We start from the raw sequence: 121,009 nt of genomic DNA on the forward strand, positions 1-121,009 counted from the left end.
AGAAAAAAAAATAATAAAAAGAAGAAAAAAACAGGCACAGGAATCTAGTGGTCACATTTATAACTGCTGCTGATAACTGCATATCAGCACATCCCCCTTTCTGTAGATTTAACATTTATCTCAGATACTGATGCTAACCTTAAACATCTTTAAACATTTCTCTTGCTAATGCTTACCTTAAACATCTTAACAATTCTCTCATACTGATGCTTACCGTTAACATCTTTCAACATTCAATTTATCAACATCAACAGTTTCAAACAACCATTTTTTTTTTTTTTTTTTTTTTTCAGTGAACCAATGTTCAGCGCAGTTCCTTATAAGTTCAGTTTGTCAGGCCTTTTGATCTGACGCTCAGATCTCCTCAAGACAGGTAATTCCGTCTGAACATCGCTTGTGTCCACTTGCAAATGTTCATCACTGTTTGCACTGGATGCTGCGTCCGCATTGCATCCATCTGCATCATTGTCAGTCTCTGTGAAAGTCTCTTTTGTTTTTAGAAGGCTGCGACGGTTCCTTCTGAGCACATTTCCTTCCTCAGTGAGCACTTCATAGGATCTAGGTCCGACCTCCTGAAGAACAGTTGCTTTTCTGTTCCATGCATCTTGATCTTGGATTCGCACCACATCATCCTTAGCGAGTGGACTGAGGGGTTTTGTTGACTTATCGTAACGTTGTTTCTGTTTCCATTTCATGTCCTTGAATTTTTTCTGTGTCCCTGTGTTGGGCTTGATGGCTGTGTAACAGGGAAGGGTTGTGCGTAGCTTGCGATTCATCAACAGTTCTGCTGGGGATAAGCCACATTCAAGAGGAGCAGCTCTGTAGCTTAGAAGAGCTAAGTAAGGATCTGACTTACTGTCTGTGGTCTTTTTCAGAATCTGTTTGATGATGTGCACTCCCTTTTCAGATTTTCCATTCGCCTGCGCATGCTGAGGACTGGATGTGACGTGACTGAAGCCATAGTGGTTTGCAAACTGCTGCCACTCTTTGCAGTTGTAACAGGGACCATTGTCACTCACTACAGTCTTTGGTATTCCATGCCGGGCAAATATGGATTTTACATGTCCAATGACAGTACTGGCAGTTGTGTTTGACAGCAGAGCAATTTCAGGGAAGTTGGAATAGTAATCAATCACTAGCAAATAGTCCTTTCCATTACAATGAAACAGGTCAGTTCCAACTTTCTCCCAAGCTGCAGTGGGAAGATCTGGAATCATCATGGGTTCCCTTGCCTGTTTGCTTTGGTACTTGTTGCATGTCTCACACTTTCCTACCATGTCTTCAATGTCCTTATTAATGCCAGGCCAATACACGGCACCTCTGGCTCTCCTTTTACACTTCTCAATCCCAAGGTGTCCCTCATGGAGCTGTCTGAGTATCTCAGGCCTAAGGCTGTGTGGAATGACAATTCTATTGTCTCTCAGTAACAGTCCATTTGCCACACTAAGCTCTGCTCTGATGTGATAGTATTTTGGACAGGAGCCCCTAGGCCAACCACTAAGCATGTTGTTGATCACTGCTTGTAATTCTTTGTCTTTGTCCAATTCCTCACTGATTTGTTTCGCTTTGACATCAGATACTGGCAGGGACTCAACTATCATGTTGATGTGATTTTCGATTTCCTTTTCAGTGGAAGTGACGTCACTCATCACTGGCGCTCGTGATAGCGCATCTGCTAACACTAAGTGTTTGCCTGGTGTGTATATTAATTCAAAGTCATACCTCTGCAACTTCATGATGAGTCGCTGGATCCTGGGTGACATGTCGTTGAGATTCTTTTTGATGATTGACACCAAAGGACGATGATCCGTCTCGACAGTGAATGTGGGAAGCCCGTAGACATAACAGTGGAATCTTTCGTAGGCAACTGGCTTCCAGCTATCTCCTTCTGCCTGCAGGAGAACAGCTCCCAGGCCGTCTTTTGACGCATCTGTTGAGATCTTCTGCCTCTTTGCCGGATCATAATACGCAAGCACAGGGGACTTGGTCAGAGCTTCCTTGAGAGCATTCCATTCTCGCTCATTTCTTGTTGTCCACTTGAACTCTGTGGAATCACGCAGTAGTTCCCTCAGTGCTGATGTTTTGGCGGATAAGTTGGGAATAAACTTGCCAATGAAGTTGATCATGCCCATCACTCTCAGTACTCCTTTTTTGTCTCTTGGGCGTGGCATGCTCAGGATTGCCTTTATTTTCCTGTCATCTGGCTCAATTCCCTCTCCAGACAACTTGTCTCCAAGGAATGTCATTTCTTGCACACAAAACTGACATTTTGCTCGGTTGAGTTTCAGCCCATGGTCAGATATCCGTTGGAGTACTTTTGCCAATCTGTCATTATGTTCCTGTAGGGTGGACCCCCAGATAACCAGATCATCGATGTAGCATCGTACCCCTTCTAGGCCCTCAAGCATGTTGTCCATCGCACGATGATAGATCTCTGATGCTGAGATTATGCCAAATGGCATTCGTAGGAATCTGTACCGACCATAAGGCGTATTGAATGTGCAATATTTTGAGCTTTTTTCATCAAGCTTGATCTGCCAGAATCCTTGGGCAGCATCCAACTTCGAAAAGTACTTCGCACCTGCCATTTCACTTGCAATTTCCTCACGTTTTGGAATCTGGTAGTGCTCACGTTTTATATTTCTGTTTAAATCTCCTGGGTCCATGCAAATTCTCAAGTCTTTGTTTTTATTGCCTTTATCCACACACACCATTGAGTTAACCCACTCTGTAGGTTCTTCGACTTTTGTAATGACATTTAAGACACACATTCTGTCCAGTTCTTTCTTAAGGCGCTCCCTAAGTGGTGCGGGGATTCTCCTTGGTGCATGGATCACTGGTGTAGCACCCTCTTTCAGCTGAATAGCGTATGTGTAAGGAAGGCAGCCTAGCCCTTCGAATATGTCAGGAAAACGTTGCACTATGGAGTCAACTGTGCCTTTTTGTGCCCTCACTGCTTCTGAACAGTTAATTTGGTAGACTCTTCTCACCAGATTTAATTTCTTTGAGGTGTCACCTCCTATCAGAGACTCGCGACCCTCAGGCACAACAGAGAACAGCACATTGTATGCCTTGTTCTTTACAGTCACTCTCAATATGCATTGTCCTTTGCTTTCTATTTCTTTTCCATTGTAATCTTTCAGCTGTACTGATTGCTTGATCAATTTTGGCTTCTCTTTCATTGCCTTGATTTCTGTCATGCTGATCAGATTGGCTTGTGCGCCAGTGTCAATTCTCAGTGCAACTAATGCTCCATTTATTGGCAGTGACACAATCCAGTTGTCATCCTCTATGTGTCTTTCATGTGCCTGTGTGGCATGCCCTTCTTTAGCATTCTCACACGAGACCATGCCTACAAAGAAAGTCTCGCTCAGGTCTGTTTCCTCAACTACCCTGACTGGTCTTGCTTTCTCTTTAGTCAGACACTGTTTGGCAAAGTGATTTTTTCCATTGCATTTTGCACATCTTTTGCCATAAGCAGGGCACTGCCTCGGCTCATGCTTTCCACCACATCGTGTACAGCCTGTTGCATCGTTTTTGAACTTCTGGTGATCATTTCTTTTCTTTTTGTTTCTGATGACCGCAACCTTAGCGCTCTCGTGCACTACAGAAGCACTCGTGTCAGCAAAAGTCTTTGCGTGCTGTTGTGCTAGCTCACTAGCATGGCATATTTTCTCAGCCTCAGTCAAAGTTAGCTTGTCATCTCTTAACATTCGTTCCCTTGTCTTTTTATCAACAATCTGATCTCGGACCATGGAATCTTTCAAAGTCCCAAAATCACACGACTGTGCTTTCAGTTTTAAATCAGTCACAAAGCAATCAAATGTTTCGCCTGCTTGCTGCATTCTTGACCGGAACACGTACCTTTCGTACACAATGTTCTTTTTCGGTGAGCAGTATGCTTCGAACTTTGCAATCACTTCGTTATACTTCTCTTTGTCAGCAGCCGATGCAAACTCGAATGTATTGAAGACTTCAATGGCTTGAGGACCCGCGACCGTAAGCAGCAATGCAATCCTTCTCGGTTCTGGCTTGTTGTCCATGCCTGTGGCGGACATGTACAGCTCGAACTGCTGTTTGAAATGGCGCCAGTTGCTGTCCACATTTCCGATCAATTTTAGCCCCTCCGGTGGCCTTAGCGTCTCCATCTTCGATTAATCTCGATGCTTGACTCGAAGTTTTACTCCTGGTACCATGTGTTGTTTATGAATTCAAACATAAATGTTGTGAAAGTAACAATGAGCTTGTGCTCAACTTTAATGTAGAACTCACAGTGTACATGTTCATCATAGCATCTTCTAACACCGACCCCCACCGCTAACCTGAGGTGGGCGACCTTTTACTCTTTTTAGGTAGGTCCCTCTAGTGGTCACATTTATAACTGCTGCTGATAACTGCATATCAGCACAGCATTGGCTTGTACTTACCATGTCCGTTCCTCATGTCGCCAACTGGACTTTGACTCACAGGTAATGGTAAGTATCCAGAATCCATAGTCAAGCCTCCTCCTGCACTTACATGTGATAGGTGTTCACTCTCATAATTTTCTAAAATTTTAAGTTTAGCCTCAGAGGCTGCAATGGCGGTTTGCAGATCCAATGCTTCTCTTTTTGCTTTAAGCTCTGCTTCTTGACGTTCAATATCTTGCTTTTGTTTAAGAGCTGCAGCCTTTGCCAACAGCGAAGCTTTCTCTACTTCGGCTTTAAGGCGCGGTGAGGAAGCAGTGGACACCTTGCTCCCAACAGCCGAACCACGCCGTCTGCTCCTACTGCTTTCAGCTGGTGATGCCAATGACACACTGTCTGAAGGCTGTATGTCTACATCACATTCTTTAGCTTGTTCAGCACGATCATCAGCTTCTTTTATCCACATCTCCACATGTTGCATAAATCCACGATTGTGCATCAACTTAGGCTCAAACCATGAGCTCTGATCCTTTTCTAGTTCTTCTTTACACAACAAGCATCATTTGTCTTGCACCATTCCTCTAGAGAGTCTTGATAATCCAAACGTAATTTCTGTTTGACTTTGTTCACATTTGCATCGTCTTCCATTAGCCGTTCAATCTTGTTAGCTTGGCTAATTAGATAGCCCAGTTTAGCTTTCCTGGATTGAGTTAATGGATGCACTTTTTCCAAGACAGCCCTCTCTGTCATTTTTGTTTCTCTTTTTCCACAAACTAGCTCCTCATAGCATTCATCCATAATGCCCAATTGCAAAGAATTAGAACACGTTAGCTTGCTTGCTTACCGTGCTGTTCTCCCAAAACCATTAATCTGCACAGACTTTCATCAACGAGCTCTTGCCGTCACGTTGTCCACAGAAGCAGTCCACAGTTTCCACGAGTCCTGTCCTTTCCAATGTCCTTTCCACATGGAGAAGAAGAAGGTTTTTCTGACTAAAATGTAGGTTTTCCAGCAAACCTATCAGTTTCCACCGGAGCATATGGCTGACGCGTGTTGTCCAAAACGAACTAAGAAAAAAGTGTGTCCTCCACGATGGTTGATTTTACAGGTTTATTCACCAAAGTACAAAAAAAATAAAAAGCATAAATTTTCTGCGGGTCCATACACACTCCAGATTTTAAAAAAAAGATTTTCAACACAATAACAACACGTTCAATGCGGTCAGAAAAACCGTGTGCTCCTGTCACTCTCCCGTGATCCACTGACCTAGCTCCTAAACACCGTGCATTAACCGCTACTTTCTTAAAGATACAGGCATTAATTTATCTACTTCACTGAAACTAATAATGACATTAAACAATGAACCATAAGAGTTTATGTTCAATTGATAACTAAATAACTATAATCATGACTTCAATTAACTTATTTTTAAATGCAATCAAATTATTAAACCGCCATGAAATCCAAATACATTCTCCATAATGAACTGAAATTTACTATAAGAAATTAATAAACAATACAGCACCTACATGATCAGGTGCTCAAGACCATCGCAGAGAGCATCTATAGTGGCATCACCAGCTGTTGGAGGGCAAAACCCACAAAGAGAGGCATCAATTTCGTCAGAGCTGGGGAGAAGCCAAGTACAACACCAAGAGCAAAATCAGGGCTTCTCAACACTGCACAGGACTGGCAGCTGTCAGTGGACTTTGGCAGCCAACTCCCCCAAGTTCCCCCAGCATGTTGTTAAGACCACCCTCAGACCTGACATCATTTTGGTGTCAGAGCCTCTAGGTGGCTCTGGATAAAGAGAGCGGATCCGTGGTTAAATGCTGCTGGGGCACAAGCTGAGTCGTCATGAACCTCAGCTGGGCCGCCTGAGAGAGGGTGTCTGATGTTTGAAAGGCCCGAAACACTCAATGATTTAAGGTCCATCACTGATGATGTGCCCCAGCTAAGCATCAGTAGATGTTTCATTACTGTTAGACTGGAGAAACCAGTGACTACCAGGAACAGTCTGGTTGACAACCAAGAATAGTTTGGAGACAGCTGGAGAGACAGATGGTAGCCTGCAAAGACAGCAACCGGGGCAGCATGGATCAGCAGCCCTATCCACACCTCCTGTAAAGGAGGACCCAAACAAGCTACGGAACAAAGAAAGGAATTATACCCCCAGGGGAACCCAAGAGGGGAGAACAACAGCAATGGACAAACATCGACGAGTAAAGAGTGTTTGTGCGGAAAGATCTGCAAGAATGAGAAGGGCCTAAAGATCCATCAAACTAGAATGAAATGTAAAGAGCGACTGCAAGCACCACAATGCACAGGTCTAGAGCCTGGTGAGACAGAGGAGGAGCTGGGCCCGGAAGCACCCCACAGAGCCCAGAGCCTCCAAGTGGTGCAAACAGTCCTTTCGAACAGGCAGTCCGAGAAGAGAAGGATCAGATGGCCCCAAGCCTCTAAAACAGCAGAGTGGCAGAAGTTTTACGAGGATGTGGACAAGGTGCTGGAAACAACAGTCAAAGGAGATGTTGAGAGGAGGCTTCAGACTATGACGACCATCATAGTGAGTATGGCCACTGAGAGGTTTGGTGTTGAGGAGGAAAGGGCGGCCAAGCAGCCTTACTTCAAGAACCAGAGGGTAGTTAAAATCCATAACATCAGGACAGAAATGAAAGCCTTGAAGAAACAGCACAAGGCAGCACATGAAGAGGAGCGTGCACCTCTGGTAGAGCTCCATCTCATGCTCAGGAAGAGGCTCCTAATCCTGCGCAGAGCAGAATAACAAAGGAGACGGTGGAGGGAGAGGGCTAGGAAGCGGGCTGCCTTAATCAACAACCCTTTCGGCTTCATGAAGGAGCTCCTTGGACAGAAACGAAATGGACGCCTGGCCTGTTCGAAGGAGGAAGTCGACTGACACCTCCACGACACCTTCAGCAACCCCACCTGAGAGCAAGAGCTAGGACAGTGCAAGGCTGTAATAAGGCCGCCAGAGCCTGCTGAGGCCTTCGATCTAAGGGAGCCACTACTGAAAGAAGCTCAGGAGGCAAGGTCCAGGTCAGCACAAGGACCAAGCGGAACGTCCTACAAGGTCTAAAAGCACTGTCCCAAGTTGCTGCACCAGCTTTGGAAGATCTTGAGGCTCATCTGGGGAAGAAGGAAAACAGCACAGCAGTGGCAGTTTGCAGAGGGAGTGTGGATTCCTAAAGAGGACTCCAAGACGATCAGCCAGTTCAGAATAATCTCGCTGCTCAGTGTAAAAGGGAAGATTTTCTTTAGCATTGTAGCTAAGCGACTGACTGATTTCTTCCTCAAGAATGGATACATCGACATCTCCGTGCAGAAGGGTGGCATCCCTGGCGTACCAGGATGCTTAGAGCACACTGGCATGGTCACTCAGCTCCTCAGAGAGGCAAGGGAGAACAAGGGCGATCTGGTGGTGCTGTGGTTAGATCTGGCCAATGCCTACGGCTCAATGCCCCACAAGTTAGTTCTCGAAACACTGGAGAGGCACCATGTTCCAGCTGCAGTAAGAGAGCTTATCCTGGATTACTACAGTGATTTCAGCCTGAGGGTCTCAGCAGGATCAACAACATCAAAGTGGCACAGATTGGAGGTGGGAATCATCATAGGCTCAGTGGTCCTGTTCGCTCTAGCGATTAACATGTTGGTGAAATCAGGAGAACCAGAGTATTCAGTGCAGAGGTCCCAAGTCCAAATCTGGGATCCGCGAACCGCCTATCCGTGCTTTCATGGATGACCTGACAGTGACCACCGAGTCAGTGCCTGGAGGCAGATGGATCTTTACGGGACTGTAGAGGCTAATGGGATGGGCCAGAATGTAATTCAAGCCAACGAAAAAGGGCAGAGTAGCAGACAAGTTCCACTTCTCTATCTCAGGAACACCAATCCCCACCATCTCTGAGAAGCCGATAAAGAGCTTGGGAAAGTTCTTCGACAGCAGCCTCAGGGATGCAGCCTCCATTAAGAACACCCTCACGGCCGCCCGTGCGCCCCTGGCTGCGCCGTGCTGCGCCGTGCGCCCCCATCAGTCGGTCCGCCGCCCCCCTCTGCCTTGTCAACACCCCGCTCCCGCCCACATTGCCCATAGCTAAGACCGGCCCTGGCTGAAGGATGTGGACAAGACAGGCCTCCCAGGAAAATTCAAAGTGTAGATTTACCAACACGGGATTCTGCCAATGATACTGTAGCCATTGCTCCTTTACGAGTGTCCGATCACTACCATCTCAAATCTGGAAAGAAGAGTCAGTCGCTACTTGAGGAGATGGTTAGGACTGCCGAGGAGCTTAAGCAACATCGCCCTCTATGGAAACACCTGCAAACCGAAACTCCCCTTGAAATCTATTGAGGAGGTTCAAGGTCTTGCGTGCAAGGGAGGTGCTGCAATTCCGCGAGTTAGCGGATCCAAAAGTATCTGGAGCAGGAGTAGCAGTCAGGACTGGCAGGAAATGGAGAGCAGAGGCTGCAGTGGAGCAGGCACAGTCCCGGCTACAGCACAGAGTCCTGGTGGGAACAGTGGCCAGGGGAAGGACGGGTCTAGGAACCATAGCATCCCCCCGTTTTGACAAGGCTCGGGGAAAGGAGCGGAGGCAACTAGTCAACAGAATGATGTGAGAGCAGTGGTCGAGGAGGAGAGATCCAGGCCGTCTACGATGTACTTCCCAGCCCTTCCAACTTGCACTGCTGGGGTTTGGTCGACATTCCAGCATGCCCTCTTTGACAAAAAAAGGGGACTTCACCAGAGGTGGAGCTTCAGCGGAGACAAACAGTGTGGAGACAAAACTTTACCAAAAAACAAGACAGCAGCGTCCCCCAAACAGCTGATCTCAGCAACTCCTAATTACAGGAAAAATGCTGTTAATGTAACTTTAAAATACTGGGGTTGTTCCTGTATACTAAAAACACACATACCTGTATTAGGACACATGCTCGCACAGGAGCAGGGAGGGAGAGAGAGGACACCGGCTGTCGCTGGCATTTACCTGTGACCACACTAGTGTTAGCCTTCAGACAGTATCAACAGTGGCAAGTTAGAGAGGGACACTTACCAAATAAACACACCACTGTACATGAGGGAGCACGAGGCAGCACGCATATAGTCGCCCTCCAATTACACAAATACAATGAGCACGCAGAAAAGTTTAAGCGACCAATGTGCTGAAGCAGTGGGCAGCAAGGAGGACAAAGGTGGAGGAGTGACACTTTTATACTGGCCCATCTCATAACAGCCACCTGGTGTTAGGTACAAGCAGGGTCACCCAATAACCTAGCACCTCTATACTGCTACAACTGCGCTTGGAGTCTATTTTTCAATTGGTCTTTTACGCGGTGAAATAGAACAACAAGGAAGTTTCGGATAGACACAAACCACATATTTCCATCTTCAGCGCCATCTCAGGAAAACTCTGTTTCTCTATTATAAACCGTTTCGGAGATATTCATAGATATGTAAAATTTTACACTTTTACAATTTTACAATTTTACAATTTTACACAATCCGTCCCCAGAGGGTTAAGGTCTGCTGATCAAGTTTGCCAATGGACAGCGATCCATCCATGTCAACCAACCTATTATTCATTAAAGAATCTATGGCCGAGGGGATTTTACTTTTCTATTAAACCAGCAGACTGGTTAGGGGGTATTTGACCCTCTCTGAGCCTCGCTCGCTCTCTGACACACACACACACACACACACACACACACACACACACACGCACACGCACACAAGCATACACAGAGAGAGAGAGTTGTCAACCCCCTTACACTGCAGTGTGTAGTTTAGCTGCTGCTTGTAAATGAAATGAGACTTAACCATGCATTGGCCCCTCATCAATCTAGCTGGGCTGGCCTGGCTGCTCCCCCCTGATTCATGGACAGACACCTTTACAGGCCCTCCACAGCTGCCACACTCTATGACTGAGGACTATCAATCTCACACACCCAAATCCCCCTTTCACACACATCATGTAGCTCATATGAATAGCTGCCTTCCATTTTACCACACAGCTCTCTGTGTATGGGAAGCTGCTAGATACATGCAGCTCCTGCCCGGCTTTTTATATACCAATTAATAATTATTTCTGCATACTGGGAGCAGATATAATTAGAAGTTATTGGTTAGATTTGCATTCCAAGGAAACTTCACTAATGGTCATTGGTTCTGGCATTCTTCAGTTCTAGCTGTTTATATTTACCTTTGATCTTCTGTGTTAACTGTTTCTATAAATCAACCAATAAATACATAATTTCCATTCCCTGCTAATGAGCAGTAGCAGGTAACACATAACGCATGGGGAAATTATAATGATGATCTGCACCGTTTCCCTCACACTTCTTACAAATGCGCTGTTACAGGTAATTGTGCTTTTTTCACTCATTATCTATTGACTCAGTGTGAGTGTGCAGATGGCAAAGTGAAAAGAGTAGGATATTTTCACACCAAGTGATGGAGCACTGCTTAATTCCACCGGGCAACTGTGACGCATTCTGGCTGAAATGTGACCATAGGCAACCGCTTTAGGCAACAGTTGTGATTTCACCGCAGCGCTTTTCAGAAGTGCCCTTTGGCTGAAACTCTGCTTAAGAATGCTGGAACAGCAGGGAGAACAGAACAGCCACAATGTCATAGAGCCGTGCCCAGTGAAATCAAGACCTGACTCTTTTAGTTCAAGTTTTTTGCATTATTGAGGTGAAGTGTACAGCAATCTCACATAGCTCCCTTTCTTGTCCAGGTGAGATAAGGCATATGTGTGTGGAGGATATGTGCCATATGATCTTCTGTTGATTGTTTGTGACAGAAGGAAACTGCAGTGGATCCAGTATGCTGGGTAGTGAGGAGTAGATATAATCCTCAAATAATCAGCCCCTCAAAGGACTTACCGCTACAGAGGTGAGTGCCACTGGGCTAGTTATGCAAGCAGGCTGGACGTTTTCTTGTTCACTTGAACAACAATGTGGCCATGGCAGACTGAACCAGACACAGGTTGCGGACCTATCCACTGATAACATGTCCTGGTCCAGGTCATGCTGCAGATTAAAAGTCTTTGGTGGATAATGTAGTTTTAAATGGAATATGAACTACTATTTGTGTAATGAAAAAAATGTATCTTTAAAATTAGTGCAAATTCAGGACCTGCTCAGGTGCCAATATACCCCAAAAGAATCTAAACGAAAAGCAAACTTCCTCATTTCTTCCACAGAAAGAAAAAAAAACTTTAAGAAAAATGATTAATATATAACATTGTACTTGGACTTGGGTACCCTCACTGTTTTGTTATTAAAACTCATTGAGGACCCTCCCCTGTGGAAGCAGAAATCTCTCTCTCTGGCCACAGGCTCCAACCCCTCAGACCACACCAGTAGTTACATTCTCTGGACCTGAAATGAGTTGTGGAATAAGTCCCACTCCTGTGAAGGTGAAACTGGTGAAACTGGTGTCATCATGTCTGGACATCACTGTGTTATTGGGAAAATTGCACACAAGTCACGTTGTACTTTTTCTTCTGCGTTTTACTCAATATCAAACATGTAGGTATGTACCTGTCAATCAAGCGGTCGCACTGTTAATTATACGCAACTTCGAGCCTTAATATAGTCTGAACAGGTGAGTGAAAAAAAAAATTCACCCCTCCTCCATTGTCATGGATGGGGAAATTAGCTATAGTGACCAAAACGGTTGCCCAAACCAGGCTGTTTATATCTGCTGTAAAGTTGGATATTATAATACACCGCTCGAGGAACAGTTTTTAGCACTTCAGCAACCTTTTTGTCTATTTGTGTGTTTGTTTGGATACAACCAGGAGCCTGGCTGATTGGTGAGGCACTTGGTTACATCTAGATTGCATCAGGTGGTGTACATAAGGAGGCATTACAGCCTGCTGATTCTGGTGTGTTTTTGTTTGTTTCGTGTTTTTTATGGTTCCCAAACCATGTTGGTCTCAGCCAACCATCTTCTGACTGAAGATGTCCCCTTTGAGTGTCTGCATATTCCTATCCAAATAATTTTTTGTCATCAGATAATTACTAAAACTTTCCATTTCTATTTTGCAGTATTTTGTTTTATAGCTGGTATAACTAATAATCTCTCCCCCGATGAATGCTTTAAATGCTTACCATCTAATACAAGCACTAGTTTCATCAGTATTTAATGCAAAGAAGCTGCCAATTTTAGAGTCAGTAGTGTCAACAAAAGCTTGGTCTTGCAGCCATCTCGCCTGGAATTTCCAATTAGGTGGGCTGTGGACAATTTTGTCAATTTGGAATTTGAGTGATACAGCAGCATGGTCACTTATCACAATACCATCATACTAACATCTGCTGACCTTGGGTAAGAGCTTCTTGGATAAAATGAAATAATCTACAGTATATAGGAAATGTGATCTATGTGTACTTAATAGTATAACAGGAGTAATAATTCTTCTATATAAACTGTTTCAATAATAGTTTCTCTAGTTTGTGTTTTACCTGTGTCACGGCCAGTGGAACGATGTATTTATTTTAAAACACAAGTTCCCTCCTAAAACAAAAAATCCATTTAGGGTCGAGGAAGATATTTTTAAAGAAATTGGGGTTGTCCTCATTGGGACCATGAGTACATCTTCCACCTGGGTCTTGGATAGTTTTTGTGGGCTGCTATGCTCGGGCGCATGGCGCATCTATGGCGCACGAGAAAAAAGTTGTGGGCTGCTCTGGTCCAAAATGCCAGGGCCAAATTTTTGTCCCAGTCCGCCCATGCGGCTGATCATCTGAAGCTTCCAGCTTCACAACCCAATCATGTTACACATCAAAACAATATGGCACAAGATACATACAAGAGAAAATCTTTTCCCTTTCTTAACTTGTACCACATCTCTCTGGAACAACTCTTTATAGAGGACAGGAGGGAAACCATTTTACTGGAGGGACTGGTACAGTAAGGGAAAAGAAAAAAGCATTGGAAATCTCTACCAAGAGAATATTTTCCAATCTTTGGAGACTGTAATGGGTCAATTTAATGTGAAGAAAAAATATTTCTGGAGATATCTCCAAATCAGAGATTGTCTATCCAAGAATAATACATTTGGATCAAAACCTCCATGACAGTCAGATATAGACAACGAAATAAACCAACTTTGTGACTTGGCGCATAGAGCAAATTGAAAAGAATGTGGGAAAGGGACTTAGGTGTTACCTTTGACAATAACGATTGGACAAGACTGGTAGATCAAATGCTCCTCCCTATGAGAGACACAATATAAAATCTTCAATAGGATTTATTTTACTCTAGCATGGCTACATACGATGGCATGGATACCATCTAGTGCATGCTGAAGATGTAACTCCAGTTTAGGGGACATAGTGAATATGTTATTTAGTTACCCCTCACTGACAGCTTTTTGGCAAAAGGTTATGGAGAGGATTAGTAACAATGTGGAGAGTTTGATAATCAATAGTTATCAATTGTTTATGGATTAAAGTTGCCTTACCACTGCAAAGAGAGTTATATAAAGACAGTGAAAGGAACACGAGCCGTCAAGTTACCAAGAATGTTTTAACACTAGTAGAAACATCATCTCACAAACGTCTTATTTATAAGATAAATAATAATTTAAATGCTTTCTTGGAAATCTGGGGACCGATACACTGACACTCAACAGAATAGTATGTAGTCAGTTTATTTTAAAAGCTAATTACAACCCAATGGAGTATGATGAGTTGGCGGTGGGGAGGGATTCATTTAAATATCATTAATATTGTTTTTGTCCTATATATATAGAGATTAGGGGTGTCACTGTTCGGTATGGGAACAGGAACATTTTTTTTGGAACAGACACCAATTGACTGCAAAATCAAAACCCATCTCCTGTTATAAAAGTAAAAAAAATAATAATAAAACAAAAACAAATGGAATAATTTTTTTTATGTGTTATTCTTCATTTTTTGTAGACAGCTCATGCTTCACCACTGCTCGTGCAGTTTGTAAATGGCAGGGACACACGACTGGCGGAGGTTCGCCGGATAGGACACTGTAGCGTGGCTCAAGCACCTTTAATAAATACTCGAAGCCGGGCTCCTCTACTACGGCATATGGGCGCATAGATTATGATATGTATACGCCAATTGCTTCTGTGATGTTTTCGGCCCTGTCAGTTTTAATGTCAAGAGGTGGCTTAAAAGCAGCGGGGATAAGTTGTTGCACCTAAGACGTTTTTTTCCTTGCACCAGTGACAGATATGTCGGGGTGATGCCGTCCTATGTGGGTTAGCATGTTTGAGGTGTTGCCAGCAACATACCGCATCTCCATCGCTGGCAGAAAGTCTTTGTCCGGTCCACCACTCGCGTGCCGTCACCATTATATTAGCAGTTTGGGACGAATACAAATACCGTTACACCCCTAATATATATATATATATATAGTGAGGAGAACAAGTATTTGATACACTGCTGATTTCGCAGGTTTTCCCACTTGCAAAGCATGTAGAAGTCTGTAATTTCTATCATAGGTACTCTTCGACTGTGATTGACGGAATCTAAAACAAATATCCAGAAAATCCCAGTGTATGATTTTTAAGTAATTAATTTGCATTTTATTGCATGACATAAGTATTTGATACATCAGAAAAACATAACTTAATCCTTGGTACAGAAACCTTAGTTTGCAATTACAGAGGTCAGATGTTTCCTGTAGTTCTTGACCAGGTTTGCACACACTGCAGCAGGGATTTTGGCCCACTCCTCCATACAGATCTTCTCCAGATCTTTCAGGTTTTGTGGCTGTCGCTAGGCGACATGGACTTTCAGCTCCCTCCAGAGATTTTCTATTGGGTTCAGGTCTGGAGACTGGCTAGGCCACTCCAGGACCTTGAGATGCTTCTTACGGAGCCACTCCTTAGTTGCCCTGGCTGTGTGTTTTGGGTCTGAAGACTCAGCCACGACCCACTTTCAATGGTCTTACTGAGGGAAGGAGGTTGTTGGCCAAGATCTCGCGATACATGGCCCCATCCATCCTCCCCTCAATACGATACAGTCGTCCTGTCCCCTTTGCAGAAAAGCATCCCCAAAGCATGATGTTTCCACCTCCATGCTTCATGGTTGGGATGGTGTTCTTGGGGTTGTACTCATCCTTTTTCTTCCTCCAAACACAGCGAGTGGAGTTTAGACCAAAAAGCTCTATTTCTGTCTCATCAGACCACATGACCTTCTCCCATTTCTCCTCTGGGTCAGACGTCCAGACGGTCATTGGCAAACTTCAGATGGACCTTGACGTGCACTGGCTTGAGTAGGGGGACCTTGAGTGCGCTGCAGGATTTTAATCCATGACGGTGTAGGGTGTTACTAATGTTTTTTTTTTTTGAGACTGTGGTTCCAGCTCTCTTCAGGTCATTGACCAGGTCCTGCCGTGTAGTTCTGGGCTGATCCCTCACCTTCCTCATGATCATTGATGCCCCACAAGGTGAGATCTTGCATGGAGCCCCAGACCGAGGGAGATTGACCGTCATCTTGAACTTCTTCCATTTTCTAATAATTGCGCCAACAGTTGCTGCCTTCTCACCAAGCTGCTTGCCTATTGTCCTGTAGCCCATCCCAGCCTTGTGCAGTTCTACAATTTTATCCCTGATGTCCTTACACAGCTCTCTGGTCTTGGCCATTGAGAAAGAGACGTGAAATGTTGAAGTTTGTTTGGACAGGTGTCTTTTATACAGGTAACGAGTCCAAACAGGTGCAGTTAATACAGGTAATGAGTGGAGAACAGGAGGGCTTCTTAAAAAAGAATTAACAGGTCTGTGAGGGCCAGAATTCTTACTGGTTGGTAAGTGATCAAATACTTATGTCATGCAATAAAATGCAAATTAATTACTTAAAAATCATACACTGGGATTTTCTGGATATTTGTTTTAGATTCCGTCAATCACAGTCGAAGAGAACTCTTGATAAAAATATTACAGACTTCTACACTGCTTTGCAAGTGGAAAAACCTGCGAATTAGCATGTATCAAATACCTGTTCTCCTCACTGTTTGATAATATATATATTATAATATATATATATAATAAAAAGAAAGATGTTTTCTTTGCGTTTGTTTTCATTGAGGACAGTCTGATTTGCCCTGACAGATTCTCTGTCTGCCATTCTGACATCATGGGGCAATCAAAGGAAAGGATGTTTAACATTCTAATGTGCATCTCTGTGTATGTGGGTGTCTTGTCCAGCATTGTGACAGCTCTATTTCCCAGACATGTTGTTAGGATGCAGGGAAAGATTAGCATAAACATACTGAACAGCATTGTCATGATCTATCACTGTAGTAACACTGATACCACAGAGCAAGAATCACTGACCCCCAGACTTACCCCCATCACTCCTCTGGACAGGAGAGCAAGGAAAAAGTGGGTGGAGGAGTGATGCAAAATGTAAAAGAAAAAATTAGTAGAGGAAGGAAAGGTAGGGTGAGGGATGGAGAACACAGAGGATGATGAAAAGTAGTAGTAGAAAACAGGCTTGGATAAAGGGTTGGGGAAAAATAGAGAGGAGAAGGAGCAAGACCAAAAAAAGAAAGAGGAGAGAAAGTGGAGTAGTCAGGGAGAGTAGAACAGAGGTGAAGATTAGGTGTGTGTCATCGTGGAGGGATCACACACAGCCCTCATCCATCACTGACACAACAGGGGGGAAGCCCTGCTGTCTGATGGACTACTCATAGGGAGACACAAGGACACAAAGAGAGAAAGACAGAGGCTCGGGAAACAACCAGGAAGAGAGTTTTCAAAATTGTATCTTCAAAAACTAAACATTTGACCACAGGAACCTTTCTAATTTGGGGTCCTGAGTTTGATGTAGTTATAGGCCAGCAAATAGAACTGTCTGCTGAGCCACAAACTCAGAGGGTGCTGCAGCTCTGAATATTACTGGCAAATTAAATAAATATCCCAGGATCAAAGATGAATAGTCACTAGGAGGGACTGTTCTGGAATACCAGGGAAATTTAAAGCATGTCTCTACCATCATGGGATACTACCCAGAATCTCGTGGCTGCTCTGGTCTTTGAAGTGCCCATATCAAGAGCACAGACATTGGTGAGGAGGGTCAGCAGTTACCTCAGAAGGTGGGGGCTACCAAGGACACTCAACAGCACTGCACTCTATGGACACAGCAACAAGCTTCCACTGCCCATCAGATCCTTGGAAGAGGAATTCAAGGTGACAAGGGCCAGGGAAGTATTGCTATACTGTGAAGCAAGAGACCCAAAGGTGGCCAAAGCAGGAATTGAGGTGAGAAGTGGGAGACAATAGAGAGCAGAGGAAGCTGTTCTGCAGGCAGAGGCATGGCTCTGTTACAACAGGCTGGTGGGAGTGGTGACATGAGGGAGAGCTGGACTGGGATCGTTTCCGGCCCCACACATTTTATGGGAGAGTTACTTAAACTGAGCTGTGGAAGGCCGAGCCTAGCCGGATCAAATTCCTTGTCCAGACAGTCTATGATGTGCTCTCCAGCCTGTCAAACCTCCATATATGGGGCAAGACAAAGTCACTAGCCTGTCTGCTTTGCACAAAGTTGGTTGGGCCAAGAAGACTCCACCACCCAGGACCAAGCACCGAACCTGGGGAGACAGAGCCTTCTCTGTATATGCTCCCTCTGGAACTCTTTCCCCAAACATATCCGTGGCTGTACTGACTTGCCCACCTTCAAATCACTTTGACACACCTTTTTAAAATTGCTTTTAATGTTTAGCTCAGTCTAATGTGTTTTTAGTGTACTGTTTATGAAAACTCAAAACTCATGACCATAGGTGAGGGTTAGAATGTAGATGTAGTATAAGTATAAGGCATTAAGGTCAGGTAGACCTTATACAAAAGTATACAGAACAAAGAGCCTGAACATTTCAGCCATATTTGATCATAGACCATGAACATAATAATATGTGTTGTTTTAAAAGTCTACTCTGGTTTTTAGGCTTTCTATCAGATATTGAAACTTGGCTACTGGACTTTGCTACCATTCAGCCACAAGAGCATTTCTACACTTACTTTGGGGATAAAGAGCTGGCTTTATTTATATATGCATGAAAGATTTTAAATGTCTGGGAACAAATCAAATAAATTAGAATACATGGTTGCATGTATGTCACAATAAAAAAGAAAAACATGTTACATCACAATTATTTTGTCTTTTGTCTTAAATAAATTGAAGAGGTATTTTACTTGAGGTATTGTGCTTCAGTGTCCAGCAGAAGGCAGCCCAGACCTACCAATAATAAATACTCTGTCATCAGTTTTGGGAGAAATGTTTAAATGTGAGTTTGAGAGAGAGAGAGAGAGAGAGAGAGAGAGAGAGAGCGAGAGAGAGAGTCGGGTCTCTATGTCTAAGTTTGTAGCCAATCCAATCCCTTAGAATCACTTACAAAAATGTACACACACCTTCTCTTCCTCAGTAATAGGCTGAAGTGCCAGAGGCTAAAGTGCAGAGCAAACGAGCAAAGTGGTTTCCAGGACACCACTGCTGACCTCTGGCACTTGCTCTTCACATTAGAGACACAGAGGTCACATGACAACACAGCAAGTTCACATTTTACAAAAACTGAGTGCTAATAGGGAGATCAAAAAACACAAAAAATCTGGCAGCAAATTAAAGTTAATCAAATGTGGTTTGTATGAGAAATGTGAGAATTTGTATTTGTTTACACTGTAATGTCAGTGGGTATGCTACATTACCTCATGTGTGTGCTTGTGTGCGTGTGTGTGTGTGTGTGCGTGCGTGTGTGTGTGTGTGTGTGCTGGAGTGGATGTAGATGAGTTTTCTCATTGCTGTAGGGGAATGGGCTGCGGTTGGCTGGCCTGACTGCAGACCGCTCTGTGGAAAAGAATGACTTTTTAAATTACCCATACATCACTGTCACCACAGCACAGAATAGGGCGACAGTGCTGCGATTGCATGCACGTACACACAAATACCTACTCTCTCCCTCTCCTCACTCAACAAACTCAATCCCATGTTTACAGACATGCAAACACAGCTTTGCAATGCCAAACTGAGCACGCTCCTGTATGTATGTGCAGAAAGGTAAAATATGGAGACTGGACTGGACTGGAGATACCGAAGCAACCACCAATGTAACTGAAAGATTTATAAACTAAATACACATTAAAAACGTGTATATTTAAGATATAAGGGCACAACTGCAGAACCATCAACAGCCGGAGAGTCTTTTCTCCTCCTCCTCCTCCTCCTTTGATGAGCTGGATCTTAATTGCAGGTAATTAAACTGCTCATGGCTTACAAAGCAGGAGAAATGCTTGTACCATATGTGTCAGCAGTAAAACACAGAGACATTACACCACTAAAGGCTAGCAGGGGTTACAGATGGCCAGCACTCAGATGGATGTCATTTCGTTATCTTTCCGGTTCTGCTCTCGCTCAACTTATAATTAGAATCTCAGGAGATTTGGAACATACTCTGAATGCCCACTTTGTGAGCATGCAAATACACACATCCACATAGACTGCACCTGCTGCCATCACAGCAGAATTTCTTCCCTTGTTCGAGTGATTGCAGTTGTTATTCAGCAGAGGGCGACAGAGGACTGGGAAGTGATGTAAGAGCAAAGTGTTAGCTGCAGGGCTTGTTCGTGATTTAGAAATAATGTCTCTAAAATAAAGTAGGTAAAGCACACTGTAACTGTAACTTACGATTTATCCCTCTAATCTGATTTATAGATGATGAGAGTTCCTGTAAATTTTGTGGAAAATATGATTTAATCCCTATTTACTTTAGCTGTAAAGCTAAAAAGTTCATAAAAGTGAACTGTAAACTGTGCACCCTTGACGGAAAGGTAAATAGAGAGAATCAGACATGACTTTGTGGTGGGAATCTGAAGAAGTATACTATATCAATTGTGTGAACCTCAGCACTGTTTCATGGAGTGGAGTCGCCATCTGCTGGTCCTTTGAATATATTGTTAGTTCAGACTGGTTACTGTTGATTATCTCATTTGTTGTCCTGGTGGATAAACAGATTCTTGGGTTGGAATTGTTTTTTCCAAGTCCTGGTGAGAGGTTAGGCTCATCATGGGATTTTGTAGTCCAGATGAATTTACTCTGTAGTCCTACACGGTGTGGTAACAGGCAAAGTGAGGTTCTCATTGTTTAACAAACTACAGTTGTTATTCATCAGAACATTTTATGGTCCATCAAGGCCAGAACTTCATTGGGGAAATGAAGAGGTTTTGTGTTAAATGGTTACTTCCTCCCTCCCTCCCAAGATATGACATGCCATTGTCACTTAGAGAATATAGAATAGCAATTTTGTAAGCCTGGTAGACTGCAATGTGGCAAGTAGCCTCTTAGCACTCATCTTCATCAAGGATGTCTAAGGCCTGACTTAAAGTCAATCTATATTGTTGAGGAAAATTTACATGGGATGGGTAACTCTATGCACATCCCATGTAAATTTTCATTTACATGAAAAAAATTTTTTTTTATTGTCCATTATTTACAATTTTGACTAGAAGATTATCTGTACTACAAGTAACATACACATTTTATTTTTTCAAAAATATCCATCCATTGTTTTCCACTGCCTAAGTGGTGAATTGGAGACATCCCTCTCCCGGGGGCATCCCAAGGCATGGTGTCCTTTGGGTTCAACTCCCAGTTTGATGCCTGGAAAAAACTTTCAAAGGAGGGAGTAGTAGCAGGGCTTAGAGCACAGCAGTGGCTGTACTCTAAGCTTCATTCTGGTGGTCTAAGCTAGGTAAGGGCTGGAACATAGACTGACAAGGTCTATCAAGGTCTAACAAAGGGAAGACTATTGATTTGCATCATGGGAAGTGTATTCAATGTTTTTTTGAGTCTGATCCATATACTAGATACTAAAAGTATGGGCAAAACATAAGCTGCTTCACTGGAACATCTTCTTAAGTAGATTAACTATAAAACGGTCCCATAGTGTCAGATCCCCAAGGACCCCTAAAGCACCGTGTGTGAACATGTCCTAAAATCAGGCTTCCAGCAATCAGGCAAGACATTGGCAGTTTTGTGTACTTGATCTTTTGTATTGAACCTCAGCAATATACTAGAGTAATAAACCCTCAACCAAAGAGAGGGGCCTTATCTAAGATTTAATTTCTTTATGAGCTGATAAGATAAGATGGGGCATCTTCTTTGGGTGTGAGTACAGATAAAGTCTGCGATTATCTGCCTTAGTCAGATTCTCTTGAGATCAGGTGAGGTGTATGTAATAGAACTACATAAACACTGATTCTTTACTGAAAGTAAACAGATCATAGGAGAAAAGGTGAAGTAAGCAGACTGTGGATGACGGTTTAGACATTTGGAGTCTTACCTACACATACAGAAGTTTAGTGCACAGTCTAGGTGGAAATCCTCTGTAATGTTGCTGCTCTGCCTTGCTGTCTTCTACCTCATCAGCAGTTCTCCCTGTGCTAGTGCCCCATCGTGGTACAGTACAGGATCTAGGTCCGCTAGGAACAAGCTGCTGCTCATCTCATTCGATGGTTTCCGCTGGGACTATGACCGAGATGTTGACACACCTAACTTGGATAAGATGGCCCAGGATGGGGTGAAGGCAATCTATGTTACTCCACCGTTCCTCACCATCACTAGCCCCGCACACTTTACCCTGCTCACAGGTAATCTAAAAAAATCTCCAACTATTAATCCAGTTAACAGTATTCAGTATTTGTTGCAGACTTTCTTATCAACTGACAACTTTTTTGGCCCTCAGCTCTCCAGGCAGGCTTTCTAGTTGGGGAATGTTTTTTATGTTTATGTTTATATCTTTATATCATCAACACGATTGCTGATTGTAATGTATTTTCCTCAAGACTGATGTTCTCCTGGGTGGTAGCATCTCTGAACATGTGCCGGTCTAAATGTATACATGTAAATGTATTTTGAGAGTCATTCATTTATATTTATTACTCTGTATAATATTGAATTACTTTGAAGGAGAACCTTTGGTTGTCCCCCAATGTGCAATCTGTTCTCTACTAAAAGACTGAAGGATCTTTTTTTGCATTTTTCATCTATATTTCCTTTTTTCATTAGGTCGTTATATTGAGAATCATGGAGTAATCCACAACATGTGGTTCAACACTACCACTCAGGAAAAGAAGCAGTACTACATGACTCAGTTTGTTGATTCCTACTGGGACAATGGCAGCTTACCAATCTGGATAACAGCACAGAGACAGGTTCTTCAGATTCAGCCATTCTTTTTTAAAATCTGTTTTCTATTTGTCGATGTATCTCAAAGTCTTTCTGGTTAATGTGTCTACTGTATGTATCTATAAAATACTCATAAATTGGCCTTAGCTGCAATAGTGTTTAAGAAACTCTTGTCTTTGTGCTTTATATTCTTCAGGGTCTAAAGGCAGGCTCTCTGCATTTTCCTGGCACAGCAGCCACGTACAAAGGGGAGACTGTGAGGGTTAGGAAAGTGGAACCTCGTTTCTATGATCACTCTAATGAGACAGATTGGAGGCTAAATATTAACAAGGTGATTGGAGAGTGGTTCCACCAACAGGACCTGGACTTTGTCTCTCTGTACTTTGGAGAACCAGATTCAGCAGGTCACAAATATGGACCAGATTCCCCAGAACGCCGGAAAATGGTACAGCAAGTGGACCGTACTGTCGGCTACATTCGAGACACGATCCAAGACCATGGCCTTACTGACCAGCTCAACATTATCATCACTGCTGATCATGGGATGACTACAGTTCTACGGGGTGGACTAGTTAAGGAGATCATGCTCTCTAAGATCCCTGGCTTCAGCTTCAAGGACATTAAGTTTCATCTGGTGGATTATGGTCCCGCTGGGATGCTGCTTCCTAAGGAGGGGATGCTGGAGAAGGTCTACCAGGCTCTGAAAGGAGGCCACCCTCACCTTCATGTGTATAAAAAGGAGGAGATGCCAGCTAGACTGCACTACAGTAACCATCCTCGACTCCTGCCCATCATCCTCTTTGCTGATCCTGGATATGTAATCAATGGGGTAAGAGAATGCACACATCAATCATTTAATTATATATAACCATCATGGTGTCCACTCTTATACTACAAATTCTTCACAAACTTGTGGCTTATTTCAGGTGTATCAGTAGTCAGTGGTAGAAGAAGCATTCAGGTCATTGGGTATGGGTACTGCTGCATTAATATGCATCACAAATTAATGTATGAAAATTGTGCTACCAGAATCTGCCAAACTATATGCAGTACACACTTGAGTGCAGTGGGAGAGGACGGGGACCATATGAAAGCCAAAAACATTGGTGAGACTGTGACTAAACCAGCAGAGTGTTGTGCCCTAATGGTGCCTGTAACAAAAATTCCTAGAAGGGTGTTGTTTTGAGTGGTTCCATAGTCTTATCAGGACAGAACAATCTTTTATGGCCTCAGGGTTCTGACAATTACCACTAAAATACCTTCATCTCACCATTTAGGTATTGTTTTAAACATGTTCTTTTTGGGATTGTCAATGCATCTGAGATCTTTACATTACTTTACAAGAATTTTACATGGATGACATATTTATCCACAGCAAGGGGGCACAAAAGGTGGCAGAAAGCCATAGACTGGATTCTATGTGGACATGGGTCCAGTACAGCAAGCCAGTCCCACCAGGATTTCGCGGGCCTTTTTTAAGATAGTTGCAGCCTAAAATGCCTGATGTTGCATGAGGTTTTCAAAAAAATTGCGGTGAAAGTTGCTTTTTACATTTTTGTTGCGATTTTGTTGCGGAAGGAAGTGAAAGTTGCGATAAGTTGCGATTCGACAGTCGCAATGGCGCGCCCCTGAGAGGGTGCAGCAAGCACTAAGGCCACGGCCCCAGGAAGCGGCAAGGTCCGAGCGGGCGGGCGCTGTAAAGCTCGCGGCTTCACCTTCGCCCCCGAGCCTTTTCAAGCCGACCCAGAGCCGGTCACCGCCGTGGAGGAAATGCGGCCGGCCAGCGCCGGGGAGAGGTCCCACGAGGGGATCCTCCCGCACCATGCGGCCGTCCCTGACCCGCCGAATTCAATCCCCCGGGCAGACTGTGCGGAAGTTGCGGAAAAATCACGGTGATTGGTTAAAATTGCAACACCACCCTGAATTCATGGGGATTCACTGAAGTTGCGTTGAAGTTGCAAATCGCAACATCGTGAATTCCTGGAGGGTCTGGCAAGCAAATCTTCAAAACTTCAGTGTGCACAAGACACGGTCATCTCAGATGACGGCAGCTACAGGATAGGCAAAGTCCTGGTCCAGCTCCACAGCAAGTTCATTTCAGCATACTGTGCAGACACGGCAAGGAGTGTGTGGCGAGTGTATGGGCATGGGGAGGCAGACATGATCATCACTTTTAAGAGTAGACTTAAGACTTTCTTTTTTGATAGAGCTTATACAGTAGTTAGGGCTGGCTCAGGTCATCCCTTAGTTATGGTGCCATAGGATTAGACTGCCAGGGGACCCCTCCCTCCCCTCCCCTCTCTCTCTCTCTCTGTCTCTCTGTCTCTCTCTCTCTCTGCCTGTCTGTCTCTGTCTGTCTCTTTCAGGGTTATGCCTAGTCAGGCACGGTATTGGTTGAAGATGCAGTCACATCTCCCTTTACTGAAAACTCTCTCGCCCCTCTCTCTCTCTCTCCCTCTCACACCATCAGTAAACATACATCTCTCATTAATGCATGTTACTAACTAAACTTCTTCCCCGGAGTTTCTGTGCTCTGTCGTCCAGCAGGTTCTCATGGATCGTGGCTGCTGCTGTGATCCTGCATGACGTCCGCTACATATATTATTACTGTCATTATTGCTACCATATCTCTATTACTGTTTATAGTTAGTTTATGATTTGCTGCTGCTGTGCATCTGTGTCTCTCTATCTCTATCACAGGTTCCACTGCTACTGTAATCATTTTATCATTCATTGTAATTGTACAATATGTTTGTGTTGATGTGTCTGTCCGTCCTGGGAGAGGGATCCCTTTCTCTGTGGCTCTTCCTGAGGTTTCTTCCACATTTTTTCCCTGTTAAAGGTTTTTTGTGGGCAAGTTTTTCCTCACTCGAACCGAGGGTCTAAGGACAGAGGGTGTCACTCCCTGTACAGATTGTAAAGCCCTCAGAGGAAAATGTATTTTGTGACTATACAAACAAAATCGGATTTGATTTGATTTGATGTGAGAGGTTCAAGAAGTATTTAAACCTGAACACTAATGTTTGAGCCCTGTGGAACAGTTGCACAGTGAATACAATCAGAGAATGTTTTTGAAGAAGTTGGGCTGCGTGCAAATATTACAGCACCAGAATCAGAACATTTAACATCTACTACTACTGAAATAGCAGTACCCAGAAGGGGTGGAATGGCTCTGGACGGAACTAGTATCTAAAGCTACCACATAAGTGTTGTGGAGTTAAAAGTACATGAAGTTTAGTAGAATAGATTTAGAAAATGGCATGAAAAGAAAAGACAAGTACCAAAAATTTTCACTTGAGCAAATTTATTTAGATACTGCCACTGATAGTAACCCTGTCTAAGATTTCCCCTACACTGAATTTGCTTGTTTTCTCTCCATACGTAGTTCTTGCCTGTACAGTTCCATAAGGGAGAGCACGGCTTTGACAATCAAGTGACAGACATGAAGCCTTTCTTCCGGGCAGTGGGGCCTGATTTCCAGAAAAACCAAGTGGTTGGGCCCTTTGAGACAGTCAATGTGTATCCACTGATGTGCCATCTACTAGGAATAAACCCAGAGATCAACGATGGACACATAGACAATACCAAACACATGCTGGTCCCCAAGAAAAAGGCAGAAGGAAACAACAACAGTAAGAAATGTTCTGCTGTGACATAATTTTAAAGATGCTAAGATCAGATATAATTCCAAACACACTTTCAATAAACTGAAAGGGAACAGATAATGGATATATATGATGGACTTTTGACTTGACCTCACAGAAAACAAGTCGTTACCACCGCTAGATTGAGATAGCCGATAGAGTGGCTATATACTGTACAGCATGAGATAACAGAAAGTTAAACTGTGTTCCCTAGATAAGAGATCCCAATCTGCATAATGATATCCATAAACTGTGATCACATTATCATGCAGGTTTAATGTGAATTATCATCAGTAAATAAAATGTTGTACAGTATAGAATATGTTTTTGCAACCTGAAACAATGTATTAAACCTTGCTTCTCAGCTAACCTTTGTGATAAGACCATCACCTGCTCTGTTTTCTGTTTGTTTTGTGTGTTTGTGTCTCTGTTTTAGTCTGTTGCTTCCATATGGTTAACTCTCTTCTCTGTCTACACATCCAGAAATGAGCACCAGGTTGCAAGTGGTTGTCGGATTATCAGCAGTGACTGGGTTTCTGGTATTAGTGTTCATCGTGACCACTTCATATGCCTTGTGTAAAAGGCCGAAAATCAGAGAAGAAAATAGGTAAAATGCTGTTATCATATTATGAACATTTGTCGATTCATTTGTTTGTTGCTCTCTCCCAAACAAGCCACCCTTATGCGTTCATATCATGCAGTTTGACCGTGTATATTCTATATGTCAGTTTGATTTTATACATATGTGGAATTTAGAATAATTAATCAACAAAACATACTGTACAAATCAATATTTTACTCCTCACAGATTGTTGCCCCTTCATTTTAACAAAAGGTGGAGACAAACCCCACACAGTTTGCATTCCATTACCTCGCTCACTCTACCTCTCTGTGGTCTTTTCTCTCTTTTCTCAGTTGCAAATTGAAACATGCAGCAAGTGAAGAAAACACAGACATGGAGCAAACCATTTTTTGAGAATACAGATTGATAGTTTCTTCTATTAATTTACAAATATGAAATTACAGCATGGAGGCACTTCTTGATTAAAAGTCACTGTGACTAATTATTACCATGTTAATGGAGGTAATGACTTGATTTGTTTGTTTGCAGCAAGTGTATCTTAGGCATCTATATTAGGCATGAGCCGAGAAACAACTTCTTGATTTTTGTTATGGATCTAATCGTCTTTGAACATATTTGAACATTTTACTTTAAATGACTGACTGAATATTACACATGTATCACAAGAATAAATATATCACTCTGTAAATAAGGATAAATAATATGTAAATAAAGATCAGAATGTGAATTCAAATTAAAATGATTTATCAAACCCCTTGGTGAGTGCTTTGTTTGCTTTGATTTGCCTTGATTTAGACTTCAAGGTATTTTTACTCAGAGCTGCTTCTTAGCCACCACTGGTTCGTACCTTGTCTTCACAATAGTTGATCCAAACAGTACAGTAAGACGTGAAGAAGGGAATTATCTTAATTTTTAATTATCTTATCTTATTTTTCATCAAGTATTATACCACCTTAATGATAGCACCATTATTCTGTATTGTCTTTACTGTCAGCAAAATGCATTTTCTGAAAGTAATGGTCTATTTCTACAAGGAGGTGCTTTAAAATATTTTATTATCAAGATATTCTTGACTAGGTTATTACTTCTTTATTATAGCATGTAATAAAATGTAGCGTGGAAAACCTACGCATCAGCATTTTGGCAGCATAGTTGTTGAAGTACAGTTGCCTTTATGGATAAGGTCACATTTATGGACTATATTTCTATCCTGCATAAAGAAAGGAATAACTGCACCTCAGCTATGCTGGGTATAGCTAGATAACAGTGTATGCACATTGACTTCATTTGGATGTAGATACTGTATGTATGCGTTACAATGGTAGCTGTTGAAATTGAATGGCACAGCTGTCAGTTTGGATTAGAAGCCGTCACATTCACACAGTTTTATGGGTTTAATAAAACTTTTATATTGTCCTTTGTTGGAGCCAATCTTTAAACACCTATTTGCACATTAGTTCATTTTGAAACACATGAAATGGACCACAGCCATAGCAAATCATTTTAGTGTAACACAAACATTTATTCATACTCCAATTAATAACATAGAGACTTATGACTGGAAGGGAGAAAATGTGGGCAAAAGAAAAGAGAGCTGTTGAACCATCATCAGAAAAACCTAAACTGCCAATTGATGGAGGCATTTACTGTAAATCAAATCAAATCAAATCAATTTTATTTGTATAGCCCAAAGTCACAAAGTACATTTGCCTCAGAGGGCTTTACAATCTGTACAGGGAGTGACACCCTCTGTCCTTAGACCCTCGGTTCGAGTGAGGAAAAACTTGCCCACAAAAACCCTTTTAACAGGGAAAAAATGTGGAATAAACCTCAGGAAGAGCCACAGAGGAGGGATCCCTCTCCCAGGACGGACAGACGTGCAACGGATGTCACGTGTACAGGACAAATCAACACAAACATATTGTACAATGACTGATAAAATGACAATGAATTATAATGAATGATAAAAATGATTACAGTAATAGATATGGTAGTAATAATGACAGTAATAATATATGTAGTGGGCGTCGGGCGTAAAGTACTTTGGCTGACCGTAATCACGTTGGGCAGCTACCAAGTCTTAATGTGTATAACTGAGTGGGTATGAAAAGTGATGCTAAAAAGATTGTTTAACCCACAGACATGTAGAGTGAGCTAAACTTGTGAAACCAAACAGAAAGTTTAAGCACACAAATACAGTACAAGTATAATTATAAGTATATAATTATAAGTATAATTAAAGTCATGTCTGTTCTATGTTAAAAAGTAATAAAGCCAAGATACAACCAATAAAATTAGTATTAGGGGAACAGCTTCCTGGTTTGTGGGGCAAACATGTATTCATGTTATCCACATCTCAAAGGGTTCAAAAGTTGAGAATTATTCTCAGCAACTTCTTCCTTTTTTGTACACACACACACACACACATTTTCCCTATTTTATTACTACAGTACACTAAAATAACCTCCTACGTGTATGGGTAGATAAGGGCTGACCAATAACCCGAACAAACATTAATAAAGGGTGTATCCACTACCATTGAGCAATACAGTCTCATATGTGCCTCAGGGTAAATTTCGGTCATATTGCCATTAGAGAGGAGCAATTCCGTTTTCTTTTAGGACAAAGGTGGTTGTAGCCACAAGATTTATAGTAAATGATTCATTTGGAGACAAAGACACAGCTGGAAAAAGTCTAAATAAAGTGTAAAGTGGATTTACGCTTTTAACAAGGTCTAAATCCTGAGTCATGCTGCTGCTTTGCCCTACTGTTCTCAGCCTCATTTCCAGCTCTCTTTGTGCTGCTGCTCCACAGCGGGACTCTAAATCTGAGCTACATTCAGCAACAAGCAACAGAAACAAGCTGCTGCTCATCTCTTTTGATGGCTTTCGCTGGGACTATGATCGAGATGTTGAAACCCCTAACCTGGATAAGATGGCAGAGGATGGTGTGAAGGCACTTTATGTTACTCCACCCTTCCTCACCATTACCAGTCCTTCTCACTTCACAATGCTGACAGGTAAAAATATTTTAGTGCTTTATATTTTAAATGGCAAAATGGCATTTCTCATACTTATCTAGCACCTCTTTTTAAATGGAGTTTGCTATATATATATCCTATATCGTATATATATATTATATATTATATATATATATATTATATTATATATATTATATATATATTATTATTATTATATTATGGCATGCCATTCAGGAAATAACCTTTGAATTATTTGAATGAAACTTTGAATATATGGAGTGAACCTTGAATATATTGAATGAAGTCTGAATATATGGAATGAAACTTTATATAATTGAATGATGAAACCTTGAATATGGAATGAAACTTTGAAATATATGAATGAAGTCTGAATATATTGAACAAAACCTTGAATATATTGAATGAAACCTTGAATATATTAAATGAAGTCTGAATATATTGAATGAAACCTTGAATATATTGATTGATTAGTTAATATAGGAATGAATGAAACCTTGAATATATGGAATAATACCTTGAATATATTGATGAAGTCTGAATATATTGAATGAAACCTGAATATATGATGAATGAAACCTTGAATATATTGAATGAGTCTGAATATATTGAATGAAACCTTGAACATATGGAATGAAACTTTGATATATTGAATGAAACTTGACTGACGTCAGACTTCACCGGCATCTTGTGAACGTGTGGATGCTATAGCTAAAAGTGAGTGACAACGAGTCAGTCCGCTCACAATCTCGTTGCAGCAATATTAAACTTTAAGGACATCATTAACACTGCGTCTACGGGTCAAAATCCCCCCGATACCCCTGAGCAATACCGTTTCCTGACAAGGAAGTTCGCTCCCTTTTTAATCGTGGCAGACATAAAACAGGCCAGGCAACTGTTTATCAGGCCAATCTCAGCATGCCTTCAACCTCACAGGAGTGCCCCACAACACCCAGTGCAGGCTCGGACTGGCAGTCTGTGCTACCGGGCAAATGCCAGATGGGCCGGTCCATCTTGGCCACATTTGGGCCGGTGGCCTCCGGTGTTTTTTTGTATGTATGTATTTGTTATTTTGTAGCCTTTGCAACATTTGCCCAGCAGCCCAAAATGGACTTGCGGCCCATTTGCATCCATTTGGAATAGGCTTTGGGTTGCACTGTCTAATATCGGTTAATATTTGCCTCTTCAGGACAGGTTCAGAAGTTACGATTTACACCCCCCCTCCCCAGCCCCCTCAAATGGATGCGTCCATGCAGCCGCTAGGTTTATGTGAAACCGAAACAGGGATAGACTCATATACAGTCTATAGATAAACTTCATACTGTATGTTGCACGAATATTAATTACAATAAATTATGGACGACAGAGGTTCTAAAAAGAGGAAAGGAGGAGCAGAGAAAATCCGAGTTAAGATGCAGGAAAGGGCCGCCCAGGTCAGGAGTCAAACCTGCAGCGAGCCTTCGCATATGGAGCGGCTGCTTAAGCTACCGAGCTAAACACCAGATATGTCCAATGGTGGGCCGGCCCAGAGGAAAAATGCCAGGGCCGAATTTTGTTCCCAGTCCGATCCTGACCCAGTGTACAATCTCCACCCATACACAAGAAAGGGTCCAATACACTGTATGGTTAGCTTGATATAGTTTTCAGGTGATTTAATGAAGGTAAAACACAGTGATTGGTCGTGCGTAATGGCACTGCTCTCTGACGCGACACTTCTCCGGGACTGGAGAAGCTGCTGCGGCTACAGGGATTTCATGAATTGAAAGAGAAGCTCTTCATATATTGTTTAGATACAATAAGCATCATCCACATTCATAGACCAATGCAGGGTGAATTTGGTGGTTTAGTATTGAACGTATTTTATGATCCGCGACACATTGTCAGCTTTGGGCACTTACTCACACAGTGGACTGCGGACAGACAGACAAATGCATAATGAGATTATGGCGAAACTTTATGCCTGTTGTAGGCCTGCCACGGTTAAAAATTGAGCAAACTTTTTCGGGAGGATTTCGGCACGCATTCGCAGTGTATTTATCATGTCCTCATTGCTTAATATCGCTGCAACTAGACTGCGAGCGGCCTGACTCATTGTCTTTCGCTTTTACAGACTGTTACACAAGATGGCTGCAGGCACTGCCGCGAAGTCTGACGTCAGTGAATTTCATTCATATATTCAAGGTTTCATTCAATAATTCAGAGTTTCATTCAATATATTCAGACTTCATTCAATATATTCAAGGGTTCACTCCATATATTCAAAGTTTCATTCCATAATTTCAAAGGTTTAATTCCCTGAATGGCATGCCAGAATTAGAGGTGGTGTACACTCCCAGCTGGTGCTGTTGTTGGCTTTCATTGTGTGTTTTTCAGATGAGAAGAATTTGTTTTTAGTTACTGTGCTGTAGGCTTTGAGTAAGAGTGAGAAATCCTGTTTACATACATACACACACACACACTGACTTTATACTGTCCACTTTCAGACAAATATATTATGTAAAAGGTCATTCTTGAAGATTTTCAAAATGTCTGATATGTCTCTTTGCTTGTGTTCATTTGACGATAGTAAATGGTATATGCAAGGATTATCTCCAGAAAAAAACAAACAAAAAAACTACAGGCCTGGGATAGGTATAAGTTTGAGTATTTATTAATATTGCATTCATTGTTTCCAGTTGTTGGATGTGTGTGATTTTCCTCCCTCTAATCGAGTATTTGACTAGTTCTTGTCAGGCCGGACTCAGAAACAGGACTGAGGCGCAGAGGTGTCAATGAGCTTATTTATTGAATAAACAAAAACCCTCGACAGAGTGAGGCTATGGCAGGCTATGAAAACAGGCCTAAACTATGGAAAACAAAAATCACTCCAAAGGAGGAAAAACTCTAAACTGCTTTATAAAAATTATCAAAATCAAAATCACTCACAACGAGGAAAATCAAAAGGCTGCAAAACACTAACTGAAAATCTCTCCTGGGAGGCTGAAAAACAACTATACTAAGCACAAAGAAACAAATGGCTATACTACGAAATTTACAACAAAAAAAATCACTCAATCGAGGCAAAAAACAAAGGAACACTCATGCAACAAGGCTAAGGCTGTGGACAGGCAAGAAAGAAGGCTTAGGTGATCAATCGTAGGACGAAACACTTTGGCACAAGACAAAGGGAGACCTGAAACGAGAGGACAGGTAAATATCAAAATAAAACAGGAAATGACGAAACAGAACAAAAACCCAACTTGACCTCACCGCGGTGTGACAGTTCTTTTTACAAATTCAAGAAGCAACCTCCTGATCACTTGTCTACTGTGTCAAATATTATATTTTTAACCAGAATGCATTGCATCCTTGGGTTCAAAACTTTGCTTAAATACAGAAAGAGAAATTATATGATGCAAGAGTTCTGATTGTTCATGTCTTTTTGGTTATTGCCCCAACTCCAGCTGTTCCTATGTGTGAGACTCTCCTGCTGTCTACTGTCAGTTGGTTGACTATTACTCTTTCAGGAATATTTGTTAAATTTTTTATCAAAAGCAGAAGCTTGAAGTTTTAATAATAATTTTATTATGAACATATTTCACCCTGTGGTCATCAAGGTATTGTTAATGTGCCTTTTGTCTGCTATCCGTCTTTATCTCTGGATGGTCTTACATCCCCTACTTCCAGTTTTCACCTGCAGTTCACTTTTAACCAACCAAATATCTATACTGCATCAGTCCACCCTCTTCTACTACCTGTCAACCTTCAGAAACTGCAGCTCACATAGATTTTTGTATGCCCAGCACAATTCAGCCACCACTCAACACCTGTCTATCATGAAAAGGCCTGCCCTCCACCTAGTCATTGCAGTGAGTGCTCTCACAAGGCAGTGGTGGAACACTACAAAGGGCTATCTTCCACAAAATAAAGGCAGCAACTCTTAATATCCCATCAGCATTTTACATAATACACCTTTAGCAAAGGTATGTTTAATCATTACATGGCTAATCGCACCAGTGTCCCATTATAATTGACTCAAAAACTAGATTAAGGTTTAAAATGATTTAAACCTTCCAAATAAGGGTGGGCGATATATCGAATATACTCGATATATCGCGGCTTGTTCTACGTGAGATGTATGAAACGACCATCAAGTACTTGTCACGTAAATGTTTTAAGCCGTCGGCATTTAATTCTCTGGAGTTTTTTAGATGTGGAACAAAATACGGTTTTATGCAAGATATGCCGCAAAACCGTTGCTACTAAAGGTAGCAGCACCACAAATTTATTCCATCACCTTAAATGTCACCCACTACAAAACGAGGAATGCCACAAGCTCTGCATGTCCACGTCACCTACACCACATAAGTCCAAGGTACAAGCACCAAAGCAGATGACTTTGGCCTCTTCATTTGCCAGTTCCATGCCATTTGACAAAAAAAGTGCAAAATGGAAAGAGATAATGAACGCAGTGACAAGATACATCGCCAAAGACATGGCTCCGGTTAGTGTTGTGGAAAAGCCAGGATTCAAAAATCTCATTAAGACACTTGACCCAAAGTATGATTTGCCTGGTCGCAATTTTTTTGCAGGAAAAGCGCTGCCAGAGTTGTACATTTCAGTTAGAGAAAAGGTGGCCCACCAGCTAACAAATGTGACCCATTTCTCCACAACGCCTTATCTTAGCTTAACAGTACATTACATTGACAACTGGGAGTTGAAAAGTTTGTGCCTTCAAACAAGCTTTTTTCCAGATGATCATACAGGAGAGCTCATTGCACAGGGGCTGCAAGATGCTCTCATGTCATGGAACTCATCAAGTGTGCATCACCACGGACAATGGGGCTAATATAGTCAAAGCTGTGAGCCTGAATGAGTGGACAAGACTGCAGTGTTTTGGCCATCGGCTGCACCTTGCGATTGGTGAGTAGTCTATTAGTGTAGGTTTGCCTCCCTCTTATAGGAAATTACCAATCACTTTTATTATCAACAATGGTAAATATTACTAAGTCAGCATTTCATAATTTGTCACATGCAATTAAACACTGAGTATTCATGATTTTTTTCATGTAGTTAAAAATTAAATTAAAGTATTTCATTTAATTTTTCATGCAGTGTTAAGCTGAGTATTACCTGAGGGAGAAATTTGCTGATCCTGCCACCTATGCTCTGCTGGACATGGCATCGTTAGTGGATCCCAGGTTCAAGACAACATACATTACTGCAGACAAAGTGGAGGAAATCAAGTGCAGAGCCATATTGGAGATGGAGACGGAGTGGTTGCTGTCTGACCAGGGCACAGCAGGATCAGCTGCTTCACAGCCTCATGAAGCACCAACAGTCTCAGAACCAGAGCCACCAAAAAAGAAAACCCTCAGAAGTTTCTTCAAAAAGGCAACAACATCCTCTGCCACAGCCACACCATCGCTCCAGGAACTGATGAAAACAGAGTTGTCTGCCTACTTGCTTTCTGTTAGTGCTGACAGTGAAACAGATCCCCTGCAGGGGTGGAAGGACCATGAGGAAGTGTTTCCAAACCTGAAAAATTTGGCAAAAAAGTATCTGTGTGTGGCCGCCACTAGTTCCCCATCAGAAAGGGTATTTAGTACCAGTGGGAATGTGGTCACATGTCACCGGGCATCACTCAAGCCAGATGCTGTTGATATGCTTGTGTTTTTGGCACAAAACCTCTAGAAAACTGTGTCTACTGATTGGTTGGTCACAAACAACATATATACACAGATGTTCCCACTCCTCCTGTGATGTGACTGTTACTGTTCTGAGTGGTTTTCACAGTCACAACCTAGACTTCTGCCTCTTTCGTTTGCTAATTTTATTTTACTTTTAAAATGATCTGTTGTTGATCAGAAGAAGTGCACTTTAATTTATATTGTTTGAAATGTCCTACTCAGGGGATTCTTGTTGAATGCACTTTTTTGTTTCTCTGAGCTCTGTTTTTGTTAAGGGTCTTTGAGAACTAGGCCACAGTAGAACGGCCTACCATGTTATTATTCAACTTTATTTGTTAAAAACTTGTGAGTGCAGCACCCTAATTTGAAATAAAGGGGGTTTGCTAAAATTTATTTGATTGTGATTTTCCACTTTTTGCATGCAAATGAACAAAAACTCTAATAGAAGGGTCTACTTGAATCATCATACTGATGTTATTTTTTGCATCAAAGGGTTGAATTTAACATTCATAGTGATTTACAGGAGAAATAAAAATATCAAGATATATATTACAGCCCTGCAGACTCCTCCTCTTCGTGCTTTGCGGTAACGTATTGTGTCACTTCCGGTATCGGTGTTGTTGCCACGGTGCTTTCTGCTCTGCTCACCTGAACAGATTTCCGTATATTTCTCACATCAGCGACTATCTACTTATCTCTGCACTATCCTTTGACTTGTTCTGTCTGTGCATAAACAGCTCTCTGAATCTAGTAACTAGAATCTGATAGTTTCTCCAGTTTCTGTTAGCCACACTAACTAGCCTAGCTATAGCAATGGCATCTCTCTCCTCTCCTGCTCTCTCCTGTCCTGTGTGCCACATGTTCAGTTACTCCTCGTCCTCCTTTAGTGATAACGGTACTTGTAATAAATGTAGTTTATTTGTAGCTTTGGAGGCGAGGGTCAGTGAGTTAGAGGCACGGTACCGCACCACCGAACAGTCAGTAGCTCAGATAGTTAGCCAGTCCCCTGTAGCCGGTGCGGTACAGCCACAGGTAGCTTCAGCTAGCCGTCCCCCGGTAGTTCCCGAGCAGCCGGGAGGCTGGGTGACTGTTCGAAGGAGGCATAGCCCCAAACTGAAGCCCACGGTACACCACCAACCACTCCACGTTTCAAACAGATTTTCCCTGCTCAGCGACACACCCGCTGAGAGGCCAACTCTGGTCATTGGCAGCTCCATAGTCAGAAACGTGAATGCAAACGTTAAATGCATCCCGGGGGCCAGAGCGGGCGACATCGAGTCTTTTTTTAAACTGCTGGCTAAGGACAAGCGTAAATACAGTAAGATTGTTATTCACGTCGGCGGTAATGACACCCGGTTACGCCAATCAGAGGTCACTAAAATTAATGTTTCATCGGTGTGTGAATACGCCAAAACGATAGTTTTCTCTGGTCCCCTCCCCAATGTGACCAGTGATGACATGTTTAGCCGCATGTTGTCATTTCACCGCTGGCTGTCGAGGTGGTGTCCAGCAAACGATGTGGACTTCATAGATAATTGGACACCTTTCTGGGGAAAACCTGGTCTGATTAGGAGAGACGGCATCCATCTCACTTTGGATGGAGCAGCTCTCATATCTAGAAATATGGCCAAGTTTATTAGCTGACCAAAACCATGTCGACAACCCAGAGTTGAGACCAGGAAGCAGAGCTGCAGTCTTACACGCTTCTCTGCACCTCCATTAGAGCAGTTGCCCACCCAGTCCTTTAGTATAGAGACTGTGTCTGTCCCCCGTCCACCTACATTATTTAAAGATAAAACAAACAGAAGAGGAGTTCATCATAAAAACTTAATAAAAATTAAATCCACATCTCCAACAGTCCAAAATAAGAGAATTAAATGTGGACTATTGAATATCAGGTCTTTGTCATCTAAAGCTGTCTTAGTCAATGAATTAATATCTGACTATGATATTGATTTGTTTTGCCTCACTGAAACCTGGCTGCAGGAGGATGAATATGTTAGCTTAAATGAATCCACTCCTCCGAGTCATTATAATACTCATGTTCCTCGAAGTACTGGTCGAGGTGGTGGAGTTGGAGCCATATTTGACTCAAGTCTATTAATAAATCCCAAACCTAAACTAAATTATAATTCATTTGAAAGTCTTGTCCTTAGCCTCACTCACCCAACCTGGAAAACTTTACAGCCAATTTTATTTGTTACAGTATATCGAGCTCCAGGTCCTTATTCTGAATTTTTATCTGAATTTGCAGAATTTGCATCAGGCTTGATCCTTAAAACAGATAAAGTAATTATTGTAGGTGATTTTAACATTCATGTGGACAACCACAATGATAGTCTTAGTACTGCGTTTATCTCTCTATTAGACTCAATTGGCTTTTGTCAAAGTGTAAATAAACCGACTCATTGTCTGAACCACACTCTTGATCTTGTTCTTTCATATGGCATTGAAATTGATAATATAATAGTCTTCCCACAGAATCCTCTTCTGTCTGACCATTTTTTAATAACCTTTGAGTTCATACTACCGGACTATAAGCCTTTGTGTAGAAGCTTCTACAGCAGATGTTTATCTGATAGTGCTGTAGCCAAATTTAAGGAAGTGATTCCTTCAGCATTGAATCAAATGCCATGTCTAACTGTAACAGAGGACTTGTCTACTTCCTTTAGCCACCCACAAATAGACCATCTTGTTGATAGTATTACAGGCTCATTACGGACAACTCTAGACTCTATTGCACCTCTGAAAAAGAAGATAATTAAACAAAGAAGGCTAGCACCATGGTATAGCCAGCAGACTCGTAAATTAAAGCAAGAGGCACGTAAATCTGAACGCAAATGGCGTGCCACTAAACTGGAAGAATCTCATCTAGTCTGGCAAGATAATCTCAAAACATACAGGAAGGCTCTCCGTAATGCCAGAGCAGCCTATTACTCTTCTTTAATTGAGGAGAATAAGAACAACCCCAGGTTTCTCTTCAGCACTGTAGCCAGGCTAACAGAGAATCACAGCTCTACTGAACCATCTATTCCTTTAGGTCTAAGTAGCAATGACTTCATGAGCTTCTTTAATGATAAGATTATAACTATTAGAGACAAAATCCATCACCTCTTGCCCTCAACAGACATTGATCTGCATTCTGATACAGCAAGTTTTGAAACAGCTGTAAAACCTGATATGTATTTAGACTGTTTTTCCCCCATCGACCTTCATCAAATAACTTTAATCATTTCTGCAGCTAAGCCGTCATCCTGTCTCTTAGACTCCATCCCAACCAGGTTGCTCAAGGATGTTTTACCTGTAGTTAGTAATTCGTTATTGGATATGATTAATCTGTCTTTATTATCAGGATATGTACCACAGTCCTTTAAGGTAGCTGTAATTAAACCTCTTCTTAAAAAGCCCACTCTAGACCCAGAGGTCTTAGCCAACTACAGACCGATATCAAACCTTCCCTTTCTGTCTAAGATACTTGAGAAAGCTGTAGCTAATCAGCTGTGTGACTTTCTCCATAACAATAGTCTATTTGAGGATTTTCAGTCAGGATTTAGAGTGCATCATAGCACAGAGACCGCATTAGTCAAAGTTACAAATGACCTCCTAATGGCATCAGACAAAGGACTCATCTCTGTACTTGTCCTGTTAGATCTTAGTGCTGCATTTGACACCATTGACCATCAAATTCTTTTACAGAGACTGGAACATCGAATTGGCATCAAAGGAACCGCCCTAAGCTGGTTTAAATCGTATTTTTTAGATCGATCTCAGTTTGTTCACGTCAATGATGAATCCTCCATGCAGACCAAAGTTTGTCATGGAGTCCCACAAGGTTCTGTACTTGGACCACTTCTATTCAGTTTATATATGCTTCCTTTAGGGAACATTATTAGGAATCACTCTATCAATTTTCATTGTTATGCTGACGACACCCAATTATATTTATCGATCAAGCCTGATGCAACCAATCAGTTAACTAAACTCCAAGCATGCCTTAAGGATATAAAAAGTTGGATGACCTACAATTTTTTGATGTTAAATTCAGACAAAACTGAAGTTCTTGTAATTGGACCCAAACACCTCAGAAACTCTCTTTCTAGAGACTTAGTTACTTTAGATGGGATCACCCTGGCCTCCAGCTCCACTGTAAAGAATCTTGGAGTTGTTTTTGATCAGGATTTGTCCTTTAACGTCCACATAAAACAAATTTCGAGGACTGCATTCTTCCACTTACGTAACATCGCTAAAATCAGACGCATTGTCTCTCAGGCGGATGCAGAAAAACTAGTCCACGCATTTGTTACTTCAAGGCTGGACTATTGTAACTCTTTGTTATCAGGCTGCTCTAATAAGTCTCTTAGGACTTTGCAGTTAATTCAGAATGCTGCTGCACGTGTTCTGACAGGAACCAAGATCAGAGATCACATCTCTCCCATTTTGGCTTCCTTGCATTGGCTACCTATTAAATCTAGAATAGAATTTAAAATTCTTCTCCTTACTTACAAAGCTCTTCATGGTCAGGCACCATCTTATCTAAAAGAGCTCATAATACCTTATTACCCCTCTAGAACACTGCGCTCTCAGGACGCTGGGTTCCTTGTGGTTCCTATAGTTTCCAAAAGTAGATTGGGAGCCAGAGCTTTCAGCTATCAGGCTCCTCTTCTGTGGAACAAACTACCTTTCTGGGTTCGGGAGGCAGACACGGTCAACACCTTTAAGAATAGACTTAAGACTTTCCTTTTTGATAAAGCCTATAGTTAGGGCTGGCTCAGGTCATCCCTTAGTTATGCTGCCATAGGATTAGACTGCCTGGGGACCCCACCCAGGGTTATGCCTAGCCAGGCACGGTATTGTTTGAAGATGCACACATCTCCCTTACCGAAAACCCTCTCTCTCTCTCTCTCTCTCTTTTTCCTCACTCGAACCGAGGGTCTAAGGACAGAGGGTGTCACTCCCTGTACAGATTGTAAAGCCCTCTGAGGCAAATGTACTTTGTGACTTTGGGCTATATAAATAAAATTGATTTGATTTGATTTGATATATCGTGTATCGCGATATAGCTTAAAAATATCGAGATATTGGATATAGGCCATATCGTGCAGCCCTACTTTCAAACAAGAAATCTCTACTCCTTCATAAATGGTATACATAGAGGCTGTCTATGTGTCCAAAAACAATCAGAGACTAAGACTCAAATCATTAGCACTTTAACAACTGACATCTTTTGTAGATAGTCTACCAAAAGTAAAACAAAGTTACTATTACACTGTGGTGAGTTTAGAAATGTTCATACACTACTTGTAATGAGGTGAAAGTAGGTCACCATATTTGTAAAGGATCTCTTTTTGATAATAAACATAAGAGTTTAATCTATTGTTACATGTATTCATTCAACCACTCAGTAATATCATTCTGTGAATCTTCCTTTTTTTCCCATTAGGACGTTATATCGAGAATCATGGAGTAATCCACAACATGTGGTTCAACACTACCACTCAGGAGAGAAAGCAGTACTACCAGGCTCAGTTTGTTGATTCCTACTGGGACAATGGCAGCTTACCAATCTGGATAACAGCACAGAAACAGGTTCTTTATATCTATCTGTCTATGACAGATTTCCTTTGTTATTTTGCTGCTGTTATGATGTTATTTTCTATCCTTAAGGTTACACAAGGTCAGTATTAATTGTTTGGCTTTGACTAGGTGCCACCATATCTCAACACTGTGGTGGCTGGGGTCGAAGAGACCTATTGCTGCCTTCCTAGACATAATAGATAGCTTGCCGTTGACGTTCCAATCTGTGTAAACAGACATCTGTGTCTCCAGACTAGAATATGCTGACAATAACACCTGCATAAGTAAAGACATTATCTTTGACTAATTCTGGGCGTATAGTATTTGTGGTGTTATCTTGGGGTTTAAAGTTTATCCACTAGGATGAGTTTGGCAGAATGTGAGACCGACTCAGACACTTCTGATTTGAAAGTGTCTCTAATTCTCCTTGGCCAAGTGTCAATAAATAATACAGCATAAGACATCAGAGGCTCCTGAACACTTTCTTCCCTCCTGACCTCACCATTGACCTTTGACTTCAGCAATTTCTCCACAACAGCTACATCCACTTCAGTGCGGGATTCAAGTCAGGGTGTGAACTACAGGGAAGCCAGGGGGAAATAGGTTTTACTTAATAACACATAAGCTCCCCTGAAAATATGATTTCTGAAATGTTGGTCAAATATTGACAACATGTTATTTTTGCCATACATTTTTATTATTCTGTTTCTTCATCATTATGGATAAAATTAGGCTATTATTGATGTATGATTTATGCATTATGGGTGATTCATCACTAATTCACTTTGATAAAGATGCCCGCATGCACACTATTCTTGCAATCACCATTAAATTGTGGCACTGCAATACCATAAACTACTAATGACTTGAACTCAAAGGGTGCGGTAGGATGGGTGTGATACACTTGCATTTGATGACTTAATTACAATGAGAAATGATTGTGTTCATCTGTATGTGATGGGTATTTAATGCACACTAAGCAATTATTTATTCATTTCAGCAGTAAATGTATAAATAATTGATTTATATTTTATATTTTATATTTTTCAGGGTCTAAAGGCAGGCTCTCTGCATTTTCCTGGCACAGCAGCCACATACAAAGGGGAGACTGTGAGGGTTAAGCAAGTGGAACCTCCTTTCTATAATCATTCTGATGAGACAGATTGGAGGCTGAATGTTGACAAGGTGATTGGAGAGTGGTTCCATCAACAGAACCTGGACTTTGTCTCTCTGTACTTTGGAGAACCAGATTTGGCAGGTCACAAATATGGACCAGATTCCCCTGAATGTAAAGAGATGGTACGGCAAGTGGACCGTACTGTCGGCTACATCCGAGATACAATCCAAGACCATGGCCTTACTGACCAGCTTAACATTATCATCACTACTGACCATGGGATGGCTAGAATTTTACAGGGTGGACAAGTTAAGAAGATCATACTCTCTAAGATACCAGGGTTCAACTTCAAGGATATCCAGTTCCAACTATTGGATTATGGTCCTGTTGGAATGCTGCTTCCTAAAGAGGGGATGCTGGAGAAGGTCTACCGGGCTCTGAAAGGAGGCCACCCTCACCTTCATGTGTATAAAAAGGAGGAGATGCCAGCTAGACTGCACTACAGTAACCATCCTCGACTCCTGCCCATAATCCTCATCGCTGACCCTGGATACATTGTCAACGGGGTAAGTGAATGTACAGTTTAGTTTATGTAGCACATATTGATAAGTTAACATGTGGGTACCTGTAACTACTTGTTACATGCTCAGAGCAATGCATACCACGTTCTTCCAATTTATAGATGTATTGCTGGGTGTGCTGTAGCAGCTGCTTCTATCCTCCATCTTTTTCTCTCTCCTGAGAGTTGTAGAAATTACTCTTAGCCAACTCCAAAATTAAAATGTAATTATTTAATTACTGACACCCAGGTTAGGAGCATTGAATGAGAGTCAGATTGCATCTAATTTAAAGGGTACTACATGATCTTGTGAATGTCACTGAGAGTGTTAATCAAAATGCCCCTGTTCAAAGCGGACTGGGCATATTTGTTGCTTGTCACCCCAACATCTGACCTCACAGTCAGTTTCTTGACTCCATTCTATCAAATAAAGGCAATAAAGCCCAAGTGCCAGCAATTATGAAATTATATTTTCTCATAAAATTTCTGTTTTCTGTGTCCATATAGTTATTACCTTTGAATAACCACAAAGGAGAGCACGGCTTTGATAATGAAGTCATGGATATGAAATCCTTCTTCAGGGTGGTGGGACCAGACTTCAAGAAAAACATGACAATAGATCCCTTTGACCTGGTTGATGTGTATCCACTGATGTGCCATCTACTGTGCATAAACCCAGAGATCAATGATGGACACCTGGAGAATATCAAACACATGTTGGTTTCCAGCAAAAACACAGTGGAAGATGAAGGAAGTAAGTGTATAAATATATGAACTTGTCTGAACTTGATAGTTTGGGTATTTTGAAGAGATTTACTTGTATTTATGTAATACTATTCTGATCTACCAACCACTCAAAGCTCTTTTACAACACGTGCTGCCATACAAGGTGCTGAAAGCTCATCAGGAATGATACAGCCCTTCCTGTCTAAAGTGCTCATGTTGATACTAAGCTCACCACAGCCATCTGGAGCATTAGATTCAATCTCTTCCTCAAGGATATTGACTGAAATGGTCTCTTGGATCATTACTAGCAACCATACTAGATCTATGACCTGAACCAAAGCCACCCCACTTCAAAGCACCTAATCTATCCCTTAGATTTAGTGCTAGATAATTACCAAGACATAGAATACTATATAGTCTATCTCAAACTGCATTATGAGACACAACTTAAAAGGCTAATTGTGATGACTCGGAAAGTTCATTCTTGACCCTATGATGGTTGTGGGTTCTTGTTAAGATACACAGAACATCATGTTCAAAAACTTTAGTTGAGATCATCCCGACTTAAAAGCTCTCCCCTTACACTATTGCAATGTCTACCAACCATAACTTAGATCAGAAAATCCAAAAATTGAAATTGTACAATGTCCCGCTTATTTCATGTACAAAGGGAAGTCTAACCACAAACTAAATGGGCAGCCAATGGTAAATGGACTGTACTTATATAGTGCCCTTGGCACACCACCGATGGCACAGCCTTGGGCAACACCTATCTCCCCAGGGTAGCTTCTATATAGACCACCCACCCACTAAGTGCTGATGCATCTCTAGCAGGTAAACTAAACAGATAAACTTTGTGCTGAACTATCCAGCATGTTTATTGTAGGCAGTCAATCATGTTTTAACAAATTACATTTCTCTGATGAGTGATAAAAGGTAAATTCAGGCAATCTGACTCAAATATACAGATAACACAGAGATTTAGTCTTTTAAAAGCAAACATAATTGCATGTTATTATTACTTTGAGTGTCCAGCACATTGGACTGACTACATAGCACACATTTTCACACCACCCTACATAGACTAAACACCTCACTGTGTATGTGCATCCTTGACTTCCTGATGGGCAGACCCTAAAGTATTTGAGAGTGGCAGACACACCATATCCACTTTCATCCTTACTGCGGACCACCCTGGGGGTGTGTTTTCCCCTACTCCCTCTACACGACTATTTACTTGTGACTTCAATATCATCAACAGCTGACAACTGCATGAATATTGTAGTCATGACTGTCATCATCATTAAAAATTCATACATGTTATTTGAACCATTACTTACAACATAACAGTGGTGAGGAGCTTGAGTAGGACAGAAAGACATACACATATAGAAAGGACTAATTCCAAAGCAAACTTAGCTGTTTGTATATGAAAATATTTTGTTAAATATTCTACATGTACATAGATTGTTTTCTTTTCCAAATATTACTAAATAAAATTCTGATAATACAAAAGGTCATAAACTGCAATGATAGGACGCCTCACACACCAGTGCTGTTCATGACGGCTTAATTTCCCCCCATATAACACTGCCTGTGACTTAAGTTCCATACTTTGGTTACACAATGACAACTAAACTACAACTTCATTTGCTGATCTAGACTGTGAGATGCTATGATGACTATGATGATTTGAGGTTAAAAAATAAACATATTAAAAAATCACTCCAGTCTAGTTATATATGATAGTATGCACAATACATAAATTAATTTTTAAAAAGTGAGAATGGCACTTTGACCAGGTCTCTCTTATCTAATCTATCTCATCACAAGTTTCACAAGGACAACATTTATTGCAGGACTCTTCTAACTTCAACCCATCACACATGTTTTGCATTATCAAGCGCTGTAAAGTCATATCTTATCAGTATGTAAACGGTTACTAATCTCTGCACGAAGAAGCAAATACAGTATGTAAAGCTGTGTTCCTGTCTGTTATTTGTTCTCTTGACTGATTTGCTGTCTCATGTGTTTGTGTGCATGTTTTCTCTTTCTCCAGAGACAAATAATCAAGTGGAGGTGTTGATTGGCTTGTCAGCAGTAACTGGGTTTCTTGGACTTGTGTTCATCATTACTACATCATACACTGTGTGGAAAAGGACCACGGCATAATGGAGTTTGACGTTGGTATTAAAATTATGAGAAAAAAGAGAGAAATTAAATGTTTTGAGCATTTCCTATTTGTTATTCAAGAGAACGCTTGTAGGTGAAGAATGATGAGCCATTTTCTTGAGTTCTTGAGTAAATGTGTCCAAATGATTAAGACTTTTTCTCAGGGATGCTTTATAGCCAGGCATAGTTAAAAGATAAATTCCTTTAAGAGAAACTTGAAAAATCTTGAAAAAACTCTGGAAAACTCAAACCAGATGATTGCACCTACAGAAAATGCTTCAACTTACTGGGTGAAAAAAAAAAAGTTATACTTTTACTTGGTATAAATAATATTTTTCCCTGGCCGTTGTCAGTTTCAGCTTCCATTGTTTAGTATTAAATATCATCATTAGATCATTATATTTTATGTCAGCATAATGTAATAAACTAAAAAAGGTTAATAAAAAAGGGTTAAATGGATTTTTTGTTTCATTCTCTCCTGCACTTTATCTGTATCCTCACTTTGACAGGGAATGTTCTTGATAAAACATTTATCTGTCTGTTTCTCTCTATATCTGTCACACACAGTCTGTTTATCTTATAAGTACAAAAAGATTTGTTAAACTATAATAACTACTATTAAACTATAATTCTGTTGTGTTAAGCACAAAAGATAAGAGTGGCAGTCATATCAAAGCCTCCCTTAATCTAATCTAAAGACAAATACTAAGCAAAGGTTGATATCGATATTCTGGGACAGGCTGGATTTACTCAAGAATATATGCAGTGCATATTATATTCAGTACTATGTGCACAGGCTCAGGAAGCAGTTTCATTTGCATGTGAGGGAAACCTTTTCTGCGCTCTGGGTTTGCATAGGCTAAGTAAAATATGAAGCATAAGAAATAGAATAGACTTCCATCCGATTCCACCATATAAAATGCAATTTTATCATTAATGGTAAATACGTATTATTCTAAGACAATGAAAACCAGGTATGTGTTGTTTCTCTGCGCTGATATAGAAGATCCTGTAAAACCACACTGACTGTGGATCCACATTTCTCATTTGACTGTCAAGCTCACTCCTCTTTCTATCAACTCAAATCCCTTGATCAGGTTCCTTTCACCCCTTTACACCAAATATTTCAGGTACTTTTTACTCCACCACATTTATTTGACCTATACTATTACAAGTTAAATGGTAAATAGTAAATGGACTGTACTTAGATAGTGCTTTTCTAGTCTTCCGACCACTCAAAGTGCATTACTTTTCATATTTAGGTTATAAACTACAATGAAATGTTAAAGATTTAAGCAATAATCACAGACAGTATGAAGAACTGACTGTGTATGCATGATATCATCCACAGGTTTCCAAAGAGCTGGTTTGAAGCTCAAAATCTATGGCCACCTCCATGCTCTTCCACCTCCAGGCCAAATCTAAAAATCCCCAAAGACATGCATCATCTGGGTGCAACAAGCCCCCTGTAACGGCACCTGTCAATCAAAGCAGCCATGCTGTTACTTGTGCATAAATTTAAGTTTTAATATAATTTGAACAGGTAAGTTCTATAAATTTCACCCTCAGTACAGTTGTCATGAACGGGGAAATTAGCTACAGAGACCAAAAAAATTTCATGTTTATTTCTGCTGTGAAGTTGGACATTTCAACATGGGGACTTATGGAGATTCTCTAAAGTTTCACTTTACAGGCATGGATGTTGTCGCTTGGAAATAATTAACAAATAACTTTAATTTAATTCACATCAGTACACCACCATTAAGAATGGTTAGACAATAACCAAGTAATTAATTCAGTCACATCAGTTAGTTAAATTAATAACTATAACAAAAATGTCCATATCAATAGCTGAATGGGCAGACAACACTAATCAAGTACTGATCTCCTTGACATAGTGATTATCTTAATAAAATAAACTTGGAATTGAAATAAAATGACTATGTATCTTCTTCACATTAAAAAAGATGTGCCATTTAATCCGTGCTCTAATTATACATTTTACATAGGTTTACAGAGTTTTTAAAAAAGTGAATAATTCATTACAGGGTCCTGCTGCCACCTTCAGGAATGTTACAGTAACAGCAAGCAAGGTTTACCCCACTCGCTATAACTCAACTTTAAATATCTATATTCATAATCATATGTATAAATAGATGATGATGATGATTATTATTATTATTATTATGACTGGGGCAAATAACAACAGAGTGAGGGTTAATTCAAATATGATCAAATCTAGTTAAAACAGAATTAAAGGCCTGCCACAAATTAAGGCTTTGTTCCAGCCCCGGTTCTAGGCAGGCAGATATGAGGGGGCAGTCAGAAATGTTAAGGGGGCATCATGTGTACAGACCATACTCCAGCACTTTTTGTGCTTATAGTAATGCTACGAATTTGATGCTAGTAGAAGTCACAATAACTAGACTGTACTCCTATGTGAAATGAGTTCAGATTCGATCAAAATAATATTTATTGATACTGTCGTGTTAACTAGTGCCACGGCGGGCCTATGTTAAAGAAAACCCGCTGTCCTACCTTAAGTTGGTGCAGCTTTGATGCATTTGTGTTCCTGCTAGTCCATACTGACGTGACGTCTTATTATTTCACGATTGCAATTGCACTTTAATTGCTTTAACCTTTTTCTTTTCTTTTCTGCCATCAGGAAGGGCAAGCATGTTGGTATATTCTGGATGCGAGCAGTCCTCGCTATTTGAGTAACCTGGCCTCGGGACTTATCCAGTCCTGCATTTTTACTAGTTGCCTGCCATGGAATTCTTGACTGATGTATCATTTTTTTTCGTGAGAGTGGGGGAGGGGTAGCCACCGAAAGCATACTGTCTAAGTGTTTGTAAAAACTCGGTGCTTTTACAAGTCAATTGTGATTGGCCGGACCATTGGTGTCAACAACACAGAACAGTGGTCTTAGCAGTTAAGTGAAAGACTTGATGCTGCTTACTCCAGTTCCCTCTGAAGAACTGACAGTCCGTACTGCCCACGTCTGCCCAGCTATTTCTTTGACCATAACATTCGTCGTTACCTCTTCTTATGGGCTGTGCATAGAATGGCACAAATAGTCAAGGCAGCGTGTCTGTCTTTCGTCAGCTCCGTCAATACTCATGCTGAAACCTGACAGTACACAGTCAGGCTACGTCTTGCCTCATTTGCATACTGCAACAGTGATTGGGTGTTTACTGGGCGCTGAGAGGAGGGGTGTGTGTGCTGCGCAGCCTGTGAATATCACGTACAGTGGAGTGATAGAGAAAAGCTAATACTGTACCGTGTGTCTCTTTTTCGGCGTTTTTTCCGCTACTACAAATAATTTTGTCAACTCGTAGCAGCCAGCGTATAAATTATGTGAGCATATGAAAATTTGCTTTCTCAACTTCTAAATTTTGATTTGAGGGGGCAAGACATTTATTTAAGGGGGCACTGCCCCCTCTTGCCCCTGCCTAGAACCGGCCCTGCTTTGTTCCCTCTGGAAGAAAGAAATTAAGATTTCCCAGTATTATTATTTATTTATGTAGCGGAGACGGATTTGAATCAAGGTGTTGATTTTAGCTGCCTTCACAAGTGAATCAGGAAGCCCCAACTGCCCATTAACAAAAATAACTTTTTGGGATGCATCAGCTTTGCACAGTTCCTTGAAATAGTTTTTCGGTTCAACAGTAATTACATACCTGTTGTTGTTTTGGGGTCACATCCAGATGTGGTTCTTCAGGGGCAGCTACTTGTTTTTTTGTTTCGTTTTTTTGCAAATTTGTTTGGATTTAATTTAAATGCAACAATTTGGTGTTCAGAAAAAAATGGTGTCAGTGGCAAAGAGAGCTTCATGGATCAACCCAGAGCCGCCCATGGCATAGGCAGTATAGGCAAATGCTAAGGACACCGTCCATCCAGGGGGGTGGCACAAATGGGGGAAAAAGAAAAACTTTTACTTTTCTTATAGTAAAACTAGTTGGTACTATTATTTCTTTATATGAAAAAATAACTAAATAGCAAAGCCTATTAAATAACAATAACACTTTCCTTTTTTGTTTTGTTTTATTTATTTATTTTTGTATTTCTAATTTATTATCTTCTTTTTCACTATTTTGATTGGGCAACTTGTTTTGTAAAAAATTAAATAAAATGTCATTGACAAAGATATTCAGTTTCTTGTGTGTTTATATGTAAATTGGCAGTGCTGCCATGCAAGAGGGGGCACAACCTTAAATCCTGCCCACGGCGCCAGATTGGTTACTGCAAGCACGCCTCCTTTGACTGGAGCGAAGAGACCACATTCCAGACAAACAGCGCCCCCATGTGCTTCCACCGGGTAGTACCGTTTAGGAACAACAATAGCAGCGGAGTGGGAAGGAAATTCGATCCATTTTAACGAGTACAACAGGCGGCAAAACGGGACTGCTGGGGAAATGTCACTACTGCTGTAGTCGTTTTCTAAAACCACAGCCAGGAAACTCCGCTCAGCTACGACCAAGAAGATGTGTCAAAGACGGAATGTTATTTGTGTGCAACCTTCAGGAGGAAGAACACTGCAGTTCAGTGAGCGCGAATAGAACTGCTCATAAATACAATGGTATTCCGGTTTGCTGAAACGGAAGCATTCTGTCTCCGTAAGTGTGCATGCTGACATTGTGGCGCAGCTTGTTTTGTAGCGGGACTGTGAACAAAATGGAGGAGATTAAGCTGTTGTTAAGTTGAGGGCTGTGTGTGGATCTGTGCTGCTCACTGAAGGTGAGTGAACCGTTCTGTGGACAGACAAAGATACACGGGCAGATCTCTGGGTGATATTGATAAGACAGCCGCGTACTGTAAACTCACCCAGCTTCTGTAACGGCTTCACTTCCAAAGAAGGAGCATAGTCTGTCTCACAATGTAACGTTATCCATCATGTGCACACTGAAGACAGGGTGTGTTTCAAAGCCTTGAGTTACCCACAGCAGCGTAACAAACACATAAAAATGACTGACTCGGGGGATACAGCAAGTGTGCCCAGCACCTCCGGCCTCAGCAGCGGGGCCGGGATCACATTCACCTCGGGCAGAGGACTCCCAGGCCGGGTCAGGAATCTGTCGTCTCCCATTCCACCTGGAAGACTGACGTCCCTCAGAACCAGGGACCTGACACTGGGGGGAGCCCTCAAAAAACCAAAGGTAATGAAAGACACGCCAGAGTGTACTGTGTAATATTAAAGCACTGAGAAACTGGCCACCAAAAACAAATGAAAATGAACGAATGACTACAAGTAAACAAACCATTTCAATCAGAATGCCGTACAGTATTAAATGAAGGTGATTAAGTTCAGAGCTTCTTGTCACACAGTTTGGAACTGGATCACTACAAACTTGGAAAGTTCCCTCTGCCTCAGGAAAGTGTATAAATACGTGCTTTGTCATCAGCATGTTAATGAACCTGTTTCACAGTTACAACTGTCTGTCTGTCTGACTTCACATGACTCTCACATCCCCGAGATAAGGATAAATAAAAAAGGAACGACAGGATAAGATGATGGTTAAACACATATGTCTGTTTGGCTTGTTATAGTTGAAGGCAAACAGTTTTTTAAACATGGCAGGTGATGGCATATGTAATACATTGTGTTTGTATCTTCCCAACAAAGAATTACTTGCTATAAAGAGTGTTTTATATCTCCTTTTTCCCCCAAAGAAAACCTTTGAGCCGAACGTCCACGCTGTGAGGAAAAGCAAAGATGAGTGAGTGACTTTGAATGATAATTCAGTCTCCTGTTTAATAAGGAAAGTTGGAAGCATTGCATATGACATGCTGTCAGTACGTAGTGTTTAATGATTATATACATCATGTCGGATTCTTTCACAGGTTAAAAGAAACGGTCCATGTGCCTCCAAAAAAGGAGAGAAGAGAGAGGGATGAGAGGAGGAGAGAGAACAGAGGCAGGAGGAGAGAGAGGCCTCAGACCATCCAGTCTCACTCCATCTTTGAACAGGGTCCTGCAGACACTATCCATAAAACAGGTGCACAGCCTCCGCTGTCTTTAATTCCACTTCTTCTTTTTCATCATGCACATCACAGGTTCAGTACAGATCCATCACGGGTTCAGTACAGATCCATCACGGGTTCAGTACAGATCCATCACGGGTTCAGTACAGATCCATCACAGGTTCAGTACAGATCCATCACGGGTTCAGTACAGATCCATCACGGGTTCAGTACAGATGCATCACAGGTTCAGTACAGATCCATCACAGGTTCAGTACAGATCTATCACAGGTTCAGTACAGATGCATCAAAGGTTCAGTACAGATGCATCACAGGTTCAGTACAGATGTATCACAGGTTCAGTACAGATGCATCAAAGGTTCAGTACAGATGTATCACAGGTTCAGTACAGATGCATCACAGGTTCAGTACAGATGCATCACAGGTTCAGTACAGATCCATCACAGGTTCAGTACAGATGTATCAGTACAGATCAATCACAGGTTCAGTACAGATCCATCACAGGTTCAGTACAGAGCCATCACAGGTTCAGTACAGATCCATCACAGGTTCAGTACAGATCCATCACAGGTTCAGTACAGATCCATCACAGGTTCAGTACAGATCCATCACAGGTTCAGTACAGATCCATCACAGGTTCAGTACAGATCCATCACAGGTTCAGTACAGATCCATCACAGGTTCAGTACAGATCCATCACAGGTTCAGTACAGATCCATCACAGGTTCAGTACAGATCCATCACAGGTTCAGTACAGATCCATCACAGGTTCACTTTTTGCTCACAATCGACCCGTCTTTCTGTTCAGGCTGGCGCGGTGCTACAGACCTGCATGACTCCACCACCTCTCCTGTGTGTAAACTGGTGAAGAAAGAGAAGAAAGAGTCAGAGCAGGATGAAGATGAGATACTCTGTAAACTACAGAGGGATGATGTGAGTACTTCCTGCTAGCTGCTATAAATTCACAAAGTCTGTCTTAAAACGAAAAAGCTAGGTGGATGTCTGGATCGTGTATGGTCGGAGGTAGTGTTTATATCATGTGAATTCTTGGATATTAAATGTTCATCTGTTAATAATACAGTAATATCTGTTATTGAAGTAAACTTAGGTAGCATGACATGTTATGAGAGAATTTGTTTTCTAGTTTTATTCATGATGTCATGATGAATATCAGGTACTGCTGGGTCTCTGTGCCATCTCTGTGACTATGGACTGCTCATTGATTTCTTGTCTTGTGTTCCACATTCTGTGAGCACAGATGCAGGCTGCACTCGTTCCTGGCTGAAGAGAAAGTTTTCATTCCTGTGTGTACACGATTTAGGAACAAGCCACATTCCATAGGCTTTAGGGCTGTGTGGCCCCATCCAATCTGGAGCCGATGTACGAAACTAACATTTACTAACTATCCTCATTAGACTGCTGAGATTCACTACATGTCCAGATAAGTGTGTGAGGAATCTATTTGATCAAAACAAGACACTATGCTCACTAATGCTAGCCTGACTCACATTGTGTGTCACACACCTCTACAGAGAGCGAGCTAAAGCTCATCTTGGTCTTTGGTGTCCTAGGAGACGGACCACAGAGTTCAACCTTATCAAATCAAACAGACAAAGAGGAGAGACAGTTGAACTTATTACAGTGACCTCTGGCTTACTTTAGCTCTGCCAGTGACTCTAACGTGACCCGTGCATGCCCTGTGTGATGAAAACACAGCAGACACAGAGCAACACAGCCATTTGTTTAGCTCTGATTTGCTCTCCTGACTCCTGAGAAGAATATCTGGCTCCAAGTGACACCTTTTACACAGTCATTTGACCCTTTGTTGATATAAAAATATTGACTTCATATCATATAGGCTATGAAAAGCACGGCTTCCAAACACAAAGTACTACCAAGTACTACAGTACTTGGGTGGAAGTACAATACAGACAACACAATAACCACAGTAATAACAGATAAACAAATTTGGGGGATATTAAAATCGCATAACAATCAAACCTGCAGTACATCTAGTGTGTGTGTGTGTGTGTGTGTGTGTGTGTGTGTGGTGTTTATGATACTTCGTAGATGTGAAGAAGGGACAGTTGGCTAATTCAAAGCTCTTTCCTGATAGTAGAGCTCCATTAGAATTTAAAAATAAATCTTTGTGGTGTTGCACAGTGTTTAGCTGCACAGCATGAGTTTGTAATGACCAGTCCATGAGATTAAATGAATGTTATCATCCATACTAAAACAATCACCTTCATTTTATCATTGTTATAACACATATGATATCTGTACCCACAGTTCATAGATGATCCGGGTCTGAAGAATGATGTCAAGCTGAAACCCATCCAGCTGCCTCTCAGTCAGTCCACCAAGACGGCCAGCACAACACGTGAGAACCTGATGCTCTCTCACCACCAACACTCACATCTACATACCAGTTTACACATCAAGATTTGAACCATTTATTGCAACAATATGCATTTTGATATGCTCTAAACACATCTCAACAAAGCAAAGGGCATTAAAGAAACACACAAAATTCACAGGCTGTGGAGGTGGAGACCGTTTTTCTGAGGTCACATTTGTGAGGTTGCTCAGCGTTGCTGTATGCAGCACTAAATGTTTATAGACCACATATTGAGAGAGAGGTGGTGGACATAAGGGATCACAGCGTGTATGGAACATCTGACTAATAAATGACTTCTATGCCTGTCAGTGCATGATCCAGTGTTCTGTTGCAGGCCGAAGTGTTGAAGTGTTTGTGGTTGACATGTCTGCAGATCCAGAGAACCCTCCTCTTTTCAGACCTTTGTCCTGTGGAGCTCAGATTAGAGCAGACCACAGCAGGACAGAGCAGCCTAAGCCAGATCAGCCATCCCTGGTAGAAGTTCTGCAGGACCTCAGCCTGTCCGGCAGAGAGGAGCTCTTCTTCATGCAGTTACCTGACTGCATGCCAGGCAGAACATCTGGACAGAAGGTCGACGCCACTCTCAGATCTACAGCAGATAAACTGGCCAACAAGGAAGGCAAGCCTGAAGACAAGAGGCCTGCACATCTACAAGCACAAGTGAGTTAACAGAACAAATACCAGAACTGTGATGTCTGGAGTAGTTACTTTTCAGTGTAATGTTTTGAAACTATTCCATACATACAAATACAAAAGTACACACATTAAACACATTACATGTTCTTACTGTTACATTCTGCGCCTCTTCTTTGTGTCACCACTGATCTTCTTTGAAAACCTTTCTCACTGTTAGTTGTGAGTTTCTGAACTTCCTATGTGGGACATTTTTTTATTTTTATTTTTTTTGCATTTTTGGATTGGCCTTGCGAATCCAAACGTTTAAGCATCAGCCTGTCACTAACAGGTTCTGTCTGTCCTCAGGAGGCTGCCATGAAGGATGGCTGTCCTGTCCTCTCACAGTTCCCAGAAGGATTTTTGGGTAAACTGCAGATCAGGAAGTCAGGAAAGGTGGAGCTGAAGCTGGGTGACGTTGTCATGGATGTCTCAGAGGGAGCTGCTTTCTCCTTCCTGCAGGTACTATGAGTGGGTTGGTGTGTGCAGTATAATGACATACAATATACATTTTTGGAATTGAACCATAAACAACTATTCATACCAGATTTTCTCTCTGAAAAACCAAGCCACTTCCAACCAAGTCAACATTAATATCACAGTCATCTCTGCTTCTTGCCACTGCAGCAGCTGGTGTCTGTGCGTCTGTCTGATGGTCGGACTGGAGACATGATGGTGTTGGGAAACGTCCACCACAAACTGGTCTTATCTCCAGACTTCCAGGCTTTACTGAGACAAGCTGGAGCACAGCAGGAACAAGGACCCTGATGGAGGACCTCTCAGCTGCTACATGAGATCCAACAGAACTGAAAGTTACACGCTCTCTAACACGAGTAACCAACTGTGATGGGAGGCTTTGTTTTTCACTGTGGGAGTGAATGACAGGTCCTCTAACATCCACTGTCTACACCGCTGCTCTGAAGTTTTGAAGGCAGCTATGTAGGTGACCTTCAGTGGTCTGTTTTAATTTTTTATTCTGTGAACTTTTCTGGAAACTTTTTCAAATCCAGTGACAGCAAAGTATGAATGATTAGATTTTTTTCTGGTGTGAAGACTCTGCCAGAGGATTGTCAGCTGCCTGCGTGGTTTTTGGAAAGATGGTTCTATATTGTCACCTGAGCACTGATGACCCAGTACAGATGGAGGAGAGTCAGCCAGTTCTATACACACCAGCACAGCACCCAAGTGACTGAAAACCAGCAAAAAAATAGGACCATCAGCTAGTCGCTAAGTTAGCAGCTGCCCTTGTCTCAGTTTCAGACAAAGAGAACTCTGGATTTTATTTCAAAACCAGTCACAGCTGCATTGTCTAATTTATTTGTTAACATTGTGTTTGGATGTGAAACTCCCTGCTTCATGAAATCAATAACTTGACTCATTTCAAATTTTTTAATACTTGACTGCTGTGACCCCTCCACACTCCTCTTCACATGCTCTCCAGCTACAAATGCATGAGACCGAGAAGAAGCTGTCTCCCTAAATCACAAAATGTTCATCGACAAAACATCAAGCATCCTCTTCAAGACTCACATTGAAATTTGGTGAATATTAGCTCCAAGGTAGACTGTGGTCTTGGTCTTGGTCTTGATTGGGTCTTACTCTGCCTTGTCTCTGTGTTGTTTTAGTCTTAACCCCTCAAAGTCTCGGTCTTGTTTTGGTCTCTATACACTCTGATCTTGGTCATGACTTGGACTTGAAAGCTAAAAGGTGCAAACCAAATGTACATTTCTGGACTAGCTAGTTACTGCACTGATGCACAGCTGGATGTTTGTAGCATTAAGCTAACATAGATATAGTAGTATTTTAAATATTATGTTTGTTATTTGTTTTGTTCTGTTTTTGCTACCTCAGCATAGTTTTGTTCACATCTGTATGAGTTTTTATAGTTTTTGTAGTTCAACTACAGAGTCTAGTGAGTCTCAGTGAATTGAGCTGAAGTTCTCCTGGTCCCGATGAGCATGCAGCAGCAGTGCGTTGATATATAAGCTTCCTTTTAAAGCTCTGGAGCAGACTTCCATGCTGTGACATGATCATAGACTGGAGGGGCGTGTGTCTTTGCTCTCAGCTCTGGAGTGACCTGCTTAAAGGAGCTCAGGTTCACCATGTCACCTTCCTTTAACTCACTTCATTTTTATTGACCAGCGTAAGTTTAATCTTTTATACTGATGCCTGTTTGATATGCTGCACACTGTAGATTCTCTCTCTGTATTACTGTTGTTTATAATGCCTTCATTTTATTTCTGTCTGTTCCGTGTAAAACACTTTTTTGAGAGATGCTATACAAATAAACTGCATTATGATTATTATTATTATCATTGTTGTTGTTAAAGTTGTACAGTACGAGCGGTTAGTCCACCTTGTTGTCATCACTGACTGAATTAACAGTTGAGATCAGTGAAACCACTTCTTCACCTTAATAAATCTTTACACTTCTGGCTCAGTGTGCCCACAGGAGGACGATAAATACATGAATGAACACATCTAGATCTTCTTACAACAATATGATGCTCTGTTATAAACTTTTTTTTTTGGCCTTTTATGCCTTTATTGATAGTACAGCTGAAGATAGACAGGAAGCAGGGGGCAGAGAGAGGGGGAGGGACGCGCAGTAAATGGCCGTCCAATGCGGCCCATCTGTTATAAACATTTATTAAATGTTCATATAGTAATGTTCAAATTCTTGAAGAGGGAACTTAAATAGTTACAGGCTCTGTGGTGTCGTGTGATTTGTATGATCGTTTACTGAATTTCATCCAAATCAAATATCAGGAAATAGACTTCATGGTATACGAGTCATTTTGTAGAAAGATAAATGTTTATTCAATAAACACATAACAAAGAAAATAAGCCAAGTTAATGCTGCCTGAATGTGAGAGCACTGAAGACGTTCAACACAATACAATTGTTCTTCATAACTGATGCATGTCTGAATATTTTCATCTGGATTATTGACTAAATTTCCTGAAACTAATTTCTCAGTTTAAGTCAAGTGGCTCATATCTGACTTGATATGCCACCATAACAATCACTTGGAGGGAAAAAATGGACCAGGCTCTCTGTTTTGTTGACTCGACTGGAACAAAGCAGAATTAAGCTTTGGTGTTTAGAAACCAAATGTCAGTCATTAATGTTACTTATGCCATCAAAGATTTCACAGTTTGAAGTTGCGAGTGTACAAGCAAAGAGTATTCAGTCAGTTTCAGGTTCTGTGGTACCCTCTGATCTTTAGAGGAAGTGTTTTCTGTCAATCTTTTCAACATGCTGCGCTGTTAAAACACACACACACACACACACACACACACACACACACAGCTGACATACACTCTGTAAGGATGAGGCTGTTATTCTAGATTTTTATTTTTTATCCAGACAACAGTGAGCAGCTGTCTCTTTTTGAAAAATGAAGTACTGCATGTGAGGTGTTTTTAAACATTTACATCTTCATCTTCACCTCAATCTTCAATGGGCTTGGGGCTGAGAGTCTCAGACAGCAGGGAGGACTGACTCGTTGTTGTTTTGGGGTTTCTCATCAATTTGTTGACCGGACAAACATATTTTTTACATTAATTCTCTTTATGAAATACCAAAAATAGAAAAGTGTGGTTGTTTCTGGGACTCAATTGACTCAGTCAGTCAATTGAGGGGATTGAGTTACACTCAGGACTAGGTAAGCTTGCACACTGCAGACAGTAAAGTATGAACAGTATCTGAGCACTTTAACACTACATTTCATCAGCTAACTCACTTTCTAAGCCTCCACATCATTTCTCACACTGCGTCCTGTCAAATCCTGCTTTAATGTTTCTAGAAACATATTCACTGAACAGACACATTATTGGGCTGTTGGAAAATGATCTTGGTCTGTCTGAATGTTAGAAAAGTTGTGCCCTGTAGAACCTAAGACACATTCATGACCACTGGGAAGTTTGTGAGGACAAACGAGCATAAGACCTCCGTCTTCAGTTGTCATGAACACACTTCTTTTCCTCTGTACTCGTGTATAGAACTGAGACGTAAACACCTTAGACAGTTTTGGTGGAGCTGCTTTTTGTTGTCACCTTGGTTGTTTTAGACTTTCCTTTGGCGGCAGTCTTCTTTGTGGTCTTGGCTTTAGCCTTCTTTGTTGCTTTCTTGGCAGATGGAGCTTTAGCATCAGTTTTTTTCTTCTTAGACAGTGTCTTCCCTCGGACCAGGTCTTCACGTCCAATCTCTACCATGTGGTCCTCCCAGGACTTCATCTCGTTCTTGTAGCGAATTTTATCGTCCTCAGCCAGCTGTATGTAAACCTGAGACATGGAGCAAAGAGAAAAGATCTGAATACTGATCAACACTGAACACATTGTTTCCCACATGCACACTTACACCTAAAAGATCAAAGGATGTGTGATGACTGTGTGAGCAACCTGTTTCTGATGGTTGAACAGATTCCTCCAGTCGTCCCTCAGGGACTTCATCTTTGCCTGATGGAACAAAACCAGAAGAAACATTAACACTTGTAGGGCTCCCTGTACTGCCAATACAATCAGACTTTTCAATAAACTGGCCACGATGCACGTCACATTGCTATTGTGTTGTTTCACTGTATTGTCTGTGAGAATGACAAATTCTCTGAAATCACTCATACGTGCCACTTACGCTATGTCTTTCTGATGTGTTTATGTGCAACTCATGTTGTTCTGACCAGCCATTGCATCAACATCACAGACAACCTCATGTCAGAAAAATCTTGGACTGTCCCTTAAATGTGATGTCGTGCTGCTGTGCTCACTGACCGGTGTTGTGGTTCCTCTGGCCTCCTCGAAGTGCTCCGACATGAAAATGTTGAATGGAGTGCGAGGACGTTTGGGTTTCCCGAGGTTGGTTAACTCCTAGACACACACACACACACACACACACACACACACAGTTAGGATATCAAGCCTAAGATGTCCTTTCTCTACTTTCTCTGTTCCCCACTCAGACTATTTCTCTTACCCTCTTTTGGCGGATGGCCTTCCTCTTGGCCAACCTCTGCCTCTTCTCCAGGACTTGTTGCTGGAGCTGTGCTGGGGTCAGCTGGGCCTTGTAGCCCTGGAGGTCCAAGGTAAACTGCTCCCTGGCCCGCAGAGAGGCTTCCTGAAAGGGCTAAAGGGGAAAGACAGAGTGAGAAAAAGTGTGCTCATATATGGTCACACGTGTAGAGACTTAACCAGTATCACAGGGATGATTTGACACTTGTTACCACTGCCTAAGCCTTCAGTGTCTGCACCTAAGCATGAAATAAAGAGCATGCAGTTTATACTGTTCAACAGTTAAAGGACTGAAGTACCTGTTTCTGTTCTGGGCTCAACGTTCTCCACTGCTGGGCAATCTTTCTGATGATATCAACAGATTTGATTTCTGAAGGCAATAATTAGAAGACATGACAACAGACAGACAGACAGAGTCATTTATTTATTATGAAAAAATCTCTGATGATGTAGCTCAGCCATGTGCTGTGAAATCACATTTCAATACTCTGCTTATAATTAAACACTACGAGCTGTTACTGTCATATCAGTACAACAAGTTTATGACATCAATAACTTAAGCTGCTGCCTGTCTCATGCAGTACCAGATGTTGCAGATGTACCTGGGTTTTGCCTCGCCATGATTGGCCGCTGCTGCAGAACAAATCTCATGTATCCATTCAGAGGTCTCTTTGGAGGGCCACTGGCCTGAGAGCTCAGACATTTTACTGGGTTGATGTAAGAAGCTGGAAGGACACTGGTACACCTACAGCATGTATGTATACACACACACACACACACACACACACACACACACACTATTAAGCGACCCTACTATCTACTATTTCTGATGAAAAGAACTTTACATAAATCTGACAAGTTTAGTGACGACTGCTCAGAGTAACAGAACCTCTTGTGTGTTGATTGGCTGATGAATCTATTGAGAAACATTTGATGGTTCCAACCTCTCAGATGAGACAATATGCTGCTTTTCATCATCAGTCAAAACAATACATGTGACTGAGCTCCAGGTGGAGTGACATTTCATAGACTACAGCAGATGAACTGAGAGTAACAACAATAGTTAGGTACAGTCATGAACTAAAGCATCCACTGACACACACTACTTTCACTTTGAACCTGCACCGTGGAGATGATCAGCAGTTTACTGGATCATCTGTGTGTTAGAAAACAGCCCTGAACTCTTTCAGAATATTAATATTGTATTTCAAAGCCAAACCACACGTGCATTACCTTTAACGTCGCGAGTCCCTGTGAACGTGGCTTTAATAACACACACACACACTGAGAGCTCCGAACACACGTCATAAACTCTAAGAAATGGAACAGTTATGGAATGATGCTGATAGTCACTCAACTCAACAACTAACCTATCCTCGTGCTAACTAATAACCATACTCCAAACATTAAAACACATGACAGGAGCGCGCGCTAAGCTCAGTATGAGGTGAGAGCATGCTACAGCTCGCTAACATCAGTGAAGGATCCTTGTTAGGATCCTTGTTAGGTACCTTGTGAGGACGCTCGTGCTGGAGAACACAGTGAAGGACTTAGCCAGCCAGCTAACACCTGCTGCCATCAGGCTGAACGGAGCCATGTCGGTCAGTGTACGGTGAGCACCGGCGAACAGAGGGACGGGAGACAGACGGGTTAGTCCACACAGTTGTTGTATTCATGCATCAGATGTTGTGCATCGAGCAGAGCCTCTCCTTCCTCTTCTTGTTGACATGCAGCCGCTGCAAAACGCGCCTTCTGTCCCTCCCGGTGGATTGTGGGAAAGGGTCAAGCAAACCATAGACATGTATACATAGACGCCGCATTGAGCGCTGAATCGTACGTAAACGGCTCCGCCATATTGGTTCGGGCAGATCTGCCCGTAAACTAATACAAGGAAATGGACTGAACTTCATAAAGCGCCCTTCTACAAAGTTCTTTAAGTTAATGCCTCTTATACACCCATTCACACACACACTAATATATCTGGGAAACAAATAGGCACCAAAAAACAACATATGTAACTTTTAAAGTGATGATTATAAATGTTTACTCCTTATGTAAGCACCAAACCAACGTATGTATTTTTATAATGCTGAGTGTTTACAGCTACTAATGTGTGTAACACTGTTACTGTGATGATAAATATTGAAATATTTATATTTAACATTTAATCTGGGTCCTATAATAACCAGATCCTGAAATGTAGATGTGACTGAGGGTTTCTGAATAAAGAGCACTAACGTGTACACACACACACACACACACACACACACAACACACCAACACACACACACATATATGTGTGTGTGTGTATATATATATATATATATATATATATATATATAATATATAGATAAATATCGTGTGTGTGTGTGTGTGTGTGTGTGTGGTGTGTATATATATATATATAAATATAATATAATATATAAATATATATATATATATATATATATATAACACATGTGTGTGTGTGGTGTGTGGTGTGTGTGTGTGTATGTACACGTTAGTGCTCTTTATTCAGAAAACCCTCATGTCACATCTACATTTCAGGATCTGGTTATTATAGACACAGATTAAATGTTAAATATAAATATTCAATATTTCATCAACGTACAGTGTTACACCATTAGTGGCTGTAAACACTCAGCATTTATAAAAATACATACGTTGGTTTGGTGCTTACATAAGGAGTAAACATTTATAATCATCACTTTAAAAGTTACATACGTTGTTTTTGGTGCCTGTTTGTTTCCCAGATATATTAGTGTGTGTGTGAATGGCTGTATAAGAGGCATTAACTTAAAGAACTTTGTAGAAAGGCGCTTTATGAAGTTTAGTCCATTTCCTTGTATTAGTTTACGGGCAGATCTGCCCGAACCAATATGGCGGAGCCGTTTACGTAAGATTCAGCGCTCAATGCGGCGTCTATGTATATATGTGTCTATGAAGCAAACAGCCAGTGCTGCTACTTCCGTTTCCGCTCGATCTGATTAGATCCTTTTAATTAAAGAAGCTGTCCAATCCGTCTCTGAGTTCACGCAGCAGACTGCGTTCACATTAAAACGTGTCTGTTGGATGATTTCAAGAAGTTTGATTGATTCTTCTTTTATTAGCGCAATGACCTCCACCACCAGCAGGGGGAGCCATCGTCACGTGTTTACATAGCGTTTATACGCTGACGTGATGACGCAACAGTGTAAACTCACTGCAGCATATATGAGGGTCTAAGGACAGAGGGTGTCACTCCCTGTACAGATTGTAAAGCCCTCTGAGGTAAATGTACTTTGTGACTTTGGGCTATACAAATAAAATTGATTTGATTTGATTTATTGTAGATTTACAGCTGCATCACTATGTGTGAACTTTGAGTATGCATGAAACAGGCATAGCACAGCCCCCCCCATGGAGAATGCGCCCTGGGCGGCCGCCCACATTGCCCATAGCTAAGACCGGCCCTGGTTTAACGCTGTAAGGACAGCGGAGATGGATGTGGATTTCAGAAAGACACTACACTGTAAAGTTTCCACAGTGCTTTACATGACCTTTTTTATACTGTGAACGTTTGCACATTCCTTGGTCAATATTTCATACCTTACATTCTCTTTGGTTCAAACAGTTTAGAGCAGGAGTGTTCAAACTCTTTTTAAAGTTATAGTTATAAAGATGCCCAGAGGCCAATACTAACATTTTAAAAATGAAAAAAAAAACAATAAAAGTTACATACAAATGCACTGTTCTGTAACAATTTTGTTTAAATTATCACAATTATCTTTTTATGGCAATGTAACCAAATCTAAAAACCAGTTCTTTCTTTCTTTCACATCTGAAGTCAGATAACATAATAAATTGTATGGAATACATTAAACTTGCATGAAGTTGATACAAATCTTCTTATGGTTTATTATGAGCAATGCAAAGTCTGTTAACATTTAAGTTTAAAACAATTCACTCTTACATACAGGTACACCAGCAGTTAGGTCCTTAGAGCTTAACGTTTAGTGCATTCAAATGCTTCATTGTGTCAACCGGTGAAGCTTCGGGCCACATGAAATCTGACCATGGGCTGTGATTGGCCCCTGGCCCACACTTTGGACATCCCTGCTCTACAGCTCTTTCCATTTTTTATTGTAAATTGTTCTTAGACATATGATTCTTTCTCTTACCATGTTAAAATACCAAGTCAACTTCCTGTTTCTGAAGTCTTTGACTGTATTTGTTTATCCACACTGTGTTCATAACAGTGTCTGACAGCAGCCTCGTCTACATATTGTCAACCAGGAGAAGCAGACATGCCCACAGCCCCAACTGTATGTGTTACTGTAAGTGATTTGTGCCAGTCTAACTGAAAAGATTATTTTGTAATATTCATGATATTATAATAAACCAAAATATCTGCTGACATGTTAAGGGCCTTATCTGATACGACACCCTGTCAGACGAGTTCTAACACCACCATTATTTCAGATTTGTGTAAACATGATATAAATTGTTGAATTCTTTCAGGTTCAAAGTGCCACACTGCCAATGAAACTAGAGGGGCAAGAAATATTTGTCCCATCAGCTCGAGCAGCAGATGAATCCTGTCTGTTATTTATCATCTCTTTCTTTATTTGAAGCATTATTTATATCTTAACATAAATTTACCATCATAGTTTTGTTGTTTTAGTAACTGGACAGATTGTTGTTGTTGTTTTCTATCCTTAGTATTTACGTGGTGTTTTTTACCATTTAATACTAACTACCATAGGTTAGGTACCAACTACAACTGAATTAGACCATATTAATCCCAAACAATATGATCACCATGTCAACAGGACACAATCACATAAAGTTCCTTCCACACATCAACATTAAGCTGTGTGATAAAAACCATACCATCTTTTACTTCAGTACAAAAGGATCCACACAGGCCTCAAAGACACAAGCAAGAGAGCAAGTGCAAGAGACCGTTTACACAGAACCAGAAAATTGACCTTTACCCTTTCTATAGCAGAGACAAGGTGGAGGTCAAACAGAAAAACACAATACATCAAGGTTTCATTGGGTTTAAGTCTGATCTCTGTACCTGTTTCAATCCAACCAAAAGAAGCAACATCACAGCTATTCTCAAGGGAAAAGAGTACACCGCTTTAATGACAGATTTACATTGTGATGACTCCAATTTATACCAGAGTAAAACAATATTAGAGCTCCAGGGAATTTTAAATACAGCGACAACAATAACAACATTTATGATGATCATGTTAATAATAATAATAATAATAATAATAATAATAAACCACAATAATACATGACTTGTAATGCACCCACTTTCAGAGCAACAGCACATTGTTTCATTCAACTTTGTCTGCTACACGATGCGAAAGAAGTCAACAAAAACCTCCATCAGCCACTACATGAAGGTGAGGTCAAGCTGTACTGTTATAGGGGACATCATGATGTTTTACATACATATGTCAGAATGAGGGTCTTACATATTTGGCATTCACCCTTCCACATTTCCATGGTTCAGTGTGTTTCTTGCTGCTTGCTGATGATGCAGCAGTGCAGCAGGGACTAAGCCTAGGTTTTTCCAGTTCTGGAGCAGCTGTTAGTCTAACATGAATGCTATCCTGCTGAAAAAACACTTGTTGCTGAATAGAATATTGTGAGATATACGTCCTACAGTCCACTACTTTCACTTAAAAAAGAAGACTTCTTTATAAGAATTTGTTATAAATAAAATGTCCTTGATGCAGAAACAACATGCTTAACCTTTAAACACCAACACAGCCATTAAATGACCACAGGCAATCTTCTCAAAGTAAAACCTTCGTTAAAAAATAAAAATGGTCTGATTAATGATGTCAATGACAGTTCAGTTTGATGGAAGTTACCTTAGATTACTTCATGATTCCATACTATAATTTACAGTGTGCTGTGACTTTAAAAAAGGAAGGAAAAAGAAAGAATTCTCAGCATGTTTTCTTTTCTCATCTTTGATGGGGTTTCTTTACATGGCATACTTGTGGGTACATTCTTTCGCTAGTCTGTTGTATCTGAGGAGAGAGAAGAAGAGAGAGTGAGTGGATGATAACAACTGATGTCACCTGATGATAGTGAACAATGAAGCACCACCTGAGCCTGTATGTATACTCACTTGTCTTTGTCGTTCTTGTAGATGTGTGCAATGTCTGGAACTAAGGGGTCGTCTGGGTTTGGATCACAAAGCAGTGAACATATGGACAATAGAACTGGAATGAAGAGGCATTAGGAAAATCACATTAATACGTGCTGTTATATGTAGAGTAAAGTATGAACAAGAAGAAAGGTTAAAATCAAATTCACATACATTAAACATCAACCAGTCCCAGTGTGCTGTGCTATACATACATACATACATACATACATACATACATACATACATACATTGGCAGGTCATTTAGTACACCTACAACTAATACCGTTTAAAAGAACAGGTTTTCAACAATAATACATGATGAGGACCGTGAGATACAGCTGAGAGCTCTGGAAATCACTAGTTTGTGCACCTTTACACAGACAAGCCTAATTATGAAGAAATAGGGATGCTGTGTAAATGCAAATAAAAGCACGATTCAAGGATTTGTAAATCCTTTTTTGTTTTTGGTAATATATATTGCGAATTTGATGCCTGCAACACGTTCCAATAAAGCTGAGATGGGATCATGTTTACCACTGTGTTAAATCACCTTTCCTTTTTACAACACTCAGTACAGTAAGTGCTTGGAAACTGATAAGACCAAAATGTTGAAAGTAATAATGTTATTGTATCAATTCTTTCTTGATATGTGTCCTCGGCTGCTCAACAGTCCATGGGCTCAGGTCTATAATGCAGGCAGGCCAGTGGGAAACCTGCACTCTTTTACTGTAAAGTCACACTATTGACACACATGCACCATGTGTCATGGCGTCATCTCACTGCAATAAGCAGGGACATCCATAAAAAAGACATTATGTGGATGGCAGATGTTGATCTTTATATGATTAGAATTATAGTAATATAGGTACACTACAGCCAACATACTAACCATATTCAAAACTATTATGATATTATGTCATCTTAAAACACAGATAACATTAAACATAATATTTCATTAAATGTAGTTTAATTTAATGTTACTATACTCTTTATATCAACCATTCAAATCAAATGATTGCACAGAGGAGACGGTAGTTACCTTTAGACACTGTTAGTGCTGGAGACCACTGTGACCGTAGAATGTCCAAACAGATACTCCCATTGCTGTTTATATTTGGGTGATAAATCTTTGTTGTGAATGCTACCTGTGAAGAGAAGATTCACCCAGGTCTGTATCAGCAGAGAAGATGCACGTCCACAGTAACTGTACTTCTGCAGCCTGTAGCAAGAGGTTGTGTGTTCTTATTGAAGCCTTGATTATGAATGTGAGTGTTTTCCTCTGTACAATACTGTATTCTGTATGCAGCAGTAATACCCTGCATGCTCACTTCAGAAAACTTTTTTTAATCCCAGTCTGAATGAAACATGAACTTAAACAAACGTCTAAATGACCATAGACTAGGGCCACAAACCACCCACTGCTTGTTCTTACCCCCCACATCACCCATTGCAATCATGGAATGTACAGCCTGTCAGGTATTACCCTGAGGAGACACTGTCAGGACTGGAGGGTTTCCTGACAGCATACCAACCATCATAAATTCCACAGTATGAGAGGACCAAGCTCTGAGTGACCAAACCAGCTCTCACCTTTGGTGGCTTGAATGGATAATCAGTGGGGAAGTGGATTGTGAGAAAGAAAACTCCTCCTTGGTAAGGACTGTCACCCTGACATAAGAGACATGAAAAGCATCAGCTGGAGCCACATGACTGAACATCAGCATATTTACAGTCAGCTCCAGTGAGCACAAGAGACTATGTCAGGCACTTCAGCCACTTCAGTCTGGCTCGCTTCGAATTATCTGGATTCTGATTAAGGTTAACTGCTGTCACAAAGCTGTATGAGTGTGTCCACTGTTATATGCACTAATGATACTTCAAAAATAGTATAAGCCCAAATAGCTGTAACACTCCAAACATATACACCACAAGGTCAAGGTTATGTAAAACAATGGAGGAGTATGCATACATACTAAGAGACCATTTCTAATGTATCATAAGCATAGGAGTGTGTGAAATAACTGAAAGCTTTAAGTGATGGTGTGATACTCACCGGACCTATTATGGTTGCCTGCCAATGAAACACTAGAAACAATTAAGGAGAAATAGAAAGAGAGGAGAATGTGAGCTGTAAACATCTCACACACACAGATCATCAGTTACAACACACGCTCAGGCCTGTCTCTGATAGGTAAAGCCAGTTCTACGAGCTGAGTACAGGGCCTAACAACAGCTCCTCCCACCTACAGTCACTGCCTGTGCCTGGGTTAGTTCAAAGGTAACGTGTCCAACTAACTGCAAGCTTTTCTCTACTGAACAGATCCCACTTCTAGTCCACTATCACTTTGAAAAGTTGTGATGCAGGAAATCAAGTCAATCAAACTGTGTTTGTCCAATCATAGCTTTGCAAATGTAAGTCTTCTCGCTGGTCCTGAATCAGTCCATCACTCCAACTGTGTAGTTCATTCACTTTTTTTCCACATCACTGTTCAGATGCACTTCAGTACATACAGTCCACCAATACGTGAACACATCACAGTTCACTGTTCATGACTTCTGCAGCCTGAGGTTGCTGCTTGGGTAGAATGCAGGTCAAACTGAGGACCTGTCCACCTTGACTGGTTGGGCAGGGGGGTTGAGAATGAATGGGATGTGACAAACAGAAACTCAGGGAGTGTCACAGCTTAGCATCACACATAGATTAATGCAGAAGCACCTGCATGGACTGTGTACCTCTGATCCCACTAAAAGTATTTTTGTCTGTTACACAAGTGGCAAATATTTCACTAAGTAGCGTTTATGGGTGAAATTTTCCAACAATGGCTAGGAAAGGATAAAGGGTATGATCTGATATTTGATCTGCTGTTAAAAGTTTTGTCGTGCCTCTGTTAGCTGTACCTGAAACCTCCTGGACTGGAAGACGTTCCAGTATTTCCCAGCTGTTGTGTCTATTCCTACAATATTAATCCAATTTAATTTTTAAATATTATCTTAAATATTATAGTGGATTATTTTGTTTTGAGAATTGTGTCACATTTGTGCACTAATACTATATTAACCATAAACTATCCCACAGGCAGTAGGAAGCAGACACATACTCAATATACTCTGAAACTGTGACATGAAGAGTGTGTGTGTGTGTGTGTGTGTGTGTGTGTGTGTGTACTCACGGTCATCCCCCACTGGTCCAGCAGAGCATTGTGCTGGAGGGTCTCTCTGCAGGTCCTGCAGCTCCTACTCAACACAGCACAGATACCGCTGTTAATTATTCATCTCAACATGTGCTGATCAAAAACCATACTTTTTCACTTGAGCTACAACTGAAGAACACAATGACTCCTCTTTATGAGCGTGCCCACAGTTAGTCACTAATGCTGATAATAATATTAACCACTGCTAAAATGCTTCTTTTCCACCACTAACTTCTTGAAAAGTTTCAAAATCCAGCATGGGTGTTAAAGCTGGCAGCCCTCGTCTTCTGAATCTTTCCACAGCCCTAGTTTTTAAAGGCAGATTTTCTGCTATACATTTTTTTCTAAGCCAAAGATGAGATCTCACAAACAACATCGTCTCAGTTGTTAACTTCTTTAAAGCCACAGAAAATAGTAGCATTTTCTGCGGAAAGTAAACTAATCTGCATGTGTAAAGCTGTTGGAGTTAACCTTATAGTTAAAGATTTGTCTTACTTTGGGAAAAAGAAGAAGGCTTTTGTAGAAAAATTGGCTCTGTGCTGGTGTAGCTGGTGATACTAAACCCTTAGAAACATCAGCAGCATCAGGTTAAAGGGGATAATGATTTGGGTGTGGTGGATAGCAAAATGGACTAGCTACGTGGATACTGCCTGGATCGGTCTGAAAAAAAATGGCCTGCACACTGCCCTCCTGTACCCAGGTTACTTCCTGCTTCAAAAGGAGTGGCATGAAGAAGAGCGTTCTAGAACTACACGCGTTAAAGTCACTTATCACCTCATAACATTAGATTTCCAATTTTCGAATGCACATTGTTGCCTTGAGGACTTTTAGTTAAGAAGCCCTTGACGCTTGCCTGGAGTGTGTCCATGTCTACCCTGATGTTATGCAGCTGCCCTGACAGCACCAACAGTGAGGCCATGATGCTCACTGAGGACAGTACAACAAGTACAACCGGCTGTTGTCCGGTTACTGCTACAAGTTACAGACACCAAGTGAGACAGGCAGAGAGGCAGAGAGTGAGACAGGCAGAGAGGCAGAGAGGCAGAGAGTGAGACAGGCAGAGAGTGAGACAGGCTGACAGGCACAGTGTGAGACAGGCAGAGAGTGAGACAGACTGACGAGTAGTTACGAAGCTAACTTGGCTATTAGCGAGCCAGCAGGAAACTTTGGAGTTGTCATTGCCTGCTGTGTCTGTCCTGTGAGCTGTCAACGAACGAGTTCGTTCCAAAAACGTTACAAAGTTCTCCAGAAGTTGTTTTAATGCGGGGCTAGCGTTTAAATCTGTGTTGAAAATTTTTTTTTGCGGAAATGAATTGTAACATTAGCCACTGCTGGGCCAGTTAGCTGCCGTTAGCTGGCAGCCACAGCGCGCTAAGCAAACATACCTTCTGTATTCTCTTCAGTGCCATGTTGACTGGTGCAGTTCGCGCCTCGGCTCACTTTCACTCGCTCTTCGTTTGAATTTGAGGATTGTTGCAGGTGAAGTGTGTGTCTGGAGTTTATCCTCAGAGCACTTCGACAGTCACGGACGTGTTTGTGTTTTTGTAAAAACCTCTTTTGTTTCCGCGTTCTTCTGTTTACGGTCTTTCTTTCGCAGTGTATCATGGGAAACGTAGTTCTGAATGCTGTGATTGGGTGTAATTCGGGGAAATTGGAGAATAGGCCTCCATGTCCCGAATTAATACTATTTCTTCCTCAGCCAGTTGCAGCTTTCTGTATGTTGTCAGTACAAATTATTTGATTTTTTTCATACAATACACGTGTAATAGACTATACAAAATGACATGATAACCACAAATAAAAATCTAAAAATAAAAAGAATTACTATATTATTCAGAGCCCAATTTTTTATTTGTTATGGTTTACATGCATGTTATGTTATTTTCGTGCTTCATTCAGGGCAAGTTCTTCAGCTGCTACTTTCTGTTACTGAAAATAAGAGTTAGGGAAGTAGGTGTTACCCTATTACTCCTGTGGCCAAGGTGAAGATATTAACAGAAGAAACTTGACGTGGAGGGTACACAATACCTTCTGAGCTCTGAAATCTGAGTTGACACTGTGTCTTTACTTGACTGTAGTAATACATAGGCATATACACACATACTTCACATGACAGCAAAACGTTTCCAAATTATGCAGTTTTTATCCATTCATTTCTTTATAATATGCGCAATATTAACAGAAAAAATGAATACAGACTTAATGTTCACTGTAATGGATCAGTATTTAACACAGGGTGAACAGTGAATGACAATGAAATGAGTTGAACAAGAAGAACAGGTCAGCTCAGCAGTTAGAGCACTAGCTGTGTAACAGCACACAGACATAGAAAATAAAAATAAGAAAAAAATGTAGAAGTGTTCTATCTGAATATGTATATGTATGCAAGTGTACAAGTGTACACAGATTATTGAAGAAATATCACTGTATGAATAAATATGGACACACTACCACACTATTTAAACATATGAAAATTGAGGATTGTGACTAAAAGTAAAGTGACAAGTAGTATCGCACAAAGTATCAGTCCTAGTACTGTAGCAGCAGACATGATTGGTGGTGCATATTCTCACAGGTCTGATAGCCTGGTGGTACTGTTCTTCAGTCACAGTGCACTTGGTGATACATACAGCCATGCTCCTGTAACATCTGCCAGACAACATATGGACAGATTCTTTCATGCCATACAAAATACAACTTAGAACTCAAACACAGCACATATTTGTGAAAACGTACACAAGTCGTAGAAACAAAAGTACTAAAAGTAACTAAACACTAGCAAACAATAGTGTCTTTTGTGATTTTCCATGCCTTTCAACAGGTAGTGCCATTTATAGAGACTAGAGAATTATTCACATGATGCCTGAAACTAAAAACCAGAATCAATAAGTGCAATATTTTTAAATGATGTATTATTATGTCCAGGTGTGCCTAAAAAAGTTTATCACCGCTGGTATGAAGTAATGATAGTATCCATATGCCTCTAGGCTGAAATAAAGGTTTTCAGAAACTCATCAAAGAAGGATGCACAAACTGACATCCATCCATCCACAAGGAGAACCATCCTGCACAGATCAGCAGTCTACAAGCTCATATAGAGACATGAGGGGAACATTAAAGTACAAAGAATACAACTCACAGGTGTACAGTAAACCCACTGTAATAGCAAACAATAATAAAATGCTGGGAAATGGACTTGTATGACTAAAGCACTACAACACTTTTGTCACATTCACCCATTCACACTATGTTTTCTATTCAAAGTCCTCAGTGATAGTTTTGAAAGCTCCAGAAAAGGCTAGTATGTGTTTCTTGAGATTATTTTGTAAATTTGCTAGAAAATACTTTTCATCATCCAGATGGTAAATATTCCTGGAACAAGAATGAAGGTTACCATTTTGTTTGTTGGGCGAATATTTGTAGTTCAAGTTAAGTCAACTCAATTTTATTTATACAGCCTGACATCATGAATCACAATTTTGTCTCAAATGTCTTTAAGATCTTTACAACATATGACACCTCTGTTCTTAAACCCGTAATTTATTGGGAATAAAATGAAAGAAACCTCTGGAAGAGGAGGACGTATCGCTCTCTGCAGAATAGAGCATCATAAAATGACAGTATGGAAGACTAAATTAGAGACATATTATAAACATACTTGAAGAATATGGATACAGGAGGACACTGAGGTCTGGGTATCTACATTCAGTTTATATAATACAGCCAGAAATCACATGCCAAATCAAAATAGTTACACTGTCGTGCATTATGTAAGATGTAGGACTCCAGCACAAACACCATAATTATGTTCTCACGAGAATATGACAGACTGGACAGCTCTTAAGTTCACTGTAAACAACTGCAATGTGTTTACTGATCCCAGTGCTGTATTTCTGGGTCTTTAGGCCAATAAAAGTGGTAGCGCAAACTATCAAACAGATAAGTGTAATTAGGGGGCGCGTCTGTAGATTTTCTCAGGGGGGGTGATTTGACATCAGATTGTCAGATCATTTTTATTTTCCATGAATTTCATAGTGACTCAAGTTACTGGACTTTGATGCTGTCTAAATCTGCCTGTTGTCCATTAACTATCATACAACTGAGGACTATAATGTTTTATTTGATTTTAACAGGTTTATTACTGAATTATTGAAGGGTCATTCAGAAAAGGTAAAATAGACAAACCAGAGGAATGAAAATGAAGATGAATGCTGGCTCTTCATATGAAGCTAAACTGTATAGATTTATGTTCCCTTCAAACAATTTGTTTCAATTCAGAAAGCAGTGCAACATGGCACAGCCAGATTCTTTTGAGATGGCTGGTTGAGGGGCCACCCAGATCATAATTTTTAACAAACTGCACCTTTATATTTGTCTATTTGTGGCCCAGTGGCCCTTAGATGATCCAGTGCCTACTGGAGTGACACTGCCTGCTAATGAAACTGCAATACATGAACAGCAGTACAATACAGTACAGTGACTGGGGTGGGAACCTACAGTATCAGCTGGATTATATAGATGATGCTGTAAGTGTTGTATGTTGTTTATCTAAAATGGTTGGCTATCAAACTGAATTTTAAATAACTCATATTCTTTACATACTGTAGAGCCTCCTACATGAGGAGTACATTTGTCAAATATTCATGTGAAACACTGGAACATAAACAACATATTTTCTGGGGACCTATTGTTAAGATGAATCTCTCTGCTGCACAATGCCTTTTGGTATTTCACTTCCTAAAGGGATTGCACTGCCATTTGAGGACAAATATTCTATAGATGATCCCGTGCCTACTGGAGCCACACAGTCGCAGTGAATTGCCATTATTTCCCTCTTTTAAAGCTTTTGAGGCTTGTTGCGTACAGCGAGTCCAACAACCACCTGGAATTCTGCTTTGTTTGGGCACCACTGAATATTTTGCTATATTAAAGCTGGAAAAACACAGATTTCACTAATTACATTAAGTGTGTGTTATTATGTATTGTTAGTATGTATTATATATACTCCGGGTCACATCACTGAATAGGCTTAATTGGACACTTGTGGTGCTGAACTGACAATCCGGTGCTACACTTGTAGTTTCTGTGCTATGACAAGACAAAATGTTCATCATAAAGAATTCTATCATCCAATCATCATCCAGAAAAACTCATACCTTTCAGAAATGAAAGGTGTTTCATTTAAATAAATAAAAAATGTTTAAAAAAATAGAATATGAAATAGACTTCATTTTTCCCTGAGCCAAACAAACTTCTCTCTTTCTGTTTGTGTGTCTGTAGCTGATCCTTATACATAAACATCAATAAAAAATACAATATTATTATATAATGAATAAAACATTAAACGTCAACGTTTTCCTAACATGTTGCTCTGAGAACAAAAGTAACTCTAATACGATTGGTTTCCTTATTTACTGGCAAATTCTATCTTATTCTTTCAAGACGACTTGGATGTGATGAGGCTAAGCCTCAATAACTGAATGCAAATGATCATTTTTTTGGTGAATTAGGAAGAGGTTGAATAATAGTCTTATACTAGTGAATGGATGTCACTCTTAAAACAGCTCGTCTATAGAGGCTGCTGGGGAAACGTCCTTACTTAGACACTACACTTGTGTCACTATATAGTGCACTATATAGTGGGTAGGGAGTGATTTCGGACACAGCCTATATTTACACTACGAGTGAAAAACAAAGTGACACTATATTTCCTGCTACATGTTATATTTTATGAACTGTCATCATGTTCCTCATTCGTGTTCTTAACGTGGACCATTAGGGGTGTGAATAAAACTTCATAAACAAACAGTTGGTGTTTATTAATAATGTATTCATGTCACAGATCATTTGTCTAATCACTTAGTAAAGATACGTATCGACAGTCAGACGTCACGAGGTACAACGCCTCTCATGGACGTGCTGCCGCAAAAGGTGTGAAAAGGTAACCTGTGTTTTGCGACAGTAATGGCAAGTGTCGGAAACGTGTGGGAGGCTTGGGGCGCTGTTCGTTACGCAGAGAGGCAGCCGCCCACACTGACCTGGATATGTACGGCTGAGGAGGACGCCACCGAGCTCGGCTCATGTCATGGATTGTAGAACGACAGTGAGGCCGTTCTGTGCTCATCTTCAACGCATTGGCCCTCGTGTTGAAGGCGGCTGTTCGGCAAGTGTGAAGTCTCCCTGCTCTGCTGCATGGTGACGCGAGGAAGTGTCTGCTGAGCAGCCTAATGGACGGTATCGATAAGTTAGCAATCAGAACCTGGACCGAATAGACCCTGTATGACATTTGGGGACACTCGGGTCTGTGTTTGTCCAGTCCGCCTGTGTACGTGCTGCATGGAGCTGGATACCAGTCCTACGTATGTCGTCACATCACCATTACTGAGAGACAACATTAACATTATTTACTTCTCTAAAGCGAGGAAGTGAAGCTGCGTCAGGTTAACGGAACTGGATCAAGATAAGACCGAATGCTGGCTCATCTGTCCTCCACAATAAAGGCTATAAATGCGTAATGTTTTGACTTTGAATAATGCAGTTTGGGATTAGACGGAGCCTGTAACGCTTAGTAAAACGCCAGCCGACATTTTATTAGCAGTAAAGCTCTCTGTCTTTATAAACGCATATAAACACGTATCCACGCGTTTTATTTTGGAAGCCTAGAACGGAAGTGGTGGCTGGTTGTGCTGCGGTTGACGCTAATTGGCAGAGGGATGTGGCCAGGATGTATTTATGCTGCTGTTCAAGATATGAAAATCATTGAATTAGCGCTGCTTCGGGAGCTCTGCTTCACCGCCGGACACAGCGGGGGTTCCGACACTCACTGTCTGTCAGCGTGCTTGTTGTCGGCGGTCAAAAACGGTGAACACAACCGAAGCTGCGGTGCTGCTTTCGTCTGGACCGGACTATTTCAATGCAAGCTTCTCAGCCTCACGCCCAAACAATTTGTGTGCGGGGCTGAATTCTGTGCGTGCGTTCTAAAAGTATGTGAATCGATACTGTCACGTTGTTGACTTTTTAATTTATTTTTGTCCCGGACAAAGACTTTGTGTTTTCCCTCCTTTTATTCCTGCAAATGTCAACAGCCCAGCGTCACGTACTGATGGAACCCTCTGTAGCTCTCGGCAGACTGGAACTGACCCCCAGCTCAGCCGCTGTTGGGGTCAACCTGACCCCGCGGCTGTCCGGCGGCCCCTCCGCGAAAGACAAGTGCAGCCAGCGGCCACTGGGGCCACAAGGCCAGGCTCACCTGAACGGCTGTGTCCCGCTGTCACATCAAGTGGCCGGTCACAAGTATGGAGTGGATAAAGTGGGTAAGTAAGACACCTCTTTTCTTACTTCGCTGCAGTTTGAACTTGAACTTTGAACTCACATGTTTATTCAGCCCTGATCTGTCACACATATATGTGTGTGTGTGTGTGTGTGTGTGGTGGATCTATAATAGTATATATATATATATAGTATATAGATATATATATATATATATAGAACCCACCACTTTTATGAATACAACTTTATTCACACTGCTTGGTTAATTGCTGGAGGCTGTATAAAGAAGTGAAGTTTTGTTTGCTGTATGATTTATCCTAAAGTACGGATGACAACATTCAGAAAATATCTGTCTCTGTCTCTACAGACACATTTGTTGTCAGAACCAGCAGTAAATTAGAGGCTTCTGTAATCTAAGTTTGGTGTGTTTATTTCATACAAGAGAGAGCAGCATGCATATGAGATGGGATTCATGCACCTGTCTCATTCTACAACATCTTCACATGTGGGTCCCTGCTGCACTAAATGTTATCAAAACGAGATCATTTGTGGATTTGACCTCATGACATCTGCGTTCCATGGCCTTGCTCTGGTCTTTACTGACACACGCTAACACTCCTGCTCGCAGGACACCTGACAGCATCAAAGCCTCCATTGTGTGTTATCAGTGAGGTGTTGAGCTGAATTGATTGTGCATGATGTAGTTAGCAGTGGATGTTAGTTACAGTCCGTCTCAGATGGATGAGTCATTGCTGGTCAGTCAGTTACCTTGATGAACTGAAATCTCCTGGAAAGACACATTATGTAGTGGAGCAGACCGGTTCCTCTCTGTGGACTGTAAACAGAGCTTATGTGGACTAAGAAGTAGCAAGCTTGTACATTTGTCCAAATTTGTCATTTTATTAGATGAATCAGACATATCGCCTGAGGATTCTGGTGACAGAGGGAGTCAGTAGAATCAACCTTCCAGAGTTCAGGGCCAGAGAAACCGTGCAGAGACATCATATTATTACGTATTAGAGGCATATTACAAGACATGATAATTGGTAATGACATCTTTTTAAGTGTGACTCAAACAGCAGTTCAGGTTGGTGTGACAACAGGGAAACAACGAGACTGAGATCAAGGTTGTCCAGACTCTGGTGCAGTTCTTTTGTGGTGTTAAAGCAAAGCAGACCGACCCCAGCCAGTCTTGAGTCATAATCAGTTACTTCTTAAGTTTTCTGTAACCAGAGAAGACGGATAAATAAATCAGCTTCACAGTCTATGGGCTTCTGGTGTAGCCAGCAGAAATCCAGAAAATGGATGGATATAAAAAATAAAATGGTCATCAGACGATGCCTGTTACATTACTATTACACTATTCCACCTCTTTGGCTCTCCACACAGACTGCTTACCTGCATGCAACCAAAACCTGCCCCACAACGTTTCAGATACCAAAGTCTCGCCCTCGGCATTCTTATGTAGATATCTGTTCATAGCTGCCTGATGCTGATAAATGTGTCACTTAAAGCTGCATTTCTTTCTGTAATACAATATTCAATTTATTGCCAGCTTGTTTTTTTTTTTTTTTTTTTCAAAGTGACACATACGGAACATGACAGATGACCAGCTTTAAATGTCTGTGGACTCTGGCGTATGCTGTAAATTGCGGTTAGGTTTTGCTGAACGAACTGATGCAGTAAAACTGAAGTCACTGCCATGAAACCTGTTTGCACTCATTTCAACACAGTCAAGTTAAACAGTTGTTCAACAGAGTTTCTGTTGAAGAAATTGGAATGTGAGTGATGGAATCTACATGTGTGCAATGCTGGGAAGGTGTTTGTGTCTCTAATGAATCCTGCGGAATATTTCAGAGACGATCTCCTCCCTGTCCGCAGGGTCCACTCTCAAACAGATGAAGATAGAGACGTGACGTGAAGCAGTGATAGAGTTTATATGATACTAATGTGTAAGGATCTTATCTAGGTTCTTCCTCAGGCAGTGACTAATCATTAACACAAGCCACACAAGTTCCATCTAACCTGCAGGGAAAAGTAGTATTGACAAAGTATTGAGACTCACCCAGCAGTGTCCTTAGTCTCCACAACAGTTGTAGAACGAGCTCTGGAATCCTGTTCAGCTTGTACTTCTGCTGACTGAAAATGATCCCGCTCATTCCTCCTCCCACTGCTCTGCTTCCCCAGGCCTTGAGTCTACTTCTCTTTCCAAATCCTCCTCTCCAAGCATGAATGAAAAACTAAAGTGGCCATAAAACATGCAAAAATGTGAAAGTTTGTATCTGGAGCCTGTTTAGTTTGTCTGTTCAGGGCTACTGTAGAAGCATGGTGGACATGGTGGACCTGCAGTGTCTGTAGATAAAAAAGGACTTCAGTTTCTGCCATGTTCTGTAAACATCTGACACTGGACCTTTAAAATGTGTTAGTGATGGGCAGCAATGTTCCATGAGGGGTTGACTGACACTGACAGAAGCACTATTTCTAATTCTTTGTTCCAAGCGTTCCACACTCAAGTTCCAAAAAACCAAGATGGCCATGTCTATAATGCCACACTCAAGGCTTCAAGACTGTTGTACACAAACTACTTGGGCAAAATACGCACAATGCTAAGAATGCATTATGAATATGGCTGGCATTTTCAGTATGTTTAGTGGTGACATTTTTTTTATATGATAAACGAACCGATAAATAAGTGATGCCGGAGCAGAGAGCAGAAACACACAAAGTGTGTGTTTAAAGAACAAACTACATGAATGTGTAATGAGGTCTAGCTGTCTGTAGTGCTGGTTTATTCACTAAAATGTGTTTTCTAGAATGTGGAAGCAATTCAGCTTAATGTTTCCATACTGAACCTGAAAAGCTATTTGAGTTATTATTCATAGATGTTTATAAAAATGTCAATTTTTTTTGTAGGTTTTTTAACAACAAAGACAGCAATGCTTACGTCTGTGATTTTAAATTCATCGGGGGTCGTTAATTCTTAACAATCATTAACACCTAATCAGGTTTTCAGCATTATGAACAATCAGCACAGTATGACTGTCTGACATGTGATGTTCATTGTTTTTGGATATATGACTCATGATTTAACGTGAAGTGTTTGACTAACCTGTGGCTTCGTGTGTGTGGTTTTTAAGAGATAAGACTCCAAATATACATTAGATAAGGATCCTCTTTAAATATACACAATAAAAACACGTGATGTCTGGACTCACACATTGATGTAGATATACATACAACAAAACGTCCGATTGATTTATCAGTCTCACTCTAGTACAGTGTCATAATCCACGAGAATGATTCTTTTATAGATGTAGCTTATAGATTCATTTTGTCAGCAATAATACATTTATTATCAATATGATTACATTGTCTCATTATTTATGTAGGATAAACATGTACACATTCTCATCATATATTGGACAGTTACATCTGTATAAAGTATCTGTGCATGTAGTGGCCTGTCTCATGTGTCATTAGGTCAGCTGACTGTGTGTGTTGGTGTGTTTGTCAGTTATTTGATGACAGACTTTTAACTGGCAGCCTGATGAAGAACTCACTAACTGACTCACTCACTCAATGGCTGATGGAGTGATGAGGAATTTTAATGAATAACTCATTGTCATTTATACACACACACAAACACGCACACACACAGGCACGCACGCGCGCACACACACACATACACACATACGCATACACAAAAAGCCAGTCGTGTTGATTGAAGGCTTTCTAAAGGGTTTGTAGTCTTTCATGTCACAGAAGAGATGCAAACACTTCAACTATTGAGTTTGGACACCCTCTGTCTTTTATGCTGAGTCTCTCAGTGAAACCTCCACTGTGAACTACGTCCATTATGGATATGGATGGTGTACTGCACTGAAAGTATTGTCCACTGAGCACTTTTGATAGTATTTAAAGTGAAAACTTGCTCAAGTGTAAGATCCTGTTCTACAAAAATGACTCAGCACAGTGAACACAAGTATACACAGCATATTGTAGCAGTGGTGAAGGGTATATAATGATTACATTTACTGTACAGGTTCTGCATTTAAAGTGTCAATAATCAATATTTTTATAATAAAGTATCAAATGACAATGTAATATGGGTCATATGTAGTGATAAGCCTACAGAGAAGACTCATTGTTGAGCTGTCTTTTGGTTCAGTGTCACTGCTCTCGCAGCAGACAGCACACACACAGACAGTCGGAGAGCAGCAGGTTAACATAGTGCAGCATTTAGCAGCTAAAGATACAGATTTCCCTCAGGAGCAGGTGGTGACCAAAAACAGAGCTAAAACAAAAGAGACAATATTAACTTTGATTCATCAGGCAAACACAAATAAATAGTAACACTGTATGTGCTGGATGTTCAGAAAAATGACTTCTTCACTCTTTTCATACACTACATACTCTCAGACAAATGTACACACTGGTTACCTGAAGAAGAGTCTTTAAATAGTTTGAGCTCATTTTATATAACCTAATGAAAACACTAGTGTACTAGTGTAATATGAGGTCTTGAGTCCATAGTCAAGACCTCATCCACATCAGTCTCTTCCTTCATCTGTGCCACACACATTTGACAGAACAGATTTACTCATATTTGAATCAGTACAGCTGTTTTAAACAGCACACAGGTGTGTGTGTGCCCTTGTATGCTTGTGTGCGTGTGCGCGTGCCCGTGCGTGCTTGTGTCTCTTGACCAAACCAATCAAACCTGTGTAGCTGTTACTGCAGGTTGTTTTTATGTGTGTATGGAGGGTTTGTGTGTGTGTTCTTAGAAGAAAGTAGAGATGAGCCACAGAGCAGACTAATCCTTTCCACTGTGGTTCATTCAGTCTGTCTGTAATCAGCGGTGGTCAGCATGTGATGATGTAACAGGACACTTGTCTTTTCCACTCTGAATCTTTCTACACTGGAAATCCACTCGCCATATTTACGTGTAACTTTAACTGATTCTTGCACTCCCGTAACTTCATGTCAAATCAGATTTAACTTAAACACAGAACAATGAAGAATACATGAGTTGTATGTAATTGCTGACTTAATGTAATTCTCAAATAAATTACTTTTTTCATGTGATGTTCATCTAACGGCTGGAGCTTAAAAAATGTCCAAGCAGCAGTTTTGGTGTCTATACTTAATTTCCCCGGTCATGACATCGTGCTGTGTAGCCTTGCCTGGACTTCATACCAAATGCTATTCAAATCATTGAATTTGTGGTTGTTGTGAGGTTCCCAGGAACTGGTTGGATCAGTTGCATCCTGTCCTGAACAGTCACAAAATGATTTTCGCCAACATGATATCTTTTTATAAGCTCATTGTTATTGTTAGTCCTGTCAGACTCCTTTTCCCTGGTACCCTGTGAGAAATGTTCACTTTATTTATTTCAGTCCAAGTAGATCTGAAAATGTAAGACAAAGAAAAGAAACAAATTCTCAGATTTGATGGTTCCTTTATACCAATTAATCAGTCGACTGATTGTGCAACTCTAGTACAGACAACAGCACAGTGAAGCTGTTTGTGTTGTGCCTGAGCTGACAGAGTTAGTGTGGGATGGTGATGATGATGCAGAGTGATCATAACAAGGAGCTGAACCTTGCTCAATTTTTGTCGCAACACAATGAAACATCATCCATCATCTGTCACCCTGATAACTTTCCAGATCATAAAACCCCGGGTTCACAGTGTCAGAGTTTATCATCTGATTAATGTTCATACGTTACTCAAAGTGGCTGCCATACTGCTGACTGTGACTGCTGACAGTGAACACAACCTTTAGACAGGTTACGATACCTCTGCAGCTCCAGTCCTAAAAGTAGAGTCAAATAATCTCTCACTGAATGTTTGATCAACCGGGACTAATGCACTGCTCTGAGATACTATGATAAATATTAGATTTTAGACAGTGTCATATTCCATGTCCTGTCTCCATGTTCAGCTCTAAGACTGAATTTGTCAACTCTGTGAATGTTTGTCAGGCGGCATAACCTAGTGTGAGTGTAGAGTAATGACAGCAGAGCTGAGTTTCTCTTTGGGAAGGACAAAGTTCATGTTGCTCTCCTCTTCTCTTTGTGTTTTTTCTGTCCTCCATCTTTCTCTCATCTCATTATTATTATTATTATTATTATTATTATTATTATTATTATTATTGTTGTTGTTGTTGTTGTTCCTCATAGAAAATGTCTCAATTCATTCCTGCTCCACTGACAATAATCATTTGACTGAACCTCAGGACTTCACAGGTGTGTTGAAGATAACCCTCTCTGTGTCTCTTGTAGGTATTTTGCAGCATCCAGATGGAACAGTCCTGAAGCAGCTCCAGCCTCCTCCCAGGGGTCCACGAGAGATGCAGTTCTACAGCATGGTAATATCAACACAGTTCTCCTCGCACAGTTACATAGAGAAGAGGGACACAGCCACATAAGATGCCTGAAGAATATACGTCTCAATATCTTCAGTAAACATAGGTTTATATTTATTAGCTTTCTAAACTTTTCAAAAAGTGATTACAAATGTGTAAAAATCATAAGGATGGATGGATGTAAATTGTTAATAATCAGTGTAAATATCAGACATTCCCTGTGGGTCCTGTGTGTCTGCTGCTTCAGACACACAGGACCTGTGTGTCTGCTACTTGCTTCCTCAGCAAGTCTCACACAGACGGGAATGAGTCGTGTGTGCGTGTGTGCGCGTGCGTGTGTGTGCGCGCGCGCGCGTGTGTGTGTGTGTCTCTTGACTAGGGATGTAACGATACATCGTGCCACGATTAAAATCGGTACAAATGTGTGACGACTCGCATCGGTTGACAGAAAAAATGAATCGCGATTCTTGCGAATGCGAGAGAAGTAGGATATGTTGTTTTTCGTCTTTTTAAAAAAATTAGAAATAGGTTACGTTGTGGCTGCAACTTCCGCTGCCGCGTCTGCCTTTCTGTGTCACACACACACACACACACACACACACACACACACACCCCTACACACATGCGCAGTAGTGGTAATCGGCGTCAGGCCTGACTGTACTGTAAATGATACCATAACACAGATCCTCCAGGAATTCACGATGTTGCAATTTGCAACTTCAACGCAACTTCAGTGAATCCCCGTGAATTCAGGGGTGTTGCAATCTTAACCAATCACCGCAACTTCCGCGCAGTCTGCACGGGGGATTAAACTCGGGTCAGGGACGGCCGCACCGTGCGGGAGGATCCCTTCGTGGGACCTCTCCCCGGCGCTGGCTGGCCCCCGCCGGGCACATTTCCTCCGAGGTGGTGCGCCGCGACCGGCTCTGCGTTTACAGCGCCCGGACCTCGCCGTTTCCCGGGGCCGTGGACTCTCATTAAAGGGTTAATGAGCTATCATCTTGTTGTTTTTATTTTCAGTTAGCTCATACTTCAAGCTGAAAGGTAATGGTCAGATCAGCTGCTTGCTGGCAGCCCTAATAAGAACACAAACTGCTTGAGAGTTTCTGTAAAGAGAGATTTTTTTCCTACAAATAAAAAGATAATTTTATTTGGTCAGAATTTGTCTGTAGCTCATTTTAATTTAAAAAAAAATCGTGAAAAAATCGTATCGTGAACAAAAAATCGTGACTCGAATCGAGTCGTGAGTTGAGTGTATCGTTACATCCCTACTCTTGACCAAACCAATCAAACCTAATCCTAACACACCTCGGAAGTCTAGTCACATAAACACGTTTCAGCTGTGTGACAACACACATAATTTAATCATCTTAAAAGTCTATGTCTATATATGTTTGATGTTTGTACTACAAGAGCGTAAGTGTAACCGGAGTTAAATTCCTTGTGTTCACATACCTGGGCAATTAAAGTGATTTTGATTCTGATAAATGTAAGATGTTTTGTGTGTACACAACAAACACTTCAATACTGATATTTGATAAACAAACGATTAAGTGAGTAATCTGAAAATAACCAATCAGATTATTTCAACCCTACACTAATATAAAGTATGTACAGTCTGTGTGGGAATGATGATGATGATGATGATGATGATGATGATGATGATGATTGTGTCGGTGTGTTCAAGGTGTATGCAGAGGACTGCAGTGATCCATGCCTTCTGGAGCTCCAGAACCATCTACCCAAGTACTACGGTGCCTGGTCCTCTCCTGACAGCCCCAATGGTAAGACACTATTACACCGAGCAGCTGTTTCTAAGTGACCTCCAGCTGCTCCAGCTCGTGTTATTTCTTCAAATCGACTCTTCTTCTGTGACATGACTGACACAGGTTTTCACTGCAGGTTTAGTAAAACATAATAAATCCTCTCATCGGTTTGATTGGTATGAAGCTGAGCAAGAACTTCCATCCATTAAAAATCAAACCTCAGTTTAATGCTCATCACTTTGTATCTGTGCCACCGCCTCAGACCTGTACCTGAAACTGGAGGATGTGACTCGACACTTCGTCAAGCCGTGTATTATGGATGTCAAGCTGGGCCAGAGGAGCTACGATCCATTCGCCTCGCAGGAGAAACGTGAGCAGCAGATCAGAAAATACCCACTGATGGAGGAGATTGGCTTCCTGGTCCTCGGCATGAGGGTGAGTCTGACCTGTGGTGCTGTCATGGAGGGTCTTTAATCTGTCTAATATTTCTCTTTCCTCTTAGTTTGTTTCACTTCAAACTGGGAAACAGCCTTAAATTGCACTGCAAATGGCAAAGAAATGTACCTGTACACAAATTTCTCTTCAAGATCTGAAATGTGATGAATGCCTCCTGACTAAATGTTTTGGGATGTCATTGGCACTTCCAGGTATTAAATCAGCTGGTAAATACTGTAAATTGTGGGAGTGCGTGCGCACACACAGACACACACACACACACACACACACACACACACACACACAGGCATCTTTTGTCGGTGTTCATCTGAAGCAGTTACTTGTATCTCTGTATTTCTGAGAATTTCCTGACCTGAACTGAGGCAGCAGAGCCGTAGACACACATCATGTCGTGTCTCATTAGTTTGTCGACACGGGTGAAACACACAGACGACAGGAAAGAAACAGAGAGCTTCTTATCTGTCACAGAGGAAGAGAGTCAAATAGCTAAACCTTTAAACTTTATCACTTTGATCAGTTTCCATTGCAGACTCCGCCAGTATCATCATCATCATCATCATCATCATCATCATCATCATCATCATCATCATCATCATCAGTGTTTTGGTTTGGGCTTTCCCAAGAAACAAACAAAAGTGACTTAATGAGCTGAATAATATAAATATATTGTGATGTGGAACACGGCATGGTTTAAAATGGGGACTGATGGCAACAGTATATCAGCACTTATACCACAATGATTCTTTTTTATCACCTTACTTGGCTTAGTAGTAAACTTTGTCTAGCTCAAATTTGTCATCATTTTCTCATTTCAAAGATACAAACTTTAATTGTGTTTCAACATAACCTGACAGTATAATAAGACAAAGGGCATTCTGAGACATTCAAACAAACAACATAGATGTTAATAAATAATATGCTGTACAGATTGAGACAAATAGTTGATATAAATAAAATGACTGGACTCACGAGGATTCGTTTCCCTCCTGTTAAACTTTGATTTGATTTGTATGTAATGGACTTGTTAGTTTACAAGTCATTCATTTGTGTTCTGTTTGTATAGAGGTCTAGGACTGACAGCATTCCATTCATATCATTCACTTCAATTCTTTTTCCTTTTAACATTTGAACTGTCACTATCTGAGGAACATTTAAATCAGCTGATTCTCTGAGAAAATCTCTATTTCAAATAAATATGCACTTATTATTATTATTATTATTATTATTATTATTATTATTATTAGTAGTAGTAGTAGTAGTAGTAGTAGTAGTAGTAGTAGTAGAAATGGTATTCTTCATATGTGGAGCTGTTTGCTCAGCATATTCTATATTTTTTTTATTATGGACCCCTGTTAAGAAATAATGGCAGCAATGGAATACAATATTCTATATTTTCTATGCTTTCATTAGTGTATAATCACCTGAGAAAAAGAATTGTTACATTGTTGTCACCTTGAATGAGCCTTTTATGTGTAAAGGCGCAGTGGGTCCACCATGTTAAACTAACATGATGTTTTACAGCAGAGCAAAACAGACAACACTGACTCCATATTGGGCATTTCATGTTTTTTGTGCTTTTCACAATCCTTCATGCTAGGAAGGAGAATTAATAATCAATTAATGAAAATGAACAACTAATTAGAATGAATTCATCTGTAGTGTACAGATTAAGCACTCGTTTGTATCTGTACAAGTACTGTATTAGTACAAAATGACACAATTCACTTACTGCCAACTAATTCACTTCAAATTGAAACGGTGTACAGCAGAGCATAAGCCTGGTACTTATATAATGGACCTGATGTGAAACTTATCAATGGTATCAGATTTTTTTTTTTTTTTTTCAGATTGACCATGGTATTTAATCTGAAAATAAAAAAACTAACTGAAACAATCCAGTTGTTTCCAGGTCTACATCACTAATACTGTGTATATACCCACATTAATAATTAAGCTTCTAGGGACAGGACAGTGTGAGGTGTGGATGATTTATATGTGAGAGGAGGTCATGAACTGTGTATTTCTGTACAGTCGGAGATAGTCCATTGATTGACGGTTTGTCCTGAAAGGCCTGATGGTGTTTGTCTAACCCGATCCTCTGTGGAAATGACATTAGCTTTATGGCTGCATGTCTCCACCCTTTGTAAACCTCTTCTAAATGAACCGTATGCTTGTAGCCTTCTAATGTTTGCTCATGTGATCTCATCTCTATGGACACAGTTTACGTAGAGCAGGTGAACTCAGTGTTTGCTGCGCTATAGCACCTCAGGCTGAGAAGTGACAAAGCAACATCTATATCCTTTAGAAGTTGACTTAAACCTTGGAAGGTGTACTCAGGGCGGTGCTGAATTGACTTGAGTCTTCATTTGTTTTAGGGGAAAACTGGACTTATTGTCACCAACTGTACAGAACATTTGAGCCCTTTGGCTTGTTGGTTTTACGGCCGACAACACAGCTCACTAATCACGCTCATTTCCTGCAGCAAACAGCTGTTTGCAGTAAACTCTGCGTATGCCAACTTCTCAGCACCAAGTAGCTGACAGAGATTGATGTGATGTGATCACCAATAAGCAGAAAACAATTCTACCTGTTAACTCTTTTCAATATACATGAGTACTGAGTGATCAATCTCCATATTGTACGTAAAAGATTTTAAGCACTACAGTACTTGTAATCTCAGTAGATTATAGTGAACAGTTTGAGTTTGTGAGCTGAAGAGCTTAAAGGTTTTGGTGTTGCAGTAGCTCATGCTGCGATGTGGACAGATGAAAACCAGACAGAAGTTCGTAGTTTTTGTCGTTGAGAACAGAACGTGCCTGGCACTGAGCTGGGAAAGTTTCCACATTAATCTCTGCTATGTGTTTGTTTAGATGGTGGGGAGACTAATTAGTGGTAATGGTCTTCCTGATGGAAGGATGATATGGAGGGATGATAGGGAGGGAACAGAGAGTTAGATTCAAAGGAAAAGATAAAAAGGGGTGATTAAGTGTGGTGCTGAGGGGACAGTCTAAAAACTATGATGCCTCTCATCCTGCAGAGACTTGGATCCTGTTCTTCACGTGTGGTTGAATGAATCCAGGCGAACAGGTTGTTCCTGTTCATTCTCATCCAGATAATCTGTTTTTTCAATAAAACCATGTTGAAACCATGATCACTGTCAATATGATTGGATTATAACTGCAGATATGTAAGTTTGTTGAGGTGCCTCCCAACATGCACTGGGGCAATAGATTCATCAACATACAGTAAAAATACATTTGGACTTTTAGTGTCCACTAGGGCTGCCATAAACGATTATTTTGATAGTAGACTAATCACCGATTATTTTTTCGATTAGTCGACTAATCGGATCATACGTAAATTGACTGTAAAACATACAGCTTATCGCACCAGCATGCAGCTGATCAGATCATTAGCTTTCAGCTTGAAGTATGAGCTAACTGAAAATAAAAACAATTAACATGATAGCTCATTAACCCTTTAACAGGGCTCTAAATTAACTTTTTTGATCACCAGCCAATGTGGCTGGTAAGTTTCCAAAGTTACCAGCCAATCAGAATTTAATTTGATAATTTTATTAACTAATTGTCTTTAAGGGGGGGGGGGAATCAACGTGTACACCAATGAAAACAGCCATGGTAAAAGAGAAAACACATGTAAGGTCAGAACATGGCTCAAACATCAACATGGATGAGATAAGATGAACTCTGACTAAGACTAATAGAAAGGAACTGTGTAAATGAATGAGCACACAGCATGAGGATCGTCTTGCTGACAGGATAATAAGTAGTAATATTAAGCAGTTTTTTTGACAACTCCACATATTTGAAACTTGCTGCTTTTAAGAGTCAACTGACAGACTCACCACAGACAGAATGCTAAAGAATGACAGACAGACGGACAGCAAGTGAATGGTTTCATGTTTTGTTTTTTGGCTTGGCGTGCTGACATGTCATCAACGGTACAAACAGAAGTCAAAGTCCTTTTTACCCTAATCTCACTGGGCTTTATTAATAATCTACATGAAGTTGGGAATTAGGTACATACAAAAATGATCCTAACATTCATTACTCATAACCCATACAACTATTCAGGGTCTAATATGACCCATTTTGTACATAACAATAAAATAAAGCGAAACTAATTAACTACGTAGCATATTTACACATGTAGAAGCATGTTTAGAAGAACATACACCGGGAAAATGTCCAAATCTGAGCAAGTAAACGAAGTCTGGTGGGCTAAGCGCTCGCTTCTGAAACACTCCTGGTGGGGTTTAAAGTCGCGTGCAGGACGGACCAAATACGCCAGCCACAAAACACGCCAAAGTGTCACTGATAATTCAACAATAAGATTAGCTTCATGTTGTGGCGCCTCAGTATGTTTTTTTTTATCCTTCTCGCCTGAGAAATAACTTTTATTCCTAGTTTTGGATAGCGGAAAGGCCTACACTACCCAGAATGTCTCGACCACTGAAGTAGTTTGGAGCTACAATCTGATTGGACAACCGAGGACCCTCTGCCTGGAAGTGTTTTCTAACTATGGTTAAAGATTTCTTTTAATAATAATATCATCAACGTTTTTCAGCACAAACACTGTGTGGTGTGTCACCATGATATTATGACTGATAAAAAAAAAGTTAATCACTTCTCTCTTAAGTGTGCTTTTTTATATGTCTTTTGTTTAGAGCAGGGCTTGTTATCAACAGACCTTTGGAGAAGAGAAAAATGAAATTCCTGTGTGCAGTTTAGGGCTGGAGCTGTACTGTGTAATATTCATATACAGTAAACATTTTATTCATGGAAAGCTTTCTGGGCGCTCAAAGGATCACAAAAGCACCATGCAGCACACTCACCATGGAGTTTTGTTCAGTGTTTTGTCGAGAGAAATCATCAAAGTCAGATATGACATATTTGATGGGTGTTGTTTTATTAAAAGCCATGCCGTCACACGGGTAAATTGACAGTCACAGAACATATCTGAGCACACCTCAAGCTGACCCCAAGGTCAAGGCCATATCCCCTGAAACTCACATCACGCTTGAGATAGGGGCCTGAAATCTGCACCTGCGCATTGGGACAGCATGGTCGACCACGGGGTCGAGTTCTAACCCCGTGCGCCCTTCGGGAGGGTCAGAGGTCAGCCGTTCTGTACTTAGCAGAGGCCCTAGTAGTTCAGGGCTAAAACACACTGTTTGTTTGTGAATAACCATCAGCGCTTTGAGACGGAGGCTGAAATCTGAGTATGTGTATCAGGACGCAGGGTCTGATCAGGGCCCCTATTTTCACCCCGTACCCCCTTTGGAAAGGTCGAGTTCACCCTTTCTGGACACCTTTTTGGGAATAAATTGACAATGCCTTTGAGGTAGGAGGCGAAATTTGACATGTCCGTACGCCGTGGAGCCTTTTGCTGGGATTTTTTGGTCCTGTCACAATCCCATCACTGTAGAGCTATTAGCTTCTAGAAGGTCACAGAGTTGGGACTTTGGGAGCCTGACCCAGACCTCCATTTAGAATGCACAGTGAGTTTCATGCAGTTCGGTGCTTTTTTGGCCAGCGAGGGCACAGATTCGTGGAACGGCGTCCTTTCTCGGCCCCGCCCATCGAAAAGTACTGGGCCGATGTGGACCAGACCAACATCTACACTCATCTCATGCCCCTGACACATACAAAATTCTTAGACCGTGCGACTTGTAGAAACACATGTCCTCCAAAACCTCCATGCAGGTCAGAGGTATAAGACTGCATGATTCTAGGACAGACCCCAATGCTCAGGAATCCAGACGGGGCAAAAAAATTCTACTGGACTTGTGGGTTTTTTTTCACCGGTTCATTATCAGGCCCCTGGGGGATCCCTCTGTCCAAATCTGGGGCCCATGGGGTCAAAGGCTGCTGCGCGGCGCCAAAAGACATGTTTTTTTTTGTGAGTCCCCAAATCTGACCTTTTCTTTTCCGGTCACGACTCCTGATAATTATCAAAGCTTTGGAGCAGGGGGCTGAACATTTGAGTATGCGAATGCAGGACGTGGGCCACAATCACTGTGCCGAGGTTTCGTACCCGTGGCCCCTTGGGAAGGTCAGGGTCAGCCGTTCTGTACTCAATGAGACCTACTACCTACTTTTTAGGGATTCATTTATCAATGATTTAGGCAGGGGTCTGAAATTTGAGTATAGATCAATATAATCAATAGACTTCCTAAACTGATATTTTACTACCCCACTATTATACTGTGGTACAGCCATTTTTAATTGTCCTTTTGAATTCTATTTTTTTTTCCTCTGTGTGTGTAGTTGTAATGGATAAGACCACATAGTTGAATATCGGAGAGCTGTCTACCATTACGGGAGATTTATGATCTATTGGATTCATAGTTTTTTTATGTCCTTAAGCCAGTTATAGAGTGAACACGAGACTGACACTGACTAAGTGGATCTCTTTTATTATCTGAAACTTTTATAACACTTTAACTTTATTCTATTATAATTTCAACATGTTGAACTTTGAAACTGTGGACTTGTTGGTGCCAACTCTGCAACCTGTGGTGGCGTTTTACAGATGCTTGCGCACGGTTCCCATGTGTCATCCCAACTTTGCCACTTCAGGAAAAAACAAACAAAAACAACAACAAAACACTCACACACAATATAGGTTAAAAGGATAAGTAGGTTTGTGACGGTATCAAAAGTCTAGGTTGGAATATCATCTCTATTCATGTCATGCTTTATACAATTTCATTTTTATCACAATTGTCACAATCAAATACTACTCCTAGGCCTCGTTAAGTACAGCCGCTGCCACTCTGCCCCTCCCGAAGGGCGCACAGGTCTGAAACTCCGACACCGTGGTCGACCATGCTGTCCCAATGGCAGGTGCAGATTTCAGGCCCCTATCTCAAACGTTGATGAGTTATCAGGGGTATTGGCCTTGACCTTGGGGTCAGCTGGAGGGGGCTCAGATATGTTGTTCGGTGACGTCAATTTACCAGTGTCACGGCATAGCTTTTTAATAAAAATACACCCTATCAAATATGTCAATTCGACTTGATGATTTCTTCGACAAAACACTGAACAAAACTCACATGGTGAGTGGTGCTGCATGGTGCTTTTGTTGATCCTTGAGCACCAGAAAGCTTTCCATGAAAAATTGTTTACTATTATAGAATTATACCCTAGTACAGCTCCAGCGCACACTGCACACAGGAAATTTCATTTGTCCTTCTCAAAGGTCTGTTGATAACAAGCTTGCTCAAACAGACAATTATAAAAAGACCATTAAACAGGGAAGTGATAAACTACTTTTATATATCAGCATAATACAATGGTGGGACCACACAGTGTTTGGTGCAGAAACGTGATGATATTATTAAAAGAAATCTTTAACAACACCCAGAAAAAACACTTCCGCAGAGTTCCGCGGTTTGTCCAATCAGATGTGCTCGCAAATCGTCAATGGACGAGCATTCGGGTAGTGTAGGCCCTTCCGCTATCCAAAACTTACGAATAACAGTTTATTTCTCAGGCTAGAAGGAAAAAAAAACATACCGATGGCCACAACATGAAGCTATCTATTGTTGAATTATCAGTGACACAGTTGGCGTGTTTGTGCTGTAGAACGTTGATGATAATTAAAAAGAAAGTCTTTAACAACATAGTTAGAAAAACACTTCCGGCAAGAGGTGTCTTCCGTTGTCCAATCAGATGTAAGATCTGCAAAATCGTCATTGGACGAGCATTCTGGGTAGTGTAGCTTTTCCGCTATCCAAAAATAGAATAAAAATTTATTTCTCAGGCTAAGAGAGAAAAAAACATACTAAGGCCCACACATGAAGCTATCTTATTGTTGAATATCATGACATCTTGGCATGTTTGTGCTGAGAAACGTTTGATGATATCAATAAAAGAAATCCTTGCCATAGTAAGAAAACAGTTCCGGCAGAGGGTCCGCGTTGTCCAAATCAAGATTGTAGCTTGCAGCGTCATGTATCGCGGTGGTCGGGTTTTATTGGCGTGATGGAACGGCTTGGCGCTCTGCTCTAGCGTCTCTTCCTAGCGCAAACGGTTATTACTGGATCAATGGACAACACCAAACGTTTCATACAGCGGATAGGGTACCTTTTTACGTCGGTATCAGACGAAGCGAGGGGCGGACTGACAAAGCGTCGGGTATTTTAACGCGTTGGGAAGAAGACTGGTGTGTGGGTCATGATTTGGTGCCTGCAGCAGTCTTTCTGGCACATCAGTCCAGTTTGTGACCACTAATGGTAGTCATGTCGTGAGAAGAGAAAAACCTTGCTGTGAGCTCTGACCGTTTACAGGTGACCGACTCTCAGGAAACAACCCATAGAACATTATACTAAGACGCCTCATATGAGCAGGTTGAGCGAGAGCTGAACCATGCCGCTCTGGAAAAGGCACCCTTGCAAAACCTGAGACAATGGAGCATTTATTTGCGCAGGAGAGTGGGCCAAATACCTAACGAGTTGCAAAAGTCTCATTGACAGTTGCAGATTAGTTTTTGATTGCAGGGACGTGATTGCCTCAGTGTTTGCAACAAATATAGTTTATGGGTACCTCTTTGTTGTCCGCCTGTTTTCATGAGTTTATATTGTTTAATTCAACTCTGTTGAAGCATGGATTGAAAAGCAATGTCTGACTTTCATGGTTAAATTCATAGATTTGTATTATATTATTATTTTTACAGATTCAAGTTATTTCTGTGACCACCAGTGTGTGTGTGTGTGTGTGTGTATGTATGTATGTATGTATGTATGTATGTGTGTATATATATATATATATCCCTGATGCAAACAGCAATAAACATGAAAAATAAAATAAGTTTAAACAGATCTAAAAGAAAATACAGCAAATATAAACAGTATAAATATGACAAATATAAAAAGATATTCACAGTGTAGATATAGCAGGCTAAACAGTGTGAATATATCAAAAATACACACAGAGGGGGGTGCACATTGGTGAACATATATACACGGGGGGCATTGATGAACATACATATCTATACAGCTATACAATTGCAGTCTGTGTGTGTGTGTTTCCAAGTTAAAAACCTTGGAAAAGAATACTCTTCCACAGCTTTTTCCGTGTGTTGCCACTCTGCAACTTAAGGGTTGCTTACTACTTTGCCACATCCAAAATGGCGTCGACGTCGACATACAATTCAGCGCTCAATGCGGCATCTACGTATATATGTCTATGGGAAACACACACTGACTTTTCTTTACAGTCTTCTTTACAGCCTCTAAAAATGATGTCATGATGTATGAGGGTCCATCACAGCAACAGGAGCTGTGTTACTTGGTTACACGTGGATGTACAAACCAATAAACATCAGCTTTATTGGTTTGTACACAACTACAGCAAACACTCTGTTCTCATTTCAGGTGTACAAGGTGTGCAGTGACATGTTTGACTCGTACGACCAGCACTACGGCCGGGGACTGGTTAAAGACACCATTAAAGACGGTATGACTGTTTGTGTTCTTTGTGTGTCCGTGTGCATTTGTGTGTGTGTGTAGGAGGAACCTTTCAAACTTCTCCTCTCCTGCCCTCCAGGTCTGGCTAAGTTCTTCCATAACGGTGTTAGTCTGAGAAAGGACGCCGTGTCAGCCAGTATCTGCAGAGTTCAGCGTATCCTCCGCTGGTTCGAGTCCCAGCACCAGCTCACTTTCTATGCCAGCTCCCTTCTCTTTGTCTATGAGGGCTTTCCCTCCTCTTCCACCTCGTCCTCGCTCTGCTCCCCGTTCAGCACCCCTTCGATCAGCCCTACTGCGGGGAAAACAGCTCTATTGTCATCGGTGGGCGACAGCGATCGGGGTGGGGAGGGCAAAGCAAGACAGGAAGGCCTGGGGCAGGAAGAGGAAGTGGCTGAGTACAACAACAACAACATTCAGGTGTCGGTGCCCTGGGACTACAGCATGGCCACCATTTACAACAACCACACAAAAAGTGGCCACCACCACTGCGCCAAGGATCACGACAGTGATGCTGTGGATGTGACAGTGAGCTCAGCACTGTGTGAAGAGGACAACTCCACATGGAAACGGACAGGTGAGCCACAACAACCACCAAACGGAAATGGAAACAAACAACAACTGGAAGGGAAGGATGAGGACGGAGAGAGAAAGGATGGAGGCAGGAGGAGAGAGGAGGAGAAAGGACAAGGAGTTGATGAGACAGAGAGGAGCAGACGAAACACGGAGGTGGAGGTCAGGATGATCGACTTCGCCCACGTTTTCCCGAGTGAGAGCCATGATCACGGCTACATCTACGGCCTCAAACACCTGCTGACGGTGCTGGAGCAGATCCTCTGTGAGGCAGCCTAGACCTTCTCTTTACCTCCTGACCTGCACAGTGAACCAACATCTCCACCCATCAACCCCACCTTCTCAAAAGACAGAAACCTTCAGAGGAGAGAGGGAAGAATCAAAGAAGTGAATATAAATCAGAACCATCATCGTCATCATCATCTCACCTGATTGTGATGGTGTGTGTGTGTGTGTGTGTGTGTGTGTGTGTGTGTGTGTGTGTGTGTGTGTGGAGGTAGTAGAGGCTGACAGCGGTGTTTTCCCTGTGATCAGCTGTACTACATGCACTAATCAATCCATGAAGGCATTACGACCCTGAACTTAAACACAACATCTTCAGCTGCATTTACTGATGCTCAGTCGAGCTCCACAGCGTCACGTGACCTCAATCCACTCCATTCAACGCACACATGGTCGCTGAGATTAGCCGCTTTTAAAACTGTGCATTGGTACACCACAAATTAAGACTAGGCTAAGTGATATGTTCACCTCTATGGACAGTGCTAATACTGTAGCTGTTTGAATCAGGCCAACGTGGGAAATCCGTACACTGCACTCTTTGATCTATTTCACAGTTTAGCATCACTACCTTGACTTTTCAGTTATGCAAATATATTGAGCCTAAAGCAGACATTCTCATCTGTTTCCCAACTCAACGTCTACTCACTGTCTTCTTCCAGAGGTACAGCGATGGACCTCAGCCAGACCTCGGTGAGTGTTTCAGTTGAGTTGAGATGAGATGTACTATTGGACTATGCAGTCTGCCCAGAAAACTACCTAAATTATGTAAACTGTTAGAGAGAGCACAATCAGAGCTCACTGTGCTGCAGCACTCCAAACCTCCTGAACATGTAGCTAAAGCTCGCCCACAGTGGTTAACTCGTTTTGGTTAATTTAGAACCAAAACGAATGGTCTCCAGTGAAACCAGTGAAAGCATCAACAGACCAGTTAAACAGGTTCAGAGTGGCCGTTTGTGAGCATTGAGTAGAAGAAGTCTGCAGAATGTTGAGTTTGAAGTCGGGTCGTCATTTAGTGTTTTTGTTTGAACCACTGTCTACAGGTATCTAACTCAGGTAAATTTACTGTCAAAAAACTGCTTAATATTACTACTTATTATCCTGTCAGCAAGACGATCCTCATGCTGTGTGCTCATTCATTTACACAGTTCCTTTCTATTAGTCTTAGTCAGAGTTCATCTTATCTCATCCATGTTGATGTTTGAGCCATGTTCTGACCTTACATGTGTTTTCTCTTTTACCATGGCTGTTTTCATTGGTGTACACGTTGAGCCCCCCCCCCCCCCTTTAAAGACAATTCATATGTTTATAAGTTGCTCATAAATGGGTTAGACTGGACAGTGGGTTTTTGCCATTTCTAAAGCATTCTATTATTTTAAGTTATTAGTGTGTACTTTGTTGACACTGGGCAAGAATAGGAAAATCAACCCAAACAGATAGGTGATTGTTTGAAAGTCTTTTTCTAATTTCTCTAAGGGTTTTAAGATTGTAGTAAAAAGATATTTGAAAGTTGCTGCTTTTAAGAGTCAACTGACAGACTCACCACAGACAGAATGCTAAAGAATGACAGACAGACGGACAGCAAGTGAATGGTTTCATGTTTTGTTTTTTGGCTTGGCGTGCTGACATGTCAGTCACGGTACAAACAGAAGTCAGAAAGTCCTTTTTACACTAATCTCACTGGAGCAGCAGTGTAACCGCTTCATGCCGCTCCTTGTTTAGTTTTTACTGTCATACTTGGAAGGCTTGACTAATGTGTTTTTATGCTGATGCTGCAGATATTCTGTATACAATAGATGATTCTAATATTTTCATGCCACATATATCAGAGATTAAGTGAAACTGTATGAAGGCCAAAGCCTTCTACTGAAATCCATGATGTTCATTTAGTTGTGGTAGAATTGTGGAAACCCAGAGCAGCCTTGGTTAACACAAATTGTCTCATCTGGAGCTTAGTTTGACAAAAATCTATACACATATACATCACAAGGTCCACAGACTGCGTGAAGGCATGTGATAAGAATATTTTGTCAGGCTTTAATTCTGTTTAGTTTTATTTATTTATTAAGATTTTAATGCTGAATGTAAATGGTTACAATTAGGAACAAGTCCACAGTGAAACAACCCTGGATAGAGTATGGAAGCCTGGTTGGACTGCTTTGTAGTTATCTGATTATTTTAAAAACTAATTCTCAAATAAATTTCATTCCAGGCAGGTGAGTTTAAAATGTTTGTTAATATGCACCACTAAAGAATGACCAAAGCTGAAGCTTAAGACTGAGGTGAAGTAGAATGATGGCTCTGATCTGCAGTCTGTTCTAGATGTTAGTCTAACTCCACCTTCCAGTGTGCTGACACTCAGTGCGTCACTCTGTGTGTTTTGTTGTAAATTGTTTTCACTTTATCATCCACTGTCTGCTCTACAGGTTTACTGCAAACATGTGATATTATATCCCACTGCTCCAGTATCACAAACCCATTTTGATTTTACCCAATAATATGCACAGGCCTTTTCAGTTTATGTAGCTTGTAATATATGAATATAATGAACAAGCTGAGCATCCTGCTCTTTTGTCAATGAACTTGATTAGATGTATAATGATTTGAATCTGAACCAAACCAGGCGGAGAACTGTCGGAATATAATATTTTCTCTAACGTGGTTTCTTTTAAATAAACTTCTTCTATTTGAAATAATCATTGTGAACATTTAGGAGTCTTTTAACGATGTTTACACCAGTTAGAGAATTGTTTTTTTTTTTTTTTATATTACTGCCTTATTTTCTGTTATGTCTCCATATCGTCTCTGTGTTTTGAATATTGATTATTGATCATTCCGGCAGCTTTGTGAGTCTCCCCTTACTGTGTTTGGAGTCTTTGTCATGGCTAAATAACACAAACCATATCATGCATTTGTATACAGGGCATTGTTGATGTTCAGTTGATTTCATGATCACGAGTGATGCAACTTTTGACTTTTAACTTCCTTCTGTCAGTGTAAAAAATGAGTGTCACTGAGACATTTTGTGTCAGTGTAGGTGGGTAGATTTACCAACCTCTCCATCATAAATCATCCTGACGTCATATGAATACGAAAGATTACATGCACCAGCATTTTGGTCCATTGACAGGGCCACAAATAGTTTTTTTCTTTCTTTGTTGAGTTGAAGCAGAGCAGTGTTTTTCCAAACCAGCCTCCTCTTTGCTCATCACTTTGTTTTGTGCTGACGTGTGTGTGTAAAACACAGTGATGAACTAAAAAGTGTAAATGTTACAGTAAGAAATGCTCCAGTATCACAAGTCCTACTTTGATTTTAATCTATCAATATAATGAATAATCTGAATTTATTCAGATTTTAATCATTTTTTATGATATTTTACTTTTAGGTTTATAATATATGTATAATATCTATCCATCAATGAAGTACAATCAGTTTACAAAATGCTACAATGAATGCTGTAATGAATATTTCAGTGACACGCTTCAGGCTTATCATGATTGATAATCGATCTAAAGTATCTTTGTGGTCGGCAGTTGATTTTCACAGCACAGTGAAGTGGATAGATGCCAATGGCTGCCAGAGGGTAGCACAGTTTCTGAACATTTGAAGCTAAATGAAACAAGAACTGTGTTGTTTTTCTATGTGGAGTCACTGAAGAGTAACTCTGCCCACCGGTTCTGCCTCAGAATGTCTCAGTGTCATGTCTGATACTGGAAACTGATATGACACCATAAAACATACTGTATCATACTGCATGTCATATCAGAACGGACCACACTGATGAAAACACACCATGCAGGAGCAGCATCATTCCAGCTGTGTCAGCAGAACTTTTCACCTCAGATGATCAGGATGCAAAATGTCAGTGATCAGATGAATCTGGCTGCATGTTGCTCAGTCTTATTATGCTCCACTCATTTGTTTACAGTTGCTCTCCTCATGACCAGAACATGATTTCTGTTCTTCAACTCCACAACTTTGAAAGTTGTTGGGTACTGAGTTAAAGGTTTCTTTGTTATTAGCCAATTTATGACACAAATTTCTCGTTCCATCTCAGCCAATCAGAAGCCTTTGCTCTTAGTTATGACTGCAGCTCCAACTGAAACCACTTCACAGTTTTTCCTGTTTGAGCTTTCAGCTGCTTCACTTGTTTTAATGCTGCATTAATGTACGAGCAGAACCATCTCAATGGGTCTCAACACTTGTTCTGCCTTTCCCTCATGACACACATGCAACATTAGAAAGAAAAGAAAGTTCCCACCCTCATTTGACTAAACAATAATCTCTGATGATGTTTCTGATTGGCTGTGATATGCTCCAACACTTAAGTGTCTTCATGTGATGCCTGATGGAAATTTTGGGGTGTAAGTACACAGTTAATATGGCTGACTGTGGAATGCTCTACATGTGGTGTGAAAGCTTGTGGTGTGGTGTTGTTGGACCGTCATCATGAAAACTAAACCTGTTGAAGGACTGAAAGTGTACAAAGTCCAGTTCAGCTTCCCCACCAGTGTTGGGCTTCTGCTGTCAGAGAGGTCCAACATGTGGGGTTAAGTAAAGAACGGAATCTGGTCCTCCTTGTTAAGCCCTGTTATGAAATTTTGATATACTGGATTTAACATATCTCATAAATGAGCCTGAAGCAGAACAGAAAATATCATCACTGTACATAAGGAGAGGAACTCAAAACGATTCAAGTCCCTCTACAACTACAAACCTGATACTTATTATTTTTGCAGCAATAAAAATATTAATCAAACTTTTTGAGTGGCTTCATTTCTTGCTTCTGCTGTAAAGTCATTGAACTAGTTTCAATACAATTTGTTTATATAGCACCATATCATAACAAAAGTTATCTCATGACACTTTTCATACAGGTCTAGACTGTACTCTTTATAATATTATTTACAGAGACCCAACAGTTCCACCATGAGCAAGCACTTGGCTACAGTGGCGAGGAAAAACTCCCTTTAAAACAGGCAGAAACCTCATGCAGACCCAAGCTCATTGGTCAGACAGTCATCCACCACGACCGGTTGAGTTAAAGATAGAGAGGGGTGGATAGAGGGAGACATTACATCATGAGGCATTGTGAGTGAAGTAGTTCTTACTCCATCATTAAAGTTAGACAACTCATGTAGATCATGTCATGGAAAAAAAAAATACTAAATGATGCATCAGAGGACAATATATTGATGAAAAATAAATAGATATACTGTACTTGTACTTCAATAAAAGGTTCACTTAATGTATCATGTATTATGTCATAATAATAAATAAAGGTAATGTAATCAGTGTTTAGATGACTGTGGAGGGTTTAGCTGATCCGAGTGTCTGATTGGTGGCCGGAGTGTGACGTCGGTCTCAGTTTTTCCAAAAGTTGGATCTGGCTCAATTTCTTCACCACACGCCAGGAACATTTGTTTTGCTGTGGCGCGGACCGCCGGAGCTAAAACAGAAAACCTCCACTCAAATGAATGGAAAACCTGTTTTGCTGCAGCGCCGGATCGTGCTTGGCCTACCAACTTTCATGCAACGACTGTGAGACTCAACCTTTCACATGCTCTCACACAACATGTCCATTAACATACAAATTCATATTTGTGGCTTTCCTCCTAATGGTCTGAAGAACTCACTGCTGCATGGTGCTGCCTGTCTGCAGCGTTTGTGCTGCAATGTCATAAGTTATTTGTTTTTGACTGCATGACAGAGATGTATTGTCATTTTAAGAAAAAATGACAATAAAAATCAGACTAATCCAAACAAAATAGTTTAGCTAAGAACTGTGTCTGCCCTAGGGTCTCCTCTCAGTTGTACATGCCCGTAACACCTCCAAAAGGTCTAAATCCATGTAGACTGGGAGGTCAAATTCCCATGACCACCACCCCTGTATGGGTAACGAGCTGGTCCGTTGTTCCACGGCCAGGATGGAATCCGCATTGCTCCTCCTGAATATTCTCCAGCCTTCACAGACATATCCACTGGTCAGTTAATGTGTGGAGATAACGTCAGCAGTGAGCACACACACAACACAGAGGTGTAGAATAAAATCACTGTATTTAGTCACATAGCCTGAAGACTTTATGACATGCCTGAGATAAAGAATCATGAGTTTCATTCATTAGAATATAAAAAATAGCATTTATACAATATAGAAATCAGCACTGTGCAACATTAAATGTTTACTGGTACACTGTAAATGTAAGCTGTGATCATGTAGTGACTGCTACACTCATTATCATCATTATTCTCCCCAAATATTTAGACTGTCCTAAACTAAAACCACAATTATCAAAGAGAACACCCATTCACTCAAATCGAACACAAAACTAGTTGTTTGTAGTAGTTTGACTTCACTGAAAATGTCTCATGTTCATGTGAAGTGTCTCGGTTGAATTTTCATAGAAAAAGCTAGGTTTTTTAGAAGGAAAAACCATCATAGAACAACAAGCCATAAAATGATCGACATTACACTAAGCGCACTGTTAGCTTAGCATAAAGACAGGAAGCGGGGAGAAGCAGCTAGGCCTTCAATCACCTCACTAATTAATTAATAAGCTTGATCTCTTTCGTTTAACCTGTACATGAAGTAAAATGTAAAAATGATCATTTGTGGTATCAGAGGGAGTCTAGGGGGAACAGCCTTCCCGAAGTGTTTTTGGGACATCTGGTCTCAAACCTGTGCTCACTGGCTGTATGTGCCAAGACGTGCAGCACAGAAGGGGCAGTTTAACTGTTGTTCATCAAGAAATTGTTCCTGCATCTAACTACCTGTGAAACCTTAAGTCAGGTTTATGTTTCCTCTGGACAGAATTAGGCTAGCTGTTTCCTTCAGTTTCCAGTCTTCATGCTAAGCTAGGCTAGTGCTGACTCCAGCACAATACACATTCCACACACAGACATGAGATTCATATTTATCTTTTCATCTTATGCCAGAAAATTTAATCTGAAAAAAAAGGAGCTATATGTAAAAACACAATGGGAAGAAACAGATTTGTACTGTGTTACTTAACTTAAGAGGTGATAGCAGAGATCTGTGTCATGATGGTTTAGGCACTGCTGCCCCCCTTCAGGAAGCCAGCAGCAGGTCCTGAGTCTACTGACTCCAATAAGAGACATGTGAGCACAGATTGAACAACTTACTGATTCACTGAAGTAAAAGTCAGACTTCATAAGTCATTTATCTTCTGAACTTTCAGACTGATATATCAGGAGAACATTTAGTTTTATTCAAGCCCCATCTCTGTCTCAGCAAAGACACACTCTCAGTTCAGGGCAGTTTTTACATATAGCTCCTTTATGATCAGTTGACAGTACCCAAGAGATGCACACATGAAATCATTAACACGTCTTAATTATCTTTCCTTCTCCCATGTGATAAAGCATGACTGGATATTTGACCCAAAAATAAAGTGAAAATCCCTTTTTTCCTAATGCAACACACACACACACACACACACACACACACACACACACACACACACACACACACACACACACACACACACACACACACACACACACTGGAGGAAAACATTCTTCTTGCTGTGACACAAGACAAGTTTTTCCAAAATGCAGTCTCTACTCACTATAGTCTTTTCAAGGCCTGTGGGTAGTACTTGAGGAAGATCCTGTATGCGATCTCGTACGTGTCTCCCTGAGGCTTGGTTGGGTACTTTCGGCCGTTGTAAATGAATCCCTTCTCTACCTGGAAAACTGCTTGATTGAAGGTGTCCTGCTTGAATGGTTGTCCACTGTCCAGGCACTCTATCAGGGTTTGAACAAACAGGCCCCATCTCTGGGCATAGTAGTCCTCCATTAGGCCACCCCACTCTTTACTAGCGTAGTCAAGAATCTCACCATCAGGGCCCCATAGTGTAAGCTGATTTCTGGCGTTCATGTCATAGAGCTGTGCCTCCTTCTCATCTATGGCTAAGGATCGGGCTTGCTCCAACCATTTCCCCAATAGGAAGTTGCGGTCACTATTCAGCAGACGATTGAGCTCAGGCAAGAGGTCATAGACCAGAACCCCACCTGCAGTCAGCAGCTCTGGCAGCTTCTGCTTCTGGAAGGCATCAGTAATATCCTGGTAAAAGGATGTTGTCAGGACTTGTAGGACCTGTCGAGTCACATCCACAAGATCGTACCGGAATGTCTCTTTGGACATGAGAGATGGAGCAGCCTCTATCATCAGTCTCCAGGCTTTGAACAAGTCAGCCGGGTCATACCAAAGACCACAATTCATGCGAAAGGAAGGCCGGCGCACCAGTGGGCTGTGGTTGTGGTTTCGATAATGTGGAACTGTGCAGTTGTAGACGCTGGCAAACAGAAGCTTCCATGCAGTGGTCAGGTTCTCTTCTGTGCTGCCATAGCGGCGTGCTGAATACAGCGATGCCCACTTGGTCAGGTTGACCGGCTCCTTGCGCCAAGCCAACTCGGTCATCAACTCGTAAATCACAGGATTCTGCTCAATGCCCTCAGGTGTCATGCCTATGCCCACCATAGTGGAGTTTGGAAAATGTAAGGCTTTGAAGGGTCCTGAATTGATGCTCTCCACTGTGCCATAAAATCCACTGTTGCCTCCAAAGTTGTGCAGCATGCACCAGATGAAAGGCTGTCCGTAGAAAGAGTTGGTGTACGAGTAAATTGGCTCAGTCTCTGCAAACAGGTCCAGTACAATCATTCGTCCAAGGGGCACTCCATGTAGTAGGGCCTGAATCTGGGCTGGCCTCCAGAACGATGCATCACTGAAGAACAGCCAGCCTTGCATCAGCCAAATTGCCTGAGGATCAACTGGGGAGAAAAAGAGATTTGGATGAACAACAAGAACAGTAGTTCTTAAAAATGGATGAAAATCAGCAGGGAGCTTTAAGGGGGCTGTCTGTGTGAGAGAGTTAAACAACAGGTCAAACAAGGACAATTATTCTGCTTGTTACCCAGAATATCAGCATTCAGACAGGCACTGTCAGGTTTGTGTAAACAGGGTGTAATGCTGCTTTCACACCAGGATAGTCCGGGAGGCTCGGTTCGATTGGGCGGGGAATGCCAAGAAATTTCACACCCTCATTTGGTTTGGTTCACTTTCACACTGCATACACTGAAAGCGGACCAAACTGCCTGGACAACGTCATGCAGTTACAATAGCTGTGACAAGTGACTAGTAAATAGGAAGAAAAAAAAGCACCAGGAAGAAGAAAAAACGGCTCATCGATTAGCTTTCTGATCTTTGGTTCACTGGATAGTCCATTTGCTTTCCCACTGTAGGCAAACCGCACCAGGCTTGCAAGCAGACCCACGAGTTCACTTGTTTGGTCCGCACCAGAGTTCAGATGAGCTTTCATACCTGACCAAACGAAGCAGACTATCCAAGGAAACAAACTCTGGTCCGCTTAAAGCAGACTTTCACACCAGCAGCACCTTGGTCACAAAACACTCACCTGCGGTCATCGAGGCAAAGACAGAGCGACTGACTGCAGATAAGTAGGTGGGATCAGAGGAAGGTGGAGTCATCTCATTAAAGGTGTCAGTGTTGTAAATGTGATCTGTACCAAACTGCTTCACCACCTGGGCCAGATAGAGGGAACCAATCTGGAGGAAAAGTGGGTCTCGAGGGTCTAGGACATAAGAGCATGAGTAGCTGCAGTTGAAACGAGCCCAAGACCCCAATCTGGTTACATTAGCTTCTGGATGCAACCTGAAATACAAGAAACACTTTTTCACTCAAACGTTTACTTCTTTTACTTCTACTTCCATAGTCATATGTTCACAGACTGTTTATCTAAAACGAATCAGGGAGGTGAGACACAGACCTGCAGTAAAAATAATTTATAAAACCTGGAGCAAGGTAAGCTGGAGAGAAATGCCTGGTTGAGCTTCATCTTTATTTTCTCAGATATTTCCAGGTACAGTGCCTTGAAAAAGGATTCATACCCCTTGAACCTTTTCACATTTTGCCACCTTACAAACACAAACTTAAACGTTTTTTATTGAGATTTTATGTGATCGATCAACACAAAGTAGCTCATAATTGTGAAGTGGAACAGAAACGATACATCATTTTCAAAATTTTAAGCAAATAAAAATCTGAAAAATGTGGTGTGCATTTGAATTCAGCCCCCCTGCATCAACATTTTGTAGAGCCACCTTTTGCTGCAATTACAGCTGCAAGTCTTTTGGGGTACAGTACATGTATGTCTCTACCAGCTCTGCACACCTAGACACTGAAATTTTTGCCCATTCTTCTTTGCAAAATAGCTCAAGCTCAGCCAGATTGGATGGAGAGCGTTTGTGAACAGCAATTTTCAAGTCATGCCACAGATGCTGAATGAGATTTAGGTCTGGACTTTGACTGGGCCAGTCTAACACTTGAATATTTTGTGATCTAAATCAAATCAAATTCTATGTATAGCCCAAAGTCAAAGTACATCTGCCTCGGAGGGCTTTACATTCTTATTAATTATGTACATAAACTGTAGGTAACAGGCTTAGAAACACATGGCTCAACGATCCAGTGGTGGACAGGCTCTAATATCTTGTGAATAGAGAAGTATAAGTTAACATAAACATGAGTCACCTGAGGATTCCCTTTGGAATGTTTCCAGAGAAGGCTGGCAGCACAGGAATCATACCAAAGGATCTCATTCGCTCTAAGATTTTAAACTGTAAAAGAAGAGAGGAAAGGTCATGTGAGAGGAGTTATTCCAAATCAGTTGATGAGGTCTTTAATGAACATTTCATATATACAAAACAAAACAGCCATCACAGTTTAAAGAGCCATTTCCTGCTTCAACTTTGACCTTCTGCACTGTTCAGTTCAGGTGTGAGAACAGTGTTTCTGTGCAGAGAAGTTTGGACTCCAAATAAAGATCTCATATTACTACTAGCATGTAGTATTATCATTAAGAAGGATAGTAGCAATTGTAACAACAACAAGTTGTGATAAAAATGGAATTAACCATCACAAATTATGAATGCTGTTGAAAGTGGAAATCATGTTACTACATAATATTTTTTAAAAACTTTAACTGTTCAAACTGAAGCCACTGTGTGTAGAATAGTGATGTCGAGACGGTGCCGACCAGAAGCAGCTTTCGGCTCATTCATTATCACACTTCATGTTTATTGTTTAATTCTACCACTCGGTAGTGCCAAGGTTGTTGTACACATAGTGGCTTCAAATTGGCTTGACAATGATGGAGGTTTCAGTACTTGGAGATAGAGTTGGTTCACATGCCAAGACTGCGGAAGAGGTCCACCAAACTTGAACATGTTTGCCATACGGTTCCAGGCGAGAAACGCCGGGCCAGAGAAGAACTCCTCGATCTCTGTCTGGTTTAACCCGAGAGCTCTGTAAACCTAAAGACACACAATTAAAAATGTTTAAAGAGTTTTCAGTAATGTAATCACTTTCAGCCTAACAAGATTACTCGTACCTCTTGCCACAGGGCTTCTTGACCAGTAAAAGCCAGCGGCAAGTTGATTCCATTGAGTGCCATCCAGTCAATCTCTCTCTCCCATCTCGGCCAGTCCCACCACACAGAGGAATAGCTAAAAGTGCAGACGTTCTGGTAATACCGGAATCTAGATACAAGCACACAAATAAATTGGTTATTATAAAAGTGATAAAATAATGACAATGTGTTAAATGAGATACAAGAAAAAAAAACCTCCCAACACACTAAAACAACAAAGAGAGACTAAATGACAACAGATAGCATTAGGCTAAAAATGTAGTTTAAGAGTAACTGCTTTCATTTGAACCTCTTCAATCATTTATGACTCTGTTTCCTAATTCACACACACTGTATATATACACAGTCACTTCTCTAAGTGTATGGCAAAATATGAGAGGAGTAACAGTTAATCACACCCAAAGTGTTCAGTTATTTGAGTTTTCTACAGTTTCTACACCTACTAACAACACTAACTAACCTTTGTACAGAAAGACCTCCTCAGATTTTGGGCCTACCTATCGTGTATTTACTTGAGGACTCCTGTTCAGCCTGTGATAACAGTTCTGCTCTGAAGGAGCTTTCTAAAGTCAGAGAAAATTACTAAAGCAACATCTCAATTTAGGCTTGAAGATGTCAACTTCTGTGATCAACAGTCTGTGTTAAGGACTGGAGGTATCAAGTTTGAAAGATGTGGGCATTCCCAGGCAGTAGACTTGTACTGAGAGTAGGATCCAGGCTATCCTACACTAAAGGAGTTAAGAAAGGAGGCACTGAAGCACCTTTCCTGAGCATTTAGAGGATTCAACCAGGTCATGGCTGCCTCCAGTTAGGAAGCAGAAAAAACTAACAGAGCCTCAGTGTTTGATGAGCTGGACTCATATGCAGGACATCTTGGTCCCAGCAGATTTCATGCAGTTAATATCTGCTATTCCTCAATCACATGCACATAGCACACTGCTTACTGCAGGACTATTGAGGCCATGCCCCCTACCTGCACAGGTGATTTCTGTACCTGAGACTATTGAAGACACACATGAGCTTGTGGACTACATAATATTGTTCAATAAAATAATTCAAACTTGATAAAGTTCTACGTACAAATAAATCTGTTGTATTATGTAATATGTTGTATTAGTTTGCATGGATGTCTGCTTATGACAAAACAAAATATTTAGACTTATGTTTGGATATGATATGGTTTGTTTATATTACCCACAATTCACAGTTAATTCTTATAAATTTCTATAATTGACATGGAGTTTCCGGTTTGTGTTGTTGTGTTACTGTCCAAATATTTACTGACTGGTCTTTAAAACCAGACAGACAGATGCCGTTTGATCATTTCCCAGACAATCAAAGTTATAAACAGGCATTTTTAATAACTACACTTACTCCTTACTTACATCTGTTAGTATAATTACATTATGGATCTTTCTGGTTTCATATCTGGCAACACATTCATTACATGATTTAATGCAGTAAATATTTTACATATTGTACCTTTATGAGAAAAGATAATAGTGTAGTGATCTTTAGAGGTTTGTTTGGAGCTCTAAGTACATGCAGTAATGCTAACATTCACCCTGTGTGTCTGTGTGTGTCTGTTTCTGTGTCGTTGTGTGTGTCTCCTGTGCAGGCTGGAAGCTGAATCCAGTGGTTGGGGCAGTATATGGTCCTGAATTTTATGCAGGTAAAGAATCACACAAGAACATGTAATAAACTATAAAACTTATACTATCTTCATATCCACCCTTCTTTTTTTATCTTAATTTTGCTTTGTATTCCTTCCTGTGTTATGTGAAAGACCTGTGAGCTTCCACCTTGTATCATTATATATTGGATCAATCCAGAAACAGATTATGAATCTACATGTTTCTATATGCAAATTTGCATATTTCTATGTGCATTATTTATGTATACACTGCATGTGTGTGACAGTGGCAGCTTGGTTTCATTTGGTAGAAGTGCTAAGACTGTCCGTTCCCCTTAACTGCTCTCCTTTTTGGTCATTAGTCTGAAATCTGTTCATTCCCAGACAGCTTTATAGCACTCCTCTAAATAACCACCCTGACAGAAAGAGATCATCCATCTCTTTTATTTCTCATTCCCTCTTTTCTTGCTTTTCTACCTCAGCCCCTCCATCCTGTGAACCATCTTTCCATCCACTAACCAAACCAAACAGCAACTTCAGATGACCCTGTATCACAATTCCATGCTCCACTGCATTTGCATCTATGCTTTAAGTGGTTGTGGTGTGTGTATGGTGTGTTTTATGGTGCATGTTTACATTGAAATATGCACAGACATACATGGTCATTGGTCATTTTCTTTCTTTCTTTCTTTCTTTCTTTCTTTCTTTCTTTCTTTCTTTCTTTCTTTCTTTCTTTCTTTCTTTCTTCCTCCTCTCTCCCACCAACTTCCAACAAACATCATGTTCAAATATGGGCACAGTTCTTTTGTTTGTGGCATTATGTCAATCACCTAAACTTCTAATCACTTCTAATAACCATCAGTCATACTTGTTCGAACATAGTAGATACATTTTGAGTTTTCACTGGTTTTATAATTAAGCAGTGAGAACATTTTACACAGCAATGCATTTCAATGGAATTATATAGAAAGCTTTTCTATAGTTCTGTTTTATCAGTTTTATGATTGTCAGTAAAAGAGAGCTGATGAGAGATTAGACAATGCTGACACTTAAGTGACAGCAGTGAGGAATCATTTAAGCAAATTTGCAAACTTTTTGGCCAACATTTGTATTGCTTCAACCTTTTTCATTAAATCACTGAACCCTTCTCTGAGCAGAAAATGTTGTTTGGCTATTGCCTTCCATTGAGTCCAGCGTAGAACACCTTAAGTAGAGATTTCACTAACATTTACAGTATTAAGTGTAGCTATAGTCTACAGAATAATTCAGTCATTCTGATTCTTGAACACTAAACCCTACTCTTAACCATTTTACATAACATTTTAGGTATTTAAATGGGTGGACATAGCTGTAACAATATTGTTAACAAGTGAATCAGCTTTAGTTCTCATATGCATAGAAACATTAGAAAACATAGTCATACTTGCTAATACATGAGGTGGCCTAAAAGCAACATTATGTAACTTTTCTACCATAAAATAACAGAATTTAAACTAGAAAATTTCTAAAGAAATTTTTAATCTGCCTGGCTTTGGCCCCCTTGCCCCCATACATTAAATAGCTGTCAGCGTGTGTGTGTGCTTGTATGGTCTTGTGTCTGTTAAGGAAAGAGTTTTCCAAAGTATTTTATTTTGAAGGGACTCTTATTTTGAAAGACTTTTGTCTGTGTGTGTGTGTGTCAGGACCAGGTGGAGCCCACCAATCAGAGCAGAGCAAGCAACCGCAGCAGCTCCTGTGACATTTGATACCGCTGAGAGAGAGAGAAAAACGTCTGGAAGTACCCCTCAAACAAGAAGGCTTTTTGGCCAAACCGTAATTCCTCTCGTTGAACCGGCTTCACTGTGAGCATTCTGAGCTCTTCCTGAATGTCTACATATATATTTTATGTGGCCAAAGTTAGGAAATTTTAGAGCGATTCAAAGAAATGTTACCTCTGCTTTCCTCCAGAAATGTTCCCACCTTTTTAACATGGTGGTCTATGAGGCTGTAGGTGTGTGTTGCTGGCGCATCTGTGCATCCCACGCCAAAACTATAAATCTGACAGCTTCAGCAGACGAATATGAGTGAGACGACACATTTTTCTACGTTTCTATTATAAATTATTTCTGTAGAGTGAAATTTGTGGCCTCGGCAGCAGTTTGGGAGGTATGGTGACTTACTTGATAGAAAACAGAGAGAATCAGCCATGCCTGTATTCTATTTGCTCTCTGCATTTTTCGTTTTTGTTCATACTTTGTTCTCATTATATTTTCTTTTCTTGTGGCTCAGCTCTATTGGCATTCATTCACTGCATACATTGCATTTTATATCCACACCTCCAGCCTGCATTTTGCTCTTCCTGCACTCATCCAGGCATTCCTAATTCTCTCTCTCTGCACTCCTCTCACCTCCACTGTATGAAAAATGGAAAATTCCCACCTGTAATAATTTTGAATTCATTTAATCTAGTTTGGGGCGTGAGTGAAGCAGCATGTAAAGTGAGAGATGTAAGGGCAATTAATCACCCTTTATCAGACGGCATTCCCAGCACCCATCAGCTGAATCGGCCTCCGTAAATCCTGGCCTGCTGACAGAGCACTCTATCTCCATTGCTGGGCTCGGCTACAGGTTTATTGTGCACAAATCCCATTCAGAAGAATGACTGATGACCTCCACATGCATACACACCCATGCATACACAAAATTCATGTTTTCAGGTACACATGCAAGAATGTAAGTATAGATGTACTTGTACATTCATGCTCATGTATGTACCAAAACAACCAAACACTAATTTAGTACTTACACACAGATACACACTCATAGACACACACTTACTACAAATAGATTCTATGAATTCTCAAATAAATGCTGCTTAAATAATGGCCAGGGCGCAAATAATAGCCAGGATTGTCTTCAGCTATGGGGGGAAAAAACATTGAGGTCAGCCCCCACAACATTGAGGTTCTTAACAAGTTGCAAGTTCCTTCAGGATCCGCTTTTCAACAATGCAAAAATAATAACAATAGCTCCAAATATTGTAAAATGGGACACACGTATTTAGTGCATCTATATACCAAAATTCTTGTCCCTGTGTACATGGGGTTAGGTTTCTCATGGAATCTGTACAAACTAGTTTGTAGCATTGTTCCTGGGAACGTATCTTTACCTGTAGTGTTGTGTTATGTTATGATTGGTTATGCTGCTTTCAAACCTGTTGTAAATTCTGAAGTAGTAGTAGTACAAACAATTTGAACTAAGTATCAGTGAGGACAGACAGTCTAATGTTCAATTGTGAAGACTGTCTTACTTAAACTTCTAGAAACTACTGTTTTTATTTAAGCAATAAACTTCAAGAGGCTGTGGTTTGCCATGATTTTAAAACAGCGTCAACACATTTATACCCATAGGTCCCATGTGAGAGTCTGTGTGTGTGTGTGTGTGTGTGTGTGTGTGTGTGTGTGTGTGTGTGTGTGTGTGTGTGTGTGTGTGTGTGTGTGTGCACTGACACGTGTGGATCTGAGTTACCTGCAGCTGGTGCATGACTGAAGCTTTGAGTTGCTTCACTGCTAAGTTATAGTCATGGGAAAATAAAACTGTGCCACTCTTCCACCGCTTTCTCAATCTAACTACTGTGCACATGAAATAACTGGGGTGAGCTGATGCGGATCTAATGCACAACAGATAATTGAAAGGAGGGTCCTTTAAAAAGGGCCCGGCTGTGGTACAAGTGTCCATAGTGCTCACAGTAAACAATGAAATATGATGTGTTACAATGCTCCATTTGTCATGCACACATGCAGTTTTTTCTGCTCTGTGTTGCTGTGGAGGGGGCTGGGGTTACACGCCCCCCACATAACACCATCACATGCACACAGACATACCACAGCATCAGCTTTCCTAAAGTCTGATAGTGCTGTAAATAAAAGTACTCTGTGTTTTATTTATTAAGCAACTTGGAAACTTTTTAGATGTTCCCAGCTGCTCGTAGAATAAATACCTTGAATATCTCCATGATCTGTGAAGCTCTGTGGCTGCGCTGAGCGGAGTCTGAGCTGATGTACAGCAGTGTGAAATGGATGTGGTGGGTGTTTTGCTGATTTCAGTAAAATCACACTGTCAATGAATTTTACATATTGCCTGTGTCTACACGTTATTATTAGAGATCTCTTATAATAACAACATGTGGAAGGAAAAAAATTTTAAGCCTCACACATTTGGTCTGAGTCACAGTGGACAACACATGACCCAGCACAGAACAAAGAAACTTTCAATGTTAATGTCAGTTGCATAAAATCAATTAACTGTTGATGTAAATGAAGACTCAATAGTCTAGAGTCTAGACAGAGTCACAGCTGTCAGTATGGTATAAATGTTTATAGCTTCATAGCGTAGATGTACGATATTCTTATACATAGAAGCGAACAGAAAGTCCCAGCCATGCAGAAGAACAAAACACTGCTGTGTACAGGTTTTAGTCACAGGAAACAATCAGTGTCACTTGAGCCATACACTACAGTGAGCTCATTCTCAACACGTTACCTTTCCATCAGATCTGTGGTGGAGTACGTGCACTACACAGCTGGGCTGAGGTGTAGGCGTGGTGGATAAATTTGTCACCACAGTGGGAATATGTACATTTTATAGTTGAGACAATGTTGCACCAAGGGAATAAAACATTATTAGCATATTGTTACAACACTACAATAATGGTGACATTTTACTTTATAAACAGCATTTTACAGATGTATTTGTGCGTAGAACTTTATCAAGTTTGAATTATTTTATTGAACAATATTATGTAGTCCATGAGCTCAAATGTATGTCTTCAACAGTCTCTGTGTGCTCTAAAGTGTGGTCCAGGTACAGGTAGGGGGCGTGGCCTTAATAGCCCTGCAGTAAGCAGTGTGCTATGTGCATGTGACTGATGAATAGCAGATATTCAAGTGGACCTGCATTTTAGTCAAGATTATGCTAACATATATTTTACACAACTATATTTAAGTTCAAGGTTAAGAGCCAACCTTCAATTTTGTAAATTCCCAGTTTATTCCAGTTTATTCCCAGCCTAAAATGGCTCTGAAACTGAGACTAAATCTAAACTCTAATACTTTACCTGTTGTGTTCTGGAGAGAGAGAGAGAGAGAGAGAGAGATAATATAAAAAGTTATTTTCTGATTCTCCACCCCCTCCCCACTACCAACCACAACCCTGCAGAGCCTGCAGTATTAAACAGCTGCTGGTAGTGGCTCTTTAAACCGTGATACGTGTATCAGTGTACAGACGGTGCGGGGCACTGACCTGTGCGGGGTGTTGATGCGCAGGACGCCGGTGAGCGTGGGCAGAGGACGGGGCAGCTGGAGCTGGTCCCCGGACCAGGAAACATGGCAGTTACAGAAGTATTTCAGGTAGTTGTAGATGCCAGAGGCCACGGCCACCCCGCTGCTGCCTGCAGCCACTACCTTGTTGTTAGTGGTGGACCTGAGCTCACACACATCCAGGCTGTCGTTGGAGAGGCTCGTGTTGACAGACACTATGAACTCCGTGGATCTGTCCCCGAGCAGCCGCTTCAGCAGGGCGACCACGGCTCTGCCCTGCGCCTTCTCGCTGGCTTTTGGTTTGAGGTGGTCCAGAGTGGGAAACTTACAATGTATAGTCACAAAAAGACAGAAGACGACGAGCAGAGCCAGGCTCCAGCCGCTCCTGGCTGACATGTTGATCCACCGTTAAACTTTCCCACCGAACCGCCGCTTTAAAAACAAATGGATCAGGAAGCGCTGCTTTACTGAATGGTCCAATCACAGAGAGAGCTGCCGCCTCAATGATAGCTCACAGCCAATCAGAGGACGCAGTTTCTACAAAAGCAGTTTTAATGAGAAGCCTGTGTTTGTCATGTGATCAGTCTGTCATGTGATGGTAATATTACAGTAATTTCATGGAGACATGGTCCAATCAAAGCTGGACGGCATATGATCATGTCATAAAGAAGTGAGACCTTTGAACATGTGACTGACTGAAACAAATGGTTCACATATGAACCTGTAAAGAGTTATTACAGGTCACATAATGTTCATGTAAGAATGATGAGCATGCTCTACTGTGCACTGATCATAGAGGCTCATATCTTATACTTGTTTCCCAAATCTTCCAGTTCAAATGTGGCCAAAATTCCATCACGGAATCCAGAGTGTATATGCAGAACAGTTTTTTTCCCTCAGTAAACACAAAACACACGCATCAAGTGACATCTCTACATAACAACTGACATGCTTACCGACTTCTAGAGCAGTTGAGCTTCTTGTCTTTTGTTCACATTCACTCAACGACCATAGTTACTGGTTAAGATGTTACATACGTATAAAGGACACACACACACACACACACACACACACTCACATAGGACCTATAGACATGTATCACAGTGGAGAGATGTCAGACTGGGGGGCTGCCATATAGTATGCCCTCTGAGCAGTTAGGGATCCGGTGCTCAAGGGCACCTCAGCAATGCGCAGGGTGTGAAGTGGAACCTCTCCAGCTGCCAGTCCAGACTGGGTAACATGTCTGTGAGCTGGGCCCACTAATGTATGTCTATCTGTGTGTATGTGTGTGATTACTAATAACATAGTGTCTATCCAAATTCCCCAAGTGGGATTAATAAAGTAACTTAAAATAATAATAAGATCCATAATGTAATTATACTAACAGATGTAAGTAAGGAGTAAGTGTAGTTATTAAAAATGTCTGTTTATAACTTTGATTGTCTGGGAAATGATCAAACGGCATCTGTGTGTCTGGTTTTAAAGACCAGTCAGTAAATATTTGGACAGTAACACAACAACACAAACCGGAAACTCCATGTCAATTATAGAAATTTGAGAATGAGAATTAACTGTGAATTGTGGGTAATATAAACAAACCGTATCATATCCAAACATAAGTCTAAATATTTTGTTTTGTCATAAGCAGACATCCATGCAAACTAATACAACATATTACCTTTAAACTTTAAGTCAAGTTTAAATTATTTTATTGAACAATACCCACCGAGCATTTTTCAGTCTAAAAGACGTCTAATAAACGTCTAAATGGTCCTTAGACATCTAGGCTAAAATCGGTCTACCAGTGGTCTAGAAATGAAAGTTTTTTAGATGTCTAAGTTTAGACTAGCCGTCTAATAGACGTCTAAAAGACTGTTAGACGTCTACGTCCATACATCTTGTCTAATCTTAGATGTTTAAATAACTGCTAATATACATCTATTTATCGACATCTAAATTTAGACGTTTGCCAGACATTTACTTTTATACTATATTTAAACCCCATTACAGAATCTAGACGTCATATAGACCTCTATTAAACATACTATTATATGGATATTCTAATAAATCTAGATATTCAAGTAATGTAATTACAATCTATTAAATTATTCTCAATAAACCTATAATAAAAGGAAATTAAAGTTGTCAAAATTGAATATTAAATTAGATTCTCTAAAAAAGGGACCAAATTTAACCTGTGATCCTTACCTTGATGTAGTTGCAGTATGTTATGACAATTTATTTACTATATGTTTATTTGGTCTTTTAAATAGCTTTCATTAACACTAATGTCATGCTTATTTTACCACTGGATATAAATACATCTCTTGATGGGAACATTAACCAAACTATCCTACTGTAATCTCAATGAATACATTTATTAAAATCATTCAAACAAATTACAACCATCACAAACATATTAAAGTGCAATATAAATATTTTTATTTTCTTAACAAAAAGGAAGGAAGGAAAGATGGAAGGAGGGAACAGATAGGGTCAACTGGATCAAAAGAAAAAGTAAGGACAAAATAGCAAAAATAAAATACAATTATTGTTTTTTAGAATACAAACAAACATTAGAAATTGTAAAAGAACACCCTATAACTCTGAGGCAAAAAAAAAAGAGAGAAATTACACCAATGGTGTCCTGGGCCTCTTGTAGCCCCCTCCACCGCTTCGAGCTGGGGCCTGTTTTAAATGGGTGCCCATTGCAGAGCTGATCAGGTCATCTGTGGCCTCCTTAAATGATTTCCGAACTGCTTCTGCAAACAAAGCAATAAAACAAATGAAGAAAAATTGCAAGTGTGGTTGCCTATTGTTTTACGTGATGTCACAGAGATACTATAAAAGGTACATGGTTTTAAAGGACTTGACTCAATGGGCATTGGGCATCGCCAGCATAGACATGTATACATAGACGCCGCATTGAGCGCTGAATCGTACGTCGATGTCGCCGCCATATTGAATAAGGCAGATCTGCCGGTAAACTAATACAAGGAAATGGACTGAACTTCATAAAGCGCCTTTCTACAAAGTTCTTTAAGTTAATGTCTCTTATACAGCCATTCACACACACACTAATATATCTGGGAAACAAACAGGCACCAAAAACAACGTATGTAACTTTTAAAGTGATGATTATAAATGTTTACTCCTTATGTAAGCACCAAACCATCGTATGTATTTTTATAATGCTGAGTGTTTACAGCCACTAATGTGTGTAACACTGTTACTGTGATGATAAATATTGAAATATTTATATTTAACATTTAATCTGTGTCTATAATAACCAGATCCTGAAATGTAGATGTATATATATATATGCTTCAACAGACTACTAACGGTCGCATGACTGACGTCACCGCCACTTTCCACTGATTTCGGCTGTTTTTTCGGCTCTAACGAGCGCGTGCAAACGGAGTGAAAGAAACATTGCAGGACAAGACAACATTTCAATAACGTACCTATGACCACTCACCTGTAATGAGCCCTTCGTCTCTCTCACGCTCTCTTCTCTGCTCGCCAATGCCATCCACCGGTGTCGGGCCAAAATTGTTTTGTTTTTTCCAGAAACTGATTTCCGGTCCTGTTGCTGCCTCCTAGTGGAGAGGGGTCATAGAGCTGACAGTATATCTGCATATCATGTTGGCTACTGTCCCCGATCGCCTTTAGTGCAGACTGCCATTTTATTTTACTCTTCATCAATAATTATTTAGGAATTATTTGCATTACTGCTAAATAAACTGCCTATATTTAGCTATAGGTTAATAGTGATATCTAAATATTTCTAAACATGGTTGGCATAATCTTATGCTTAAAAAAGAAAGCACAAGGTATAAACATAACAAAAAACATTTAAAAAATAAAGATAACTTAATAGTTTAAACCTGGTCTAAATCTAGACGATGTTTAAACATCTAAATCGCGTCTAAATCTACTACACTACACTGTACATTGATCAATGACTGTTAAAAATGTTTTAATCCAACATTTGGCCACCATTTATACAATATACAGTTGTTTTTTTAATTTAATATTCAATGGATTAAATTCTATCGTCTAGGTTTGGGCTAAAAATAGACCGATTATAGACGGGTGAATTTCGGTCTAAACTTGGACTAGACGTCTAATAGACGTCTAATGCTCAGTGGGAACATGGGTGTACATGACAAATCTGAAACCAAATAAAAAGGGAGGACCCAAAGCTCCTCCATCCATCCTCCATGTGAATCATCATCATGTTTTGGTATTTATCCTCACTCTTATTGATCAGACAGGACATCTGGTTATTTTCTTCATTTGGCTGCAAACATGTCAGAAGATGAAGTGCCTGTGATGTGTGAGGACAGCACCTGTGAGATAACAAATGAGAACAATCTGACTAATCCAAACAAAATATTAGCGTTGTCTGCAATTTACTGACTGTACTAAGAGTGTTTTGGGGCCACAAATGAAATCCTGACTAGGGCCACTAAAAACCAGCCCTGGGTTTGATCTTCAGCTCCTCTAGTGTGCATGTCACAAGATACTGTACCCCAAACTGCTGAGTTTCCCAAGTGCAGCTGGTACCTTGCCATCAGTGTGTGAACAGGTGCATGTGATGTGCAATGCTTTGAGTGGTTGGAAGATAGAATCCAGGTCCACTGTCATATTCATTAGTAAAACAACAGATGCAACTGCTCCCCAAAACTACAGTTAAATCACTTAGGTGGTGTATCCCCACCACAAAAACTTACACACATGCACACACTAACTTTAGAGTAGGTCACTTTAATGAAATGAGTCACCTGGAATAAGCTTTTTTGCCATTGGTCAGAACCTGTTCCACCTCTTTTAAAATCTCTATAAATATGATCCAAACAGCTTGAGACAACAGCTGTCAAAAGCTGTCTGACATCTCAGGCTCAGGAAGATGGAACGGCTGCTGGTCTTACTGGCCCTGCTCTGTGCTGGTCATGCTGTACATCAAGGTGAGCAGTTAATGACAGGACAGGGTAACAGGGAAATGAATGTCATGTGTTACATGATCCAAACAGATCTGTTTTTATTTACTTACTAAAATAGGTGCTGAAATAGTGTTTTTAATATTTTGTTCAACTTCTCAAGATATCTATAAAATATGTATTCTATATCTATAAAATATATTCTATATTCTATATTCTATATCTCTAAAATATAGAAAGGATGCATGTATTAAAAATGATTCATTGCAGGGCTGTTGAATGACACTGAATTAAACTGCGCCTATTGAACAGTAGGTTGTATCTAAGTGATGACAGCATATTGTCAGGATTTATGTCGTTAGTAGAGGAGACATACACCCCTTGTCAGTTATGTGTGATATGTGTTTTTAATAGAGCATATTCTTTTTATAGATAATGTTATTTAGGTCTTGACCCTAAAAGCGGTTCAAACAGTGTCACTGTGTGCACTCTGAACTCATGTTTCATCATCTGCTGTGTAAACAGTACAAATCATTGAGATATTCCCATAGCAGAGGGTGAAGCTTTGTTAAAGAACCACGATCGCCTTCGAAACAAACAAAAGAAAATTATAACTAGGAAAACTGATTGAATTATTGTTTTTTCACATCATACATTTCGTGGAATACCATGACAAACAGTCTGAGGAACTTTTTTATGACAGCTCCACCTGTATCAACCCTCTGTTGCATGAATAATGAGTTAAACATCATCAGTTAAAAATGTTAATTCCTTCAATTCTGTTTTTGTGTGTGCAACACAATGAATATTTTGCTGCTTTTATGAAATATAGTAAAAAATCTATTATGAACCCCTGAGCAAATCAGGGATCAGCGTGTTAGTTTTACTAATCTCATACATGTGTATGTGCATGAATCTGTATATGTATATATTAAATGTCTTTTCTCTTTTTCCTTTCCAGATCTGTGGAGAATGTTTTTACCTTTCCACTGGAAGCCCAACTCTTAGTGTTAAGCTCACTTCCAGTGGCGTACAGTCCATCAAGCTATGACTGTATGCATGAGTATTTCTCTTCAGTGACCCGAGCCCAGAGTCTGTTCTCCCTGGCAGTCCCATCTGAGTCCATGCCTTCTACTCTTCAAGCCGTCTGTCAATGTCTATAGGCTGCACGTCCAAGGGACCCTCTGGATATCAGCGGGCGGCGCCCATGACACAGATGACTGGAACTCCGTTTGCTGGACGTGGGAGTCCCAACATGGATTGACGACACTGTGGGTCATGGAAAACGTAGTGCTCGGAAAATTCTGCGGACAAACCATTATTACTGGTGCGCCAAGTATGTTCTGGGTCAAGATCAAGACACTTATGGTGGAGGCTTTGATCAAAATCAGGCTTGTAGGTGACTCACAGATGTGACCTCTGGGACAGTGTCATCTCTCCATGTCAGATCAGGTTTTTTATGGAGGGTAGTGCCTTCAATCCTGGAAACCTTGTTAACTGGAATGACCTCAGTACTCCATCACAGGCTCTGTGCATGTGGAAAAAAAGGACTTTGATAAAGGTCACATGCATTAGTTTATTGAGATTGTATAATTCAAAGCAGATAATGTCTCTTTAAATAGAAGAAAACACACTGTAGTCAATTAAAGCCAATGAAGAATTGTTTCACAAAATAAAGACTGTCAGCAACTGTGGGTCAGTGTTGGTTTGGTTGTGTTGTCTTTTCTTGGTCCACATTAAAATGTCTTTGGAACTCACTGTGATGTGATTTCAGACATAGCAATCTAGAGACATTGCACTACAGTTCTTTTTTTAGCTTTTTTACAGAGACAGCTTGAAGAGTGACGGAATGTAGAGGATGGGGAATGACATGCAGGGAAGAGCCACAGGTCGGATTTGAACCCTGGGCTTCCACAGCAAGGACTGAGCCTTCACACATGGGAGTACCAACTGAGCTAATGACACCCTTGCAATTTCTTTTTAAAATCAGTTTTATAAACTTGGTGAACTTACAGCCTACATAATTATCAATGCCAACTTCTATTGCACAACCAATAGCAATAAAACCAAATAATAGCACAAAAACAACATATGATCAAATGCTCTGTTTTAAAGGTGTGCTGAGTGATCTAATCCCATTGTGTGACTCTGTGTGGGGCTTTATGAAACGGTTATGACGAGGGTCCTGTAGGTGGGCAGAGCTGCTCTGCAAACTCCTGAACACAAAACAATGATGTGCAAACAGCCACTAAGACACTGCGAACTTCTGTTTAAATATGTTTATGTATTACTGTGGTGACGGTGGGGCTCAATGCATGTTCTTGTGTTTGCTGTGGCAACGATATATTGAAAACGCTGATTCACTGTGAGAAATTGACTTCTGCTTTCTCCTTGTAAATAGAATGAGCAGTCGCTGGGTTTCCGTTC

General features: G+C 40.9%; 7 protein-coding genes and 2 pseudogenes across 8 annotated transcripts; 6 read left to right on the forward strand and 3 right to left on the reverse strand.

The window, feature by feature from the left end:
- Positions 1-6,693: 6,693 nt before the first annotated feature.
- LOC104938065 (uncharacterized) lies at positions 6,694-11,258 on the forward strand (annotated as a pseudogene).
- A 10,464-nt stretch (positions 11,259-21,722) lies between these two features.
- On the forward strand, positions 21,723-27,517 carry LOC104938066 (ectonucleotide pyrophosphatase/phosphodiesterase family member 7-like). Its single transcript, XM_010754405.3, has 6 exons — positions 21,723-22,048; positions 22,467-22,612; positions 22,783-23,415; positions 25,972-26,218; positions 26,714-26,837; positions 27,146-27,517. The coding sequence occupies exons 1-6, from the start codon at positions 21,790-21,792 to the stop codon at positions 27,204-27,206; spliced, it is 1,470 nt and encodes a 489-aa protein (XP_010752707.1). The 5' UTR covers positions 21,723-21,789; the 3' UTR covers positions 27,207-27,517.
- Positions 27,518-29,561: 2,044 nt separating this feature from the next.
- On the forward strand, positions 29,562-45,766 carry LOC104938068 (ectonucleotide pyrophosphatase/phosphodiesterase family member 7-like). Its single transcript, XM_027289426.1, has 5 exons — positions 29,562-29,832; positions 40,921-41,066; positions 42,105-42,737; positions 43,238-43,484; positions 45,516-45,766. Exons 1-5 carry the CDS (start codon positions 29,562-29,564, stop codon positions 45,626-45,628), a joined length of 1,410 nt encoding a protein of 469 aa, XP_027145227.1. The 3' UTR covers positions 45,629-45,766.
- Positions 45,767-49,902: 4,136 nt separating this feature from the next.
- LOC104938061 (DNA-directed RNA polymerase III subunit RPC4) lies at positions 49,903-56,989 on the forward strand. Its single transcript, XM_010754402.3, has 8 exons — positions 49,903-50,784; positions 51,299-51,345; positions 51,470-51,624; positions 52,419-52,543; positions 53,900-53,990; positions 54,382-54,668; positions 54,990-55,142; positions 55,308-56,989. The coding sequence occupies exons 1-8, from the start codon at positions 50,593-50,595 to the stop codon at positions 55,446-55,448; spliced, it is 1,191 nt and encodes a 396-aa protein (XP_010752704.1). The 5' UTR covers positions 49,903-50,592; the 3' UTR covers positions 55,449-56,989.
- A 487-nt stretch (positions 56,990-57,476) lies between these two features.
- Positions 57,477-61,566, reverse strand: tfam (transcription factor A, mitochondrial). The gene is made up of 7 exons (XM_010754403.3): positions 61,201-61,566; positions 60,292-60,434; positions 59,989-60,059; positions 59,655-59,804; positions 59,453-59,548; positions 59,084-59,140; positions 57,477-58,966 (listed from the first exon to the last, which is right to left on the reverse strand). The coding sequence occupies exons 1-7, from the start codon at positions 61,284-61,286 to the stop codon at positions 58,703-58,705; spliced, it is 867 nt and encodes a 288-aa protein (XP_010752705.1). The 5' UTR covers positions 61,287-61,566; the 3' UTR covers positions 57,477-58,702.
- Positions 61,567-64,789: 3,223 nt separating this feature from the next.
- ube2d1b (ubiquitin-conjugating enzyme E2D 1b) lies at positions 64,790-70,628 on the reverse strand. Its single transcript, XM_010754404.3, has 7 exons — positions 70,423-70,628; positions 69,017-69,080; positions 67,900-67,931; positions 67,437-67,514; positions 66,886-66,991; positions 65,826-65,919; positions 64,790-65,724 (listed from the first exon to the last, which is right to left on the reverse strand). The coding sequence occupies exons 1-7, from the start codon at positions 70,444-70,446 to the stop codon at positions 65,679-65,681; spliced, it is 444 nt and encodes a 147-aa protein (XP_010752706.1). The 5' UTR covers positions 70,447-70,628; the 3' UTR covers positions 64,790-65,678.
- Positions 70,629-74,991: 4,363 nt separating this feature from the next.
- Positions 74,992-99,997, forward strand: ipmkb (inositol polyphosphate multikinase b). 2 transcript variants are annotated; one of them, XM_027289301.1, is made up of 7 exons: positions 74,992-76,020; positions 76,123-76,350; positions 82,591-82,676; positions 84,361-84,457; positions 84,702-84,874; positions 94,296-94,377; positions 94,468-99,997. In XM_027289301.1, the coding sequence occupies exons 2-7, from the start codon at positions 76,140-76,142 to the stop codon at positions 95,235-95,237; spliced, it is 1,419 nt and encodes a 472-aa protein (XP_027145102.1). In that variant the 5' UTR covers positions 74,992-76,020; positions 76,123-76,139; the 3' UTR covers positions 95,238-99,997. The 2 variants fall into 2 exon arrangements, with proteins under 2 accessions (XP_027145102.1, XP_027145101.1); XM_027289300.1 differs by having other exon boundaries at positions 74,992-76,350.
- A 1,279-nt stretch (positions 99,998-101,276) lies between these two features.
- On the reverse strand, positions 101,277-114,148 carry naglu (N-acetylglucosaminidase, alpha). Its single transcript, XM_019271254.2, has 6 exons — positions 113,623-114,148; positions 106,671-106,818; positions 106,447-106,593; positions 105,812-105,897; positions 104,676-104,932; positions 101,277-104,031 (listed from the first exon to the last, which is right to left on the reverse strand). The coding sequence occupies exons 1-6, from the start codon at positions 114,033-114,035 to the stop codon at positions 102,827-102,829; spliced, it is 2,256 nt and encodes a 751-aa protein (XP_019126799.1). The 5' UTR covers positions 114,036-114,148; the 3' UTR covers positions 101,277-102,826.
- A 5,489-nt stretch (positions 114,149-119,637) lies between these two features.
- LOC113747864 (C-reactive protein-like) lies at positions 119,638-120,157 on the forward strand (annotated as a pseudogene).
- The last annotated feature ends 852 nt before the right edge of the window (positions 120,158-121,009 follow it).

The sequence above is a fragment of the Larimichthys crocea genome, chromosome XVI (genome assembly GCF_000972845.2).
Source record: "Larimichthys crocea isolate SSNF chromosome XVI, L_crocea_2.0, whole genome shotgun sequence".
NCBI classification, from domain to species: Eukaryota; Metazoa; Chordata; class Actinopteri; family Sciaenidae; genus Larimichthys; species Larimichthys crocea.

Bases quoted from the DNA above. Each gene is read 5' to 3' on its own strand.
- LOC104938061 (XM_010754402.3), top strand. From the start codon at position 50,593: ATGACTGACTCGGGGGATACAGCAAGTGTGCCCAGCACCTCCGGCCTC. The intron at 52,544-53,899 runs GTGAGTACTTCC...CTGTACCCACAG, and splicing joins GTAAACTACAGAGGGATGAT to TTCATAGATGATCCGGGTCT. The intron at 55,143-55,307 runs GTACTATGAGTG...TTGCCACTGCAG, and splicing joins CTGCTTTCTCCTTCCTGCAG to CAGCTGGTGTCTGTGCGTCT.
- ipmkb (XM_027289300.1), top strand. From the start codon at position 76,113: ATGTCAACAGCCCAGCGTCACGTACTGATGGAACCCTCTGTAGCTCTC. The intron at 84,875-94,295 runs GTGAGTCTGACC...TTCTCATTTCAG, and splicing joins TCCTGGTCCTCGGCATGAGG to GTGTACAAGGTGTGCAGTGA. The intron at 94,378-94,467 runs GTATGACTGTTT...CCTGCCCTCCAG, and splicing joins TAAAGACACCATTAAAGACG to GTCTGGCTAAGTTCTTCCAT.
- naglu (XM_019271254.2), bottom strand. From the start codon at position 114,035: ATGTCAGCCAGGAGCGGCTGGAGCCTGGCTCTGCTCGTCGTCTTCTGT. The intron at 106,594-106,670 runs GTACGAGTAATC...GTGTGTCTTTAG, and splicing joins AAGAAGCCCTGTGGCAAGAG to GTTTACAGAGCTCTCGGGTT. The intron at 104,032-104,675 runs GTGAGTGTTTTG...TTTTCTCCCCAG, and splicing joins CTTTGCCTCGATGACCGCAG to TTGATCCTCAGGCAATTTGG.
- LOC104938066 (XM_010754405.3), top strand. From the start codon at position 21,790: ATGTTGCTGCTCTGCCTTGCTGTCTTCTACCTCATCAGCAGTTCTCCC. The intron at 26,219-26,713 runs GTAAGAAATGTT...CTACACATCCAG, and splicing joins GGCAGAAGGAAACAACAACA to AAATGAGCACCAGGTTGCAA. The intron at 26,838-27,145 runs GTAAAATGCTGT...CTCTTTTCTCAG, and splicing joins AAAATCAGAGAAGAAAATAG to TTGCAAATTGAAACATGCAG.
- LOC104938068 (XM_027289426.1), top strand. From the start codon at position 29,562: ATGCTGCTGCTTTGCCCTACTGTTCTCAGCCTCATTTCCAGCTCTCTT. The intron at 42,738-43,237 runs GTAAGTGAATGT...GTGTCCATATAG, and splicing joins CTGGATACATTGTCAACGGG to TTATTACCTTTGAATAACCA. The intron at 43,485-45,515 runs GTAAGTGTATAA...CTCTTTCTCCAG, and splicing joins CACAGTGGAAGATGAAGGAA to AGACAAATAATCAAGTGGAG.
- ube2d1b (XM_010754404.3), bottom strand. From the start codon at position 70,446: ATGGCACTGAAGAGAATACAGAAG. The intron at 67,932-69,016 runs GTGAGTACACAC...AATTGTTTCTAG, and splicing joins TGGACCAGTGGGGGATGACC to TGTTTCATTGGCAGGCAACC. The intron at 65,725-65,825 runs GTGAGTATACAT...CTCTCTCCTCAG, and splicing joins TACAAGAACGACAAAGACAA to ATACAACAGACTAGCGAAAG.
- tfam (XM_010754403.3), bottom strand. From the start codon at position 61,286: ATGGCTCCGTTCAGCCTGATGGCAGCAGGTGTTAGCTGGCTGGCTAAG. The intron at 60,435-61,200 runs GTACCTAACAAG...TACATGCTGTAG, and splicing joins AGCACGAGCGTCCTCACAAG to GTGTACCAGTGTCCTTCCAG. The intron at 59,141-59,452 runs GTCAGTGAGCAC...TTGTTCCATCAG, and splicing joins CCAGAGGAACCACAACACCG to GCAAAGATGAAGTCCCTGAG.